A 144,179-nucleotide genomic window follows, 5' to 3' on the forward strand; every position below is an offset into this window, starting at 1 on the left:
ACATGCAAATCCTAACTCCACAATATTAAAAGTGCAAGTATTCAAGTCTATACCTTTTAATTCTATGATCATAATCTGCAGCAGATAGCTGAAAGGTGAATATTGCACTACGCCCAAAAGGGGTATTTCCCTAGGTAGTGTTACGTGTCAAGGGTTAAACAAATCACCAAATAAATACCCATAACTTCCCTAGAAACGCAGCTGCAAATTGCTGGTAGGACTGGCATACAGGCAGAGAGTATCAGGATGCGCTGGCAGGAAGATCCCCATCGACTTCCTCAGGGGTAATTTTGTCATATGATGATATGATGTCATATATTCATCACAGATCAGATGTTCGTATATACTTTGTTCTGTAATAGTGGTCTTACTAATTTGATACTTTATATTGCGCCACATTTTGTCTACAGCGCATGCCCCTGCTTCGGATGCTGTGTTTACTCTTATCCCAATCATGTGACTATTCACATGACTCAGCACTCTTTGTACATGCGGGGTTCAACAGACTACAGTTTAGTAATGGCAACCGCCGCAGGTAATCACCATATGTTCTTTTTCGGGTGGGGGGAGCCTCCAATATATAGACGGGACATGCATCATTGTTGTTACTAACCCCTGGGGAAGTCACCATTTGGTGACGATACGCGTTGGGTCTACCTACCTCCCCCTCTCTCTGACCATGCCTTCATGCCACTTCCACATGGCTACATTGTATTACTTTGGCATGCTGATGGCTTAAATGCACTAAGGGTTCTACATGCATCAGCAACCCCCTTCTTTTCATGTGTAGTGCGTTCTTGTTTTTCTTGCATACTGGTGTATTGTTTTTTTGCATGGTATACTATTGTATCGGCAGATTGAGATAGGAAGTTAAGGATCCATGATTGGTCCTTGGTAGCCATGTACTATACACCTGTCTTGTGTACTTCTTAAATGTTTTTATTTTATTGTTGGCATGTCTTCTTATGTTGTGTTACTATTATTAATTAATACATTTTGTATTACGGTATATTGCTAGTCCTGTGTGCGCATCCAACTTTCCTTTGTTTGTGCATTCGATGTTTTAATTTTTGTAAATGTATGAAAATATTATAAAACCTATACAAATTTGATATCTCCGTGATCGTACTGACCCAATGAATAAAGTAGACATGTCATTTAGAGCGCGCAGTGAATTTTAATACACGGCATGGAATACACGGCATGGAATACACAGCCCCATTTTTTGTATTCTCACTTGTGTCGCTTTATATGGTTCTAACTTTTGAACACTGTTACTTAACAATTATTTGAATTTTCAACGTTTTTTTTTTCCCTGTCTAAATTATTTACCTCTTTCTGAGGCTGGGGTGCCATGTAGGAGATGACCAGGATAATAAGTCATGGAACAGTTAAGAGAATATATCAGTGGCGTCACTACCGCCGTAGCAACCGTAGGAGTGATGCTAATGGGCCAGCCCAGGGCCCACAGCCAAACCATAAATTATGCATGCCGTGTACCCAGGGGGGCTTGGCCCTATTGACCATAGCTGCCACAGCCGCAATGCTAAGGGGGTGCCCGGGCCCAGCAGGCGTGGTCAAGTCCCTCTATGTCCCTGCTGCTGCCCGTCCCTAAGCCTGCCTCACTTGGCCAATCCATCTGTGTGTCCAGGCGGTGGGTCGTCCTATCTTTTTCCTGCATGAAGATGTCACATGACATATTCCGGCCAGCGCTGAGTGGAGGTCCAGAGCGCCTACTCACAAAGGATACATCTTCAGGCTTCACTAAAAGCCTAGGGCCAGGAGAATCATCAAACCAGCCTATCATGTTCATTCTTGATGGCCACGATATCGTCCAGGAGGACTGCAGAACTCCAAGCACTGTCCTTCAAGGATTCCTAACTTTCTGCCCGAAAGCATCATGTTACTTTCCTGTCCAGCTGTCATCCAACGATTTCTACGGCCTTCAGAACAATTCTTTCAAACAATAAAATTTAAACTTTAACCCCTTAACGACTTGGCCTTTTTTAGTTTTTTCACTTCCATTTTTCACACACCACCTTCAAAAATCTATAACTTTTTTATTTTTCCTTATAAAGAGCTCTGTGATGGCTTATTTTCTGCGTAACACATTGCACTTTGTAGTGACGGTATTTAATATCCCATGGCGCGTACTGGGAAGCGGGAAAAAAATTCCAAATGCAGTGAAAATGGTGAAAAAACACATTTGCGACGTTTTCTTGTGGGCTTGGATTTTACAGCTTTCACTGTGTGCCCCAAATGACATGTCTAGTTTATTCTTTGGGTCGCTACAATTACGTAGATACCACATTTGTACAGGTTTTATAATGTTTTCATACATTTAAAAAAATTAAAACCTCCTGTACAAAAATTTTTTTTTTTATTTTGCCATAACTTTTTCATACTTTGGTGTACAGAGCTGTGGGTGGTGTCATTTTTTGCGACTTTTGATGGCGTTTTCATTGCTATCATTGATAGGACTGTGCTACCTTTTGATCACTTTTTATAAATTTTTTTATATTTTCCAAAATGGCAAAAAAATGTCATTTTTGACTTTGGACGCTATTTTCCGTTACGGGGTTAAACGCAGTGAAAAACCGTTATTATATTTTGATATATCGGACATTTTCGGACGCGGTGATACCTAATGTGTTTATGATTTTTACTGTTTATTAATATTAATATCAGTTCTAGGGAAAGGCGGGTGATTAGAATTTTTAGGTATTTTTAATATAATTTTTTTTTTTAAACTTTTTTTTACTTTTACTTTAACTATTTTTCAGACTTCCTAGGGTACTTTAACCCTAGGTTGTCTGATCGATCCTACCATATACTGCCATACTGCAATATGGCAGTATATGGGGATTTTACTCCTCATTCATTACAATGTGCTGATAGCACATTGTAATGAATGGGTTAAAACTAGACAGCTTCGGGCCTTCGTGAGGTCCGATGCTGTCATGGCAACGGATCTTCGCTCCCCGTGACGTCATCGGGGAGCGAAGATCCGCGCCAAGAAGCCTCCGGCAGCATTGCCGGCGGCGATCGCGGTGAAAGCACCCGCGATCGGTGCTAGCACCGATTGTGGGTGTTACCGGTAAGCCTTTGCTGCAATATGCAGCAAAGACTTACCGGCTATGGAGAGGGCTCGGGAAGGGGTTAAAAAGGGGGCTGATTGTCCACATGGTTCATTCCCTCCATGAGATGCTGTTGAGTCTCTCCGGTCATGAAGTTCCAGACTAGCTGAGAGTCAACTCTACATCAATTCTACAGAGCATCCACGTGGTCCTCTCTATCCTTATCTATAGATCTGTGAAGGATGAACTTCTCTGCTTCCTAAAGCTTCAGCCTTACACAAGGTGGTGCTGCAACAGGTGACTAAGATCCCTCCCCTGCTTGCTAAGTCCCATATGTGTGCTGCCAAACAGACGAAAAGGAAGGAGGAAATTTGCTTACCGAAATTTCCATTTCCTTTAGTCCATGAAGCAGCACAACTTTCCTGCCCTTAAATGATGAAACATTATTGCTATATACCATACAAGGGTTGTGTGTGTGCTCCAGCCTTATATAGGTGGAGTCAGCCAAGACACTAATTGTTTAATTGTTGTACCTAGGTGAAGAATCCCAAGCAAATTTCCTTCATTTAACATCAAAACCCCCCTATATAACCAACCCATTTTCAAATCTGCACCCCACCCCTCAAACTATCAGAAACAGCTTTTAGGAAGACTGGTAACCTCTTGAGATCTTCATAGTAATTACATCAAAATGGAGGTAACATTTAGAATGGTCAAATTTTGTAAAATTTTGGTTATAGGTTCATTTAGCCCTAAAATTTACACATTTCCAAAAGATAAAAAGAGAAAACCCACCATACAATTTGTTATGCAATTTATCCAGAGTACAGAGACCCCTCACATGTGGTTGTTACTTGTTTTATGGGCGCACGGCGAGGTGCAGAAGGGAAGGAGCGTCCTGCAGCTGCCACGATTTTAGTTTTCTCATTGGCCGCTTTTGTAGGCTATAGCATTTTCGTTTTTTCGTTAATGGGGCCGTGTGATGGCATTTTTTTTTGCGGGATGAGACGCTTTTTCCAGTGTTACCATTTTGGGGTTGGTATCCCCTATTGTTGAAAATTTAGGAACTTGTTTTTAAGGGCAGGAGTAGAACATTTTTTTTTTCGTGTTCACCGTATATATATATATATATATATATATATATATATATATATATATATATATATAACTCTACCTGGTTGTGATGTCGGTAGTTTGGCTTTGTTGTAAGATACTAATGGGGGTGGGGGGCATTACTTATGGCTAATGGTGGGTGGGGGGAAGATTAATTATGGCTACTGGTGAGGGGGGGGGAGATTAATTATGACTACTGGTGAGGGGGGAGATTAATTATGGCTACTGGTGAGGGGGGCATTACTTATAGCTAATGGTGGGTGGTGGGAACATTAATTATGGCTACGGGAGAGGGGGTACATTAATAATGGCTACTGTTGGGTGGGGGGGGGTTAACATTTGAGGCATAAATCAAAAAAATCTGTTAAGGATCAATGCCTCTTTGTGTCTAAATATGTTCATGCACATTTGATGAAATTTTAAAGAACTGGCACATTCTCCAGCATGACCACAAATTTGCGGTACTGTTTAGAGAAACTTCATGTACAAGGAAGGACGATCGTAAATGAATTAGGTCAGACATTAAAAACAAAATTATGTCTAAACAACAATTTTTACAGACACAAAGGAAGGGTACATTTGCCTTTTTATGTTGTTAGAATTGCTCACCGATTATAAAAGGGAAAGTTGTGAATCATCCTAGTAAAGGCTATGCCATTTGTGTGCGGGGGTTTCTTCACATGTGATAGCCCCCGTGATTTATATGCTAAAATGCTTGTGAGGGCTAGCATATGTGTAACAGATGCTCCCGCGACCAATATCACGGGTCGCAGGCTCACCCATGCCCCTCTGCCCTGACTAGCGTGTTGCCCGTGCAACTTACCCGTCCAGGCGCCTGTCTTGCCGTCATCTGCTGTACGCGCCGGCTTCTCTAGATTTAAAGGGCCAGCGCGCCGTTAATTGGCGCTGGCCATTTTCAGAGAATGCATTTAAGCCTCCTGTACACCCTGCCAGATCTTTGTGCCTTAGAGAAAGTTTTGTCTGATGCCTTGTGCTGTTATTGAGATTTCCCATTGTGACCCCGGTTCCATTCCTGACTACCCTTCTCTGCCGCCTGCCCTCACCTGTTGCTACGTCCCCGACTCTGAACCTGTGCTGCCCGTCTTGACCTCCTGCCTATCCCCGACTACGAGATTGCCTGCCGTTCCTGTACCTCGACCTTGGCTGCCACCGCGGATAAGTCGCGCCTGTGGAATGACCTGGTCGTACCACGCCACAGAAAGTCCAGCCCGTTTTGCGGCGGGCTCTGGTTAAGACCGGGTGCCATCTAGACTCCGGTCCCAGGTGTCGGCTTGTGTCATTGTCCGCGGTGGTTCCGAGGATCCACTACCTCCGATGCTGACAATATGTTGGCCAAACATCCAGAAAGATTAAGGTGAGATCAAATGAACATAAATCTATGATATGGTCTATGATGACCATTTGTATCTAAATTGGGAATGTAGATAGGAAACAACAAAAAACTGAAGTTATGAAATATGAAACTGGCGAAGTACGTCAATTTAAAGAGAAAAATCACACGGTATCAGAACTACGATGGCTTGTGTTGAAACAAGTGGATAGTCAGATGGTAAAAAATAAACTTCTACAAACTCTATTGGATAGAAAAGTTATGTACTTTACGCCTAAACGTGTTAAACGAGCAATGCAATTTTAGTGTCTTTTTTCCTAAAAATAAGGATAGCTAGTTGTTGCAATATATGAGATGTTCTACTTAGTAATGAGATGTGTTTACTTTGCTATTTTTAAATTCGGTTGTAGTAGATTATCTAATTCGCAGTGTTGTATGTATAAATACGTACTAGTGATCGCGCATGCCTGAAGAAGAAGGCGTGGCCTCTGAAACATCGCAGGTGTATGCTATACTGTAGGTGTCCTATACAGCCCGTGTGTCCTGGATTGCATGGAGCGCCATAACGATAAGTAAGGCCCGTTCCACCCTTGCGAGTGTGATGCGATGAACTCGCATCACACTCGCAACGCAAGCTGCCGGGAACCCACGTCCCGAACGCTGCACCGCGGGAGTGAACTCAGCATGTCAGTTCACTCCCGCGGTGCAGCTTTCGGGCCGTGCGTTCCCGGCAGCATGCGTTGCGAGTGTGATGCGAGTTCATCGCATCACACTCGCAAGTGTGCAACGGGCCTAAAACTTGCTATTCCAAATTAATTTATGGACATTACAGATCGCACAAAGGCTGTTGTGTTTGACTTATGATTATTGGACCCCCCACCCACCAGTAGCCATAAGTAATACTCCCCCCACCCACCAGTAGCCACAAGTAATGTCCCCCCTCTCATGTAGCCATAATTTATGTTTCCCCCATCCACCAGAAGCCATAATGAATGTTCCCCCCACCCACCAGTAGCCATAATTAATGTTTCCCCATCCACCTGTTGCCATAAGTAATATTCCCCCCACCAAATAGCCATTTCCTAACTTGCACCTATGCCATCTATCTTACGTTGACCCCCAGACTCGTGCTTACGTTGACCCCCCCAATAGAAACAGGGCTTCATATATTTAAGCAAATTACAAAATAATATTCTTACCTTATTCTGCTTCTCTTCGCACTCTCTCTTCTCTGGAGCCAGCGTCAGCTTAAGTGGTGGTTGGGCGGAGTGGGGGCCTATTCCCATTTTGAATTGTGGGCCCCCCGGATCCAGCGCATGGATCAGAAGCATAACAGTCCATGTGCTGTAACAGGGAGGCCCACAGCTGTCACAATTTAAAACATCTGCCCACTGTGCTGTGTCGCTTGCTGAGATCTGTCTCTTTGCAAAGCCTGTAGCCACTCCTCCTGCACAGAGCTCACACTGATCACTTCCTGTCAGCACATCATGAAGAGAGGAGCTACAAACTACAAAGAGATAAGTGATCGGTGGAGGCAGGCACACAGGTTCAGTCTGGCCCACTGGGGGGGTGTTGAATCACCCGGTGGGCCCCGACCCCTGGAACTATGGCAGGGGCCTCCGTTTGAACGGAGGCCCCTGCCATAGTTCCAGGGGTCGGGGCCCACCGGGTGATTCACCGGCCCCTCGGTGGGCCCCGACCCCTGGAACTATGGCAGGTGCCTCTGTTCAAACGGCCGCTCCAGTACTATCACTGACTGTAACCATGGCAGTGAGTGCGGCGCCAACGGGTGCTTTCCAGCGCACGCCGCACTCTCAGACCCTAGATGTGCGGACACATTGTGATATCATCATGCGGCCGCGTCGTGATGTCATCGTGCTGCTACTCATCTTCAGGGACTGGAGTTGAACACAGGATGAGTAAAGTTTTTTTTTTTTCCATAATAAAATAAGGAGGGGACAATGGGGAGCCTTAATAAAATATGGAGGGGAGAGGGTGGCCTCAATAAAATATGGAGGGGAAAATGGGGAGCCTTAATAAAATATGGAGGGGAGTGGCTGTGATTATGGGAGGCCTTAATAAAATATGGAGGCGGAGAATGACAGTGTGCATGGGGGGGGGGGCTTAATAAAATATGGAGGGGGGTGGCAGTGTGTATGGGGGCCTTATTAAAATCTGGAGGGGGGCAGTGTGTATGACATTATACTGTAAGTAACTGTGGTATTTTTAGGAGCGCAGTGAGGGGGATCTGCTTCCCAGAGCTGAACACATCTGCCAGAAAATTCTGCAACCAGATTTTACGATGATTCTGGACGTGAAGGAGAAGACATGACACCTTGTACTACCGTAGATGCTACTTCTTCCTGTGTCAGATCAGTATTGTATTCACTGACTAACCTTCTAGTGTGTGAGACAGCTCTCAGCTTATGTACGGTCATATCTATAGGGTCAGAGAGACAGGGGTGATGTGTCTATGTGGTGCGGGGATGCCATAATAGGGTTATTGTCATCAGTTCTTATAAAGGTTTTCAGCATTTCTTTATTGTAAGGTTGGTGTGCAGTGCAAACACTTACATCCCTAACCACAGCCCAGTCACCAGCAGAAAGCCCGGGACGCCAGGGGTAACTCTTATACTATCCCTAACCACAGCCCAGCCACCAGCAGAAGCCCTGGAAACCAGGGGTAACTCTTATACTATCCCTAACATTAATGCCCTGAGGTAACATCACCACTGCAGCCCCTGTACACAAACCAAGAGCCGAGCACTACCGGAGAGGAAGGGAGAAAAAGATTAGCTTATCCTTTATTTCACTGCCCCTGCTAGTGCTTAGAAATTCCCTTATCCCATAATATATTATGTAGTAGTAGGTGGGCCCCAGGCACCCCAGTATGACCCTGCAGGCACATATCAGAGATGTAGCAGAGCTTGCAGAGGAACAGTCTCTCAGCCTTTGTCTATCAGCATCTGGATGTAAATACTTTTTTGTAAAAACTACAAAAGTGCTTAAGGAATGATACCTTTATTGGCTAACCAGAAAAAATATATTTGGTGCAAGCTTTCAGGGCACACAGGCCCCTTCTTCAGGCATGGATACAAATGAAGCACAGAGAGAAAAACACAACATATTAGTACATATGGTACTAATGTAGTACACATGTACTAATAATCTTATTGTAACATCCCTCAAATGTTGTGTTTTTCTCTCAGTGCTCCATTTGTATCCATGCCTGAAGAAGGGGCCTGTGTGCCCTGAAAGTTTGCACCAAATATAATTTTTCTGGTTAGCCAATAAAGGTATCATTCCTTAAGCACTCTTGTAGTTTTTACACAAAAGTATTTACATCAGATTTTTTCTGGCTAACACAGTACGTCAACAATTTTCTCAACATTCTATCAGCCTCTTTAATCTCATGCATCTCTGATCTGTCTCATATCTATGCGTCAGTACAATGCCAGAAGTGTACATACACCTGTACCCTGATAATTAACCACATTGCCACCCCACAGAAAGAGATGGATAACGTGTCTGCTTAGAGGTACCGCCCACACCAAGATTTTGCACTTAGCAGCCCAGGGAGAGACAGTGATCCCTTAACATTGGAAGAACCCCCACCCACCTAAAGTGGAGTGGAGACAGGAGCTCCAATTCATGCGTTGAATGGAGGAGCTGGTGGCCGATGACTCACCAGATCCAGGTAAAGCAAATACAGCCTGGGAGAAATATCAATCGACCACTGCCTTTCAGGATTTATTTACCTAGACTAAAGGAAGCATGGTTACGTATTGCCGATTGAGTACAAGAGTTGATCAAGAAGCCATTCTACATTCCCCTTGTCTGCTTTGTCTTTTGTTATGTTAGTCTCCCCAAGTCAGACAGTCAACCATGGAACCAGTAAAATGGGTGCAGGAAATTCTTACTATGATTTCACTTCACATCATTCTAGCCCATTTCTATGGTTCATCTCTAATCTCAATGCGGTTATGCTCAAGTGTTGAATTCCCACAAGACCACCCTTCGCATTTTGGAATCTACTTTACTCACGTTTGTCGTTTCCTTCAATAAATGGATTAAACAAAATTGTAATAAAGCTGAGTAACATTGTAAAATAAGGGTTAAAGTGGTGTAAACATCACTAAGGGATTGAAATGTGAGCATTTTCTTTTGTGGGAAAAACTTTAAAGCCATTGCTGCTCCACTAGGAAATATGCAAATACATTGTCTAAGGTGGGAAATTGAAAAAACCCCATGAAAAGGCAGCTACCTTAACTACAAGCTGAGACAGACTCATAGGTCATGCTTCGTTAAGGAACCGGTCAACACTTTGCATACACAGCCAGAACCAGCTTACTATACAGCCCAATTAACTGACACCCTTTTAGCCAAAATTTTTTTCATTACATCCCCATTTATCATTTTATATTACATGGCAGAGGGAATGTGTCCTGCTTGGCCAGCTCCTCCCATGCCTCTTTACTATTCAGTGCATGTCAGCTGAGCAGGGTAACATCTCAGGTCCTTTAGCCTCTTAAACATCCCCCCCCCAGTATGCACCTGATCACATGAAATCACAGCAGCCTTCATGGACTTTATCCTCTATGGAGCCTGCTGTAATATCATAGTTTGCAATTGTTAGGCTTAAGGACCTGTGATGTCACTGGTCACATGACAAGACTAATTCCTTTAACCCCTACGGGACTCAGCATCTTTTGGCATAAAGGACGCGGCCCCATTTTTCAAATCTGGCCTGTGTCACTATAAGTGGTTATAGCTCTGGAACGCTATGAGATATAAGATAAGATAAGATAATCCTTTATTAGTCCCACAGTGGGGAGATTCACAGCGTTACAGCAGCAGAGAGGGTATAGAGAGTGAAGTACAAACTATGACAACAATAATATTAGGGATAAATGAACAAAAAGAAAAGGGGGATGAAAAGACAACAAAGAGACAAGCAATGATCGTCAGTTTGATGTTTAGTCTGTGGATGGGACTTGCAGGGACTGGTTAGGTGGGGGGCGCAGGTTACTTCTGTTTGGGCCTTGTTTGTTGAACAGCCTGATGGCAGCGGGGAGGAATGACTTACGATAACGCTTCCTCTCACACTTGGGGTGAAGCAGTCGGTCACTGAATGTGCTCCCCAATGCCACCACAGTCTCATGCAAGGGATGGGAGCTATTCTCCAGAATAGACTTCAACTTACACAGTGTCCTCCTCTCAGCTACCACCTGCACTGTGTCAAGAGGACCCCCCAGGACAGAGCTGGCTTTCCTAATCAGTTTGTCCAGTCTGCTCCTCTCCCTAGCTGAGATGCTGCTTCCCCAACAGACTATGCCAAAGAAGATGGCTGGTGCCACTACAGAGTTGAAGAAGGTCTTAAGAAGAGCCCCCCGCACTCCGAATGCCCTCAGCCTCCTCAGCAGGTGTAGCCGGCTCTGACCCCTCCTGTAAAGTGCGTTTATGTTCTCTGCCCACTCCAGTTTATTGTTGAGGAGGACACCCAAGTACTTATAGGACTTCACTGCCTCAATGTCTGTCCCATGGATAACCACTGGTTGAGAAGGAGGACTGTGCTTACGAAAGTCCACCACCATCTCCTTGGTCTTCCCAGCATTAATCCTAAGGTGGTTTCGCTGGCACCAGTCCACAAATTTCCGTATCAGTTCTTTGTACTCCCTGTCGTTCTCACCTGTAATGAGGCCTACTGTTGCAGAGTCATCAGAGAAGTTAATATAGTGCGTTATGCCATCAATGTCATCCCCATAAGAATCCTGCAGGGGGATGTATACATTTGTATTGAAACAATCCCTCAAAGCCTCTTCAGCCTCCGCAGACCATATCCTCGCTGTGCGGATAGCAACTGGTTCTCTCTGTACAAGAGGTAGGTACACAGGGCATAGGTGCACAATGTTGTGATCTGCTCTTCCCAAGGGAGGTAGGGCTGATGACTTATATGCCTCCTTCATGTTGGCAAAAAAGAGGTCCAGTGTTTTATTTTCCCTTGTGTTGCAGGATACATACTGTGTGAAATTTGACAATGCAGATGTTGGACAAGCGTGGTTAAAATCTCCAGACACCAGAAAGAGGGCCTGGGGGTGCAGTGTCTGCAGCCGGCTCAGCGCAGATTGTAGGACGTCACAGGCAGTATCCAGGGGATTTTGAGATTGTTTTCTCGTGACACATTGTAGTTCAAATTAGTTTAAAAATTTGGATGAAATCTTGTGTTTAGTTATGAAAACAAACAAAATTTGGCAAATATTTTCAACGTTCTAAATTTTCTACTTTTGATGCAGATAGTCATAGCACCCAAATAAATTCATAACTTACATTTCCCAAATGTCTGCTTTATGTTGGATGGTTTTTTAAGATTCCACATATTTTACTAGAATGTTATGAGGCTCAGAATTTAGGTATCATTTTTCACATTTTTTGTAAAATCACCAAAACCCGTATTTAGATGGACCTGCTCAACTTCTAATTGACACTGAGAGGCCTAAATAATAGAGAGACTCATAAATTACCCCATTAGGGAAACTAAACCCCTCAACGTATGAAAAACCACTTTTATGAAGTTTGTTAACCCTTTAAGTGTTTTATAGGGGTTAAAACAAAATGGAGGTGCAGTCTGCACACAGATACCCCATTTGTGGTGGTGACCTGCTGTATGGGCGCACGGCCGGGTATAGAAGGGAAGGAGGCCATGCAGAGCAGATCTGCTATGTCACATTGTACAGGCTATAATTTTTCTCTTTTTTATTGTGGACCTGTAGGGGCTTATTTCTTTTGCCACATGAGACGCACTTTTCTGGTGCGTAATTTTGGGGCATCTATAGCTAATTGGTGAGATTTTATTAACTCTGTTGGTGGAGGAAATGAAAATCATTTAGGAAAATTGTCGTTTTTTGGCCGTTAACCATACCATAAAATAGTATATTTTTATTTTATGGGTCGCCACATTTACGAAAATACTTAATTTATTTAATTTCCCATTTTTACTGAATAAAAAGTAATTTGGCTAAATTGTTGATAATTTTAGCATCACCGTCTTTCATATGCATAACTTTATTTTCCACCTCACAAATGTGTTTAAGGGCTTATTTTTTGCGAGAATGATTGTTCTTTTTAGTGGTCTTATTTTAGATCACTTTTTAGAGCATTTTTAAAGTGCATTAATAAAAAATCTTTTCATAGAGTTTGAGGTTTTTTTTACGGGGTTCACTTTGGATCTAATACCTATTGTTTTTATTATGCAGATTGTTACGGACGCAGGGATACCAAATGTGTGCATTTTATTTAATTGTACTGAATAAAAACTGAGAAAATCTCTTATTCATTTTAGCATCACCATCTTTTCATATGCATAACTTTATTTTTAGGCTGACAAATCTGGTTAGGGGCTTATTCTTTGCAAGAACAGTTCTTTTTAGTGGGCTTATTTTAGAGTGCATAAAATTTTTAAAATCACTTTAGAGCATTTATAGGGTATTAATGAAAAAATTTTCGTAACTTTGTGTTTTTTCCTGCAGCGTTTACCGTGCGGGTCCAACACAATTCTGTTTTATTATGCAGATTGTTACGGACGCAGCAATACCAAATATGCAGGGTTTTTTTTGTTTTTTATACTTTACTAAGTTTTTTTATGGGAAAGTGACATTTTAGGGTTGTATTTTTATGTATTTATTTTTTATCAATTATGTGTAGTTGTAAGTGTTTTTGCATATTTTTACTTATACATACTTGAACTTAAACCAGTGATGCTCTGATCGCTGGTTTAAGTTCCATACACTGTTCTACAATACTATTTTATTGTAGAGCAGTGTAAACATGCTTGACCGTGGTGTGTAATGGGTTAACACCTGCGATCAGAGTCGGCTCCGATCACGGGTGTTATAGCGTGGTGTCAGCTGTGATAGACAGCCGCTGCTTCCGGTACCGCCTCCGATCGTGAGCTGGTCCCAGAAGCTGGACGTTATACTACGTCCCGGTGCATCTAGCATCTAGCCCCGGGGATGTAGTATAACGTTGTGGTGCGCCTAGGTGTTAACCCCTTAAGGACGCAGCCTGTTTACAGGTTAAGGCTCGCAACTTTTTTTGGAAATTTGACCAGTGTCTCTTCCTGTGGTAATAACTTTTCAACGCTTTAAGATATCTCTGTGATTTTGAGATTGTTTTTTTGTGAGACATTGTAGTTAATGTTAGTAGTGTCATTTCGGTGATCCGTTCCTTTTTTGGGGGGTAAAAATTCAAAAATTTAGGAAAAATTTGAAAAAAATGACTATTTTCAAAGTTTCAAATGTTATAATTTTTAGACAAAAAGTGATACCACAAATTTTTTTTGATAGAAACCTTTTGCCATTGGTCTTCTTTTTATATCCATAATTTGTTTTACGTTTCCATTATTTTTATGGATGTGAGAAGGTTTGAAGTTTTAGTAGCAACTTCTCAGATTTTCTTGAAATTTGAAAAATGCAAACTTTTTGGTGATCAATTCAGTTTGGAAGTGCCCTATAAAGACTTATGTACTATATACCCCCACAAGTAACACCATTTTATGAACCTAACATCTCAACCTATTCAAATCAGCATTTAAGAAATCTGTTAACCCTTTAATTATTTTTCCGGAAGCATATGAAAATGGAGTGGAAATTTTGAAATTTCAATTTTTGATTTCAATCTTTCCAATTTAGCCCTAAAACGGATACATTCAGAAGGAATTTGAGGTAAATATATATTCCTAATTTCTTGCCCTGCTTCTTCCGAGTACGGCAATACCAGACATGTGGATGTCAGCTGCTGTTTCCCCGCACATCGATGTCCAGAACAGAGTTAGCGATACTGGGAATTTGGAAGGCCAATTTGGCTGCAAATATTTTGTGGTGCCACAGTGTAATTGAAGAGCCCCTGAAGTAAAAGTACAATAGAAAACCCCCCAAAATGTCACCATTTCGGAAACTAGACCCCTCAAAGAATTTATCGGTGGTTGTGGTGAGCATTTTAACCCCCGACACGCTGGTCAAAATTAAATGCAAAGTAAATGGTGCAGAGTAAAAATTGAGTTTTTATCTCAAAAATGTCATTTTAGTGCCACATATACTGTGCCCAACCCATGCCACTTTAGACAAACACCCCAAAAATCATTCTGCGGGTTGTCCCGAGTACAGCAATACCACACATGTGCCAATAATTTACAGACTGGGCACACAGAAGGGATGAGAACGGAAGGAGTGAAATTTTGATTTTACAGCTCCGTTTTCACATGTTTGGATTTGGAGTGCCATGTCATGTTGGCAGGGCCCGTGAGGTGCCAGTGCAATAGAAACCCCCAATAAATGATACCATTACGGAAACTAGACCCCTCAAAGAATTTATCGGTGGTTGTGGTGAGCATTTTAACCCCCGACACGCTGGTCAAAATTAAATGCAAAGTAAATGGTGCAGAGTAAAAATTGCATTTTTATCTCAAAAATGTCATTTTAGTGCCTCATATACTGTGCCCAACCCATGCCACTTTAGACAAACACCCCAAAAATCATTCTGCGGGTTGTCCCGAGTACGGCAATACCACACATGTGCCAATAATTTACAGACTGGGCACACAGAAGGGATGAGAACGGAAGGAGTGAAATTTTGATTTTACAGCTCCGTTTTCACATGTTTGGATTTGGAGTGCCATGTCATGTTGGCAGGGCCCGTGAGGTGCCAGTGCAATAGAAACCCCCAATAAATGATACCATTACGGAAACTAGACCCCTCAAAGAATTTATCGGTGGTTGTGGTGAGCATTTTAACCCCCGACACGCTGGTCAAAATTAAATGCAAAGTAAATGGTGCAGAGTAAAAATTGCGTTTTTATCTCAAAAATGTCATTTTAGTGCCTCATATACTGTGCCCAACCCATGCCACTTTAGACAAACACCCCAAAAATCATTCTGCGGGTTGTCCCGAGTACGGCAATACCACACATGTGCCAATAATTTACAGACTGGGCACACAGAAGGGATGAGAAGGGAAGGAGTGAAATTTTGATTTTACAGCTCCGATTTCACATGTTTGGATTTGGAGTGCCATGTCATGTTGGCAGGGCCCGTGAGGTGCCAGTGCAATAGAAACCTCCAATAAATGATACCATTACGGAAACTAGACCCCTCAAAGAAATTATCGGTGGTTGTGGTGAGCATTTTAACCCCCGACACGCTGGTCAAAATTAAATGCAAAGTAAATGGTGCAGAGTAAAAATTGCATTTTTATCTCAAAAATGTCATTTTAGTGCCTCATATACTGTGCCCAACCCATGCCACTTTAGACAAACACCCCAAAAATCATTCTGCGGGTTGTCCCGAGTACGGCAATACCACACATGTGCCAATAATTTACAGACTGGGCACAAAGAAGGGATGAGAACGGAAGGAGTGAAATTTTGATTTTACAGCTCCGTTTTCACATGTTTGGATTTGGAGTGCCATGTCATGTTGGCAGGGCCCGTGAGGTGCCAGTGCAATTGAAACCCCCAATAAATTATACCATTACGGAAACTAGACCCCTCAAAGAATTTATCGAAGGTTGTGGTGAGCATTTTAACCCCCGACACGCTGGTCAAAATTAAATGCAAAGAAAATGGTGCAGAGTAAAAATTGCGTTTTTATCTCAAAAATGTCATTTTAGTGCCTCATATACTGTGCCCAACCCATGCCACTTTAGACAAACACCCCAAAAATCATTCTGCGGGTTGTCCTGAGTACAGCAATACCACACATGTGCCAATAATTTACAGACTGGGCACACAGAAGGGATGAGAACGGAAGGAGTGAAATTTTGATTTTACAGCTCCGTTTTCACATGTTTGGATTTGGAGTGCCATGTCATGTTGGCAGGGCCCGTGAGGTGCCAGTGCAATAGAAACCCCCAATAAATGATACCATTACGGAAACTAGACCCCTCAAAGAATTTATCGGTGGTTGTGGTGAGCATTTTAACCCCCGACACGCTGGTCAAAATTAAATGCAAAGTAAATGGTGCAGAGTAAAAATTGCGTTTTTATCTCAAAAATGTCATTTTAGTGCGTCATATATTGTGCCCAACCCATGCCACTTTAGACAAACACCCCAAAAATCATTCTGTGGGTTGTCCCGAGTACGGCAATACCACACATGTGCCAATAATTTACAGACTGGGCACACGGCAGGGGTCAGGAATAAAGAAGCACAATTTAGGTTTTCAAGCTTCGCTTTCACTAGATTGGTAATGGGGGGTACCCCCGAGGTACCAGTACAATAGAAACCCCCAAATAGTGAACCTATTTTGGAAAGGGCACCCCTCAAAGAATGTATGTAGGCTTGTATGAGCATTTTAACCCCCAACACGCTGGCCAAAATTGAGTGCAAAGTAAATGGTGCAGAGTAAAAATTGTGTTTTTATCTCAAAAATGTCATTTTAGTGCCTCATGTACTGTGCCCAACCCATGCCACTTTAGACAAACACACCAAAAATCATTCTGCGGGTTGTCCCGAGTACGGCAATACCACACATGTGCCAATAATTTACAGGCTGGGCACACGGCAGGGGTCAGGAAGAAAGAAACACAATTTAGGTTTTCAAGCTTCGTTTTCACTAGATTGGTAATGGGGGGTACCCCCGAGGTACCAGTACAATAGAAACCCCCAAGTAGTGAACCCATTTTGGAAAGGGCACCCCTCAAAGAATGTATGTAGGCTTGTATGAGCATTTTAACCCCTAAGGTGCTGGCTCAAATGTAATACAAAGTGAGTAGTGCAGAGAAACAATTGTATTGCAATTTATCAAATATGCCATTGAAGTGACAAAAGTATTTTGCCCAACTCATGCCACTGGGGAAAAACACATCAAAGATCATTCTGCGGGTTACCCCGGTTAGGGCAATACCCCATAGGAGGCAATAATCTGTAGAATGGAGACACGGCAGGGCTCAAAAGGGAATAACATGTTGGAGCACAGACATTGTACATTTTTTTTTCTTTTTGGCATCATGAAAGATTTGTAGATGCCAATAGGGGCCAGTACAGTAGAAACCCCTAAGAACTGACCCTATTTTGGAAACTACACCCCTCCATGAATTAATCTAGGGGTATAGTTAGCATTTTAACCCCACAGGTGGACCCCTGAAAAAGTGCATAATGGATAGTGCATAGTAAAAAATATCCATTATGTCATTTTTTGCCCAGCTGCTGCCATGGGAGACAAACACCCTAAAAATCATGATGCATGTTTTCCCGGGTAAAGCATACGGGGCAGTAATCTACAGGCTGGACACATGGCAGGGCTTAGAAGGGAAGGTGCGGCATGCGGCATGATGTATAAGCTGTGCGTCAAGGTAACAACAGGGTACTCTAAAAATCCAGGGATGTATGATAAATTCGGAAGCAATCTTTTATACATAACCCTGGTTTTTCTGGGCATGTCTCACAGTGATGAATGGTGTCCTTCCTAATGCCATTTTTGGAGCACACCCTGCACCTCTTTTGTGACCTTCCCTTGCTGGCTGTTTGGGGAACTACTCCTGGAAAGTGCTGCCCTGGTACAATACGTGATGTGGCCTCACTTCCAGATGTGCTAGCACTCCCCCCTTCCTGGTCTCCAAAAAGAAAGTACTTTATTACCTCCTCTTGAAATTCGAGGAAAGTTCCCCTCTGGCCGGCATATCGATGCAGCACATAAGCATTATACAACGCCATCTGCATGATGTGCACGGCCAGCTTCTTGTACCACACCCTCGACTTCCGCATGGCATTGTACGGCTGAAGCACCTGGTCAGACAAGTCCACCCCTCCCATGTATTAATTATAATCTAAAATACAGTCTGGCTTGGGGGTTTCTGTACTGGCACCTCGTACTGGTACAGGGGTGGTGGTGTGCTCATGTATTGGGGTTAATACAAGGACTTCTCTCTTGTCCTTGTACTTAACACACAATACAGAGTCGCTGCATAGTGCCCTGCTTTCGTGCCTTTTAAGTTTTTGCCCAAGCAGCGACTTAGGGAGACCTTTCTGATTTCTGCGAACAGTGCCGCATGCCGCAGTATTTCTGGAAGTGAGGCACTTGAACAGGGTGGTGCTGGTGTAGAAATTGTCCAGGTAGAGGTGGTAGCCCTGGTCCAGCAGTGGGTGCACTAAATCCCACACTATCTTCCCTGTAACACCCAGGAAGGGGGGGGCATTCTGGGGGCACTATAGTGGAGTCCTTCCCTTCATATACCCTGAACTTGTATGTGTACCCTGATGAACTTTCGCACAGCTTATACATCTTCACACCATACCTTGCCCTCTTATTGGGCAGGTACTGGCGGAAGTGAAGTCTCCCTTTGAATTGTACCAGGGACTCGTCTATGCTCACATGTTTGGCGGGGGTATATGCCTGGGCAAACTTGGCACTAAAATGATCTAATATGGGCCTGACCTTAAATAACCGATCATAACTGGGGTCACCTCTGGGTGGGCACTGTGTGTTGTCAGTGTAGTGCAAAAACTTATGGATGGCTTCAAAGTGCATCCTGCTCATTGCCATGCGGAACATGGGGGTGTGGTACAGTATATCTGTGCTCCAGTAGTCCCTGATTGAAGGCTTCTTTACTATTCCCATAAGGAGTATTATGCCCCAATACTTGTGCATCTCTGCTGCAGTGACAGGGGTCCACCTGTAGGGTTGTGCATAAAAGGACGTGGGGTTTTGGGCAATATGTTGTGCAGCGTAGAGATTTGTCTGAAATATAATAATATTCAGCAGCTCATCAAAAAAAAAAACTTAAAAAAGTCCACAGCTCTGAGCCCTGTCGTGTCAAAGTTAATTCCAGGATGGCCCAAAAAGTCAGGGACCTGAGGGGTATAATTATCTGGGGCTACCCATGTGGGGTCAGTAGAAGTCCCAGGCGCTTCTCCTGCAGAAGTCCCAGGCGCTTCTCCTGCAGAAGTCCCAGGCGCTTCTCCTGCAGAAGTCCCAGGCGCTTCTCCTGCAGAAGTCCCAGGCGCTTCTCCTGCAGAAGTCCCAGGCGCTTCTCCTGCAGAAGTCCCAGGCGCTTCTCCTGCAGAAGTCCCAGGCGCTTCTCCTGCAGAAGTCCCAGGCGCTTCTCCTGCAGAAGTCCCAGGCGCTTCTCCTGCAGAAGTCCCAGGCGCTTCTCCTGCAGAAGTCCCAGGCGCTTCTCCTGCAGAAGTCCCAGGCGCTTCTCCTGCAGAAGTCCCAGGCGCTTCTCCTGCAGAAGTCCCAGGCGCTTCTCCTGCAGAAGTCCCAGGCGCTTCTCCTGCAGAAGTCCCAGGCGCTTCTCCTGCAGAAGTCCCAGGCGCTTCTCCTGCAGAAGTCCCAGGCGCTTCTCCTGCAGAAGTCCCAGGCGCTTCTCCTGCAGAAGTCCCAGGCGCTTCTCCTGCAGAAGTCCCAGGCGCTTCTCCTGCAGAAGTCCCAGGCGCTTCTCCTGCAGAAGTCCCAGGCGCTTCTCCTGCAGAAGTCCCAGGCGCTTCTCCTGCAGAAGTCCCAGGCGCTTCTCCTGCAGAAGTCCCAGGCGCTTCTCCTGCAGAAGTCCCAGGCGCTTCTCCTGCAGAAGTCCCAGGCGCTTCTCCTGCAGAAGTCCCAGGCGCTTCTCCTGCAGAAGTCCCAGGCGCTTCTCCTGCAGAAGTCCCAGGCGCTTCTCCTGCAGAAGTCCCAGGCGCTTCTCCTGCAGAAGTCCCAGGCGCTTCTCCTGCAGAAGTCCCAGGCGCTTCTCCTGCAGAAGTCCCAGGCGCTTCTCCTGCAGAAGTCCCAGGCGCTTCTCCTGCAGAAGTCCCAGGCGCTTCTCCTGCAGAAGTCCCAGGCGCTTCTCCTGCAGAAGTCCCAGGCGCTTCTCCTGCAGAAGTCCCAGGCGCTTCTCCTGCAGAAGTCCCAGGCGCTTCTCCTGCAGAAGTCCCAGGCGCTTCTCCTGCAGAAGTCCCAGGCGCTTCTCCTGCAGAAGTCCCAGGCGCTTCTCCTGCAGAAGTCCCAGGCGCTTCTCCTGCAGAAGTCCCAGGCGCTTCTCCTGCAGAAGTCCCAGGCGCTTCTCCTGCAGAAGTCCCAGGCGCTTCTCCTGCAGAAGTCCCAGGCGCTTCTCCTGCAGAAGTCCCAGGCGCTTCTCCTGCAGAAGTCCCAGGCGCTTCTCCTGCAGAAGTCCCAGGCGCTTCTCCTGCAGAAGTCCCAGGCGCTTCTCCTGCAGAAGTCCCAGGCGCTTCTCCTGCAGAAGTCCCAGGCGCTTCTCCTGCAGAAGTCCCAGGCGCTTCTCCTGCAGAAGTCCCAGGCGCTTCTCCTGCAGAAGTCCCAGGCGCTTCTCCTGCAGAAGTCCCAGGCGCTTCTCCTGCAGAAGTCCCAGGCGCTTCTCCTGCAGAAGTCCCAGGCGCTTCTCCTGCAGAAGTCCCAGGCGCTTCTCCTGCAGAAGTCCCAGGCGCTTCTCCTGCAGAAGTCCCAGGCGCTTCTCCTGCAGAAGTCCCTGGAACCCTACGGCGCCTTCTTGGGGGTCCTTCCAGGTCACTGGAAGATGAGCAGGAGGATGATGATAAGTAAAAGGGACCATCATCCCCATATAGAACTAGAAAAATTAGATAATGTGCACCAAACTACACGGATAAACCGTCTAGCAGGCACACAAAAAAAAAATATAATGCACACCAAACTACACGGACAAGCCGCACAGATGGCACACACAAAAAGTAGCTACTGGTACACCTACGGCGCTAAAAAAAAAAACCTATGTGCACCGCGCAAAAAGGCGCTACAAATGCACCTAGCTTGCCCTAAGACTAACTACCGCTAAAAGATTCTGTGCAGCGCTATTCACATGGCGCACTGAAAAGTGCGTCCAGTGCAGAACAACGCTAACACAGCGCACTGAAAAGTGCGTTTGGGTTCAGAAGGGACAGAGGGAAAAACGGAAGACACGTGGGATCACAGGAAAAAACAGATAGGGATGGGAATTTGTAGGGAACTATAGGGATCAGATAAGGATCAGAACACTATTTATAGTGTAAAAGTGTATTTTGGTGCACACAGTAACGCTCTCTCCAGCGATACCAAACCAAAATTGTGCCGCTGGAGGAAGAGGAAAGGGCTAAAACCACGTTTTTAGCCTAAAATCGCCGTAATTGGCCAGTCAGGTTTGACTGGCCAATCACGGCGATCGGGACCGATTTGATTGGTCGGGTGACAGAGACAGGAACTCCTCCTGCCTCTGTCACCCAAATCTCATCCCGATGTCACCACGTCTCGCGACGTGGTGACAATTCTAAAATAGTATGCGCTTGCGCAGTAGCTGTACTGCGCTGAGCGCTAATCGTCGGAAGCTGCGCAGTACAGCTACGGCGCGGAGCGCTAAGGGGTTAATATGTTCTTTTTATGACTTGTTGAATATTGACAGAGTGCCCAAATACAATTGGGTGGGGCAGTGATTGGAAGACACTCGAGCTGTCCAGTAAAAATATAGGTGCATGTTCTCTGCCAACCGAGGAGAAGAGTCAGGTAATCTAATTTGCATATCAGAATAGCTGTAATTAAGCTACAGTGCCTCACTGGCAGCTATTTTTAGGCAATATGGGGGGGAATAACTTGTAACACTATTAGCAGGCAATATTAGTCAGTGGTAAAATTCTGGAGACAGGCATTTAAAGGGACCTGCCATTCAAAGTAGCTAAATAAGGCATTGTTTTTAATTTCCCACATTTCATTGTAATAAAGACACTGAGCAGCTTCATATGACAGACCTAGTTTTGCCTCAAGTGATTGAGCCCAGACTAATAGTTGAACAACAAGATATTTAAACATGAAAACCAGAAGCCAGTTAAATAGATTTTTATTTCTCTGGACGAGTTTGTTACAGTACAGGTAAAGTGCAATGGCGTTCCATCTGATGGAGTGAATTCAAGTATTAATGCCCCAAAGTAAACTTTACAGCAGCTTTACTGGGAATTCATCAGGAACAGCCATTAAACAATTGTGTCCTGGGTGTCAGGAATGCTTATCCAGTCAACATTTAATCAACCTCCTCAATAGTGGGTCCAGATGAAGCACCACCAGATGGAGCACCACCTGCTCCTGGGAAGCCACCAGGCATACCTCCTGGCATGCCACCAGCACTCTGGTACAGCTTAGTGATGATTGGGTTGCAGACCTTCTCAAGTTCCTTCTGCTGGTGTTCAAACTCATCTTTCTCTGCAGTCTGAAGAAAAACCAGGAAAGTCAGTGAACAATCACATACAAGTCAGACATGCACATATGATTGTCGCTCAGACATCCAAGGAAGGTACTTGGGCCATCATGAGCCTCGCAGCTCTGGTCTGGTGGAAACTACGAATGGCTTTGGAAACAGTCATCACAGCGACTCCCTATAACCTTGCATTAGGTACAAACATACCTGGTTCTTGTCCAGCCAAGAAATAGTCTCATTGCATTTATCCAGGATCTTCTGTTTGTCCTCATCACAGATCTTTCCTTGAAGTTTCTCATCTTCAACAGTTGCCTTCATGTTGAAAGCATAAGATTCTAGAGAGTTCTTGGAAGAAACCTTGTCCCTCTGCTTCTCATCCTCAGCCTTGTATTTTTCAGCCTCTTGAACCATGCGTTCGATGTCTTCCTTGCTGAGGCGACCTGTTAAAATAATCCACATTAATGAAGATGCACAGGTACAACCTGTTTCTAGAAATGCATTTAAAACATTAACCGCTCAGACATCCAAGGAAGGTACTTAGGCCATCATGAGCCTCACAGCTCTGGTCTGGTGGAAACTACGAATGGCTTTGGAAACAGTCATCACAGCAGGATAATTAGAACCCCTTCCAAATAAAGTCTTCTACCTTTATCATTTGTAATTGTGATCTTGTTCTCCTTGCCAGTGCTCTTGTCCACAGCAGACACATTCAGGATACCGTTGGCATCAATGTCGAAAGTCACCTCAATCTGAGGAACACCACGAGGAGCTGGAGGAATGCCAGTCAGCTCAAACTTTCCAAGCAGGTTGTTATCCTTGGTCATGGCTCTCTCACCTTCATATACCTGAAAAGAGTGAAGGCACTCAGCAAAAACATTCCTAAATACCAGAAACAGCTATACCCCAAGCATGCATTTAGTTTTTCCCTTACCTGAATCAAGACACCAGGTTGGTTGTCTGAGTAGGTTGTGAAGGTCTGAGTTTGCTTTGTGGGAATGGTTGTATTACGCTTGATGAGGACAGTCATGACTCCACCAGCAGTTTCGATACCCAGAGACAGAGGTGTGACATCAAGCAGAAGGAGGTCCTGCACGTTTTCAGATTTGTCTCCAGACAAGATGGCAGCCTGAACAGCTGAAAACAAAACAGAGGTTCATTAGTTATGTTTTTGTTTTAAAATAAAGTCAATTAACAGTTGAGAAGAGACGCTCAGACATCCAAGGAAGGTACTTTGGCCATCATGAGCCTCGCAGCTCTGGTCTGGTGGAAACTACGAATGGCTTTGGAAACAGTCATCATTGCGAATTACACCCAAGAGATGTGACAAGTATACTGCACACATGCAGAGTACAACCAAGACCATTTACCTGCACCATAAGCCACAGCCTCATCTGGGTTGATGCTCTTGTTCAGTTCCTTTCCATTGAAGAAGTCCTGAAGCAGCTTCTGAATCTTCGGGATACGTGTGGACCCACCAACCAGCACAATATCATGGATTTGTGACTTGTCAAGCTTAGCATCACGCAGAGCCTTCTCTACTGGGTCCAGAGTTCCTCTGAAGAGGTCAGCATTCAATTCTTCAAAGCGAGCTCTGGTAATTGAGGTGTAGAAGTCGATACCTTCATACAGGGAGTCGATCTCAATGCTTGCCTGGGTGCTTGATGACAGTGTACGCTTTGCCCGCTCGCAGGCAGTGCGGAGACGGCGAACAGCTCTCTTGTTGTCAATGATGTCTTTCTTGTGCTTCCTCTTGAATTCTGCTACAAAGTGATTCACCATTCTGTTATCAAAGTCCTCACCACCCAAATGAGTGTCTCCAGCTGTTGACTTTACTTCAAAGATGCCATCTTCAATGGTCAGGATGGACACATCAAAAGTGCCACCACCTAGATCAAAGATCAACACGTTCCTTTCTGCTCCAACCTGTAAAGGATGAAAAACAGATGTTGGTTAATTTGCAACAATGACAAATGCAATGCATAATGTTGCAAGTTAAGAATGGGGAGTGGGACGCTCAGACATCCAAGGAAGGTACTTTGGCCATCATGAGCCTCACAGCTCTGGTCTGGTGGAAACTACGAATGGCTTTGGAAACAGTCATCACAGCGACCAAGAGTAACAAGACACTGCACCACAAGTTACCTTTTTGTCCAGTCCATAGGCAATGGCTGCAGCAGTTGGCTCATTGATAATACGCAGAACGTTGAGCCCAGAAATGGTACCTGCATCCTTTGTAGCCTGGCGCTGGGAATCATTGAAGTAGGCAGGGACAGTGATAACTGCACTGGTTACAGTCTGTAAGAAAAGGTTAAGATTAATACAAAATGTTCAAAGTATTTAATTGCCTTTAACTCTACCCCAAATGAATTCCAAGTTACCTTGCCAAGGTAAGCTTCTGCAATCTCCTTCATCTTTGTCAAAACCATGGAAGACACTTCTTCTGGATAGAAGCTTTTTGTTTCTCCTTTGTATTCCACTTCTACCTTGGGTCTTCCATTATCACTTACAACATTGAATGGCCAATGCTTCATGTCAGACTGCACAACACCTTCATCAAACCTGCGGCCGATGAGACGCTTAGCATCTGAAAATAAAACCACACATAAGCATTTGTCTTGTAGAATTAACAGTCCATAACTAAAAGTTAATTAAAAAAAAACTTACCAAAAACTGTATTTGTTGGATTCATGGCCACTTGATTTTTGGCAGCATCACCAATCAACCTCTCGGTGTCAGTGAATGCAACATAACTGGGTGTGGTCCTGTTTCCCTGGTCATTGGCAATGATTTCCACCTTGCCATGTTGGAAGACACCCACACAGGAGTAGGTGGTGCCAAGATCAATACCAACAGCTGGTCCCTTAGACATGTCTGAAACAAAGAAAAAAAAAAGAAAAGTTAATCTCAATAAAAAGCTATTGCAAGATATGATGCATAAGTAGTTAATATTAAACCTTCACAAGCTATTGCAACATGCAAGCCTGCTTCCTGTAGGCCCCATCTGGGGACAAATTAAGCTCACAGTTCAGTTCTATGCAGTGGCGGAAAGTAGCAAAAGCAGGTGAAATCCAATTCAGATGAATAGGAGCCCATCTGCAATAACCTGTCAGATATTGTACTTGTGTATCCCTTCGCTACAAACAGATGGTCTTTCGGGCTGTTGGGCAGTGGCCTAGTCATACAAAGTCAGACGAGGCTTCTTGGCCAAAAACTGCTACCACACTTTAGTTACCCATGTCTGTGCAGACACTGTAGCTGACTAATATTGATAACCTGGGCAGTATAGATATATTCAACTAAGCAAAGGTCTTTATTGCTGTGCATGCTACCCTGTACTGAGGTCATGTATACAGGGCTCAGCCATCTTTAAGCAAGTGTTCATTCATTACATTTAAAGAAGGGAAAACACAAGCCACATGGATGAAATGGTTGTGCACCCCACATGCTAACAGAAGAACTGGAGAAGGCACTCACACCTATGCAGCTCTGCTATTACCAGGTATAATGGAAGCCAAATGTTTACAACGCTAAAAATATAATGATTGGCTTTAATTTAAAAAAAAAAAAAAAAACCTCCTATAACCTGAACTCTGCATCAACAGGTTCCATTATCAATTAGACAATGACACAGCTCTGCCACATCCATATTGTGCATATAAATAGGGGAATAAAGAAAATCTACACCAGGATTGTAAACCAAGCACAGACATCCTCTAGCAGGATCTGCTCCTTTAGCTTATTCCTTTTAATACATTAAGATTATGTAAATGGAGCCCCGATGCACAGTTGTATAATTGTTTAAGATTTCCCCCTCAAAAGAAGGGTATAGGGAGCATAGATCCTACATCAGCATTTGTGTGCTTGGCTGTCCCATCTTTGTTTCGGGTGATAGCTTTCCTAAAAATGTAATGAGTGTACCAAGTTAAAAACCATGCTTATCCCCAAAACGCCTGCACAAGACAAAGCTTCATAGTCAGAGATACCAAATATTGTAAGTATCTCAGTAGTGTACAGCACAAGCTGGCCACCATTACATGCCCGACGTGATTTTCGAGCAGTATGTCCTACTCCTCAAGGGTGAAGCACGTGTCCGCCATCTTTAGATGAGCGGCCGCCATTTTAGTACAGATCCTCCATGTGTCGCTACTAATTATAACACTAAATTAAATCACTAGGTTCCCATCCTTATAAACATATTCCGGAAATATCATGGCAAGAGTGAAAGACAAGATTCTGCTAACATAATAAAAACATAAAATAAACCCGGACTGAGAGCAACAATATATAAAAGCCCAATATTAGACAAGTCTAAGTGTCTCCCATCTTACCTGCACTGGAGAGATAGGTGCTTGGTCTCTGTTGAGCTGCTCGCCGTCTCCGAGCTACTTGCTGGTGAAATGAGGTGGAGCAAAGCTGCCGGCGCCCTTTTATACCACCTCAGAAGGTTCCAGAAGACGATGTGACGTTGCCGCTTTACGACGAATCACCGCGCTGCATTTGGTCACCTGACACAAATCTACGTCATTTTCTGGAACATTCTGGTATCTGCATTGAGCCGGCTTTTCCGTTGGAAGTGGGGGTCATCGCGGCCATTTTTAAGTTATACATTGAGTCGCGGTTTCTTTGTTATAGTCCGGACCTCATTGTTGTATATGAGGAGCTGAAGTGACGATCTGCGTCTGCATTTTGTTAGAATTCTACGTAGTTTATGAGCGGCTTTACTCCACATCACAAAAACAAGTTGACTTCTGTAATACGGATCACAATAAAAACACAGGACGAGGCGGTCATAGTACAGTAGTATATATAATATATAACATTTCTTTGCCTGCGATGTATTGATTTAATTATAATTTTGGTAAAATTAGGTTTTCCCTGACTAAAAATGGAAAGTCATTTTGTTGTAGGTGGGATTGCGGGGAGCAGCTATGATTGGCTTGTCGAATTACGTGCTACTCATCGCGGGAAACAACAGCCAATGAGCGGGGCTTGTGAGGCAGCAAGTCTAGTTGCTAGGTAAAAGTGTACCCGCGTGGTGGCTGTGAGGTGATGGTTGTGTAATAAGGTGAATCGGGCAATCGCGTGATGTTTCACATCCTTTCTTGTATTAACGTGGATGCCAAGAAGAAAGAGGTCAAATTATCGTGGAAACAGACCACTAGGTCAAAGCAAGGGGGGTTTTGCCCTTACAACTAATATTTCTATTACAATTAAAGGACATCTACCATCAGGTTGGTAGATGTCCAAACTGTCATGCGTGTCCATTACTCTAAGGGATGGCAGCATCTTTGTTAGCTCCAGATTAGTGTAACAAAAACATGTTTATAAAAAATATGCACATGACCTGCACACGCTAGGTCCCTACAGCACAATATGGCTTTGTCATGTGATTACGTATGGATCCCTTCCACTTTGTACTTCGCTGCCTGGTCCCGTCACTCACCCAAATAGACAGCATAATGTCACGATCGACTGGCGTGACCAGGCAAAGGAGCTGAGATTCGCTCTGGTGTCATGGCAGAAGCGCCTGCCGGTCACATAAATATGTATATAAAGACTTATTTTTCACTAATCTGGAGGCTCCTGTTGTTAACAAAGATGTTAACAAAGTGCCCAAAGTGAGACTCAAAAACCACTAGCTTTTCCCAAAGTGGCAACACGGCAATTTAGGCAGTAACAAACTTATTGCTACCAGAATCTTTGAGCTCCAATCCGACACCTTTTCACTCTTTGGATACGACCAAGCAGAACAGGATGGGTCACTAATATAGCAGGACACTACTTGGACTGCCTGAGACTGCAGGAAGATGCCATGTCTGGCAAACTCTGTGCCTGGGAGACAGCCCGTGTGCCCACAGTGATGCCTCCGAGTGCCATCTCTGGCACCAGTGCCACAGGTTCGCCACCACTGCCCTAGAGTAAATAATGAGCATGTAAGTTTGGACATCTACCATCAGTAAACCTCCTAATTTAAAGATAACCTGTCAGGATGATTCAGGGCATTAAACCACACACAGGTTCTTATGGACCGGTTGTTTAGTGCCCCAAATTGTACTGTTTGAGGTTCCTACGTGGACACAGCATCACGAAAAGGGTTGTATGGATAACAAGTTTCTGTACAGAATAGGTGTTACTGCTTGTATAGAGCTCTATTGCAGAGCAAGGCAGGGAAGACAGAGCCCTGGAGCTCTACATCATACAGGAATCTACTACATCACAAAGAAAAAAAAATATTAACATATGTCCACCTACGTAGGAATGTAATGTGCAAAGCCCTAAAAAGCTAGGCAAATAGGATCTTCTAAGTAATTTGAAGAAAAGGGAGCACAAAAAATAAAGTAGAAAATATGGTGTTTTTTTAATCCATTGGCGGCAACAAATATACGATCGGAAAGTCCAAACAACGCACTCAAAATAATACCAGGAAGGGATACAGGACCCTTTTTCTTTGGCTCTATATATACATATAAACAATATTTCTTTATTTATATAGATTGTGCAGTGCTGTACAGAACTTGCCAAATCAGACCCTGTCCCCATTGGGCTCACAATCTAATCAACCTACCAGTATGTTTTACAGTGTGGGAGGAAGCTGGAGGACCCGTAGGAAACCCATGCAAACATAGAGAATACAAGCTTTTTGCAGGTGTTGACCTGGGTGGGACTTGAACCCAGGACTCCAGCGCTGCAAGGCAGAAGTGCTACCCACTCAGCCACCCATATACATATATTATGTAGTGAAACCTCTCCAGAAGACCACCTCTCTGAGAGGACCCCCTCGATCACTGATTTTTGCCCTTTCACCCTATGGAAGCTGCCTTAAATATACAGACCACCACAATCCTGTGCAAAGAGATCTGCTAAAAGTGGTCACGCTGCATATACACTGTGCTTTATGTGCAGGATCTGATAGTCATTCAATAGAACTGATTGGGGCAATAAGTTCTGTCTTTACTTGTGCATTCAAACTTGCAAACATTCACATTTCTTATTTTAACCACAAAAAGCTCTGCTACATACAATTCCACATAAGTGTAAATTAGAGAATTGCTTAGTGCAGGGATCAGCAAAAGTTTTTATGCTTTACAGTTGTAGTTTGTTTTTAAGGTTTTGGGCTTGCTTCATTCGGCGTATATACGTCCCCCATACGCTTCAGTGGCCTTGCGGCGCCATACTGTTCTGTAGCCCGTAGAAACATAGGACATGTCCTATCTTTCGATGGAATTCGGCGTTGGACCCTATGTTACTGAATGGAGAGGAGAGGAGGTGAGCAGTGCTCATCCCTTGCTCCTCTCCCTGGTGCCGGTGTGAATGTAGCCTTAGTTGGGTGATAAATTTTTTTTGAGACTTTTAACAGAAAAAAAAAAATTGCTAAGTGATCCCCAGAGATCCCTCTACCCTGTTGTAAACTTGATAACAATTTGGCGCTGCTGTTTAGCAGGGAAGTAAGGACTCTTTGCATTGTATATTACTATGATGAGTCCTGTCCCCAGCACTGTGTTCGGTCTATGAAATCCAGATAGTAAACGGTCTGAGTTTACTGATTGACGATCGTCTGAAAGAGCGGCCAATACATTGCATCCATCCCCCATTGCCTTCACTCAGTGCATTTCTCACTCAGTAGCAGTGAGCAGGATGAAAAGAGGAAGCTTGCTGCGTCTTTTCATCCTGTGTTTCCCACAGGATATGATGTTTATTGTGCAATAGGAGACAAAAGGAATCATCCGTCCCCCAGTATATATATGTCATATGAATACAGTCAATATGTATCATTAAATCGCGATATGAAAGTAGGATTTTAGTGATTGTATATAGTTTTCCATGCAAACTACCTAGTAGAACATTTTTAATTTTTACCTATTGGTAAATTTATTTTGACCTCTTTAAAATGTAATTCTGTGAGGTAGCCCTGTCACACATTTCTTTCTTTTTTTGTAACTTACATTTTATTAGTTTTTACATTGCAATAAAACATTGCACAAAGGTATGATTTGTGAAAATAAATCAGTAGGAGAAGGTTTGATTGCCTCGTAGGGCATATACATTGTTATACAGGCGGTTCCCTACTTAAGAACACCTGACTTACATACGACCCCTAGTTACAAACGGACCTCTGGATTTTGGTAATTTGCTGTACTTTAGTCCTAGGCTACAATAAACAGCTATAACAGTTATCAAATGTGTCTGTAATTAAGATTTATTGTTTATCCTTATGACAATCCAACATTTTTAAAATCCAATTGTCACAGAGACCAAAAAAAGTTTGACCGGAGTTACAATAATAAAGTATACAGTTCTGACTTACATACAAACTCAACTTAAGAACAAACCTAAAGCCCCTACCTTGTACGTTACCCGGGGACTGTCTGTATTGAACTGAAAAACCAAAAACTGGAAAAACCTATTGACTCGAGTATAAGCCGAGGGTGTAGTATACAGCCAGCCAGCCCCCTGTAGTATACAGCCAGCCAGCCCCCTGTAGTATACAGCCAGCCTGCCCCCTGTAGTATACAGTCAGCTTGCCCCTTGTAGTATACAGCCAGCCTGCCCCCTGTAGTATACAGCCAGCCTGCCCCCTGTAGTATACAGTCAGCTTGCCCCTTGTAGTATACAGCCAGCCTGCCCCCTGTAGCATACAGCCAGCCCCAAGTAGTATACAGCTAGCCCCAAGTAGTATACAGCCTGCCCCATTTAGTATACAGCCTGCCCCATGTAGCATACAGCCAGCCCCAAGTAGTATACAGCTAGCCCCAAGTAGTATACAGCCTACCCCCATGTACTATACAGCCTGCCCCCATGTAGTATACAGCCTACCCCAAGTAGTATACAGCCTGCCCCAAGTAGTATACAGCCTGCCCCAAGCAGTATACAGCCAGCCCCCAGTATGCCAAGCGTATAAAAAAACCAAACTTAATACTCACCCTCCGACGATACTCACCTTTGATGCTCGGCGTGGCTCCCGGTCCTCGGCGGTGGCTTCCGGTCCTCGTCTGTGGCTTCCGGTCCTCGGCGGTGGCTCCCGGTCCTCAGCGGTGGCTCCCGGTCCTTGCGGCGGCTCCCGGTCCTCGCGGCGGCTTCCGAATCGCAGCGGCAGCTCCTCTCTTCTTTCTTCAGAAAGAAGAGAGGAGCGGAGCCGCCGCCGAGAATCCAGACACCGGAGGGTGAGTATTATTATTATTATTATTTTTTTTTTATATAGTTGACTCGTGTATAAGCCGAGGTGAGGTTTTTCAGCACATTTTTTGTGCTGAAAATCTTGGCTTATACACGAGTATATACGATATGTACTATCTGTGTTCTAAACTGTGCATAAGTATTCATTTGAGGCTGGAAAACAAAAAGAAATACAGTAAAAAGGAACAGAACTTTAGAATAAAACCAACTTTAACATTGCCTACACTAGATTGCAAATTTACATATGATACAATACTTCCTTACTTGCTGCTCATTGTTCTGTACTCTATGATGGACACTATGATGCTACATTCACACAAACGTATGGATGACATATATACAGACGACGTACATACAACGTATATACGTCCCCCATACACGGCAATGGGCGTACTGCGCCCTACAGGAGCGGTAGGGTGCTGCACACGTGCGACACTGCTCCGTAGCCGGTAGAAAGATAGAAGATGCAGCCTTAGGATAGACTCTTCTAGCTGACCCTATTTCCTCTATCCTACGTCACACATTTCTTTCTTGTGATCTCACATTATGTGGTTTACAGTTGCAGGAAATGATGTTTTTATCCCAGTAAGGCTGTTCTCACCATCATCCGGGTTTTAGGAGAGAGTAAGGCCATATTTATATGTTGCGTTAATCTTGTAATTACATTTTGCTAAAAGGAAATCTATCACTAAATGTTCAAATTACAAAGCACCACCAGTGCTTACTTCAGTCATACTTTTATAATCTATATTCTTCATTACTTTTTAAAAAAAGATATAATTTTGTATTTATGTTAGTGTGGCAGACATGCTTTGGGGGTGTTTCCAGTGCCCCTCCAGTATCACACTGCTGCAGCACTTCTGTTTGCCTCTCCTGCCCCACCCCCACTCATTCCATCTGCTATTCACTGTGGCAATGGGTTGATAAGCATAGTTTGCATGCATATTCTTGCCTGCTGATATCATCAATAGTAGGCAGAAGGCTTGGTAAAAGTGCCACCGGGGGTAATGCAGGGCATAGAGGGGCACTTCTGCCACATGTACATAAATATAATTTTTATTTATCTTTTTAAACAAAAGAACAGGTAATTTAGATAATAAAGGTATGCCTGCAGTAAGGAACATAACCTCTGGGTTTCCTTTAAACGCAATGTAAATGCAATGTGTGAACGTGTCCTCACAGAAATGTAAGGTCTGTTCCCCATACACTTAAATGGACCTTCCTTTATGCATCTGTTATAATAGTGGAAGACACAAGCTGCTGCGTTATTTTTACCATTAATAATAAAGTATACATAAAGAATGTGTTATGGAACCTGATAACCGTGACATCTGGACCCTCACTGTGGACATACGGTTCAGCAATGGAATACACACTGATGATATACAGACTACAGGTATAGCTCACACACCCATTGTTTGTGGCCCGAGAACAATGTTCATATTTGGTAGCTTAAATATGTGATTAGATGTGTTTTTTTTTTTTAATAACCTATAATTATGAAAATTGTGTTCGGGAAAAGGCACTCTGTTTTATATATATGATGACTATATAGCAACATGAGTAGTTTGACATTATAGCCTGTAAACCTCTGAATGTAGTTACATGCATCATTCATGTCTTGTATCCTTTGCAAACGACAGTAGTAAAAACTGCATGACTAGTAACTAGGAGGTTCTCTCCCGTAGCTTTTTATCCATCTTTTTATCCTTATACATTCTACCTATCTATTATCTATCCATCTATCTATCAATCTTCTTTCTTCTACTATATCTATCTCTCATCTATCTATCTATCCATCTATCTTCTATCACCTATCTATATATAATCTACTTTATACTATGCATCTATAAATCTACATCATCTTTCATATTTATCTTCTATCATCAATCTACCTCTCATCTATCTCCTATTAAATCCTCCTACAGCCTCATATTCAGGGGCGGGCTGCGAATTTAAAGTGGCCCTGGAAAAAAATTTAAAAGTGGCCCTATTCTGTGGGCGGGGGTCAAAACAAGTAGGCGTGACCATGTGATGTGGGTGGAGTTACTAAACTTCACACAAACTGTTAATAGATGGTCTAAATCAACATGTACAGCGCAGAGAAAGAGACTCATACTACCTCCCTTATACAGGAATAAAGTTTCTTTTTTAAAAGAGCACAACTTAATACTGACTTATATATACAAAGAAAAAAACTACTACAATGCCTCATCTGTTAAACAAGAATATAACTACTATAATACTGCCCCCTATGTACAAGAATATAACTACTATAATACTGCCCCCTATGTACAAGAATATAACTACTATAATACTGCTCCCTATGTACAAGAATATAACTACTATAATACTGCCCCTATGTACAAGAGTATAACTACTATAATACTTCTACCTATGTACAAGAATATAACTACTATAATACTGCCCCCTATGTACAAGAATAAAACTACAATAATACTGTCCCCTGTGTACAAGAGTATAACTACTATAATACTGCCCCCTATGTACAAGAATATAACTACAATAATACTGTCCCCTGTGTACAAGAATATAACTACAATAATACTGCCCCCTATGTACAAGAATATAACTACAATAATACTGTCCCCTATGTACAAGAATATAACTACAATAATACTGTCCCCTATGTACAAGAATATAACTACAATAATACTGCCCCTATGTACAAGAATATAACTACAATAATACTGTCCCCTATGTACAAGAATATAACTACAATAATACTGCCCCCTATGTACAAGAATATAACTACAATAATACTGCCCCTATGTACAAGAATATAACTACTATAATACTGCCCCATATGTATAGGAATATAACGATTATAATACTGCCCCCTATGTACAGGAATATAACTACTATAATACTGCCCTCTATGTACAAGAATATAACTACTATAATACTGCCCCCCTATGTATAGGAATATAACTACTATAATACTGCCCCCTATGTACAGGAATATAACTACTATAATACTGTCCCCTATGTACAAGAATATAACTATTATAATACTACCACCTATGTACAAGAATATAACTACTGTAATGGAGTAGTAATGCACAAGTCTACTTGGGACTGGACCAGGCTATTTTCTCCAGGCGAGCACAGCTAACTGAACACCTGACGAGATCAGCACCAAGGGTGAGCATTTACTATTTTTGTTTTTTCCTTGTTTACATAACTACTTTAATACTGCCCCCTAAGTACAAGTATGCACTACTATGCCATATACCACCAGCAGCCAGCCCCCCCAATATATAGCTATCCCCCCCAGTATACAGCCAACCAGTCCCTCTTTATATTGCCAGCCAGCCCCCCCAGTATACAACCAGCCCCCCTGTATAAATCAGACCGCCTGCCCTGACCCTGTGCCTGACCACGAGAATGTCTCCTGCTAAGGTACCTCGACTTCAGCTGCCATCGCGGGCTACTCGCACCTGTGGAACGACCTGGTGGTACCCTGAAGCAGCAAGACCATCCCGCTTTGCGGCAGGCTCTGGTGAAGACTCCGGTCCCAGGTGTCGGCTAGTACCACCTACCGTGGTGGTTCAGAGGATCCACGCATCCCGAATCCTGACAGTAAGATCCGGCCATGGATCCGGCCAAGGTTCTACTTCCCGGTTGACCCGATCTTGCGACCGTCGTGGTCCGGCAATCCCGGCAGATTGCCACACAGCACGAACAGCTGGGACAAGTCACCGCCATGCTCCAACAGTTGCTAGCTACCCAGCATCAGCAACAGGTTCCTGAGGCTGCTCCCACGACTCCTGCTACCCCAGCTTGTCTACCTGCCGCTGAACCTAGGCTAAAGCTCTCTATGGCTTTATAACCCAGTACTCATGCCTACTGAGTTTGCAACCGAGCGATCCAAGGTGGCATTCATTGTTAGTCTCCTCTCCGGGAAAGCCCTGGGCTACTCCTCTTTGGTGCAGAGATGGCTACTCTCACGGCATTTCTGCCGGAGTTTCGGTCCGTCTATAAAGAACTCCAATGCTGAGACTGCGCTGTTGGATCTGCGGGGAATTCTTCCATGGGAGAGTATGCTGTCCAGTTCTGTTGAATCTGCAGGGAATTCTTCCATGGGAGAGTATGCTGTCCAGTTCCGTACCCTGGCCTCGGAACTCTCCTGTATCAATGCGGCCCTGTCCGCAGTTCAGGGGTGTTGCTAGGGTCTTAAAAGATCTGGGGCACAGGCCTCAATGCACATGTATCAAACTTTCAGTAATACCCACTCCTTCTTGTGTGGTACCTAACATATACAGCTACAGAAACCACAGGAGAAATCCCTACCTATTCCCTCCAGTTAATGCAGGTGATATGTCTTCACTGTGTCTCCTACACTATACAAAGTATATGGCCCCATACTATATATTACACCCCCTCATTATGCCACCCACCTAATAATGTTCCCCAAACTTGAACTAACAAGCAAGAATGCAATCTATAGTTAATACCTGTGACCCCCACTAATTTGCCCTCAGTGTAATATGTTTGCCTTTGTATTAGCAGCACAATAACAAACTTCTGCGATTTATAAGAATTTAAGTTAGAATCCCATAATGCGGGTATAAATAATAAGATAAAATAATCCTTTTATTTTTAAACTTTTTATCTTTAAAAAACTTGTGAACATGTTTGTTTTACTTGTTACCTGAAGCTTTTTGGACAAGTTCAGGGCCATGGAGGATTAAATGTTCACCTCTCGTTTCATTACTTAAAGGGGTATTCTCACAAAGAAAAGTTTCTTAAATGTACTCAGGATAACAAAATTACACATTCTCTAATTCACTGTTATTAACAAAAAAAATACAGCATTTCAAAGAAATAAGTCCAACGTGTCTCTATCAGTCCTCGTGTACTCAATTTCACTTGCCCCTAGACATGATCCTGTAACTTCTGACTTTGGGGTCAGCAGCCATCTTGTCTGAGGCTTCCCATGGCTTGTTTCTCTCTCTCTATCCCTCTGCTCCCTGCACCCTAGCCCTGCCCGTTGCAGTGCAGGACGGAGCTCACTCACTGATGCACACTGAGGCACAGACAATCAGTTCCTGCTAGCAGCAGCATGGGGATAACTACAAACTACAGACAGATAAGTCATTTTGCGGGGGAGGCACAGCAATACAGCACAGGAGATCTAGTGTGTTGTGGAATAGCAGAGATGTAGGAGAGCTGACTGTCATTGTGTGTAATAGGCATCTAATGGATCTCATCATCTCTGATCTGTCTAATCTCTCTTTCTATGTGTCAGTGTGTTAGTACAATGTTCAGAAGCCAGATGAAAGTGTAAATAAATCTTGTACCCTGATAATGTAACTACATTTTCGGCTCACAGAAATAGATGGATCATAATATGTCTGCTTAGAGAGCCCCACCCACACCCTGGGATTTTGCACTGACCATCACTGAGTGATAGAAGTTAAAATAGCAATAAAACTGAGTCAAACTGTGTAGTAAAGGGTAAAAAATTATCTTTATTGTGGGAAAATTACTAGTGGATTGAAATTTGAGAATTTTCTTTCATGGGAAAACGCCTTTAAAATAAAAGATCAGTGAATATATGACTTAACAAAGTAAGCTAGGGTGGCTGTGCCATAAAATATAGTGAAAGTACTATATTTTGCCGTTTTTATGGCACAGCATCTCTGCTTGCATTGGAGAGGGTAGTAGCGAGGAACCCTCATCCCCCTTCCCTTCTCCACCTGTGCGTTATGCCTAGGTGTTTCAAACAACTAGGGCGTGGATACATGTTGACTGGGTCCAAATATTCAGATAAATTTTTTCCAAAAAAGGCCCAATTAGGACCTCACTGAAACCCATTTGTCAAAGCAAGTATAAAAGGTTAATCTTTATTTGTTCATTTCAAAAAGGTTTTTTCAATCATTAGTGAGACACTACAAAAAAGTGACATATAAAAATCTACAATCTCCAGATTTTAGGAGTATATTCTCTTTTTTATTTGGTGGCCTGAATGGTGTGTGATGGGAATTTTAACTTATTCACAGTGTGATCCTTTGATTCATTACTCCTTTAACACAGGATATTGAGCTGAGGGTGTTAGCTATTCACATGTAGATAGCTTTGCTTTGGGACACTAGGTGTTACCCCTGAGTCAATGTATATCAATTGTATCTAATAGTGTCATACAATGTAACACTCTCTCAATGATGTTGTTTAGTAAATATCGCTATCCTTTTGTAAAGTTGGAGTGTAAGCACTCTTGCTTGCTAACTCCACTGTATCTTTTCAGAGAAGTTCTCCAGCCTCATTCACAGTTTGTTTTGCTGAAGACACACATACACCATTCACACATTCATTTGCAGATTTTGCCACTCGTAATTCCTAAATATATTTGTATTCTGTAGGTCCACAAAGGATCACACTGTGAATAAGTTAAAACTCCCATCACACACCATTCAGGCCACCAAATAAAAAAGAGAATATACTCCTAAAACCACTTTAACTTGAGGTCCTGGAGATCTATAAATGTGGATTTCTACACCCAAACTTAACTTTAACCAAGAATATCTCCATTTCTCTTGCACCTAAAACACAATTCTGGTATCATATGAAAAGAACATTATAGGTGCCACCTATCCAAAGTTACGGCTCTTAGTATCCAGGGCATATTAGGCGCCACCCTGTGAGGATGTATGAGATACATCCTTGGCAGGGTAGGTTAAAAGCTATTTACACCAGTACAAAAATAGTGTGTTGGCCACATTTCAAGAACTAAAACTGCTCTGGGGATTGAGGTCCAAGCATCATAATTGATATATGATGCAGGGGGTCCCCAGGGGACTTGAGCCCTGTACCATAATCTTGTTTTCAGTACAATATGGAATAGCTATGAGGCTTTGACACCCAGCAAGTTAATGTGGGTTAAAGTCCTTCCTTGCCCACTTACCGTATATACTTGTGCAGAAAAATCTCACCTCGGCTTATTCACGAGTCAAAAAAAAGAAATAAACGTACATACTCACCTTCCGACAACCATGATGCTCGTTGCGGCATCCCGATGATCGTCGCAGGTCGCAGAGCCGCGGCCAAGCGATCTGCCAGCTGGTGCATACTATGATGCAGCCACTGGTGACGTCATAGTATGCGCCGGCCGGCAGATTGCATGGACAAATCTCTCCCGGCTGTTACAGCGGAGACAGTGGGGACGCCGGAAGGTGAGTATGTAAGTTTATTTTTTTATGCGGGCTGGTTATATACTAAAGGGGGCCTGCTGGCTGTATACTTAATGGGGCTGGCTGGCTGTATACTACTGGAGGCTGGCTGGCTATATACTACTGGGGGCTGGCTATATACTACAGGGGACTTGCTGGCTATATACTACAGGAGGCTTTGACCAAAACCTCTCCCACCCTCGGCTTATACTCGAGTCAAAAGGTTTTCCCAGTTTTTGGTGGTAAAATTAGGGGCCTTGGCTTACACTCAGGTTGGCTTATACTTGAGTATATACTGTACTTTGCTTCTTATACTCCTTTTCTCCAAATCTTCTTTTCACCTTCAGATACCTTCTGAAGTTTGTCTTGCTAGCAAGACAAATATAAGATCACTGAGGTGTCAGAGGATACAGATAACAGCAATTTCAGATACATAAACATAACATGCTATATATTTATGAGACAAATGAAAACAATACAAACTTATAAGAGCTTTTTTATTAAATTATATTTAGAAATTACTTTATAGTCAATTATTGAATCAAAGTTAATAACCATTCAGTTGTATGAGAGTAGAATGTATCATTTACCAACATGAAATCTGCTTTAAAGGAAACTAAAGTGCAATAACATAAAATAAAACAAAAAGTACAACTTCATAAAGATCACATGGAAAAAGAACTTCATTTTATTTTGTTTACAAGTGGAGGGAAATACTGAACCCACCATGACAAAAATACCAGTCCCACCTGGAAAATTAAACTCATCTGAAAATGTGGAGAGGGGCAATTATTTCAGACACTTTGGTGCTGACTTGTGCTTGGAGAACACTGGGGTTTGGATGCAGTGATAATCTAAAAATCAGTGATGACAGCAAAAAGGGATAGTGCCTTTTAAGCAAGTTAGGCCCTATTCACAGGATAGTTTCTAACTTGCTGATGGTGGGAATCTCAGTGATGGAACCCGACGGATTATGTACCCCCGTCGCACCCCAAGATGACCAGAGCAGACTGTCTCGTTTGCGCGGGCTGCCCCGTTCATCTCTATGGAGCTGTTGGAGATTGCTCAGTGCTGTTTGCGGCTCCCTGCCTATCCTGTGGCAGGTAGATGAGACAGTACATGAAATGGGCTTAGATATGACAACCCCTTTAATGTTAGAATGAGAATTGTTCTACATTACTTTGGAGTCATTTATGCGATAATCTGATTTTATATCATACTCATCACAATCTCATTTATCTCTCTCTTTGAGGTATATTACCACCTGCTTCTCTCATTATGAAAAACCATACATTTTGACAAAGTATAACATTTATTAAAATATTGCTGTAACCCCATAAATTACACACTCAATTGAATTTGCTTCTTTTATTAGTAATTCAAAAGAAATATGCTTGTCATGGAGATAGCTAAGGGATGATGGCGAGTAGGGGCATAACTCAGTGGCAAATCTGGGCCCTCAACGCCTACCTGCATAAGGTTACAGCAGTAATATTAATAACTAGTGGTAGCATCATGCTATTGGACTATTAAAGAAAATCTACCATCAGGATGAAGGATTGTAAACCAAGCACGCTGACATACTGGTGTATGCCCCCTCCGGCAGGATCCGTTCTTCTTTTAGCTTCTTATGCCCTGTTTATTTTTAATTTAAAAAAAAAAGGCTTTTAAATTATACATATGAGTCTTAGGGGCTCTTTTTTTCTTAAAAAAAAAGGAAATAAAAAGCTTAGAGAAGAGCAGATCCTGTGAGAGGGGGAACACACCAGTATGTCAGTGTGCTTGGTGTACAATCCTTCATCCTGGACCCTTGTCGTTATTGGCATGTGAGGTAGGACCTCTTTAATTTGTAGCTCAGGCATCTGCTCACAAGCCGGGCTGTAGAAACAATGGCCATGGGAGCCTTAGGGATACATGAAGCTGTGGAAACAATACACACATACAAAAAATAAACATCATGTGCAGGACGCCTAACAGTGACTTTTGCTTCTGCCTCAATTGATGAATATTGGCAACCACATGTTGAGCTCCACATTTTGGGGTTGCCCAAGAGGCAGGCAATGGGTAAGTAATCACATCCCATTTAATTCTTTAGTTGTCAAACAGTTACAGATCAGTGAAGTAACGTTAGGCGTTTTATATACATCGACAAAAAAATGCATAATCAAGATAACAAAAAGTTTACCCTCTACTGTAGTGACTTCTTTAACAAAACAATGGGGGTCATTTACTAAGGGCCCGATTCGCGTTTTCCCGACGTGTTACCCGAATATTTCCGATTTGCGCCGATTGTACCTGAATTGCACCGGGATTTTGGCGCACGCGATCGGATTGTGGCGCATCGACGCAGGCATGCACGCGACGGAAATCGGGGGGCGTGGCCGAACAAAAACCCGACGGATTCGGAAAAACCACCGCATTTAAAAAAGGAAATTATGTCGCGGAGCTTGCACTCACCTTCATCCAGGATAGGATTGTGAACTTCAGTGCATTTCAGGGAACTTCAGCGCAGCAGCGCCACCTGGTGGACGTCGGAGGAACTGCCTTGATAATTCCCAGCCGGACCCGAATCCACCGCAGAGAACGCGCTGCTGGATCGCGAACAGACCGGGTAAGTAAATCTGCCCCAATGTGTTACTTCAAATGGGAACACTTCATCCAATATAAACAGGATACATATCTACCGGGAGAACGCCTGAGGATCTGCTGAGCAATCATTGCAATGAAAGCTTCATATGGAATGCTGAAAATCTTACTTAAAGACCAAACAAGTCCTTAAACTGCAGCATCGATATAAGAGGAAGAAATAGGCAAGACTGAACTGAGGTTATGTTGGGGTTGGGAGTAATTTTTATATAACCAGGCAATATCTATAAGCATACTGTATATATGGATTTATTATATATGAGAATATTTGGATTAAGACAAGTAGAATAGATTGTAAGCTCTTGCAAGCAGGGCCCTCACTCCTATTGTTTCATCAGACCACGTTATTGTTTATTTTGTTTTGTAAATGTACCCCATGATTTGTTAAGTGCTGCGGATTATAAAGCCGCTATAGAAATAAAGATTTATTATTATTAGAAAATCCTGATCAAGTGCTTATGGCATGTAGCCCTTATGTAGCAGAGTAGGCTGACCTCTTGTGGTGTTTTAGCATCAATACAGGTTAAAAAGGTTTTAAGATATTGATAAACCTATGAGCTATAAAAAAAAAGTTGCTCTTACTGTATTTCTAGTGAATTGTAGGTCCCGATTATTTTTATATTTTACCATTCATGTGCAGTTATCTAGGGTAACAAATTTCCCATTACTATGTTATATGATCCATCCCATTGACATGTTTTTAAGTGTTCAGCAAAATGAAATTATGTGATGCCAGTGTGGCATAATGCATGTCATTGACATACACATTCTCTTAATATGCAGATAAAACCACCGATGGATGAATTTGGACAAAAGAAATGAAGGTTAATGTTACGCATATGTAGTGGGCCAAAATTTACAGTTTGCCTTTGGAGTGTACAGAGTGTGCCAAAACTGGCTCAAGGTCTTCATGAATGTCAAAAGTTTACTTTTTCAAGGAAGTAGAAAAGGTAATAAAAAAATGTAAACCAAAGTTACAGCTTAATTTTCTATAATAATTAACAATAACAAATTTACTTTTGTAAAATGCTACATAAAAATACATTTTTATTTTGGAAACTAAAGTTTGGTACACTCCACAGCCCAGGAAAATTCTTTTTTTGCTAGCAATATATCACAAACAACACATTGTTAGCATGTCTCTTTGTAGTTTATTTGACAGATAAGGTTCCCATTTACATCGTTAGTTATGCTTGTAATTTATCATCATACCTTGTGTCTGTTTTTACTGAGGTTTCAGTTTGCTCTATTCTTATAAAAGGTCAGTGGTCCTTGTGAAAACATTTGTATCAGATTGGACTATTTCAAGCCTAAGCTGTAACATAACATCTTTATCTCTTTTATGTTCTTTTTGATTAAGAATGTAGGTGAATAAAATGGTCCATCTTAGGCTATATTCACACTAACGTATGGAGGACGTCTATACGGCCGACCTATATACGGCCGATATACGTCCTCCATAGACGTCAATGGGCGCACGGCGCCCTACGGGAGCGGTACGGTGCAGCACACGTGCGGCACCGTACCGCTCTGTACCCGGAAAAAGATAGGACCTGTCCTATCTTTCTCCGTAGTACGCCGCCGTGCGCCATTAATTCCTATGGAGAGGGGCGGGGGTGAGCAGCGCTCACCTCCTCCTCCTCTCCCCGTGCACTGCCGTTGCCCGCTACGGTACGGTACGGGCGGGCAACGGCAGTGTGAATATAGCCTTAAGGAGTTATTTTAAATTGTTGCTGTTCCCTGAGTTCTCAATGAATAAAGCATACATTATTGAATGATATAGTTTTCTCATAATGACTTATACAAATTTTTGCTTATTCTTCACCTACTGTATTCTAAGTTAAAGGAAATCTAACTTCAAATTCAAGCATGTTAAACCAGGGGCACCTATTCGTAGATCCAGACACAGTGACTATGGTCATCTTCTTATATTTGTTATCCATGCTCTCCTACCTTCAAAATTCAACTTTTAAAATTAAGCTAATAAGCCAGAAGGGCTCTTTGGGCTGTTACCAGAGCTCCTCTGTGCTGTATCTTCACAGGCTACACTTTCTTACCCTCCACATCTGCTCCCTCACTTTCCCCCTCCTGCCTGTAGGAAGTTTCTGCACACAGTGTGAGGGGGAGGTGCTCCTGCACACTGTAACACCCTGTAAAGCTACAGCACAGAGAGGTTTGTGGTAACATAGCACAAGTAGGTGTCCCTAGTTTATCAATCTTGATTTTGATGGTAGATTTTCTGTAACACATAAAACCCTCAATTGGGAATTCAAGTTTTTTTTTTTTGCATTGTATTTGTTTGATAAGGCTGAGTTAACACTAATGTCAGAAGCTTCCATTGTTCAGCCTCAAAATATTAGAAGAGAGGAATGTTTAATATGATGAACACAGATCCTTTTTACTCCAATGGGGTTTGTCAATTGTCTGGATAGTCCTGCGTGGTGGACCTTTCCATCCATAATGCTATTATTATTAATAATATTGACAAATAGGCCATATGAACTTTGAACTGTAGTTGATTAAGTTTGATGTACCAGTGGATACAGATTCCAAGAACCACAGACTCCAAGATTCCACAGATATAATATTCCCAAATGTACAAAATGATTTCCTTTGCATGCAGTAACACTATAAATGTAAATATTATTTAGCCCACTCCCAAAGTCACACTGTGTCTTGTCATAATAAGAAGTAATAAATTAGATTTTTATTTATAATAGTTCAGGCTTTGTACAACCAGAGTATTTAGAAGCCAGAAACAGTTGCTGGTCCATGTACTACTGAAAATATCATCCAAGAAAACAAATGTTCAGGGGTGTTTGCTATAAGAACTGCCATACATGCTTGAACATTATAAGGTAAATGTTATAGGAAAATAGAACTCTTGGCTGTTTTTGATAGACTTTACTTAAAAAAAATGTGTTTATTGTTAATGTTGTGTTGAGACTTTTTTAACATTTTTGTTACTAGATCAAAAACAAATGTGCACTATTTGCTCATTGTATTAAGAAGAAATGGTTCATCACAATCCATGGCTTGTTTTACAGTACAGTGCTTCTGCAAACACAGCTGAACACCCTTTTCCCTATATTGAGCTGTTAAGTAGGCTCGTTAGAGAACTTTATTAAAACTTATGGCTAATTATTAGGTGTTACAATATAAAAGAGCATCAATTCAGCATAAAAGAGCTTTATATGTAAACATTTCCCCAGTATTTGATAAGGTCCATCTCCATTCTAGTATATCTGAGGCCCATTAAAATATTGTAATTATTGACACAACTGAAAAATATATAGGATGAGCTATTGATCAGTAAATATCAGTCACACTCTGTGTCCACAGCCAACAATAAGCCACTCAGTATGTAACCAAGTTCATTAAGTTTAACTGCATTATACTCATAAATCCAAAATTGGTCCGAAGGAAGCCAAAAAACAGTTTGTTATTGGCAAAGACAAAGTGAGATCTAGCAGTGAGACAGATCTTCAGATCAACATTTAGCAAGAGTGTAAAATGAATACTTTACTGTTACCTGCGAACTTGTGTGGTGATTGGCTGTCATGGTGGTCAGGGATTTTTCTCAAAGTAATAACCTTACAGTCGTGACAGAAAAACACTACCTGTAAAAAGGCCTTTTATCGATTGACTCCATATACAGCTTTTAAAGTCATATGATATAGATCAACTCCACATACAGGTGTAGAAATCATGTGATATGGAGATACTATTACAGACCTGATGAGACAAGTAAGCCCTTTAGCTTATTTAAAAGTTTATATTGTTTCATTATTGCAGTAGCTTGCCTGAAAAAATTCTGTACCTATCTGATCTGTTCTCCCAGATCTTTCAAGAAAGACAAAATACCTGGCAACTGGGATTATCTGCTGTGGACAGCCACTAAAATGTAAGAAGACCCTGTTTGGTCCATATTGGATGGTTTCCACACTTGATTTTGGTTTCCCAGACCGTAACTTTTTATAGTAGGGGGGGGTCTATGTTCCTAAGCCTTTTGCCTACTATTGTAAACAGCATTTAGGGCAGGATGAAAGCTCTAGTAGAGTTACTAGTAACTTACACACTTTCTGCACACAGCAGAGGAAGCCACTTTGTAGAATGAATTACCAATAAAGAAACTGGTAAGCTTTATCACCAACACGAACTGTATGAGAATACTTATTCATAGGGATCCAGTGACATTGCTGAGGCACAAGGAAAAGAAAAAAAAAAGGTCACTGGCAAGTAATGTGCTAATGAGTATTTGTCTGCTGCAAATAGCGGGTGACAGAAGCACTATACACTAAACACATATGATGGAACATTACAGATAAATAGAAGAAAAGGACATTCTTATGACAATAAGTATTCTTAAAGGGTTTTCTGGGTTAACTGGAAAACCTCTTGGGGGCCAGGGGAGGTGATGAATTAAAATAGAAGGCATATTCCTTTATATCTCAGCCCCTGTTCCATCTGCTTCTGGTCCTAACCGTACTGACACTGACACTACTGAAAGTAGTGAGGCTCCTATGACCACTGCACCCAGGCACTGGCCTCATCATTTACATATAAAAGAATGGTGTGAAATCAGTAGTGATGTCTCCATTCTTGCACATGTAACAGCTGAGGTCAGAGATCGACTGCATCAGTTACTGACGCCTCACTACTTCTCGCCAGCTAAGACAAGAAGAGGAGGCAACGGAACAGAACATAAGGGGTCGGTAAGCATGTTTTATTTTTCTTATTCTATACTTTTCAATGCCATCAAGAGTTTTAAGATTAGCCTACAAAATCTTTAAGGCTTGCACATCTGCAGAGTTCCTTCACATGCTGCAGATTTTAAAGCAAAGATTCCTTCAAATGAATAAGGCTTGCAGAGGTCTTTGCCTGCTACCAAAGCCATTCCATATAGAGGAATGGATTTTCAGTCCCAGAAATGTTGGCAGCTAAAGCTTTGTGTGAAGGAACCCTTAGTGTATGCTCAAATGGCAGTATCCTACTCAGTATGTTGCATTAGTATTTTATGCGAAAAACCAGGAATGTAGTATACAGAGAAAAAGTTTAAAAAAGTAAACCTCTTCTGTGTTTTAGTGTTTGGTTTTAACTTAAAATACTTATGCAATATACCAGATCAGTGAAGGCTTAGGGTGTATTCAGACGTACAGTTGAGGTGTGGATCTACACATCAAAACTGTATAAAAAAAATAATTGCATTTTAGAAATGGTATTTCTGCCACCTCAAATCCATTATCTGAATACTTCTTTAAAGGGATTGTCCGAGACCATAAAAAAATGATATGTGGCCGGGAGGGGGATGCTTATCTCCACAGTCACTCCTGGTCTCCTGCTCCGTTGTGCCTCTGGTCTGTGCCCCTGTCTGTTTACACGAAATTTCTGCTGATCTCGGCTTCTGGCCTGCTGAGGCCGGCCACGGCCACCAGTCCCTATTCCAAGGGCTGTATCATGCGCTGAGATATGGGGATGGTTGGGTGTGGACAGTCGAAAGCCGAACTCAGCAGAGATTCTATGTCCCTATAAACAAATAGGGGCATGGATCGGAGAGATGGCTGCATGGAACGCTAGGAGGGACGGCTGAGGTAAGTAAATGTTTATTTATTTTAAGCAGCCTCCTCCGGGCCACATATAATTTTTTTAAGGTCTCTGACAACCTCTTTAAACAATAGTTCCCAGAATGACAACGTGGCTGAACTGCTCCCTTCACACGGAGAACCCGCAGAACCCACCAACACTTATTACCTGCCCTGTGGCTCGCTGATAAGTTGTGATTCTGAAAACCCTTGTAAGGTTGCCAAACAAATAAGATAGTGATTGACTGTGCTATTGTTTGTATTGATAATTCCAGCAGCAACATGCCAGACTGAACTGGATAAATCAGGTAGGCCATTTCTTAAAAAAGTGACTTCCTGGGGTGTGCAAAAATTGCACATAATTGGCAAAGAGAGACAAACTTTTGCAACCGGGCTGATGATGTTTCATATAGAATTCTCTGGTAATCCATCACAAAGGATAATCCATATGAATACTTCAAACAGTAGTCAGTCAAAAACCACTTTTACCTCATGTGTATGGGCAACTACAGCCAGATTGGAAGTATTTTTTAGCAAATCCTTGAATCTTCTTCTTTACAGAACATTGAAATTTACACAGTCAAAACAATAACAATATAAAAAATATCTCCCTCATAGAACATCTATTTCGTCAGACATTATTTCGTACCTTAAACATAAAGTATTTGGAAGTTTTTCCTTACAAAATGATTCACATTGCTACATAGTTCATTATAATTAATGTAACATTTTCATTCTCCGAATTATTCTTGACGTAAAGCCTTTACAATCTGAAGAACTGTGATTCACATTCCCTTTTAGAGTTCAGGTACTTCATTTCATTTCCTTTACCTGTTAGAAATCTTAATTGTGTCTTGAGTTCAATTTGACGTCTGCTTATTGAAAAGGTGCAAATTCTCTACTGGTGAAAAAAAACATGTATATGGTCTCTAAAGATTTTAACGTGAACATGACCTCTTACCAAAGCTTAACCAAGCAGGAGGCCCAGAGTCTTTGACCTGGTGGCCCAAAGGACACATACATTCTTACAGATCCTACATCCTAAATAACCCAGCTCTGTTACACTATATCTGCTCCAGGCAGTGATGCCGTGAGTCCCCATGAGGAGCTTCCTGTGTTGAGAGCGTTCGTTGGCTACGAGAGGCACTATTGGTTGTAGACCGAGTAGATGAAGAACCTGAGCGGGAGCTTCTGGAGCCTGAGGAAGATGATCCAGGTTTCATTAGGCGAGCTTTAGGTGCTTCTGCATCCTCCCTGAAACAGAGCCATACCTCAAATATTCAGTATATAGTTTGCTTGGCAAAGAAAAGTATCCTCCAACCCATGTTTCCTAACTTATTGCACAACTATAATTCCCAGCATACCATAAAATTCTGTGCAGTTTTGCAAAAAGTGAGAAAAATACTTTGTAGACCACTAGAATACAATGCCACATAGAACATGGTAAACTTTCTAATAACTATTAGACTTATGCAGTTACAATACAGGAGATTGCTTTTCACCACATAATTACCTAATTTCATTCAGGAACTCATCTTCTTCCTGTTTCTTGAGTTCTCTCTTTCGAAACAGGTACCAGCAGATTAGAACTAGAAATAGCACCCCACCTACAGAGCCACAAGTGACTCCTGCCAGGAACACCACATTAGTTGGAACTGGAAAACAGAATTTTTAAATGCACACATATTTTATCTTCAGGAAGTAGAGAATTCTTATTATTATAGATATATGCTTATTGGTTCAAGGGGAGTATTGCTTCATAACTTAAACTAGTGCAACCCATAACCTCTAATTTGTGCTTGATTAAAGCAACCCCTATTTACCATTAACTCCTTTATGTCAAAGGTCTGAAATGGCTATAATGGCTGGCATTCTCAATCAATTTGCAATTTGGGGTTTATAGAGAACCCGTCAGGCAAATTAACCCCTAAAACTAAATATATTTTCAGAAACGGCTGTTAGAAAGCATTGCCTCTATCCCTCTATCCGCCTCCTGCAGCCTGTGTGTGTATGAGATACTCCTATACACATGACTGACAGTCTGTATAATGATGTGACACTCCTGGTGTTGGCTCCTCTATGTGCTTCCTGGTGCTGGCACCCCCTGCAGCCTGTGTGTGTGTATGAGATGCTCCTATATACATGACTGACAGTCTGTATAATGATGTGACACTCCTGGTGTTGGCTCCTCTATGTGCTTCCTGGTTCTGGTGGCCACTACCCCTGCAGTCTGTGTGTGTATGAAATATTCCTATTCACATGACTGACAGCCTTTATAATGATGTGACACTCCTGGTGCTGGCTCCTCTATTTGCTTCCTGATGCTGGTGCCACCTGCATCCTGTAAGGTACGAGATGCTCCTATATACATACATGCCATCCTATATAATGATGTGACACTCCTGGTGCTGTCTCCTCACTATACTTCCTGGTGCTGGTGCCCCCTAGAGTGTGTGTGTATTCAACTGCTCCAGGATGCAGCCATGTGTATAGAAGAACATGTCAGGCACTTGTGTAGCTGATGTCTGTGTCTCACACATGTGTATGGGAGAACAGAGAATGTCGGCGGATAAAGCACAGACACTAGCAATGCTTTACTATACATTACAGACAGACATGAGCAGGGGTAGGAGGGGTAACAGGAGTGACATCACTTTCCCTCTGGATGTACCTGGCCTCATTTCCATAATAAAGAAATTAGGATTTTAGAATGATTAATGTATGAGTTGACTAGATTAAGGCTGGAATGAAATCCTTGCGAACTGCTCCAACAGGTAGTAGTGACAGAATTAGTGTCAGAGACCTAATAACAGGTGTCCTTTAGAGGAAATCTACCACTATGTGGTAGTAAAGTTAAACTAAACATATTTACCTATCACCGTCTTCTCCTTGAGGCGCTCAATTGACATAGCCTGAGCTCCCCCGGCTAATTAGCATAACTTTTATAACTCTATATTTTTGTGATCGCAGGATAAAAGAACTCCTGAGGAACATTCTTACTAGGACATATCTACATAACTTAACTGAAGGTAAATGTCCTTTTAAATATCTAAATAATACTAAAGTAAGAAAAATCTACTTACTCTGAACTGTAAGGTGTAATTCACATGTGCGTTTCCCAGCTTCATTTGACACAATACAGCGGTATGACCCATTATCTGCACTGCTGACATTTTGTAGTAACAGCTTCTGAGTAGATTCTAGAACACAAGAGGAAAAAAGTCAAGTAATGTCCGTGCCTATGGTGTCACTAAGCTTTCTGTTGCTGACGTCAAGTTATAAGCTTTAAAAACTTCTAAGACTTTTAAAAAATCTACTCATGCGGTGTCCTTTGCTAAACCATGCAAGATTTGGTAGTTTGGGTGTACACCAGAAGGTGCCAATCATTACTTACATAGTGTAATTTAGTACCATGCCTGCATGACTAGGGGCTGGCCAAAGCATTGAGGTGTCATTGAGGCTAAGGCCTGAGGAACACAGGAATCCAGAGCTGGAGTAGGGTAAGTATGAGTTTTTTTTTTTACCCTGTCTCTGGCCCCATGGAAAAACCTTTCAACGTGTATCCTGACGTGTATCCCTTATAGATTTGCTTTAATGCACATATACCTTTTAAAATTATAGTTCTCCGCCATTGTACTTCTACATTTTCCTACTAGGTGGATGAGGTTGGGAACAAACGTTACCCACCTATTGTACTCTCTTGTTTAATGCACTTGAGGACACATTAAACAGGATAAAAACATTTCAAGAAGTCTTTTGTGGACCTTAAAGAGGATAGGTTGTCTATGTAATTGGTGTCCAAAATACAAAATATAACAATCGCTACAAGAACCTTGCATAGCCCAATGCAATGTAGCAAGTGCCGACGCCAATAACAATCGCTACAAGAACCTTGCACAGCCCAATGCAATATAGCAAGTGCCGACATTGGAATATTTAAAATCTTACCGACCTCTTGTAAAGCACATGTAGATTGGTTATACTTACTTCTTGACATCTTCTGAACAAGTCAGAGCACACAGTCAGGCACTTATATTTGACATTGGCATTGGTATTATCTCTTGTGAGAGGGGGGTGTTGTTGGTTTATACCTACCAGTATAACCAACATTGTGTTTCATACATGTACTTGGTACATTTTTAAATTATTTTATTATTGAGTTTTCCTTGTATGTTATATATGTGACCCAATAAAGATTTTTCTATTTTGTGCTACATTTTTGCCTTATGACACACTCTCTCTCTTTTTGGTACTTTCCAAAATACAAAATATGTGACATTCTTACCGTGTTGCATAGGTAAATTGCCTGAATATTCCTGGTTCTTCTTACGCTGCCACTGGTATTTCATGGGCTGTGAACCAGCTGCTGACTTACAGTGCAGTGTGACATTTCTCCCCAATATCTGTTCTCCTTCTATCCAACAACCAGGCTCTGAAGGCATCACTGCAAGAAAAGTAAACGAAATATATCGGCAAATGAAAGACCTGTATCATATATAACATGGGAAGAACAGCAGCATAACCATACGTTTAATAATATATGGGGAGAAGTGTTGTGAACATATGTGTAATGTACTTTGTTAAGAAATTCAGCTAAGTTTGTTATTCCAGCCTTTATAGTGTGAGCTTTTGGAGTTGGACTACTGACTTAGATCTGTGTTTGTTAGTACATCTCTTAGCAGTGAGGATTAACCCTTTATGCACTCTTGCTGGTTATGTTATGCTATTACCATTAGTTTCTAACAAAGTTATCAGTCCCTGCTCAGCCAGTATTTCCTTTTCAAGCTGAAAGTGAAAGGCAGAGACAAGGAAATAAACAATTCTGTTGTTTAGAATAATTCTCATGGAAAACTCAAGCAAGGCAGAGAGCAGAAATAAACCCATGGTCTGACTGGAATAGAAATCTAGATGGTCAACAGAGAGATAAATCTGTTATTAAGGGGCACTTTGCAGCCAGTTTCCTTACACATTAAGTACAGTTTATTAATTCAAAATTTTAGGAAAAAGGTTCATAACACTCCTCTGACACAATATCAAAAAAGATCTCAAACAACAGTTATTCTTTAAGGCAGAAAAGTGTTTGAAGGGTAGCGTAAGTATCACTCACCAGCACTGCACGAGATGACACAAGGGCTGTTTCAGTTTCTTTGGTAAGAGAAATCCCCAACAACTATGTCTCATTAATTGTTATCTATGCATGTGGGGTACAGTTGACAGTGACCAAGTTCTTAGTTTACAGGTTTAAAAATCAAATTTGGCCTTTATTTGTTCCAAGAAAAACACCTGCTTACCGTAATCGTTGAAGGGGTTTATAAAAATTTAGCAGACAATCTGGGGAGGGCTTTTTAAAAAAAATAAAGTTTTACTCACCTCCGTAGCTCCTGGTGTATCAGGCCACCCAGGAGTTGTTGGAGCAGACTGACAACGGTAGCGACGTAGGAGGTGAGTAAAGCTTTATTTTTTTTTTAAAAGCTCTCCCTAGCTCAGCTGATAAATTTTTATAACAGTCGGACAACCCCTTTAAGCAGTCACTTTGACCATGAATTTGCAAATAGCATCGTTCATACCTGGCTTCACAATATACTGGTTTCCTAACCAGGTTGCTCAATGCACAACAAACACATATGGTATCTTTCTTTGACTGTCTGAAGGTATATCTGTTGTGTTTAGTTAACAAGTTAAGTCAAGTCTACCATGATCTGCATGTATACTGGAAATTATGGGAATGCCATGTCTTGGTGCCAAACCTTCTTGATCTTCCATAGACGTCTGACACATACTCAGCAAACTATGTTAACTGAGAAATCCAGCCTGACCATAGTCATCTTACCCACCTCTACAAACTTTATTTTTACTTTTTACTCAGAATGCTAGCAACAATTATGGTAATCTTATATCCGTATGTATTTTTTTAATGTCTGTATGGCATTCATTCATCAGTTTTTCATGAAGTCCACAAAACAAAGATGGTTTACATTATTGAGGGGACAAATTATCTGGTTCTCCTGCATTAGCAGTGAAAAATAGAATAGGCTCTTTTTTTTTAGGGACCACCGTTGTGAAAAAGTAAATTGAAAAAAGAGGGTCTGTATGCTATCCTTGGTGTCTGAATAAGCCCTCAGTAACGTGTAAAAGTCAGATCCCACTATAAGCAGTATTTAGCAGAATAATACACAATGCCCAGCATAATGGAATTATTCAATAATCTAATATTGGGGGCTAAGCTCAGACCATCATTTGGTATTAAAAATATAGTTTGGTATTCTTGGTATGGCATAAAAGAATTGCATACAAGTATACATTGAGGATCAGATAGCTATCACGTGTGCTGCAGGATGCCATGAGCTGTCATGCCTTTAACTTTCATGGTTACAATTTAACACACTTTATCCCATTTACTTACCTGATACTTTTAAGAAGACATAACTCATATCATAATCGCCATCATTTTTCACTTTGCAGGTGTACATTCCAGCATCACTAGGTTCCAAAGATCTTATAAACATGGCAGCGTCTCCAGCTAAGAAGTCTGAAATAAAGCTGTATCGGCCTTTGAGTTCATTATATTCATAGATTCGACCTCCACTGTAGCTGAGTATCTGGAAGATCAATGTAAAAATAACGTTATTTCTAAATCATGAAGAATCTTACAGAATACTGTTCTTAAAGCTACCATATTGGCAGATTACTCTTTATTGGGCTGGCGGGTCATATTAATAGACCTTTCGCTGTCTTTGTTAGGAGTAATGCAATGTTTTTCTACACCCCTGTAATTGGTATATGGGATATATTCTTACCACTTTCTGTCTGTGATCGGAATCATTTAACAGCCACTCGATGTCCAGGTTGTTTCCCAGAGCCAGCCTGTGCTGGCAGGGCAGTGTCACATTGTCCTCTGCTATACTTTTGATCACCGTCAGAGCAAACGTTCCAACTAGACAACAGAGACCTGAACAAAAAAAAGCAAAATATGATGACATTTCTGGAAGCCATTTATAACCATGTACATACATCAGTGCTTCGAAAATACATTATTATAAAAGGATTTTCTGAGCTACACCCTGGGAGGCCGGGACAGGGAGCCCACCGTGCAAACCGATTTCTTTAGAATCTTGGTCAGGCATAATTAGTGAGGCTCCTGTCATGTAACAGGAACCGAAATACTCTCAATATGGTAAAGTAATAAAATGGGATGCCAGTTATTTTTTTGTACCCATGCTCCAGTCTTCCAGGGGTTTTCTGAGAAAAAAAACTTTTAAATACACACACACGCACACACACTATAGATTAGGAGGACACAAAAAGTTTAATTTCCCAAGGACATCTGCATGCCCATCACTTTAAGTGACGTCCTTCTCAATTAATTTATCTACTTAACAAAGTTCATACACAAAACAGTAGATATGAGAGTGTGTATATATGGTGCAGCCTTACATGGCCGCTTGCATCCAATGTCATTAATTCATTTGAAAATTATTATTTAGTGATTTGGTTAATAGAACATGACACAGTTACTAAATATTTTTTTTTATGAATTATAAGCACTATGCTAATATTTTCCTATTATTCATAAATGGGGAAAAAAGAGAAAAAAAATGAAAATGTGTGTGAATAAAGTTAGGGGTAATATCAATGCTCAACCACAAGAGAGCAGAAATGAGCTACTCAGCGTGCCTAGCTGCCAGTATATACATCTGCATTCTTCAAATGGTTTCTTTTTTCCATTACCAGTCTAGAGTTGTGTTATAGAATAAGGCTGGACTCACACAGCTGACATGCTATGTTCAGTTTCTGGAAACTGACAGAGTTTCAAGTCCCAAAGATGGCCAAGTATAACCAGACTGATTGGGGGGAGGGGTAGAGAAAAACTGTGTCCACTGCAGAATGTCTGGATTGCAAAAAATTAAATTTGCATGGAAAATCTACAACAATAATTTACACGCTACAGATCCAAAACCCACAGTGTAACAAATTTTATGCTATGGGTTTTTACTCGGTATGTAGATGGTATTTGTATAAATCGCATTCACTTTGCTGTGAATGTTTATTACTGTAGGTTAACTATCAGCTATTTTACTGCAGCTAACCCACAGCAATTACACCCTATGTGGATACCTGGCAGCATTTGTGGTGTCTCCTCTTACAATAGCTCATCTAACAGCTCCCTAACACTTCCTTTTATTCCTGATTATTGAGGTGTTAGTTATAAAAATGGAGGCATGCAATGAAGGGCACTTATTGCTGAAGAAGCTGTAACTTTGGCTACATTCATATTGATGTGTGCCGCCATACCGTAGCACAGCAGAAATACGTTCGCCCCTCTCCATAGAGGAACATTGCGCACGGCGCTGTATGTCCTATCATTTTGTTGGGTACGGAAAGACACCGTACTGCTCCCGTAGAGCACCCTGCGTTCATTGCCGTCTATGGGGACGTATATCCGTATCCATACGGCTGAGTGAATGTAGCCTTATTCTTGGATTATTGTGGTTATTATAACTAGGGCAGGTTCACACTGCAGTTGTCGGTCTGAGTCCTGTGTCCTGGACTAAGAAAACACTGCTGGGGCTGGTATTCCTTACATCATAGCAATCCATGATGCCAGCAGTTGCTGCTTCTTCTCTAAAATACTGAAAACACGATTATATGATCATAACGATCTACGATGTAAGGAATCATGAGGTGATGGTTTGCAAAAATTAGATGGCAAAACACCTGGTTCTCTAGCGTTGTCTGAGTAAAAGCAGACCACATATGGATATCATCTGATTTTTTTGAGGAACCATTGATTTCTAAGTCAGTGATCTTCACATTTAAAAATAAAGCACATGCCCCAATTTTAGTCCACAAAACCACAGGTCAGTGAAAAAAAAAGATGCGCAAATAGCCACATAGATAATAAATCCCGGATAGCATACTGATGTGAAAAATGGATGTGTGAATGAGCGCAAACTTCCTGCAATGCTCCACTGAAACCAGATGTTGGCTTGTTTCAGATGAGCATATTGTACGACGTCTGTAATATGGATGTATAAGTATTTCATTAGTGTTTCATCTATTTTTTTCAATTGCTGTTATTTGTTTGTACTATGCAACATTGATCCATTTTGCCTAATAGATATAATATTTTTGAATGTAAATTTTAATGGATGAAAGAATCTCATGTGTGTCCTTAACTGAAATCTATATGTATGTATATTTATAAATTATATTATTGGATAACGTCCCTATCTTTATTATGTTCCATCAAACTATATTTTCTAATTTTACAATCATTACATTAACATTCAATAATTATTGACTAGAGGTTGCACTGTTATAATGTGTATGTATAGGCCTTTAAAGAAAAAGCATGAAAGCATCAAGGGCGAGCACTATCAATATGAGAAGGGGTTGCTTAGTTACTGAACCCTAATGACATCACCACTGAAGACTATTCCTTTGTTTAGTGATAATTGAAATATTGGTGAGAGAATGTATCTTTAAGAAGAAATGCCAGCTGCTTCTGTTGTATCTTGTACATACAGTATAGCAAATCATATATACACACAGCCACTAAATGGACCTATTGATTTATGTGGGCTGGAAGGTGGCAGGGCTATTGACTGACCCTGTCACATCCAGTAGGGGATTATAATACAGGCGGTTTGGGTGGCAGCCAGGGGCCCAAGCCTTGACCAAATGTTTAAAGAGAGGGCCTTTACCCATGAAATCCTTATACATCTATTCCTGTTCTCAATACACATATACACAAGAGTCTTCCCCCCATCCTCCATTCCCCCCATTGATTCTAACACCATATGTAGTAAGTGAATTCCAGACTTGTAGGGACTACAATATTCATAAAGACCAGGGCCCATGGTGGTATTAATCCGCCCCTGGTCACATCATATACCAAACATATATTGACATATTCCTCATGTCACCTAGAGCATATACACTCAACTGCCACTTTATTAGGTACACCTGTCCAACTGCTCGTTAACACTTAATTTCTAATCAGCCAATCACATGGCGGCAACTCAGTGCATTTAGGCATGTAGACATGGTCAAGACAATCTCCTGCAGTTCAAACCGAGCATCAGTATGGGGAAGAAAGGTGATTTGAGTGCCTTTGAACGTGGCATGGTTGTTGGTGCCAGAAGGGCTGGTCTGAGTATTTCAGAAACTGCTGATCTACTGGGATTTTCACGCACAACCATCTGGTTCGTGCTGATAGAAAGGCAACAATGACTCAAATCGCCACCCGTTACAACCAAGGTAGGCAGAAGAGCATCTCTGAACGCACAGTACGTCGAACTTTGAGGCAGATGGGCTACAGCAGCAGAAGACCACAGCGGGTGCCACTCCTTTCAGCTAAGAACAGGAAACTGAGGCTACAATTTGCACAAGCTCATCGAAATTGGACAGTAGAAGATTGGAAAAACGTTGCCTGGTCTGATGAGTCTCGATTTCTGCTGCGACATTCGGATAGTAGGGTCAGAATTTGGCGTCAACAACATGAAAGCATGGATCCATCCTGCCTTATATCAACGGTTCAGGCTGGTGGTGTCATGGTGTGGGGAATATTTTCTTGGCACTCTTTGGGCCCCTTGGTACCAATTGAGCATCGTTGCAACGCCACAGCCTACCTGAGTATTGTTGCTGACCATGTCCATCCTTTTATGACCACAATGTACCCAACATCTGATGGCTACTTTCAGCAGGATAATGCGCCATGTCATAAAGCTGGAATCATCTCAGACTGGTTTCTTGAACATGACAATGAGTTCACTGTACTCAAATGGCCTCCACAGTCACCAGATCTCAATCCAATAGAGCATCTTTGGGATGTGGTGGAACGGGAGATTCGCATCATGGATGTGCAGCCGACAAATCTGCGGCAACTGTGTGATGCCATCATGTCAATATGGACCAAAATCTCTGAGGAATGCTTCCAGCACCTTGTTGAATCTATGCCACGAAGAATTGAGGTTCTGAAGGTAAAAGGGGGTCCAACCCGTTACTAGCATGGTGTACCTAATAAAGTGGCCGGTGAGTGTATTTTCAAATTCATTGAACACAGCAGGATAAGGAGAAGGAAACAAGAACTAGCAAGATTATGTAATGGAAGGCCAACACCTACAGCTACGGTGATATACCTTACCAAATATTATACTTTTTTTGTCCCACGGAACATTAAACTTTGAAAGGGCAAACATATAGAGAACACAATTTAAGGGGAGATTCACATTTCCACACCCAGTGATGCCGTTTGCAACATTTTTAATTTATCTCTTAACAGAATCTGCACAGATAGTGGAATGGTTGCAGGATTTACCCCAGCATTAATCCCACAGTCACTCCACAAGCATCAGAAACTGCATTCTGCGGCAGCTTTGAGACTGTGCTCAACTTTTGGATTGCGAAGAAGAGTCGTATAAAGTATTTGCTGCGGATTAAAAATCTGCAGCTGACAGTTATTTTTGCTACAAAATTTTTCTCACAATGGCCAACATTTATTAAACTCCCTGCGCCAGTTTTCTGTCTGACTTTGCACATTTTTTTCAGTGCAAGCTGCTTACACGTGTTTGCACACCAAACTTCTGCACTGAAAGGGGCGTTCCGGTGCACAGTCGGACCACATTTATCACACAGAGCACGCCAGAATTGTGTTGAAAGCCCTATGTTAAAGGTGCACCAAGAAAACAGTTGGTACACTCTTTTGGAGGAGCGTGGAGTGCGCCAGTGTGTGTGTGGGATACACTGCCGCTATATTTCACTGCAAATTTCTAGTGCCAAATCCACATGTGATAAGTTATGTGTGTGGATACGCTAATCTTATATTACTGACATGCGCTTTCACTGCTGTCTACTGGACGCCCAATATTGCAATAATATTTCCTAGTATTCTCAAATATCCAAGCCTACGTTCTGGAAGACTTGCTCTGGTACAGGAAGGTCAAGGAGCCATTTCATTGTAAAAGACTGTATGATTTAGATGGTTGACAGCCTAACAGTAAGAACATTCCGGATATGATTAAATGGCAAACAATCTGCTCGATGTTTCTAATCATTGACATATGTGTGTGTCACTAGAGGAACCTGCTGCACAGCTCAACTCCAACACAGAGCAAAAAAACATTCCCCCTCAACAGCAGAATTAATGTAGCAAAATACAGCATCTGTTAAATAATATATTCTGCTAAAACAGCATCTTACAACCAGTGTTATAGTCTAATGAATTTTAGATCACAAATTAGTTTCCAGATCTTTTAACATCCTACAATGGGCAGGATTTTTTTTTAATTGAAATACATTATTGCAGCATCAATTAAAATTCCTGTATAATTATTTACCTATTAAGTGTTAAAATAACATTTTTATTACAGTTACACATGACCCGGATTGTTTGCAATAAAATCTGTGACCAAATTTGCGACTATAGTTTATACAAGTGTTACACATTTTGCTGCAGATTTAAAAAAAAAAGAACTTGGAATGGATACAGTGCAAGAAACTGATCCTGCTGCAGAGGTCAACTTTTGTGCAGAAAAAACCTGCGAAATTCATTTAAAATCATAAAAACCATAGGGGCTCTCTGGCATGGCAATGTCCGACAGCAAAATTAGGTCCACTATATATAGGCCAGGACTAGGAATCTCTCATCTCTAATTCCTGCCATGTATTTCCCCATATTGTCAACAGCTACTGGGACAGATCTATGTATATATATCAGTGCATTAAATTGTGTGTATAAATGTGTGAGTGTACAAATATGTATATTTTCTGAGGGGGTATTGGGTCCCCATTCAGAAGTCTGCTATATGGGGCCCTACCTCTCCTAGTTAAAGGGGTTGTCCACTTTCAGTAAATTATTGATATTATTTTTGTAATGAAAAGTTACAATAATTTTATAATATAATTTTTCAATATACTTATCTGTATCAATTCCTCATGGTTTTCTAGATCTCTGCTTGCTGTACTTCTATTGAAAGCTTCTCTATTTGCTTCCAGTGGTAAGAATCTGTCCATGGAGATGTGATGGACTTGCAGGTGCATGAGCCATTATTATCACCAAGATTAATAGTTGTGGGATAATAACTGGTCCAGCACCTGCATGTCCATCACATCACCATGGACAGATAATATCCACTGGAAGTAAACTTTTAAGCTCTCTATAGCATGACAGCAAGCGGAGATCTAGAAAACGGCGAGAAAATGATACAGAAAGTATATTGAAAAATTGTATAACTTTTCCTTACACAAACAATGTCAATCATTTGCTGAAGGTGGACAACCTCTTTAAGCATCTGCACCTGGATAAAGCTTAACCTGGGAATGCCATAGCTTTCCCTTCCCGGATATTTCTCTAATATTAATATAGATTTTCTGGACAATATATTTTCATTGCCTACCATTCATGTGAATTGATCTGGTCCATCTTAATTGTCTACAGTAATTGCTATTGGTTTTCTAGATGAACATAAGCTATAAATGTCATGAACATAATAAACATTTCACACACTAAATATGGAAACAAAGGTGACTACAGCAGAGCAATGAGATGTGAGAAATAAGGTTATGATATTTGTGTGCTATCTACGGTATGTAGCTGGAAGGTGATAGCTTCAGGCTAGGGCTATTGATAGCAGCAAGAAAATGAACACATAATTGGGGAAGTCTTGAAATAGAGGTAGCTAAGAAGATGTTAAGAACAAGCATTAACGCTTAACAGACATAATGGGGGGTATTTACCAGGGTTTCTGGGCCACACAAGTGGCATACAAGCCCTGAAATAATCACAAATGGGCATGGCTGGCAGGGAGTGGGCCGGAGCAGAGCGTTCCTATCCCACAACGGCACACTCGCTGCAGCTGGCGACTTTTCTTACGTGAAAGTTCAATGGCTGCATTTTATTTCTACATCACGTGGCATAGAAATACTGCACAGGCGCCACCAGATACCTGAATAGCGCCGGATATTTAACCCCCACCATGTCTGGACTATACAGATTAGATTACACCTGAAAATCCCTCCCCCTGGCACAAAGCTCTGAATTTACAGCAACGTAAATCCCTATGCAGCCTGTTTGGGTCTTTGGACTATAATACGCAGAACTGCTTAATGAATGTTAGTATATATGCTATCTTTACCCAAAACTTATCCTACAAATAAAAAACAAAGCCCTTCACACAGCAATGCTGAGAAAAGAACAAGAGAATGTTGTGTCTCTTGGACACAAAGATAATAAAACTTAGAAAATTGATATCCCATAATTATTTATAATTTTTGCTTCTACATCGGATTATCTGCAAATTGGTGATTATCAACGTAACATTTTTCCTTATGAAAAGAATATTCAAGTCTTAACAATAGTCTTAACAAAGGGCTATTCCATCTGATAAGTCAGCTCCCAAAAGACAGACTTCTTCAATATTGATAGGTGAAATACGTGTACATGCGTATTTACTATTCCAGCAATATGCCAGCTTTGTTTTACTGTTCCTCCGCCAGCTCAATCACTTGTGTAAAATTTTGCTGCCAAGTTTATAAATGGAAACCCACAAACATCTAGGTGGGTGGCACTGAGCTGTTTTCTTGTTTACTCTATGTGAGCTAATGGATCTGCCCCAGCTGCAAAATTACATTGGATGAGATAGAAACAATCACATTACCTCCTTCATTACATTTTCCACTGAAAAATTTTACTAGTACTGAAATTCTGTGAATTTTATTGTCTACTTGCCAGTTCTAGATCGTCAGTCTAAATGGTCTGTGTATGGGTGCATTAATAAAGCAATAATTTGGTCACTGTGACAATACTATATACAGGCACAGCGCCAACACCCGGCTTACCCGGGCAAGTGCCAGGGCCCCAGTGTGCTGGAGGGGCCCCCCGGATCAATTGTACCAGTGTTGCTTTAAGCCACTGGTACAAATGATCACCTTTTGGCTCGTGGCACCTTTTTTGGCACCTTTTTGGCACCTTTTGCCTCTATGCTGTGAATCCAAAACTCACCTTTCCTTGTTCCCCCGGAGAGGGGGCTCCTCACTGTACACGACAGCTCTGAAGCCGGCGCACATCATGATGTCATCAGATCATGTGTGCCGGATTCAGAGCCGGCGCGTACAGCAGGGGCATGAGAAGAAAGAAGGCGGCTGCAGGCGCTGCTATGGGGGAACGAGCAAAGGTGAGGGTTTTTTTTTGTTCCCCAGAATTGGGGTGAAGTTATGGGAGGGGGGTTTAAGGGTGCTGTCTTATGAGCAAGGGGGGACAGTGTGCCTCATGGGGGGGACAGTGTTCCTTATGGGGGGGGGACAGTGTGTCTTACTGGGGACAGTGTGCCTTATGGAGGGGGGAGTGTGCCTTATGGGGTGGATGGATTGTGCCTTATGGGGGGGGACAGTATGTCTTATCGGGCGGACAGTGTGGCTACTGCGTGGTGGGGTAGGGACAGTGAGGCTACTGCGTGGCGGAGGAAGGGACAGTGTGGCTACTGCTTGGTAGAGGAAGGGACAGTGTGGCTACTGCTTGGCGGAGGAAGGGGCAGTGTGGCTATTGCGTGGCAGGGGGAGGGACAGTGTGGCTACCGGGGGGAGCCAGTGTGGTCCTGGGACATGAATTTTCTGAAAAGGGGCCCACTAAAGCTCTGTCGCCCAGGGGCCTACTTAAATCTGGAGCCGGCCATGAGTATATATGTAGCTATATACTGTATATATACTATATATGTAGCTAACTGTATATTTAACTAGCACAATTGCTCCTATAACAGAATATATGCTTAATTAAAGATAACTTTTTAGAAGCAATGACAAATTCTGCAGTTTAGTATGGCTTGTGCACATGTAACACATCACTTCTTAGTCTGTAGTTACAACCTGATAAGGAGCTCTCTTTTGTATATGAATATCTCTCACCCATTTGCCTAACACCACATCAGTGAATTCTTCATCTAGTCTCCACCAGATATGAATGAAAGAAATAGTATGAATAAATAACAGGAACGAGACATATTGGGTTCATGGCCACTGAACTCTATAAATCTCTGCTCCGCTCTTCACATCCCACTGTCTTAAAGCCCGTGCTCCCAGGTGGCATTCAGCCTTTATTGCACCTCCATAAATTGCAGGTTACTGTAATGCTCTATTTCCAGCCTGTACAAATGGAAGGTTTGTGAGCATCCACCGCAAGTGACTGGCAGAGCTCCAGCTCAGCATATTGTGAGGAGAATCCTTTCTTATCTGTGTCTTCTGAAAATAGGAAATTATTTTTCCTTAATATAGCAAAGCACAGCGGGTGTCCATATAATATATTGCAGAACTGTGGCTCAGCTAGGATATTCTGTATCATTTGAAGCTTTAATGTAATTGGAACATTTCCATACAGCTACATAACAATCATGAAATAATAGATCTAATTTGTTTATTACTGATTTTGCCACAATGTATATTTGCATATGGATCAGTCATAGGAAATCAGTTTGTAACTTCAAAATGAAAATACAATCTCATTTAAGTTTATTTTTTCAGCTTGATCTAAATGGAAATTCATCATCCCTGATCATCTGTTAGCAACAGTTCAGCAGTTGAGACTGTTTAAAAGGAATGCCCTAAATGTGGGGGACACATTTGTCACGGGTGCTCCCGCAATCAATATCTTGGGTCGAGGGCTCACATGTACCCCTCTGGGTTTGCGGGCGCCCGTGCACCACTTACCTGACCCTGTTCTAGCTGCGGCGGCTGCATGCGTACTGGCTTCAGAAGATTTAAAAGGCCCAGTGCATCGTAAATTGGGGCTGGCCAATTCTCAGAATTCCTTATAACCAGCCTCTCCCTGCACACCCTGCCGGATCTTTGCGCCTTGTGTCTTAGAGAAAGCTTTGTTCCTATGCCCTGTGCTGTTATTGTGATATCCTGTTGTGACCCAGTTCCGTTGTTGACTTCGATCCCGTTCTGCCTGTCCTAACTTTCTGCTATGTCCCCGACTCCGATCCTGTGTTGCCAGTCCTGACCTCCTGATTGTCCCGGACCCCTATCCTGCTCAACGTCTGTGTACCTCGTCCTGGCTGCCACTGCGGACAAAGTCGCACCTCTGGAACGACCTGGTGAAAACCAGCCTTTGGTGAATACCGAGTGCCACTTAGATTCCGGTCCCAGGTGTCGGCTTACAACATCGTCCGCCATGATCCAGTGGTTTTACTACCCCTGGAGCCTGACAACATTGATACTAACTTTTTTCTCTGCTAAAAAGCTAATTTACTTTGCATTAAAAGTGTTATCAAAAACTCCAGGCTCACCCCTCTACAGGACTTAAAGATTACCCCTAGTTACAGACAGACCTCTCTGCCCTCTGTGACCTCTGGTGAGGCTCTCTGGATGCTTTACTTTAGTCCCAGGCTGCAATGATCAGCTGTAAGGTGTCTGTAATGAAGTTTTATTCATAATCCTTCTTCCCATGACAGCACAAAAGTTTAAAAATGCAATTGTCACAGGTACAAAAAAATTATTTTCTGAAGTTATACTCATAAAATATACCTATTCCAACTTACATACAAATTCAACTTTTAGATGTAGAAACCGCTCCATTGGGGAGGTTTAATGATGTGTTTAAAATAAACCCATGTGAGCTCAAGAAAGACCCACAAACAGATGGCAGAATAATTGAAATGGAAACTATTGGTCTGGTATTGGAAGGCAACATGCTCTCTGTGCCTCATTGTCGTCCTTACTTTAGAGTCTGGTTAATAAAGATGCTTTTTCCCTATGACATTTAAAGGAAAGATGTCGCCAGGGTTATCCCTTTAAACTACTAGTTGCCTTGGGTAGAGTAGGAAACATCCTATTTAATCCCCTCTTTTATGTGAAATTTTACATGTTTACCTACAAAAAGATTCTTCCCCAATGTCAGGCAGGGGAAGTGTCACTTCAGAGGCCTCTCTCTTTGGTTCTATATAACCTAGAAACAAGCTTTTTGTGTCATATGAATGATAAAAATCGCATATTTCCAATCCCATCACATGTTACCATCTTATGGTTCTGTAAACTGGACATACAGGTAACTAGTAACGATGTATAACTATGTCTTTAACTGCCTGTATCTGTGGTTCTGTTGCTAACAAAGCCTGGTGTGTTCTGAAATTCTGACATCCTTATCTTTAGTATGTTTTAGGTACTATTGAACAGAATATACAGGCTTCTGAAGTGACACGCTCACTGCAACTACTAAACTTGACTCATCTTATGTGAAAATGAGAAGAGTGATATTTGCCTAAATTAGAGCAGTTGATGAGTTTCACTTATTACTAAATGAAATTAATTAAAAAGATTAAAAAAACTTAGTAAATATCCTACAAATTTCTAAAATTGTTGTATATGGTGCGAACAGGGCCCCTGCTTTATTTGTTTCATATGACAATTTTGCTGCTCTGTAATGTTTTATATTGTTTCTGTATGTAACAGAGATCTGTAAACGCTCCAGAATATCATGGCGCAATGGAAATAAAGATTATTCTATTTCATATAGTTTTTGTATATGTATTTCAAGTGACTCAATGTATAGAAGAACACAGTCTGTTGCACTTTTCTAAACAATACGGAGAGGCTTAAAATCCACTTCTGTCGGATTTTAGAAATTTTCAGGTTTCGCACAGCTGTGACAGGTATTTAGAAGGGGATAGTGACGCACTTGATCAGATTTTTTGGTGCAATCACGCCGGCTTTCTTGCGACAGAAATTGGGGGACGGGTTGTCGGACAATCTGACTGATTAGACTGAGCGCGGGATTGAATATTCAAATTGTGTTGCAACCAATGCACTTACAACACCAGGAAGAAGAAGGTGAACTCCGGTGGACCTGAGCGGGGAAGCAACACATGCAGGATATCGGGTGCATGCTCGTAGTGAAACGTGGCACAATCCATGATTGTCGGACATTCCGGATCGGGTAAATATGCCCTATAAAGTTTTGATACTGCAAACCACCACAACAGAGGTGAAAAGAAAACTCTTCTGCTCTCCTTAGGGTAAATAAAACAGTCTTAGAATAATTTTATCAAATGTGACATAACAATGGTAATGTAGGTCCCTGTTTATAAATGACCAATTCCATAATGCGTTTAGGCTTAACACATGAATATTAATTAGAATATTTGTTAAATAGAGAAGACAGCGTTGGATTTCTGTGGATAATTAGTTTGTCTCCCTGAGGAATGTTGGTTTGCTGCAATTTAAACAAAGGACAGCTGCTTCTCATCAGTCTTCTATGAAATTCAGGGTCAAAGGATGAAAGGTCACCTGCTCCCATGAGCCACACCAGTCCCCAGTGCGTGCAGCCTGGCTCGCGCGAGTTGGTCCCTCCAGAGATTACGATCTTTATATTAAAAACAATGATCACTCATATTCAACATTCTCTTGCACACATCCAAAGAGCTGCTGAGTTTCCTCATATGTGCCTCTCAGGAAGAGATGTGTAAACAAGCGTGGTTCATCCCAAGCACCACTAGACAGGAATGTTTATCTCCCCCCAGTAGCCCCTACACCTCCTCAGAGCATCAGCTTCAAGCAAAGGACAGATCTGGAATTGCTGCCAAATGTAAAGAATTTTTCTTAAACCTTCAGGGATCTCAAGAAGCAACACAGACAGTTTTAGCTCTAGGGAGGTTATTTTTTTTAGGAAGAGTCTGTAATTATTTTTTTGGCATAATACTGAGATGTAAACTGAACATGAATATGTGGAGGCTGCAGAAGAACCATGTTGGAGCATTAGGCTACATTTACAATGCCATCAAAATGTCTTTGCTCTGATTGGATGCTAGATGGGTCAAAATGGAAACCAGATGTTCTATTTGTATTTCAGTATATAAGTAAATTAGGACACCTAGAAATTGAAAGAGAAATTCTTCCATTTGTACCCATCAAAATAAAGCATGTTAAATCAGGGACATTTACTTATCCATCCAGGACTGTGACTGTGGTAATCTTATATTTGTTTTCCATGGCCTCCTTCCTTTTCAGATTATAATAATGAACCTGAAGGGCTCTAGAGTTCGATACCAGAGCCCCTCAGTGCTGTAACTTCACAGACTGTTATAATGAACAGAATGGGGCAGATTAACTTACCCGGTCCATTCGCGATCCAGCGGCGTGTTCTCTGCGGTGGATTCGGGTCTACTAAGGCAGTTCCTCCGACGTCCACCAGGTGTCGCTGCTGCACTGAAGTCCGCTGAGGTCCACCGGAGATCCTATTCCTGGTGCAGGTAAGCGCGTGTCCAGCGACACTTTTTTTTTTAATGCGGCGGTTTCTCTGGATCCGTCTGGTTTTCGTTCGGCCACGCCCCCCTGTGCCACAATCCGATCGTGTGCGCAAAAAACCCGGGACAATTCAGGAAAAAATCGGCGCAAATTGGAAATATTCGGGTAAGACGCCGAGAAAACGTGAATCGGGCCCTTAGTAAATGACCCCCAATATGTCTCTCTCCCTCCCTCTGCTTGTGTAATCTAGTACCAGCAGCAGGAAATCTGGCGGGAGGGGAGACCTGCTCTTCTCATAGTAACTGTCTGTAAAGCTATTTCACTAAAGGCCTCTGGAAACCCTAACCAGAGCCCTACAGGATCACTAGCATAACTTTAAAAGTTTATTTTAGAAGGAAGTAGTTTTTAGAAGAATAATCACAGTCACGTTGCCTGAATCAATGAGTAAATGTCCCTGGTTTATTATGCTGGATTTTGATAGCAGATTTCCTTTAAAGTCTGATGGTTACAGACTAAATATCCTGCGTGTAGTCTGAACCTCCAGACATGTAAATCCACCACCTTTGGCAACTCTTCTGCTATGTCATTTTCATGTCGCAGGGGTAACCCCACTTTAAAGCTACCATGTCATCAGGACACAGATTTTCACATAGTGACAGTTTCTCATAGCCTTTTTAATATGAATCTGCTTTGTGATCATTAATGGTATATAAAAGTATACCTGGCTCCCTGCCAGGAAACTGCATTGAGTCAAGTGGGTGTCTGTTACAAGGCTGCATCATCATTATCTGCTCTACTAGATCTAACCCACTCTTCCCTACCCTCCACCCTCATGCAGTCATTAGCTGACACATTGCTCCATGCAAATCTCTGTCAGCACAGGCTTGCAAGAGGGAGGATTGAGGAATATCTAGCAGAGCAGATGATGATGATGACACCAAGGACTCCATACATGGTTGCACATTTCAATATGGGCATTATGTAATGTATTTGCTCCCAAAATACTTTTTAGTGCTCAAGGCAAAAATTATAGGTGGCGTAAGGTCAAGAACGCATCTGTCACGAGGGAGGATGATCTGCAGTTCTGGTTTCTAGCACCAGAGCCGCCTAGGCTCTGCAATTAGTTCTCTCAGGGGAGTGTACAGGTGGTACACAGGAAGTAGAATAGGGCAGTAGGACAGGAAAGTGAGGCAACTGTTTTATTGGTGCCACTCCTGATCCCGCAGTTGCCCACAACTGTGTTTCCACCTCAGCGGCATACTCCTGTATTTTAAACCCCCCCCCCCCAGCTGCTCGCTACTATATTTGAAAGGGGTCAGCTGCATGTGGTCCTCTCTGCTTGGTATGGTTTTGTCTAGCCTAGTCTCACCATTTGTATGTCTACTAAGTGTCATTTATCACTCTATATCTCCCTATTCCATGGGTTAACATTATTGTGTGGTGACTTTGTCTTGCCTACCTGTATGCCCTTGAAGGCGATTATTTCTGGACACATGCATTTTAATTTTACATTGGTATCTGTCCATTATTGCTTTTTTGACTACTGTCTTTTTATGTCTTTAATAAAGTATATGATTTGTAATATACCCTGAGGGTGTTGCCTCCTTTCTGTTTCAAGTATTTGGTGATATATATTTGAAAGGAAATAAACCAGTTGAAAAAATACAAAACACCTAGAAATACTCACCTCTGCTCTTCTTGATTGTGGCACTTCTATAATGTTGACACATTGCCAGGATCACCTATAAAAGAAATGTATAATTAGTAGCCCGGAGCACGGGGCAAGATGTCCGGTGTTCTGGGCTGCTAATTACATGTCTCGCATGACATCACCTCACTTTCCAATGCTCCCAGCTTGGGAGAGGGAAGTAACAAGGGCGTGCATAATGTACATCTTGTCCTCGTGCTCCGGGATGATAAACATAAGGTTCTTTTGTAGGTGATCCCGATGTGTCAAGACTAGCATGGAACACCCATCAACATTAAGAGGAGCGGAGGTGAGTATTTATAGGTGTTTTGTGTTTTTTGATCTAGTTGATTTCCTTTAATACCCCAGCTGCTTACTTCTGTTTTTTCCCCTCCTCATCTGCTCAGCCGTCTAACATCCACCCAAGCTGCTCATTCACTTTGGCTGTTTTATCTCTTGTAGAACAGTTAAGACATCATCTGGAATTGTAAGTTTATACTATTTATATGCAGGCATTTAATATATTTGTGTTAATTTGTATATACGTTTTGAATCTGTATATGTGTGTAATAAGTATGTAAGTGGAATGTGTATGTGTACAGTGTATATGTTTAGTGCAATGTAAATGGATACACATGTATGTAAATGAACATGAAATTTATTTGAGATGTAAGTATCTGTATATTTGTAAGTTACATATATATGTGTATATATGTATTGTGGAATTTGTAAACATATGGAAAGTATATGTGCATAAAATGTGTATACATTTGGTGCAATTTGACATTGCGATTTAACACACAGCGGTGAAATGTGATGGATATGCTGTACCTCACTGCACCAGAAAAGAGCCCAATGGGGGATAGCATTTATTATGCTGGATTTTGTGCCCAATGGGGAATAGCATTTCAGTTTTGACCTCAGAAAGCAAAAAGGATAGAAATGGCCCTTTTTAACAACAACTGACAGACAACCCCTAGTTACAGACAGACCTCTCTTCCCACTATGACCTCTGGTGAAGCTCTCTTGATGTTTTACATTATTACCATTATAAGGTGTCTGTAATGAAGTTTTACTGATAATCCTTGTTCCCATGACAGCAAAATATTTGGAAAATCCAATTGTTACTGGCACAAAAAATTTGTCTAAAGGTAAAATGCTAAAACATACCTGTTCTGACTTACATATAAAACCTAAAGAACCTTTATGGTATGTAACCCAGGAACTACCGTGTATACTCCTGTATAAGCCAAATATTTCAGCACAAAAAATGTGCTGAAAACCCCTGAATCGGCTTATATACGAGTGTATAAAAAAAAACTTACATACTCACCTTCTGGTGCTCCCCGATGCTCTGCGCGGGTCTTCTTCCTTCTTCTCTTCACTTGTAACAAAGCGGGCAGAGACACGTCCATATGCATACACTATGATGTGTTGTTGCTGCTGCTAAAGTCATAGTGTGCGACGGCGGGCAGAGCATATGGACACGTCTCTGCCTGCGTTTTTAAATTTGAAGATAAGAAGGAAGAGGAGCCACGCGGCACATTGGCTCAGGGGCTGCACTGCGGCTCAGAGGCTGCTGGACATTACATTACTGGGGGAGGCTGCTGGGCATTACATTAGTGGGGGAGTCTGCTGGACATTACATTACTGGGGGAGGTTGCTGGACATTACATTACTGGGGGAGGCTGCTGGACATTACATTACTGGGGAAGGCTGCTGGGCATTACGATACTGGGGGAGGTTGCTGGGCATTGCATTACTGGAGAAGGCTGCTGGGCATTACATTACTGGGGAGACTGCTGGGCATTACATTACTGGGGAAGGTTGCTGGGCATTGCATTACTGGGGAGACTGCTGGGCATTACATTACTGGGGAAGGTTGCTGGGCATTGCATTACTGGGAGAGGCTGCTGGGCATTACGTTACTGGGGAAGGTTGCTGGGCATTGCATTACTGGGAGAGGCTGCTGGGCATTACATTACTGGGGAGGCTGCTGGGAATTTTATTACTGGGAGAGGCTGCTGGGCATTACATTACTGGGGAAGGTTGCTGGGCATTGCATTACTAGGAGAGGCTACTGGGCATTACATTACTGGGGAGGCTGCTGGGAATTGCATTACTGGGAGAGGCTGCTGGGCATTACATTACTGGGGAGGCTGCTGGGCATTACATTACTGGGAGAGGCTGCTGGGCATTACATTACTGGGGAGGCTGCTGGGAATTGCATTACTGGGAGAGGCTGCTGGGCATTGCATTATTGTGGGAGGCTGCTGGGTATTACATTACTGGGAGAGGCTGCTGGGCATTACATTACTGGGAGAGGCTGCTGGGCATTACATTACTGGGGAGGCTGCTGGGAAATGCATTACTGGGAGAGGCTGCTGGGCATTACATTACTGGGGAGGCTGCTGGGAAATGCATTACTGGGAGAGGATGCTGTGCATTACATTACTGGGGAGGCTGCTGGGAATTGCATTACTGGGAGAGGCTGCTGGGCATTACGTTACTGGGGAAGGTTGCTGGGCATTGCATTATTGGGAGAGGCTGCTGGGCATTACATTACTGGGGAGGCTGCTGGGAAATGCATTACTGGGAGAGGATGCTGTGCATTACATTACTGGGGAGGCTGCTGGGAAATGCATTACTGGGAGAGGCTGCTGGGCATTACATTACTGGGGAGGCTGCTGGGAATTGCATTACTGGGAGAGGCTGCTCGGCATTACATTACTGGGGAGGCTGCTGGGCATTACATTACTGGGAGAGGCTGCTGGGCATTACATTACTGGGGAGGCTGCTGGGAATTGCATTACTGGGAGAGGCTGCTGGGCATTACATTACTGGGAGAGGCTGCTGGGCATTACATTACTGGGGAGGCTGCTGGGAATTGCATTACTGGGGAGGCTGCTGGGAATTGCATTACTGGGAGAGGCTGCTGGGCATTGCATTATTGTGGGAGGCTGTGACCAATGCATTTCCTACCCTCTGCTTATACTGTACCAGAGTAAATAAGTTTTCTCAGTTATTTGTTGCAAGGCCCGGCTTATACTCGGATAAACGTATATTCAAGTATGTATGGTAAAGTGGGTTGTACCCATAGTGTGTGACCTAGTCATATGTTGTTAGGTTTATGACAACCACATAATGTGATTCCTACAGTCAATATGCAACCAGATTTGATGTACTTATGTACTGGACATGTAGAACAGAATTTACATGTAGTCTACCTTTTACCTTAAAAAGCCTATTTATGTAGGAAGCTGGAATTCCCAGTTAAACACCAAATCATCTTTTGCTTCAACTATGAATTGCTTTTTTTCTTGTATGTTGTTATGGGGTCAAATTAGGACAGAACCTCAATGTTTTCAACTTCCCATAGTTGCAGATTTTATGTTCAACAGCAATTACTTCCCTATGGACTAAAGTGTTTGTAAAATCTGAAATGGCTTCATTTGCTCTCTCAGTGATCGACAGTCTGTTGCTTGGCAACTCCTAAACTCAATAAAATATAGTGACTAAATTCCTACCTCTGCCAAAGTTAAAAAACAAGCAAATCTGAAAAGCACAATTCCCATTTATGAAGAAATTTAACCCTCTTAAAGTGTAACTTTACTTGTCATAAAAATTCCCAGACTTTCAATTTCCCTGTGTAAATGGCAATGGCTGTTGACCGGCTGAAACAAGCTCTAGGTCAGGGTCATGTCACGATGAGGTTGAAACAAACCAACTACAGTGAGACTTGGAGTCACAGTCTGATAAATCCCTCTGACATGGAACAAGCATATATATATATTTATATATATATATATATATAAATATATAATATGTAGAGAAAGTAGTGATATGGATTACCCCAAATCAAAACCTGTGGCAGGCCTCCCGAACTACAATTGTCTAGTGTAGATTATAGTACTTGTCTTCTCACTTAAGAAAAGAGATTCTGCATAGGCTCAGGTGCATCTTTATCTCTGAATCCCCTCAATTTAAGCCCCTAATCCTAACTTCTACCTTAAAGGGGTGTTCCGGGAATATGAACGTCTGATACAAAAACCGATGAATATAAATAAATAATATAAATATAAATAAATGAATATAACAATACTCAATGTCATTAGGCACAAAATTGAGCTTAAATAGTTTGATTTTATGATTCACAAAATGTTATTTTATAAAGTATCCAGTTATCACCAAGATGGCCGGCACTGGAAAGACCCATGATCCTTTAGATCTCAGTAACTCCTCCTTCTTCTTATGCTCTTCTCCCAGTGAAGATGTAACAGACTGTGCTGCTCTGTTACCATAGTAATGATATGTATAACTGCCATCACTGAACATTACCTCACTGACATGATGTCTCACAACAACACTGACCATACTGTACGCACTGCAAGCAACAGACTACAGCCAAACATAGTGGTGCACCAGATGTAGGACATGTGATGTGGACATGTGACCAGTGGCCATCTTCTGTCCTGCGCCTGCTCCGCACGGAGGAAGTCAAGGGACTGAATAAAGGGCCAGTACCACTTTAATTCTGCACTACAACGTATGTCAACAGCAGTTTTCTGATAAGGGAAGCTAAATTTTAAATAAATAATTACATATTAAGTACCCATTTGTATATGAATGATGCTGATTCCTGGAATACCCCTTTAAACTAGCAATATACATAGATAAATACTGGCAATATACTGGCAGAGTGAAGCATTCTTTTTGCTTGTATAGTCGTATTCTGTGCAGTAGAAAACACTGGATGCTCTCTCTGAACAAAGTAAACACTCGGTAAAGGCAATGGGGGAGGAAATTGGGGATGGAAGAAATATATTGCATCCCTCCTCCGGCCTCCAATAAGCATATGCTCCATACAAAGAAAGTGACATCAGTGGGTGAAACATCCTGAACATCGGCAGCTGCCAGAGATTGGCCAAAGCCAGAGGTGTTCACTCCTCCCACACAGTTGGATTCATATGTCTCCAACTGACGTATCCCAAAAATGGAGGGGAAAAAAACGAGATGTGAATGAAGCCTTAGCTGAGGTTAAATAACGCAGGGGAATGTTACTTTTTGCTAAATTAGATACACACGGGTTGGTGTACAGATGATAACTTATAAAATGCAAGTAACCTAAAGATGCCAAGACTGGACACTGAACCTGATGACAGGTTCCCTTGAACGTCCCCTATTTTGAACTTTAATACATCGTTGCACATTTTAACATGACTATTATGTAATGATCATTTTGGGAGATGCCAGCTCTTCGCTATTACAAATGCAGCTGCTCTTATACTGTATTAATCTACAGCAGATTTGTCATGTAGATCTCATACAGGAAATCTTTGGCCTGGCCAAACATTGGGGCACATTTACTTACCTGCTCCGAGGAGTTCACAGAATGATCATGCATTCTGCCGCTATTCACTTAGATCGTGTGCCCGATATCGTGAATATGTCTCTACCCCATCTCAGGTCCGCCGGAGTTCACCTTCTTCCTGGTGCATGTAAGTGCATTATCTTGCGTCACAATTTGAAAGTTAAATCCTGTGAATCAGTCGGATCGTCAAACAGCGCCCCCCCCCCCACCCAATTTCTGTCGCATGAAAGCCAGCGCAGCTGCACCAAAATCCAATCGAGTGCAACACAATCCCAGCATAAACCCCTGTTAAATACCTGTCAAAGCTGCGCAAATCCTGAAAACAGCAAACAAACCGACGAAAGTGCGATCCGCGACCCTTAGTAAATAAGCCTCATTATCTTCATGGCGCTCTTTGGAAGATTGCTTTCTTTCCTCCGCAGTAGGGTGTGTCACAATATACGTATAACACATAACATATAAAAGAGATTTGCTTTTTACTGAACTAAAACCGTATGCCCCCCCACCCACCCCTTTACCCTGTAAATCCGGAAAAACAGCTGCTTTCCATAAAAATGAGTTTTAATTGGCAAATTCCCAACTGAAGTGAAAATAACAGCAACAAACAAACACATATGGACAGTCCTTGCATAATTGAATAAATGTAAGCTGAAAACAGCATTTATGCATTTAATAGGTAAAAAAACTTGTGCCAGAAAACGTACAGCAGAAATTAATGGGCTGGAAGACAGTGATTTGTCAAAGTGAACGTGCACTGCAGCCGTGAGTAACCCCTTCCATAGCCTGGATGTGGCTTACCACATGCAAGGTGGGATCGAATCTCTGACAGCAAAAAAAATGTATGGTACATGAATTTGATGTCCCAGTTTTTAATGCTGAAAATAATCTTTCTCCAACAGACGGAGATTAAGTTAGTTAAATTAGCATGGGCCTAAAAATAGCATCTGCGGTGACATGATTAGATATTTTACTGGATGACAAAATAGCATTCTGCTCTGTTTGTGAATATTGCAATAATGAGATTTTAGGGGAAATCCAAATAGAGATGTTGCCTTCTTCTAGTGATTGATGTAAGGGTGACATTGGAATTGTACATATCATAGGATTAAATATGAAGTGACAATGATGTGTTTAGCAGGTTAAACAATGATATGGATGGATAGAAAATGAATAATTTTTATCTGGTATTTACGATTTATTCATATTCATATTCTTATAATCAGGGGCACCAGATTTGCTTCCTTGTCTAGTGTACAACTCGTAGTTTAGGACAATATCTTTGATCTTTCCAGCAAATTATATATCTATATATTCCAAATGTCGTAAAAATATCATGTCACTGTTAATTACTAAAAAAATATGTATTTGTGTGTCTTATACAAACAAGGTGACAGCTATCATCACAAGCAGGTTGAAAATATTGGATATTCTATCTGTATGAGATATAGAATGTGACATGAGATTAGCAATGTTAAATAACAAATATGACTTGAAGTGACGGAGTATTGTGTTACCAATTTATATATTGAAGGAGAAGGTGGGGTCTCTCTGGACCGCTATTATCATTAGAGTGAAGACATTTTAGAATGTGAAGGAACCTTGCAATATCATTTAGTTATATAAACACTACTTTACTGTTCTGTTTGTGAAAACGCTTTTAAAAGATAACTCGTTAAAGATAATGGGGCTCATTTACTAAGGGTCACGCTGTGCACTTTTGTTGGACAGTGCACGTTCTTCTAGGCTAAAATGGCTTGCACAGGTATTAAGAAGTGTCTGTGGCCTTATAGTGGTGCACACAATCCTTTTTTGGCGCAGCTGCGCTGGCTTCCATGCGACACAAATTAGGACTGACTGGGACTGAGCACAGGATTTAACTTTGAAATTGTGTTGCATGCCCTATGTTAAAGATGCACCACAAAAAGATGGTGAACTATGCCGGCCCTGAGCGGGGAAGCTTCACATTCATGATTTCAGGTGCACGATCTTGAAATGCCGCACAAAGCATTATAGACAGACAATACACTCTCAGTGAAGTCGCGAGACCGGGTAAGTAAATGTGACCCAATGTCTGGTGTGAAAATAGATAATGAGAGTCATCTCTGTATTAAACTCTGATATTCTTGTATTATATATTGTATTATCTGGTTACCACTAAGCTGTCTTTTTGCTACAAAGACCTAATTTTGATCATCTTTTTGGGCACTACAATTCACCCATTCCATTTATTAGTTTGGTCGTCCACTTTTGAACCTGCCTACATTTTAAGCAATCTATTGTCAAAGTAAAGTATGATAAATCAGAGGCACCTACTCAAAAGTGGATGTTTATCATAGTATTTTCTAGACTTTTTTGCCATTAAAAATTGGCAAAAAAAATCGCAATGGGCTTTTTTGTGATTTTTTTTGTACCAAAAAATTTCCAAGGCCATTTTGAAGACACTCAGAAATAGTGGCTTACATGTAGATCCACTGCTAGTGCAAAAAATTGTGGATATTATGCAATTATTTTAAAAATAATTGTAGACACTGCTGAGAGTTTTATTGACGGGCCAATGCCTCCTTCCTTCTAGAATCAAAGATTATGCTTATGAGCCAGATGGACTCTGGGGGGCAGAACCCGTCAGTGCTGTAGTTTCACAGGCTGTTACAATGAGCAGAACATGTCTCAGCGAACCACCTGATCTTTCCCTTCTCCCTTTGCCTGTGTAATTCATAGGTTTTTTTGTCTCCCCTCTGCTCCCTCAAGACTCCCTCTCTCTACCTCTATCTTACTGCAGCACAGGAAGTTTCAGCACAGAGTGGGAGTGGAAAGTGCTCCTTGCACAATGTAACAACCTGGGAATCTGCATCACAAAAGGGCTCTGGTACTCTGGTACTTGCCCCCCAAAGGACTCCAGGCTCATTAGCATAATTTAGTTAATTTTGGAAGGACGCAGGCCATGGGTTACAAATATGAGAAGATTACCACAGTCATGGATCTTTGTGGGTTATTTATCACTAGGCAGGCCCATAATTATAGTTCTATGTCTGTCTTTGAAGCAGATGAGCAAGGGCGTAACTACAGGGCATAACTGCAATATACCCACCAGTCAGGAGACTCTGGACCCACTGAGGGCAGACCTATGGATTTGACTTACATAAGCATTTAAAGGTGAGCACCTACTTATAAGAAACTAACTAGACACTGTTATGGCCTCTGACATCCCACAGTGAATATATACATATGTGTATGAGTATGGCGGGCATACATCATGTGAATGCAGCCTTAATCTGTATACCATGCAATTTTATATTAATCTCTTTACACAGTTTATTATCATATGCAAAAAAATATTTTTACTGTGCATATCTTCTATCATAAATATATATTACACACATCAGATCCCATACTGACCTGTATCTTGTACCAGATTACCAACAGTAGCCCAAACTAAGTATGTATGATAATTGCATTATCATATTGTCTGACAGTAGTTGGACATCCCTTTGATATACTAGTGGGTATAAACCATGTATTGTCACTTCTCTAGACATCTCTCATAAAAATGGCCAGCGCCATGCAGAAATGACAGAGCATGAAAAATGATTTCCCGTTTTAACATTGATCACAGGCCCCTGGAGAGTTTCCAGTGTCTAATATGCTTTCAGTCTGAATTTCCAAACTGTGCCAGGGCCATGACCTCTGAGTAAGAGTGCAGAGGACAATATTTTGTATGTAATAATTTATTTATTTTTGTCAAAATGTAATATCTTTTTGAAGAAATGTATAATTATAATATAGTGTGACCATGTAAAAATACTAGGAGGGGGTTCCTATCCGAATCTTGAATTACTTGCATGTATAATCTCTATTAAGAACTAATGATATCATTTCATATTTACAGTTTTGTAAAAAAAAATCATATACAGATGAAAGGATTCTTCCAGGTATAAACAGAACTTCAATTACTGTAATTATAGAAAAACAACTAACATTTAGATATCAACCATTAACAATGAAATACAGTAAAAGATGAGGTCAGCATACCATGTGATTATAATTATAGAGACTCTCGTAACAACTGAACAGTACAGAGTTTGGTAATGACATGTTTTAACAATAACCTGTCACCAGTATTGACCCCACTAAACTACTAGCCCCTCAGGTAGGGTATGAAATGTACTTTCTAGAATTCCGTCTTTTAGTGAAATCTCACCTGTTTACCTTCCAAAAATTACCTCCAAAGCCATGTGAAATAACTAAAGAAGATTCATGTATTGCCTGAGGCACTTGTAGGCTTAATGGGAAGGATCACAGAATCACCTATACTACCTAGAACCATGCATTTTCTATCATATTAAATATAAGAATCTCATATCTCCGTCAGCTCTATAGAGATTAGTGTAGCAGAATGGTCATGCGTGGCCGTCTTCTCCATTACTCTGACGGTGCGATGAGGGGTCCGACAGAGGTACTTGGGACCCCATTGGACCCCTTGTTTTCGTGATCTGTGGGGGTCTCATCACTGAGACTCCCACCGATCAGCAAGTTAGGCCCTATCCAACCCTAACCCTAACTTTAGCTCACATTTCACATTTAGCTCACTACTCTTCTAGTTTCATTTTCATGTTGATTCATGGGTAATTTATTAATGGTAAATGGATGAGATTCAACATAAAAAACAGAATTCAAAAAAGGACATTTCATACCCTACCCGAGGGAGCTTTTAGTTTAGTAATGTAAAAGTGTCCCTTTAACAATATGCCAAGTAAAATCAGTGATGAAATCTTGACTAAACAAAGCTGATTTTTTTCCTTTAAAACAGGGGTCGGGAACCTATGGCTCGCGAGCCAGATATGGCTCTTTTGATGGCCGCATCTGGCTCGCAGCCGGGGCTCCTATCCAGGGGCGTAACTACAGCCGCAGCAACTGCTAATATGCCTGCAAAGACCAGGGGCCCATATTTGGCCGTATGTCCGGGGCCCCTATTGTGCCCCCGGCTGTAGTTGTGCCCCTGGATGTTTTCGGCAGAGCAGCACAGGGTCCGCGGGGTTAATTCTGGGGCGGCGCCCACCTTTCCCTCCCTGCAGCAGTCTCCTCCGTGTGTGAGAGAGGGAGGGGGAGGAGACTGTCTGCCTGCAGCCAATCCCAGCGCAGGATGTAGCAGCGTCTGTATGGGGATGTTCTGTAGCGGTTGGCGTCTGTATGGGGATGTTCTGCAGCGGTTGGCGTCTGTATGGGGATGTTCTGTAGCGGTTGGCGTCTGTATAGGGATGTTCTGCAGCGGCTGGCGTCTGTATGGGGATGTTCTGTAGCGGTTGGCGTCTGTATAGGGATGTTCTGTAGTGGTTGGCGTCTGTATAGGGATGTTCTGCAGCGGTTGGCGTCTGTATGGGGATGTTCTGCAGCGGTTGGCGTCTGTATGGGGATGTTCTGTAGCGGTTGGCGTCTGTATGGGGATGTTCTGTAGCGGTTGGCGTCTGTATGGGGATGTTCTGCAGCGGTTGGCTCATGTATAGGGATGTTCTGCAGTGGTTGGCTCATGTATAGGGATGTTCTGTAGCGGTTGGCTCATGTATAGGGATGTTCTGTAGCGGTTGGCGTCTGTATGGGGATGTTCTGCAGCTGTTGGCGTCTGTATGGGGATGTTCTGCGGCGGTTGGCGTCTGTATAGGGATGTTCTGCAGCGGTTGGCGTCTGTATAGGGATGTTCTGCAGCGGTTGGCGTCTGTATGGGGATGTTCTGTAGCGGTTGGCTCATGTATGGGGATGTTCTGTAGCGGTTGGCTCATGTATGGGGATGTTCTGTAGCGGTTGGCTCATGTATGGGGATGTTCTGTAGCGGTTGGCTCATATATGGGGATGTTCTGTAGCGGTTGGCTCATGTATGGGGATGTTCTGTAGCCCACCTGTAGAAATTATTCTGGGCCCACCTTCTGCTTTTCAGAAATATTACCTATATTGCGAGAGTCAGGGATCAGGGTATTTCTAGGCAACTGGGCCAGGGGGCAGTGAAATGAACAATATAGAAATACTTTTTTCTCTTCCAGTGGTATGTAAACTCTTCTTGGTATGTAAACTGAGACTACAATGACGTTATGTGTCAGCATGTTTTTATAATATGTGTGTGGGGGCAGGATAATAGTCAATATACCAATATACATCTATTGAAAGTTCTGCTCCACTTTATTGATACGCAAAGTTAAGGCTCCTGTCTTTTACCTCATCAGCCAGACATTCCTGTCCATAAAATGGCTGCAGATGGAGAGTCATGTGATCTCTATTTGACCATGATCAGTCGCCCTGACATTGAACCACTGACATTATAAAACACTACGGGGCACATTTACTTGCATTGCTGCTGGAGTTTACTGAAAGTGCTCTGCCTGTACGATCGTGCGGCATCTTTTTTGTGGTGCATCTTCAACATGGTGATTGCGGTACAATTTGAAGTTAAATCCTTTGCTCAGTCCAAATCAGTCGGACTGTCTGTCGGCATGCCCAATAATTTGTGTCGCATGGAGCTGCGCCACAAAAGGGTCGCGTGCGCCACAATCCCAGCGCAGACACTTCATGCAAAGTCCAAAGTGTGGCACAAAGCCCTTAGTAAATGTGCCCCTACATGTGCTGACAACTGTGTCGCCATCTCAATGGTTAGTCAGTGACCACTGTAGTAATCATACACAGGCAGAATTTTAAGTACCGTACAGCTGACGTGTCTTCTTCTTTGGTCCAGAATTCTTCTCCTTGTTCAGCACCGTAGACCACAACTAAAAAGACCACAATCACTTGCAGTGTAGTGTCATCTGAATAGCAATGTTCAAAACTATGCTCATAAATTTCTGTATTCTAATTAATTGTTGTACAAAATGCTTTCCTTATTTATTTTTATTGTGTGCTCGTAGCAGTTTATTTATTTAGCCCCTTTAATCAATAGTTTCAAATAAAATGTCTGTTTTTATAGATAGTGACCTATTATCTACAGACCCCCTTGTCCCTTTTCAGACTGCTCTGACCTATTCAAGCCACCTCTGTCCTCCTTCAGATCTCCCTGTCCCCTCCAGACTCCTCTGACCTCCCCTCCAGACCCCTCAGTCCTCCTTCTTGAGGCCCCTCTGTCCCTCTACAGGCCCTTCTGTCCTTCTCCACGCCCCTCTTTTGTCCTCCTTCCTCGGGCCCCTCTTTTGTCCTCCTTCTTCAGGCCCCTCTTTTGTTCTCCTTCTTCAGGCCCCTCTTTTGTCCTCCTTCTGTACTTACCTCCTGTCAATGCTCCTCTTCTTGTCTTCAGTCGGTGGCCAAGCTAGTACTGGGACAGGATGCGCGGCCATGTGATGTCATTATCATGCGGGTGCACATCCTGGGTCAAAGTGCAACGTGCACTGGGGAAATCTTGCGGCCGCGTCACACTACAACTTTCAATAGCATCATCATCAGTAAGATCCTGATGCAATTGTAAACGTTGTTTTCAGATATAGTACACGAGCCTTCGGTGGCAACTGCATTGGGTACTGTCACTAAAACGGGCAGGGGCCTCCTATGGCGAAAGAGGCCCCTGCGATGGAGCCAGTATCGGGGCCCACCGGGGGATACACCCCCCCCAGCGGGCCAGTCCGACCCTGAGTGTTGTTCTCATTTTGAATTCATATTTGTATTCTTTTCAATGTGATACTTATTCCCCTATAACATATATATATATATATATATATATATATATATATATATATATATATATATATATATCCCTACTGAATTTATCTTGAGTGAAATGGAAGTCACATATATATAGGACATTATTCCCTTTCCCCTCTCTTTTCTCCTAAAGCTGGGAGAACGTTATGTATAACATATGCTTTACCACTTGTTCTACCAGCTTTAGGAGTAGTGTTGTCCTCATTTTTAGTTCATATTTGCATTCTTTTCCCCTATAGCATATAAATATATCCCTGCTGAATTTATCTTGACTGTCCCTTTCCCCTCTCTTTTTCATGTAATCACAACAACGATGTGTGTATCCTTTTATACATTTACACGTATATGCATTTTAATTGTAAATATTTTAATTGTAAGGACGCATATATTCCGATAATGTTGTAATACTGGTTTCGAGTTGGACACTTATGTGTTAATGACGTATTCATCACATGATTGGAAGTGTCCAGATCACAAATTATGATTGATATCACCTATAGCGCACATTTATAAGAAGTTAGTTTGTGTATAGAGGACTAGGCTACGACTACGAGCCATGCGAGGACTCGAAATGCGTCAGTTTTAATGCGCTTTCTGTATTGGAATGAATTTAAAATTTTTAAGAATAAAGCTGAAAACTTTCAACACAGTGCTGGATGACCCTCATTTACGAATGCCTGTCTGAAAGTATTCTGCTCTGTATTATGGACCTGTACACACTCAGCTTAACTCTGTATAATGCTGCTTTTTAATGGTGCAAATGATACAATATCCTAGGGGTCCCCTTTTAAGCCTGTACAGTCCAATTCTATAATATGAACACCTACATATTAGGGAGATTTATTAGAAGTGTCTGAGAGCAAAACTGTTCTAGTTGCTCATGGCAACCAAATGAAAGCTGAGCTCTGATTGGTTGTCATAAGCAATGAAAACAGTTTTGCTCTCAGACATGATGTAATACATATTACATTTGCTATTGACTGTAATGCCTTTTTAAAGGCATTAAAATAGGTAAATCAATGAAAACAATTACATTAAACAATTTAATATGTAATCTGTATATCATTACTAAATGACTTTATAAGCACTGAATTATTACATAGGGATTTGAATTGTTCCTTGATTTGGTCACTTATTCTGCTTGTTTGGTTACCATTATTGCTCTTGACCCAGGTCATCCCTATCCTGCAAAGTGTCATTATCACTATTGGGTCATTCTTTTCTATTGCTGTAGCATGGCCACAAATCGGTATTTGCTGGAAGGCCTGAATGAGTGTAAGTGCTTTCCCTGGAGCATATAAGATAAAACCAGAGCATGTTTCACAGCATCTCTGTGTCATTATACATAGAACTGGTACACACAAACACACACATCCACCTGCTTGGCCTTTGACTCCATTTAGGGCAATTGAGGCTGACATTGTTGCAGGTAAGACCAGTAAAAGACTTTTACATCAGAGGGAAATGTCAAGTTTGAATACGGAAGACGATGACCATAATGACAGAACACTCTATCATCTCCTGTCATCAATCTTTTATTATTTTATTCCATGCAGTGTTTATCTTTTAACTCCCATAGAAACTATTTTCTATTCTATTGTTTTGTGTATTTGCTCTTTATATGCAGTAGGTTCTCTATAAAGGAGCAGAATAGCTGTGGATTTTACACACTCTTCTTGATTGTAAATTATTTTATGCGGTGAACACATTGCTCATTAAACTGTTGGAAATTAGTATGATAGATTGTTAAGTACCATTATGTCATTATTGAACCTGTTGATCTTCCCAGCTCTTCCTGCTTTGTAATATGCTGCCTTCAGATTAGAGCTGTTTTTCAAGGTGATAGGTTCCCTTTAAATAAACGTGCCATATATAAATCTGGACATGCCAAGTATGTACAGATCTATAGGTTACTGCTTCACTATTGTATCATTGGAACATTATATATTAATAAATGAGCTACTGTAACAGTGCCATTAAAGGGGTTGTCCAAGCAGTGCAGGGCACCCAGAGGGCGCCAGGAGGTAAGTACATGTTTATGTTTTAAGCAACCCCCTCCCGGCCACCTTTGTTTTTTTGGAAAGTCTCAAACAACCCCTTTAAGTTGTGTTACATAGTCATTCAATCCATATGGTGTAGTGAAATGGTCACTAACTTTTCAAGAAACTTTGCAGAAAACAATAGTACAAATGGTTACAAGAAACTTTATAATATATTTTATCAGTGCTAATTGCTTCTTCCTCTACTTTGGCTTTTATCATCCTCCCTCATTCCTTTACAATCTGCTTTTTGCTATGAAATATCTGCTCAATTCCATCATGCAAGCAAGATGGACAAAAGCTCACTGAGGTGTCATTGAAGCTTTGCGAAGAGGAGAGGGAGAATTGTCAACTGAATGTCAAAATGAACATGTTTGGGCAGATTTATCAAAAGCATAGAATGGTAAGACAGTGCAGAGTTCGACTAGAAAGAATTGTGCTGCACAAGATTCATGTAAGAGTCTGATGCTAGATTGTACTAGATGTAAAAGGGACTGAAAACTGTGTTTTTGGTGCAAATTACAACAGAATGCCATCATAAAAAGATTGTTAAATCTTTTTTTAAGCACTCCCCCTGTCCCCACAGAGCATAATACATACTCTGCCAAAGAGTTTTTGTATAAAAAATAAGTTTTACAGCAAAAAAGATATGTTATATAGTACCTTTCAATGCCATGTGCTCTATGACTAGGCACTTGTCACCTGGGATTGGCTATAGAGGAGCAGTCACCCCCACCCTTGGGAAACCGCTCCTTCGTGTGTCCTTGTCATATATATGAAGCCAAGTGATGGGCTTTTTCATATATTTATATATATTTCATATATAGGACACATGGAGGAGTGGCTTCCCAAGGGTGGAGGGAAACTGCTCCTCTATAGCCACTCCCAGGTGACAAGTGCCTAGTCATAGAGCACATGGCATTGAAAGGTGCTATACAACATATGTTTTTTCTGTAAAACATTTTTTTAATACATAAACTCTTTAGAAGGGAATGTTCTATGCTCTGTGGGGACCCAATATGTTACATAATGCCTATTCAAATTTTTAAGAAAAAGCAGATTTGTGAAGGACATACCATATATACTCGAGTATAAGCCGAGACCCCTAATTTTACCACAGAAAACTGGGAAAACATATTGACTCGAGTATAAGCCGAGGGTGTAGTATACAGCCAGCCAGCCCCCATGTAGTATACAGCCAGCCCCACGTAGCATGCAGCCTGCCCCCATCAGTATACAGCCTGCCAAGCATACAGATAAAAAAATTTTACTTAATACTCACCCTCCGTTGTCCCCGATATTCGCCGCGGCTTCCGATCCCCATCGCGGCTCCCAGCGGCTTCTTCACTCTTCACTCTTCTCTGGCCGGGAGATCGTGCCGGCCGTCGCACACTGTAATGTGATGATGTTACCGCGGATGACGTCATCAGCTGCGACAGCGCTGCATCACAGTGTGCGACGGCCGGCAGATCGCATGGACACGACTCTGCCGGCTAGAGAAGATAGAAGACAGAAGAGGAGACACGGGGTGCCGCCGGGAGCCGCGACAGGGATCGGGAGCCGCCGTGAGCCGCGGCGAACATCGGGGACACCGGAGGGTGAGTATTAATTTTTTTTTTATAGTTGACTCGTGTATAAGCCGAGGCAAGTTTTTTCAGCAGATTTTTTGTGCTGAAAAACTTGGCTTATACACGAGTATATACGGTAACTGAAAAGTGAACCCCATAAAATTTGAATAAAAAGTGATCAAAAGGTCATACAGTTTGATTGTATCAATGATAACAGCAGTGGGAAATAATTCCAGCCAGCTCTATACACCAAAGTATAAAAAAAGTTGTTGGTGTCAAAATGTGGCAATACACAGAATATTTTTTTTTCCCGACAGATTTTAGTTTTTTAAAGGTATTGACAAAACTATATATTGGTATATCTGTGAATGTACAGACCCATAGCATGAATTGGAGTTATCTTTTGGAATGAACAGTGTAAGCTGTAAAAAACAAAGCCCATAAGAAAAAGGTGTCTCAGAAGTACAACGTTTACTGTGGAAAACAAGCCCTCATACAGCTCTGTAAATAGAGAGATGAAATAGTTATAGCTATTGAAAGTTAGAGACTAAAGACGAAAAAGAACTGCAGCCTTATGCCTTAATGTAATTGAATGCAGATCAAGCCATCTAATATTATATTTTCACTGTGATGCGAACTATAGATCTGTAATATAAAAAAATGTATACTGTATTTATCTCTACAGTCCACTTAGATTCATAGTTGTGAGGCTTCCAAGAGCCCTCTGCCTATGATCACATAAATCCTCTTATTTCCCATAATACTCATAAGGCTTCATGTAAAATCATGTCTGTTTATTTTTTCTGACCCTCTACCCATTGATATTCCTCCACCTTGTTAAATTTCCAGAGTCATGGAACTCAGCAGCAGTCCCTAGCGACCCCTAACAAGGCCACCTGTCATGTAAAGAAATCTATAAAACCTGCATTACTGCAGCTCCTAGAAGAACAAGTGAACTATACAGATGCCTCGTTTTCACTTGATTTTTCATTGCTTTTCTGCTCTTTTTTCCGTATGTTTCACCTCGTTACAGTCTTTTGTCTCTTTTTTTTACCCTCCAAAATGAAATGTTATATAAGAATGAAAACTAGCAGAAATAAATGTCGAAGATGGCTGAGATTTGCAGCCTGGAGTCGGCCTTCTGGTTCCTAACTGCATAATCCATCACATACAAAGTCATTTTAATGTCACAACATTTTAATGTCACTGCTTTGCTAATGTCAGTGCCTCTGATTCACTTCTTAGTGCACAAAATCTCAACATTTATCTCCCAAAGGACATTTTAGGGACTTTAAAAAGATATTTGATGCAAAAAGTATGATATTTCTCTCTAGAATATCAGACACTCCTTGGGGATAGAAGACTGTATCCACAGAACAAGTCATTTATGATTTATCTACATATTTATGTCCTTTTAAGTCATTTTATGGGTACATCTGAAAAACTGAACACATGAATGCACCCTACCTTCCTGATGAGTAGTCACTACCAGTTCAAGGGTTAGCCAGAGGTACTGGATAGATACTAAAATTTACAACAATCAAAACAATTCACAGCTTTGTGTATGCAACAGTTGGAGACTAGGAAAAATAATAATAAATCCTTGTTTCTCTAGCGTCATCATATTCCGCAGCACTTTACATATCATGGGGTACCTATATAATACAAGCAAGTGTGGGTGTTATCCTTTACATACCACAGCCAGCTAGGTGTTTGGCCAAATCCACTGGGCACAAATAATGATGGTTCTGCTCATCACTACTTACAACTTATGAAAATATATGTTAAAAAATATTGTAATACACAAACATAAATACAAAAGATCAGTAAACAGTCCAAGGAAACACATAAATATAGCAATGAGCCAAATTTCATAACCCAGATGGTAAACTTACAGACAAACAGCACCAGGTGCTAAGCCACCTGCTTATATTTCCATTGAAACATCAAAAGGAATCTCTGTACACTTCTTGATCCATTCTGTTAGATAGGTCAGGGAAACCATGCAACGTATAGCACCTGATAACAATATTTTATTAGAAAACATTCATTTGCTCACAAGAGCCAACCTCAAAAAGTGTTCTTCAATCAAACCGACCAATATCCCAATATAGGGTTTTCTTTGATGTTTTATTCTATGGAATCCCTTTAATGCTGTCGGGTGGAAATATCAGGAGGATTCTTAGAACCTGACATTGTTTCTTTACAAGTTTGGGCTTATGAGATCAGGATCATTCCAGTTGTTTCTGGTGGACCCTATGGATCATTTTTGTAGTTTTTTTGTCTTCAGTGAGTGTACTGTCTTTCTCTAATTCTCATTTCTAGATGGTAGTCAAGTGAAAAGACTTTTGTGTTTAAAGATAGAAAAAAGTGGATGCTTCTTGCACCCTATTGTGCCCATGATTGCAGGATACTGATGGGTTTCTATGACCTTGAAAGACCATCTTTACCAATTGGAGGATTCCTGAAGTCTAATAGGATGCTTGTCAGCATGTAGCCAGTAGGAATAATACATGTCGATGTGGAGGTATTGAAGACAGCATCTTATATGAGTAGTAAAGCTTTTGTGTAGGACTGGTAATACAGAACTATGATAACAGCAATACAAAAGAGATGGAATCTTTTGATGGTGAATGTACTGTAACTCATGGTGAAAAACCCTATGGGCTTTGCAAGGGCTGTTATTAGCATCTTTTCCCGAGGAAGTACATTTCCTTTTTAATAAATTAAACCTCTCTCAGGTATTTGTCATCTCTGCATGGCTTATTGTTAGATCACTATTCTGCAGTAGTCCTCTGAATATTCATTTATCATTCACTCTTTCATCTTCTACAAACACCTCATACAGAAGCCGAGCAAGCCGGATGCAAGCCAGATACTGCAATATATTTAATAACACTTCATCTTAGAAAAAGCTCTAATACCACTATGAATCCCCCATGGAATGCAGGTATATGTATTGATCATTGTTAGTAAATTACAAATAGCAATAAGGAAATATATCTTGTAAGAGGAAAGGGTTATTGTTTCTAAACAATAAGGTAATACTAAAATGAAATTAGATACAGTAATACAGTTGTAATAAAATTAAGCTTTATTGCTTATGTCGGCTTTAAATTAAGAATTCAATTACGTTGAATATTCACTTGTAGTTTTTCTAATTCCATATTCTAGGCAAATTCTAAAACGAAGATGGTTTATATAATAGAAAGCTGTATTTATTCTACAGAAAACTAAAGGTTTACATATATTCCCTTTGGATCCTAGATACAAAGCTACCTCTTTTCAATTCTATGCCTACATCAACATGAGGAACTGAAGGGTTATGGCTGACAAAGTATAATGAGACATGGCAGACTTCTAGTCATGTGAGATATTGTGTTTCCATCACTGCGCTGTTTACACGTGTGATGTTAATGAAGCAGGATTTCTAGATGTCCTTCATTATCTGAAGATACACAGACTCTTGTCATTTTCTAAATGAATATCTACTATTACATGGTTCTGCTTAATGGAGCAGACTGTTCTCTATTACCAATAGACCAAACACTAACCACATGACTAATATGTATAATATGTATAATATTTTATGGTATTACACTTCATAGTTCGAACAATATGATAACAAGTGGCTTCTTAACTTACAAACAACCTTACCAAAAATGAGAAACAGGAGATCACGCCACAATGTAAGAATAAAAGACTTGATTTTATTGGAGCTTGTTAAAAACTACACATATATCATAAATTAATAAACACAGACAACAGGGATGATTACAGTACATGATAAGTGGTGCTGGGCAGCTCGAGTGTTTAATATGTTTGCAAATAAATAGATATGAGGATATGGCTAACATCTGTAATGGCTTGCAATTCATAAGCAATAAAATGCAAGTGCTGCAGATAGTACTATAATTGCATTCAGATGCCAAAAACAGAATAGCTCATTGTATACACAGGTCAAGCTCGATGCCCAGCACCAGCCCTGACAGGTGTTTCGTTTGTAAGACTTTCATCAAGGGGTGGTGCTGGGGTATTTCAACCCGATATAAAATGAAACTGTGAGCCAATAAGAGCATAAGTTAGAAAATATGAAGTAACCCCCACCTGTGATAGCAATTTTTTATGTACAGGTTTTAATTTTTGTAAATGTATGAAAACATTATAAAACCTATACAAATTTGGTATCCCAGTGATCGTACTGACCCAATGAATGAAGTAGACCTGTCATTTGGGGTGCACAGCCTGGTCCTTAAGGTGTTAAGGGCTGACATCCCCTATATAGGGCTTGTTTAAGGGCAAAAATGCCATATATAAAGATGGTGCCCGCAAGGTTTGCTGTGCAGAGGGCACACCAATTTGCTGCTATGCACATGCGTGGCATCTCTTATCTTCCTTGGGATCACACGTGCTGAATTGCAGCATTCTTGAAGCTCTAATAAATAATCTGCATTATAAAAGCTGTAGTGTACAAGATTGCCTCCAATCTTGGATAGAGCTGTTGCTCAGTAGTTAAAATCACTTCATAGCATAGCACTAAAAAAGTCACAATGTACCGTAGCCCTGGCCTTTACTTTTGTCATAGACCAGTTGTCTTCCATTGCTTAATGGTCTGAAGTGGCTGCCAGTATTACTCTTGGCTGAACTCAAATATTAGGACATGGAATGTTACTGGAATATATCTGGTGTCTTCTGCAGATCTACATTGTGCAATTTCAATACACACATGTTATTTTTAAGATTTCTTCCAAGTTTCTGAAATAGTCAATGTATGATATAGAATTGCTAATCTCGCATTTGAAATATTTTCTCTCAGATTTTAGGTACCATAAATGTGGCTACTTATTTATGACACAAGGAAAAGGCATAAAAGAACACAGTGCCAAAGTCATCGTGACACTTCACACCAAATCTACAGTGCTTCACTGGCATTGTCTAGGTATAGGTCAAGTAGCACCTGGGACTATAGTTATCACCATGGAACTTTTTCACATTGAAATTTTTTCACTATTATTTTTTTATTGTGTACAAGACAATGGGGCACATTTACTTAGTCGGTCACCAGAGTTCACAGAAAAGGCATTGTCCAACTCTAATGCACTGTGCATTCACGATTCCAAGAACGTTCGCCGGATATCAGGAATGTTTCTCTTCCCCGCTCAGGTCTGACAGAGTGCACCATCTTTTTAGTGGTGCATCTAAGTGCTAGGGCTTTCAACACAATTTGAAAGTTAAATCCCGTGCTCAGTCCGAATCAGTTGGACTGTCCAACGGCACACCCCTAGTTTGTCTCGCATGGAAGACACAATCGCACGTACCCGCTACTTAAATACCTGTGCAAGCCATTTTACCATTGAAGAATGTGAAAAGTCTGACTAAAGTGTAGCACAAAGCCCTTAGTAAATGTGCCCCAATGTATTACTCCAATCCATTTCTTGCGACTCCATTTCTATTAGAATCCTTTGCCCCAGTCTCTAGCACTTTCCTTCAGTGAGCCCTTCTTGTCCAGGTAGCTACTCGTAGCATTTGCACTGCTGCTGTTAGTGATTTTATTCCATGAATTCTACACCTATGTCACAGCCTCTTGTAGTATCTAAATGATCTACTACCACTAATGTATGGTGTGAGTGGAGGTGTAGGAATGACTGCCACTTAGGGGGGGCCTTATATTTCTAAGCATGAAAGAAATTGCACTAGGTTTTATTTCCAAGGAAACCGGGTACAGGCGGTCCCCTACTTAAGAACACTCGACTTACATACGACCCCTAGTTACAAATGGACCACTGGATATTGGTAATTTATTGTACTTTAGTCCTAGGCTACGATAAACAACTATAACAGTTATCACAGGTGTCTGTAATGAAGCTTTAGTGTTAATCCTGATTCTAATGACAACCCAACATTTTTAAAATCCAATTGTCACAGAGACCCAAAATAGTTCTGTCTGGGATTACAATGATAAAATATACAAATTCAACTTAAGAACAAACCTACAGACCCTATCTTGTATGTAACCCTTGGACTGCCTGTATTTGTATGAAGGCAAAGAACAATGGCAGGGGGCTTTCTATTGTGATGGCCACAACAAAGTAACAGGTTACGCACATCTTTCACTGCTTTCTATTCATAAGCAACACATGACATATGCAACAAATAACAGGCAGTATTAGGCTGACTGTGGAAACAAGCCTGTATGTTGGTCCCATCCCACAGACTACACAACTCGAGCATGATGGGAGTCCTTGCATTATACATAAATATGATGCATGGACTTCCCGTCTGCCAGCACCGCTACTGTAACAGTTAATACAGTTTGGTCCTTACATCCTATTTCTGTATAATGCAAGGACTCCTGTCCTGTGCACTATGTTCCGTTTCTTGGGACCAGTTTCCATAGGCAGCACATGTTGGTGTGCAGGTAGCATTACTGTGAGCTTAGTGCACTGAAGCAAAAAGAAAAAAAGTGCCACTTAAATGTTGTATAAATTAGTAAAATAGTTACTTGTATAGAAAATAATTCACTCACGTCTTAATCTTTTCTCAGGGGAAACAAGCATTTAGCTAATTGCGATTCTATCAAGAATTCAACATTGCTCCATTTAGAATCTGTCTGAGTGTGTGATGTAGATATCGGGATAGAGGGCGATTTTTGAAAAGTAGACACTTTTATGATTTTTACAGTCTAGTTCCCTGATAATGTGAAATGTGTGACTTGCAGAATTCTTTTTGTCGAACATGCAGAGCAAACAGTTTAGACTTTAGAGGCAGTGCTAAGGAGGACAGCAGCGAGAAGCGTTCCTATAAATGGTAATTAAGAAAGATATAAACACGAGCAGAGAGACACCGTCCAGCTTATTCTGTAAATAATGACGTGGACTGTCAAGCACATTCTTCCTAGCACAAGCTGCTATATATACACAAGTTTAGCTTAAATTCATCTTTAAAATCAGATTCAGAGAACAGTAAGCGCCAGAGAGATGATGGAGCATCATGCATTAAATAATGGAAAATTACCATGTACGGCTACGGGAGGCTCCATCATATATGCAATGGATATTCTGACAGAGTACAGCAAGACCTATGGCCTTAAGTGACGTAATTGGTCTATATCAAAAATAAATGCTATGGAGCACTGGTTCTCAAAACTTTTCCGAGGAAGAGGCAACAGAACAGGGATTTAGACGGCAGCCACTGCAGTCAAGTAATCCCAGCAGGTCAGGTTTTTATTTTTATCACCTGCAAATGAAGCCACATCTAGTGTCGTGTACTGATGTACTCAGGTAGCTATTATAGCTGAACTGATACTCGTTGAAACTTCTGCTCTGCTCCTCATTTACATAAAGTGGAAACAAAGGAGAACAGTCTATCAGAGAAACAAATTAGAAATGTAAAAAATACACATTGAACTTTTTTCTTAGATACTTTAGACACCTTAACCTATTAACTTCCATCTCACTTTTACCACAGACGCCATAAATATTCAAAGACGTTGTATGATACTTATATTTTACTGGAACGCAAAAGCCAGACAATGTTTTTCTAGAAAAGGATATAATTTTTAGCTATTAAAAAAGTACCCGGGCCCTCTTAGCAGAACCTTATAAGTGAGAATATATTGAGTGAGATTTATCAAACCGTCTGTGCCAGAATTCTGGGCGAATTTATGACAAAAAATGGATTAATATGCTGTTCCAAATGTATTAAAGGACATCTACCACAAGGAACAAGGATTGTAAACCAAACACAATTTATACTGGTGTGTTCCCCCTCTGGGAGGATCTGCTCTTCCTTTAGCCCCTTATGCCCTTGTTTTTATGAAAAAAGGCTTTAACAATTATCCAAATGAGTCTGCGGGGCTCCAGACTCCATAGATGTTAATTCATAATTATAAATATGCATCCTTTGCATAATTTTGAAAGGTTTTTTTTTCATGGCATGAGAAACTAAAAGAAGAGCGGATCCTACCAGATCCAGACCAGCATGTAAGTGTGTTTGGTTTACAACCCTTCATCCTGCTGGTAGATTTTCTTTAAGGGTTTAAGACTGGTTTTAGACACTTTCCCAAATAGTAGGACAAAAGGGTCATGTCCTTGGAAGAGGGGGTATCAAGGACAAGTATTTGCAACAAAAATTATGCAGTTTTCTCATGCAAAGTAGATCAACGAATAGGTGGTGCAAAGAATGACGCAATAGACCTATACTACGTCGGACACTGTCTGCATCAGTTCATTCTGCAACACTTTTGATAAATCTCCCACATTGCGGCCCCCATGACAAAATATCCCTTAAAGTGTCTATAGGGAGAGTGTGATAGGAACTATATATACTTCTCGTAAGCTTTTTGTAGAGATTTATTTTTTAAAATTCAAATTTAGAATAACATTTCTTGAAGTAAACAACAATAAAAACAAAATCTGTCCCATACATTGAGCCTATAAAGCCTGTTTCGATAATCCTGGATACTTATTAAGGGATGAAACATTGTACCACATCTGCTTACCACTACCCCATATGTCAAATTCTCTAGACCTATGATAATTTCCAAGCAGGATCTTTTCTTTTAACAATGATGAGTCAATTTTTATCAAAGCCTTTGGTGGCTCCAGTTATAATTTCCATAAGAATCCTAAATAATTTATTCAGCCCTACATATAAATAGTGCAGTTCATGTATTTATATATATATATTCATTGTAATTCCGTCATCCATCTAAAGTCATAATAACCACAATGTTCCACACATAATTATATTCTTAATGTTAGTCATCCACATAATATGTAAATTAACCATTTTAATTTGCACTCCATTATCATTAATCGGACTACAAATGAATCCTATCTTTATATGTTAAGTACTGTCTTCTTACTAATGGTTTACTTAACATGCCTGATGTGTTTATGTTCTATGCATGACTTGTCTTTCTATCTATCATGATGTCCCAGTATTGATTATATTAATATTATAGATATGTGTATAATAAATGGAGTATCTCCCAGCTGCATCCAATTGAAATTGACATCTAGGAGGAACATTATTTTCACAATTGTTAGCCAATAGTAATTGTGATTGGCTAAAAGCAGAATGGGTTGTTGTCACAGGGCTCAGCTAAAGTAACCTTTGCAGCAGCAGCTGCAGGTCAACAGACCTACAATGTAGAGAAAAGCCCACTATGTATCCAGCACACAGGGACCCGCAGGAATCAAGTCATGCAGATTCAAATACAGATTTTTATGATCAATGCGTCGAAACTAGAGATCAGCGAGCACTAAAATGCTTGAGTGCTCGTTACTCGAGTCGAACTTTTCCCGATGCTCGAGTGCTCGTATCGAATGATGAACCCCATTGAAGTCAATGGGAGACTCGAGCATTTTTCACTGAAAGAACACATTGAAAGAACACTGAAGAACACATTGCAGATGTTCTGTACATCTGCTAACTTATCCAAAGACACGCGCGCCGAATGGTGCTCTTCACAATAGTATGTGAAGAACAATATGTGTGAAGAACACATTGCAGATGTTTCGGAAACATCTGCAATGTGTTTTTCACTTAAATGATCCTGTGTTCACTGTGTTCACCGTGTTCACTGTTTTCATTGTGTTGTTCACTGTTCTTCACTGTGTTTCATTAAGTAAATGCTCGATCTCGAGCAGGTGAGGTACTCGTCCGAGCAACGAGCCGTTTCGAGTACGCTAATACTCGAACGAGCATCAAGCTCGGACGAGTATACTTGCTCATCTCTAGTCGAAACCTGTTAATCTTTGAATCTGTCAGTCTATGTTGCTAGTAGCTTATACCAGCATTTTTGGCCTTTTTTAAAACTAACCCTTTCCTTCCTTCAATCTGTGGATCTACATCTAATTAACAGTGCCCTGTGTAGCCAGAATGTAAATTTGCAGTCCTCACTTTAACAGCATATTGCACTGTATAGCGATGTGATATTAAAGAGGTTAAGTTGGCAATTGCCAGCCAAGTCTCATGCAATCTAGGGAACTGAAATGAACAGCTCCTTTTAAAGAAGAAAATTATAAATTACAGGGCACAAAATGTTTCCTAATAATGTCCCAATATCATTCAATATAAAATAAACGAACATTTGTTCTTAGGCATTATAGCTACTTTGTATAATGGCAAAGGCATACACGTTTGTTATCATTGTAAACATTAGAGTGAGTTAGTAATGTTTAGTTAAAAGTAAGTATTAGAAATTATAAAAGGAAAACTTAAGAAGTGTAACAATTTTTTTTCTATTTGTACTATGTTTTAAAATATAATGGCTTTGTTGGTTTCACTCCAAAAGGAGAAATTTTGCTGTGGGGATTCCGGCATTAGGAGACATTGGTCTTGAAGTTGGCCAACAAGTGAGTGGTTTAAAGAGAACCTGTCACCAGGGAACCCATCCGCAAGCCACACACTGTACCTTCTAGACGTCTTTATACATGTTCCACTGAAGTCTCTATCCATAGATACAGCCACCATTCTTCTATAAAGGCTTTTATTCATGTCCTCTGTTCCAGTCATGGAGGCGGGGAGCTGCAGTATACAGTCTGAATACCCCACCTCCTAACTGACACTGCTAGCCCCTCATGAATGGGACATGTGACTCTCTGAAGGCAACTCCTGAGGGCAGCATGAGGTTTATTTCTCCCCAGCATGAGGGAGTGGTTTATCATGTAGCAGGGCTGAATCACTGTGTCTCTCTCTCAACTGTTGGAATTGTGTTCACGTTCCTACTGCCCCTGAAGGTAAATGTAAAGGGAGCTTTATATGCTCAAAGTTGAATATTGCCAGACAGTCTCTAAGTGCTAGTTCCATAAGGAAGCATGTCAAAGCAGTGAGACTTGTCAATCAAGAACAAGGAGGTAAGACAGTGAAGTCATCATTGTATATACCAGACGCCATTGCTATAATATACTATATGGGAGTTGCATGTAAGTTTACAAACTTATAGTATTGCGTGGTGCTGCACCTTCTCTCCTATGAACTATCCACAACGGTCCTAGATGGATCCAGCAAACATCCACTATTAAGTAATCCAGTAGAATAAAAGTTCTTCTTATGACCGGAGCTCAAAACCCAAATGACGATCCATGCACGATTCCTCCTTATTAATGTGCCAAACACAAGGGATCACTTTCAGGGATAAGTCACTGTTTAGACCAGAAACCGCAAATGTTTTCACTCCTGTCCTAGTCTCCTCCACTCACTGTATATGAGAGACATATTCAGACATAGTGTAGACAGTTTCACAATTTTAAAACTTTTTATTCAAGTTCTACTCACATATATAGATAAAAAATGCGCCAATTCTTGCCCGACCCAGGGTTTTGGCTCTATGCTTCTTCCGGGACATGCGAAACCCTGGGTCGGGCAAGGATTGGCGTCCTCGTGGAGTTACTTTTTCATATGCGCATTTTTTATCTATATATGTGAGTAGAAATTGAATAAAAAGTTTTAAAATTGTGAAACTGTCTACACTATGTCTGGATATGTCTCTCATATACAGTGAGTGGAGGAGACTAGGACAGGAGTGAAAACATTTGCGGTTTCTGGTCTGAACGGTGACTTATCCCTGAAAGTGATCCCTTGTGTTTGGCACATTAATAAGGAGGAATCGTGCATGGATCGTCATTTGGGTTTTGAGCTCCGGTCATAAGAAGAACTTTTATTCTACAAGTTTACAAACTTATTTTTTTAACATTGTAGCCATGGAAATGAACCATTTTGGTAAATGGGCAATGATTGTTTATCCCAGATTTAAATTAAGTATCTCTTTTAGGTTCTGTGATAAATTTGGCACATTTGCAGTATAAATTGCATCATTGCAGAATTAAAGAAGGGTAGCATTGTGGTGTGTGTTCTGCAGATTTCTTACTTAGGACCATAAGCTCGACGGCTGACACAATACACCCAGGTGTATATGGAAACATAGCAGAAAGAATATGCCACCTCTGCTTGGCCCGTTAGATGCCATGCTTACATATCCTTTTTAATGAAGGAGTTATTTTATAGTCCAGAGAATATGATGCTTCAATGTGAAAGAGGGCAGTAAATTTGGATAAACCCACATAAGGACAGTAAGGAATATAGGGATTCAACAAGTACTGTCGTGAATCATCTGCTAACAACAAGCATTTTATCTCAGTACAGATATGCACAGAAAATGTTGGTTTTTGCAACAGTTCTGGCTGTTTAATTTACAGAGGGAACCTGGCAGCTCCACGGTACAGATCATAAGGCTCCACTCCACCCAGTCAAACTCTTTCCCAGCATCTAATCACATCACATTTATCTATAGTTTATATTTAGCACATCGTACATAGAAGTCTTCCTATGATGCTTGTCTAAAAGGCCATAACATTTCAGTTCAGTAAAGGAACACAGTATTGATTTGCCTCTGAGCTTTCTGTTATTCCTAGGATGTTTTATACTTGTCACATTATATAAAGCCTTTAAATTTGTTTAACCTGGAAAACTGACAACAGAGGAAATCTTTTGTCAACACAATATGCTTCATTATTGATGTTGATGGAAGATTTATATTATTGTTGCCAAATCTGTTTTCAAAGGGAACCTCTCATTTTCATGCTGCCCTAACCATGGCTTACACTACTCACAGGCTCCCCCATTACATTGAGATATCTTGTACTCTGTACACCGCAGGGTTTTTCAATTTTTAAAGTGGGCATGGGGAGAAGTGTCTGCTGGGCGGCACTGTCCACCTTCTACCAACCAGCGTAAAGGCGGCTTCACCCTTGCCAAGTTTGATCCTTGAACCACGGACTGTGCAGAGTCCTGCTTACTGGTACAAGATCTCTCTTGTGGAACGGACTCTGAGCTCCCACTTCCTTGCTAAATAGTAGAGTGGACACTATGATGAAGCAGAACCCTACATCTTTCCTGGTTCATGGGCCATATTTGGCAAGTGTAAAAACACACTAAGCTTCCATGGGTCTTCTATTTTCATTGAAGCCCGCTGACACGCAAGTGTGGTATGACAAACTCTCTCCTTGCACTTGCCGGATTTACTGGACTGAACCTAGAATGACTAAACTGAATGGACATGCTAAGTTCAGTTCAGTAATTCATATGGTCATAAATGCAAAAGCAAGCCACTAAGTGGATTCTTCATGTAACCATAATAATGTAATGTAATGCTACATAATTCTTTAAAGGGAAGAACCTTTTAAGTTGGTATGGGCATTGTGAAACAGATGTTACATTCAGATGTTACAGAGGGAATTTGGAAAAACTCACATAAGGACAGTAAGAAATATATAGGGATTCAACAAGTACTATACTGAATCATCTGCTAACAATGGGAATTTATTCTTAGTACAGATATGCACAGAAAATGTTGGGTGTCAACATTTTTGGCTCTACAGAGGGGACCTGGCTGCTCCATGGTGCATATCATAAGGCTCCACTCCACCCAATCAAACACTTGCCATACAATGTATTAGTAATTAAAAACCAGAACTTTGGTGGAACCAATGTTGGACTGTTGTGTGAAAACCTTGACCAACCCAGTAAATTGAACAGCTGGACAGGGTGTATATGCTGTATGGGCACCACTGCATTGAAGGTTTAGTGCAAATTAAGTGGTAGATTTGAGCTTCTCGCTCAAGGATGGATGTATCTATCGCTGAACTTTACTGAGCTGATAACGGTGCAGCTTGTCCCCGAAGCTGATCTTGCATTGGAAAGTAACACCCGTAGTGAGCTCCGATTGCACCTATTTAACCTATTTAATACCAAGCTCAGTGGATGATTACTTGTTCATTACTTGTCCCAAATAAAATGCAATAAAAAGTGATCAAAAACTTGAATCTACACCAGAATGGTACTGGTGTAAAGTACAGCAAAAAAACATTATACATCTTGGAAGACGGTACTACAAAAAATATAGATTTTTACCCACATTATGTTTTTTTCTGCAAAATTTGTAAAATTTAAGAAAAATTTAGAAATATGGTATAGCCATAAAATAAAGATAACAGGTTTCTTAAACTATGTGGTGAAAGTCAAAAAAAATAGAAAGTCAACTGTAGAAAGTCAAAAATCAAAAAGCAACTGTAGAATTGATGTATTTTCTAACCCCCCTCCCCTAAAAATAATACATTTTCATCAAAATAGTATCACTGGTGACATTAACAGAAAAACAAATAGCTTACTAAAAACCGTTACATCATATAGGGCAAAAGTGTCCTCCTTCCCTTCTGCACTTGCTGTGCACCCATACAAGTAATGTTGGGTGTTTCCATACTCGGGAGAAATTGTATAACAAATTTTAAGATGGGCTTTTTCTTTTCATGAGCACACACCCTTATTTATAAAGCCTAAGGCAGTAAATTTCCTTTTATATGTATAACATCTCAAGATTTGTAAACACATGTAACATTTTTGATGCCAGAAATCTGTTTAAATTATAAAAGAACTGTGTAGTGTGCAGTATGTAGTAATTGTAAAATGCGCACATCATACATGTTCGTTTTGGGCAGTCCATGCATATTAAAATTTTAACTATTTTGAAGTATTTGATTTTAGACTACAACAAAATGACTTATCCTCATCTGGGCAGTGAATCATCCCGTGTGTGCTCTTCATTGTTTTTACTGTCCTATTCATTTTCATAGTACATCCTGTATTTTATTTTGGAGACCACTGATGACTTGTGGTTAAAAAATACACATGCATGTATATAGCCTCAAACCTACATCCATTCCTCAGTTTCATATATTTGGAGCAGATATGGTATATTATTTAAGACAGTAAGCAGAATTACCACTATTTCTGTATGCGACACATTGTATAATCACTGGGGCCTGATTGTAAACACTGGCGACTCAAGCTGTGCTTTTTGTTTAAAGACAACGTATTCCTGGTAAGCATTTGAAATTCATGAATCCATGGTCACCCCATAACAAGCATTATAGACTGACTAGAGTACAGGCGGTCCCCTACTTAAGAAAACTCGACTTACATACGACCCATAGTTACAAACGGACCTCTGGATATTGGTAATTTCTTGTACTTTAGTCCTAGGCTACAATAAAGAGATGAAACTGTTATCAAATGTGTCTGTAATGAAGCTTTAGTCTTAATATTGATTCTTATGACAACCCAACATTTTTAAAATCCAATTGTCACAGAGACCAAAAAAGTTCTGTCTGGGATTACAATGATAAAATATACAGTTCCGACTTACATACAAACTCAACTTAAGAACAAACCTACAGACCCTATCTTGTATGTAACCCGGGGACTGCCTGTATATGCAATGTTAATTCTAATAAACAGAATTTCCAAATAAAGAATAACAGAATCACCGTTATTAGTTAATCCTATATAGGTAATCTGAACAGATGGAAATGAAACATCTGTTTCTGTAGCAGGAGGTTTAGCTCCAGAGGAAGTTTCCAGTAGATAAAAGATGCAGTGATTGTGAAAACTAAGCCCTGTGGGCTACCAAATTCCCTGACTCAGTTTTTTTCAGGAAATTTTCAGTTGAGCCAAAGGAAAGATGTGAATTGTTGGCATCGTCGGATCTGTGACGCTGATGGCCAGATATTGGAGTTGATGAAGATTTCCGGACATGCACTGCTTTGAGCACTAAGCGCAGTAATTATTTCCACCTGTATATGATGTATAAATAGCCCACTGTACACACTGTCCAGACACCCCCTGACAAAGTCAGACCGTTGGTGGTGTATGGCTTCTGGTTGGTGGTGTATGGCTTCTGGTGGCTACTTTTTGGACTTCAGTGGCTATTATGCGCGTATGTTTGAGGAAATAGGGGACATACAATAAGTATGAAATATATGATTTGACATGTGACATGCACAGCTCCTCTGGTTGCAATATGTTTAGCCCATGACTTATATATAATCCAGTGCCTATTGAGGTATTTGTACAGAGATATTGGGGTTCATTTACTTATGTGCCCGCTGGAGTTCACCGAAAGTGCAACAATAATACATTGGGGGTCATTTACTAAGGGCCCGATTCGCGTTTCCCGACGTGTTACCCGAATATTTCCGATTTGCACCGATTTCCCCTGAATTGCCCCGGGATTTTGGCGCACGCGATCGGATTGTGGCGCATCGGCGCTGGCATGCACGCGACGGAAATCGGGGGGCGTGGCCGAACGAAAACCCGACGGATTCGGAAAAACCGCCGCATTTAAAAAAAAAAATCTGTTGCGTAGCTTGCGCTTACCTTCACTCAGCACGGTCCGGTGCTTTTCAGCGCAGCGTGGAGGAACTACCTTAATAAATCCCGGCTGGACCCGAATCCACCGCAGAGAACGCGCCGCTGGATCGCGAATGGACCGGGTAAGTAAATCTGCCCCATTGTGTCAAGACACCGCATGACGTCATAATTAGTGCGTCGAGACCGGAAAGAAGACGGAGTCGTGGGGAAAAGAAGCAGAAGGTGAGGATGTCTTGTGTTTTTTTCAACATGTAAATTCACTGACCACGGCCTGGGTCTGGGTGTTTCTGGGTTGTGGCCTTATTTTACTGAGGGGGGCAGCACTGCCCAAAGATTCCGCCCCTTGAGTCATGCTGCAGTGCTGCCGCCAAAGGCGACTCATCGGTGATGCCACTGGAAAGACCTAACTAGCGGCTGCTACAAAGAAAGCCTGCCCCTTTACGGAAGATTTGCATTCCACTACTAGCACCGGCAATAAATCAAAGAATCATCACTCGTTCGGCCATAGTACAGTAGAATTCAAACTAAAGATGAAATTAAAACAACAGACCATTAAAAGACTAACATTGATGACTTAGGCCTAATGCACACAACTGTGTGCTTTGGCCTGTGATCTCACATCTTCATTGACATCTATTGGGTGCGTTCATGGTGTGGTGAATATCCTATGAGGCTCAGTGCATCATAACACCATAAACGTGACAACTGGCAACATTGCAAAAGATGGGGCTGATACTATTCCTACAGTAGTGGGTGGCTTGAGGAGATTCTGAGGAATGGAGTATAACAACCTCCCCCTAAGCAGCCACAAAATACCATAATGAGGGTACATTCAAAAAAAGTATATTCAACAGATCCAAAATTCCACAATGAGGGTAATTTCAATGAGGGTACATTCAAGAGATCCAAAATGTCACAATGAGGGTACTTTCAAAAAGGGTTCAATCAGCGGATCCAAAATGGCTCAATGAGGGTACATTTAACACATTAAACAGATCCTAAATTTCACAACGAGGATATATTCAAAGGATTCAAAATGCCCCAATGAGGGTGCATTCAATGTGTGCACATTCATCTAATCCAAAATCCACGTAAATTTAGCTGTGGATTTGCTGCGCAGTCCCCACTAAGTGTAGCAAATACAGAAACCCATAACACAAATTTACACTTTACTGCTACTGTGGATTATAGAATCTCTCTGCATCCCATACTGCTTTACTCCAGACACTGCTTAGGGACCTGCCGTGCTCCACTTCCTGGTGTCTCCCGACAGAGCACTTTGCGTGTATATAGATGCCAGCAGGGCCCTGGATGTGGGGGCTTCGGACAGACTAACCTTTTTTTTTTTTATTAACCTTTTTTTTTATTCTCTCTTCATAAGTTTTATTCATCATTGAACAGATAATCATATACAAAAAAATTAACCTAATTTTAACCGATTAAAAGTTACACAACATATAAGTTCATTAGTAAAGCAATTCCCCGTATTCACTCTGGCAAACACTAAAATGATACATCCGTACTACTTCCAACACCAACTACACTCCTAATGTTTTTCCCATCTGCAGTCACCTTGCTCTTCAATCCCTGGAGGCCAACTAGAGCCTTAGTGCGATCACAACATCTTCACCCACGCTTCAGCTGTTTAGAAATAATCCATTTATAGGGTGCTATTAACCCTTGACCTTTTTTTTCTCAGGATATTATCTGCATATGTTTGTTGATGTCTTCAAGTGACGAATATTTTTTTAACAAATTGTGATTTAGTGCTGCCATTAGAATGAATCCAAAGAAACAATGCACTATACCACAAATATAATACAGAGTACACAGCTGCGCTGAATCTTGGCCGTGTAAAATGGATGATCATATCTGTTTTTCACAGCTGCTTTGCATCCGTTTTGTTTTCATTTGTCATTTTCAACAGACAAGTTGCATCTGTGTGGCATCCGTTTTTTTTTAAATGAATGAAGTTCAAGTATGTATTCTAGCAACCATAACCTTTGACTTCCGTTGTACACACAGGTCTCTGAAAGGCCTTCAGACTAGGACATACTTTTTCATAGAACAAAAGCCGCAGTCCACTAGCCATAATGCACATGCGCATTGATCCACAAAAGTGTTGGATTTAGACCAACTGTGAAACAATAGTACAAAACTTGTAATTATTGTCTGCTTGTTGGAACCATTTTCATGCAATATTTTTCATTGATGTTCGGGTGCAAAAATTTGTATTTTAATACAGGTTGCGTTAGTTGCACATAGCTCTGATTACATAGGGTAATGTGATGCTGAAAGACAGGCACATTTTACACAGGACAATCATCAGCATTTATAGGGTACAACCTTTGAGGGCCACATTTTCAGGTTTTATCACTTATGTTGGCCACAGTCTTACAGACGCGTATACTACACTTTTAATTCTTGTATGTGCTTGATCATTTATAGTGGATGTGCTCCTCAATGGAACCCCCTGGCGGTAAAGGGCGACATAAGGAAATACTGTAGCATTCCTTTAAGGTTAAGTGATTTTTTTTAAACTTTAATATTTATTTAGTTTTACTGGTTAGCCTCAGCTTAATTGCCATAGTGATTTACAGTGACAGCATAGTAAATGGGATTTATTACAAACCATATCCACATGCTGCATTAACTATCCAGCAGATTCTAAATACAGATTTCATCCTTTGCAAAGGTTGAACTCAGCTCCCTGAAAGATGTAGCAATTATTGTCCATTTTTGTTGTGTTTCCAGGCTTTAGAGATCTTCTAATTAAAGGGGTCGTCCACTTTCATCAAAATATTGATTTTGTTTGTGTAATAAAAAGTTGTACAATTTTCCAATATTCTTTCTGTATCAATTCCCCTTTGTTTTCTAGATCTCTGCTTGCTGCCATTCTATAGGAAGCTTCTGTGTTTGCTTAGATTGAATAGGAACTTGTTCATGGTCACACAGGTGCAGAACTCGTTATATCACAAAGCTCTAATTATTGAAACGATCTGTGTGACAGCATATGACCGTAGACAGATTTCTATATGCTGAAAGTAAACATAAAAGCTTCCTATAAGAAAGACAGCAAGCAGAGAACTACAAAACAGAGAGGAATTGATACAGAAAATACATTGAAAAATTGTATAACTTTTCATTACACAAACCATGTCTCCTAACATTACAGGAAATACTAGAAAAGGCTGCTCAATACCTAGCTAAGGCTGCTAAAACCCCCGTTTCTTGTGATGTGGGGAGTCACACAAGGAGTGGCGTGTGGCAGGGTCTGGAGCCACCCATGTAGCATAGATCAGTAAACATAGTTTGTCACTGTGCCTATAAGACCCCTTTTTAATCCTCCTTTTTATTAAATGAAAACCCCATTCACATCAAGGTAAGTGTGTACAAAAAATGTGTCCAACAACAAGCCAGAGTGAAGTAGAAGATCAGTGACATGTTCAAAAGAAAAATATAGAAAAGAACACAAACAAGTTGTGTTCTTTTAGCAAATTAACAAGCTATCAGTTGTAATGATCAATCTTAAAATACACAAATGAATTAATTCATCTAAAAATATCCAGTCTGAGCAGAACTTTTTTATGATAGGCATTAGGCAGTTGTAGTCCTTCTTAAAAGGGTATTTCCACAAAGACAAGATTCCTATATATATATATATATATATATATATATATATATATATATATCATTTCACAGATATAATTCCAACCTGTCTCCATCAGTCCTTGTGTACACAATTGCCCTGGGATCCGACTGTTAACCTTCTGACTTTAGGGTCAGGCAGGACAATTTATTCTCCTATCTGATGCTGCACTGAGCTACTCTCTGCACTCCAGCTTTCCAAGACAAGCTCACAGACTTCCTGCTGGCAAGCAGCATCATGAGGAGAATAAAGCTACAAGCTACAGGGGGAGGGAGGCACATCAGATATGATAGCGTATGCTATGGCTAAGATGTAGCAGAGCTGAGAATGTAATTATGTGTTATATGCATCTCATGGATCTCACCATCTTTCATCTCTGATCTGTATCATCTCTCTTTCTATGTGTCAGATTCTTGTGAATGTTCAGAAGCTGAGTGTATATAAACCTGTACCCCGCTAATCTAACCAGATTGTCAGCACACAGCATCTCACAGCACTAGAGGTGTCTGCTTAGGGAGTTCCCGCCCACACTCCGGAATTTTACACTGAACATCCTTGAGTGATGTTCCTGAGCTAAAACAGCAATAAAATTGTAAAATTGTAAAGTAAGGGGTTAAAAATAATCACTAGGGGATTGAAATTTGAAAATGTATTTTCATGGGAAAACCCCTTTAACATCATTGGCAACATTGGATATAAGTAGAAAGGATTGGCAATATGGGTGAGGCTCAGAACAACTTGTACAATTTTAGAGACAGGAGAAAAATAAACTGCAGCCTTGGTGTCTAGACAGCATTAAACTTTATGCCCTCATTGTTGTAATACTTGTTGGTTTAATAATGTCTTGAGTAGAGCCAAGATGCTGCAACATGAATAATGATTGCAGCTTTTCATTTATCACATTCGATTAGGTTAAATAAAGACATAGGTCCATCAAGTCCCATCTAATATCCAGCACTATACCCACAATGGTGAAACTGAATAACCACAAATGTTATCACCTGTCTCCGTATTCCAATGAACCCATGCTTGAGAAGTAAGCTGGACATGAACACTTCAGATTTTTGGTCTTGTGAAATGTTTACTTGTACAAATATTGCCCAACCATATCTTTAATGAGAGTAAACAAGGATTGGACAGCTCGAGTATCTCCTTTTTTAAAAAAAAAAGTGTAGGCAGCACTCCAAAAATCCAAAAGGTGAAGTTTATTGAAACAGTGGCGACGTTTCGGTGTGAACCACCTTCAAGCAGTGATGAAGGTGGTTCACACCGAAATGTCACCACTGTTTCAATAAACTTCACCCTTTTGAATTTTGGATTTTTGGAGTGCTGCCTACACTTTTTTTTTAACTTTACTACTGAAGGATCTTGCCAGGATCCATGAAGGCTCTGCACCCCCTTTATTGAGGCTTTTCTCTATTGAGACTTGGTTTAGTATTTCTTTTGTTCAAGAGAGAATCTACAGTAGATGTTATTTGCTCTTACTTTTATCACTTCTAAATCAAACCAATGTGAAAGGATATGTTTTATAGGGTTGTGGTGAATGATAGCTGCCTTCTTAACAATGATTTAATCATCAGCTGCCCCTCACTACTGTCTGTGACTTTTTGTGTACACTTCTTGCTGTAGGTGGAGACTTTGCTCTTGTGCCTCACTTGCACGCCTGTCTCCTCCATTGAGTTTCTATGTAACACTTCAGTGAAATTCTGTCTTGTTGCCTTTAGGAAGCATTTCACTGAAATTTCAGGAGACACGGAAGAATGATAAGAGCCAAAGTAAGTGGAGAAAGAAGTATTTTTATTGCTAATATATATTGCAAGTAAATGTCAATGAACAAGATTTATTAGAAGTGTCTGAGGTAAAAGTCCTCCAGTTGCCCATGAAAACCAATTAGAGCTCAGTTTACATTTTATAAACAGCTGTAGGGAAATGGAAGCTGAACTCTGATTGGTTGCCAAGGGTAAGTGGAACAGTTCTGCTCTCAGACACTTTGATAAATCTCCCCCAATGTTTTTAGGATTCTATTGAAATCTATTGCCTCTACTTGTGTATAAATCAGTTTTCACAATTCTGATATCCAGTGCCGTACAATGTCTGTATTTCTTGCTGTGTCCTTTGGTTCATTTGGTGATTGATGTCACCATTTGCAGTACTAATGGGGACCTCATTATGATCTATTGATTACAATCTAGAGGTCAATATGCCTATGAGAACCATGAAAAAGTGCACATACGTAGTTAAATGTTGGATATATCATCCTTTGTGACCTGGTCATATAAAAACAAGACAACAAAAACAAGATGTAAAGCAAAATGTAATGTAAATACGTCTGCAAAAACATGAGAGAATACATGCAAGCCAATAATAGTCCTATATATTTCATGACAGTTGAGTCCACAACACAATCTTTGCAGAAATGGTGCGGTAATTAGAAGCTACAATATTTGGTGAAAATGTAAAGCATATACCCAAGTGAGTTGTAGAAAGTCATTTGCAAACAAAGTGTGACACAAGGGAGTCCATTTTTTACATTTATGTTGCCTCTTAGTTGAGTATTTTACATTAATGAGCTGAAGACAAGGTTGTATAAGCTGCTCATTCAGCTAAGTAGACGCCAACAATTTCATTTCCTCACGTTAAGGTGAAAATATAAATATACTTTAGGGTTCTGTATGAAGTTCCACAGATGCTGACTTATGTCCTGTGTTTTTGTCCACAGGACTGAATTTTGCCGTCTTTTTGGCTACACAAGGAAACATTAGGAACAAACGTGGGCCAAAACCACAGCCCAAAAAGAACAGACTTCACAGCTGAAAATAACATCTGAGCTTTTCAATGAGGTCAAAAGGAAAAACGTAACTTTCTGTAAACTATAACAAGGCATACCTTTCTCTTGAATCAAGCCAGAGCAAACTAAAAGCATCTTGAGGATTTACCGCGTTGCCAGAATGAAACGGCAAAATCCTCTATTAACCCCTGCTCTTCAACAGTGACTTAAAGATCCATAGAAGATTGTGAAGCCTTCAATACAGGCCCTTGAGAAAATGAATAGCACTGAGCAGGAGAAACCAAATTGATTCAAGATGGTTATCTGGCAGCTCAGGGCTGCCTTTTCATAGTGGTATTTCTGGTTTTGGCAGAAATGTTCTATATGAATTTTAAGAATATATAAAGCTGCATGTATGTATGCATGTTAGGCCTCATGCACACGACCGTATGGTCTTTTCTGTTCTGTATATACAGCTGTATTTGGCAGTAAATAGGGGACGTATTACAACAGTATGTCAACGTATTGCACCATATCCATACTGTATCTGTATAAAATATGGTGGGCTGGCAGATGATGGATGGCTGACTGTTGGTTGGCTGACAGATGCACCTCCCGCTGGTTCTGAATACTGCACGTATATACGGCAGCATATGGTGCTGCTTGTATTTAATACATTCCTGTACTTCTATGGACCGTATGGAATAGAAATACAGTGGAAAATAGGACATATTTTTATATGGCCCGCTTATGGTACAGTACGGTACGATGGACAATACAGCCTAGTACATGGATGGCCGTATTGCCTATTGGAATGAATAGGGACATATTCCGGACGTATATATGGCTGTTTTTGTGCGTTCGTGTGCATGGCACCTTAGTATGAATGTCTGCTAAAGGAAACCACAGTTCTCATATGTTTTGAATGGAATTTTTCACCCTGTGCTTTCCAATTATTTGCCAGAAAATAACTTACTTAATAACTAAACCCCCAAACTACAGGAGCCATTTTCTGTTGGCTGCTCTTACTGTTAGCCTGGTAAGAAACCAATCACAGCACATTTTCTATTTTGCTACAGGTTATTAATATGAGCTCCGATTGGTTGCTATAGGCAAAAAAAAAAATCCTAAGGCCTCATACACACGACTATGTTCTTCACCTGGGCAAAGCACACGACTGGCTTGAGAAGGGGGTGAGAGTGCTCCTCATCCCTCCTATCGCCATAGAACGGTTGAATGGCCATGCTGCAAATCAGGTAAAAAATAGGGCTTGCTGTATATTTTGCGGCACGGCCGTCCATCTTGGTCACACTGTGGTGAGAAACCGTGTGCAAACCTCACCGTGACCAGGTGTAATAGACCTCTATGAGGGCTGTGACCTGGACGCAAGAAAGGGAATTTGATTAGATGATTATCATCAGATGCTAAGAGAAAAGCTATATTATGGTTAATGACCAATTTGAAAAAGGGGAGCAAGACCTATAGATATGAGAACAAGAGCTGTTTCCTCAAGGGCCACTGAAACAACTCTGCAAAGAGAAGGCCGACTTACCAACATCAGAATCGGATTTGCTTCTAGCAGAACACAAGGATGGAAATTTGAAACACTCTGACTCAGACCGCAACTATATTCCAATAGTTAACATAGTAAAAATGGACATGGTCTGCATGTACTGCAATGTCCTAAAATGCCCTAAAAGATAAACCACTAGGTTTATGCTGTGCAAATGGCAAGGTAAAATTTATACCTCTCTACATCATCGGATCCTAAGAAGCCTCTGATCACAGGCACCACTACTTTTTTGTTTTTCATAAAAAAATTTCTGTCTTTGGTTTGTGATTTTTATGTGCAAAATATTTTTAACCCATTCTATTTTTTTTATAGCTAGGAGCAGTTATTTTCTATCCTAGGCACCACTGGCTACTACATATAGTAAGAAAATAGGCTTCTATTAAGTCAGTTTAATGTAAAATGTGAAAATGTAATGAGAAACACCTCATAAAGGCTAGAAGAGATTCTTTACCTGTCTCCATGTGTGCTAATTAGTTATCCTTTTTATGGTGGAAGAAGACTGGTGGATGGGTCACACTTGATCCCATTATTAATTATCTATTTTACCCTATATGGAGTATTGGGCAAAAATTACAAAAAGACTGCTGGTTATAAAACCCAACTATTTGCAGTCTTGTAATTCTTTGGAGGTCAACATCATCTAGTATTTACTGGTTGAAAAAATCATATCAACATGAGTTTGATAGATTGGTGCTCCATATAGAGGGTAACTAATGATAGTGCTTGTAGCTAGACTCATTAGGGAAGGATAGTTACATCATGAGTTGGGGAAAATTAGAACATTGAGCACATACTCTTATTACCCAGACCTGTTGTTACACAAAGCTATCATTAAGTAGGTAAACGACAGGCTGTATTAGGCAGGCAACATCATTGACGCTGCTTAATAAATGGAAGCTGGTGTTTATCACAGGGTGCATTGTTGGCAGTAAATAAACCAATGCTTCTGGCATATCAATGTGTACAGTTACATTGTATAATAAGGCTTTTCTTATGGCAAGAACAAACACTACTATAGCCACATAGCATTGAGTGTAAAATGATAAAGGGAAAGCATTATGAGGAGCCCTAAGGGTTACAGCTGAACAGCCCTGAGATGCATTCACTCTCTATAACAGTGATTACAAGTAATTGGCACTGTTATTACATGTAACATGGAGTGACAGCCACACTAAGCTATTGCTTTGACATCTTGTTTGATAAGCAATAAAAACAAAGTTTCCATAAACACCAGGATAATTATTACTGCCCAAAACGCTAGTTCTTAAATGTCTATAAGAACCACAAGACTTTCTGCTGTTTCATCCCTTTCTGACCTCAAACTTCATCACTGTTCTAAAAACACACAGTAGACTTTAAATTTTTATTAGAACCGCGTCCATTAAACTGAGCTTAGATTTTTCCCTGAGCCCATCTCATAAATATTGTGAATGATGTCTGAACCATCCCCCTCCACACCACTGACTGGCACATGCACGGAGATGTGGGTACACAAAGAATTCCTTCAAGACATATAAACGGACTCCACGGTGACAAGAGACAATGTGACATGTGCATTTCCATTCAAGTGATATAGAGAGCCTACTACAGTATAGTGAAGATATACAGATTTATTCAATAAAATGCTATGCATTGCTGGAATGACATCATTTATGACAAAGTTATTTGTGAATGAAACCGACATCCTTATACGCCCTGTACGGCACATTTTGATGAGGCTTTGTTCCAGTAAAGGAACTCTAGTGACTATCCTGGGGCTGCTGTCTGTTCATATAGCGTGAGCCATGTCTTATTTTGGAAAAAGCCATGTATGGGGGTAATAGCTAAACAGTGACCCCACAGCTATAATAAAATTACAATCCTCTAAATCTTCTTTAGGAATGTAACAAGCCATATCCTGATCCCAGTGAATTGTGTGAGCAGGAGAAGCCTGTCCTCCGTGTCCATTGTGCTGCCTGATTCCTTGGTTAGCTCACTTTCATTGTCCTTCCTTGTGTACACTTTTATTCTCTCCATCTCTCCCTCCTTCCTTTTACAGCCTCCCCTCCAGCACATCTGTTTCCAATATGTGCTGTTGCAGGCGCCTGTTCCAGGGAAACAATAGCCTTTTCTATTAACCTGAAGAATACTTATGCTGAGGCACCTCCTGCAGAACCGCTGCAACCTCAATCTTTTCTCCGAGACCCTTACACACAAATGCCATTTATTTCAAATTCAAAGCTACATTGTTTTCAATCTTTTATTCCATTCACAATCATTAACCTTTCCTTAACAATGATTTAGATTTGGCTTAGTATGAAATAGCAAAGGCATCTATGATTTACAGCTTTTGGTACAGTAGACATGGGAAGGTGGTCCATTTTTAAACCCAACAGGTAATGCCTCCCCCCCAAAAAAAATCCACGCCCGCTCTGCAAATGTAGTGCCAGTCACACCTTTAATACAATATTGATAGCCAAGAAAAATGAAGAAGAAAAGTAACTTACCCAGGAAGGAACAAAGCAACGTTTGCATCTTTGTTCATAAGTCCAATGGAATTTTTGGGCTGCTGAGTTGGGGCAGAGTTGGAGGCACAGTGCAGTGCATTGGTTCTTTACAGGAATGGCAGACAGCCCTGCATGGGGGAAGAATCACAGCGAGTGGAATGCAAGCAACATAATTACCTCCATGTGTCAGCTCAAGAACCAAGTTTCCTCTGCCTTTTGTGTCAGTACATGTCACTTTACTGGTCCTTGTCTAGAGATAATAGCAGAGCAGGGGTCCTGGCTTAGTGCTTTCTACCAGAAAAGAGAGTCCCGAATTGGAAAAAAATGAGTATGAATGTAATAGCAGCCACTTATCCGTGTGCGGAAAGAAAGGAGTGCAAGAAAATATACTGTGCAGAACACTCACCACATGGCAGCATCCCAGACCTGCTCCTCCCAGCTATCTGCTGGGATTAGCCAAGGAGAGAAATTACTGGCTAGCCTGAACTCCTGCAGAGTAGGAGGGATGGAGGTGCTCAGTGTGTTCAAACCTTACACACTGGCTCAAGCAACTCTTTGTAATGAAAAATCATAGTTTAGTATATATGTTTCTTAATCACAGTGTCCTATGGAAATCTTCAAGCTCCCTGCATTTTCTTCATATTCACCTTTATACATTCTATATAAAGAGATGTGAAATATATAGGTGTTTTATAAATATACACTTTTATAATTGATACTCCCAACCTCAAAAGCACACTGTAACATGGAATATTCTATATCAGTAGGTGTTACTCGTTCTTGATGCGTCTCTATTGTTAGTATTGTCAACACTCGTAAAGGTTGCCATAGACACAACTATATATGTCAGATCTGAGAGCTGTACAGTGTTTCTGAAAAATGGATTCTTAGACAGATACAGTAATTTTGGTATGATTTCACTGTTTTACTAAAAATCTTTTAAGGGTTGTTGATACTCCTTTTTTTGTAGCAAATTATCATGGGAAAACCTGCAACAATAAATGCAGAGAATTTAGCTCATGATGGTTTTAATAGGTGTCAAAGAGTTTCTGTGGTGGACTCACTGCTGAAACTGCTACAAAAGTACTTATGCCCAATAGTTTGAGGCTCATGTGTGTGTGGAACCATAGCAAAAGTTGTCAAGTTGGTTAGAGGGCAGTGTTTTTGGATTTGATTTTGTATAAACCCACCTTTACTGAAAGCAAAATAAGTAGGGGACATGTCACCAATTCTCTAGATAAATACATTTCTAAAAGTGCATTTGACATGAAATTCTCACCAGATCTCGACCGAACAACCCAACCAATACACAATGGAAAAAATTGAATCATAGTTCATTAATTAAGTATAATAAGAGAAATGACAGGGTTAATACAAAAAGTATGGGGCATATATACACAAATAAAGTAAAAAATTACAGAGGAATAACGTCCATAGATAAAACAATAGGAATGAGGCTTGCTTGCTAGAGTTTACATGTTAGAGAAGGAAAGGGTGACAGAGGAGGTGACAATACTTGTCAAATGCTCTAGCCGTTCTTTAAAAGGGATAAAATAATTAAATAGATAAATAATGCTGAGTGAACCAGTCACCAGCTGTCTGCAGAGTAACTGATTTAATTCAAGTGGTGAGGGATTTCATAAACTGGAGGAGAAAAAACTGTGAAGATTAGTGAAAAGAGAGTGTAAGTTACATGCAGTTCCTAAGTGTGATAGTGCAACCTGAAGATATAGGTCTTTAAGGCACATTAGAGGTTTTGGTAGTTGGGTATTAGTTTCATAGTATGAGACAGGGTATTCCCGAGAATTGGTGCAGATCAGGAAAAGTCCTGTAGACGTGAAAGGGAGGTTCGATTTAAAGAAGAGAATAATCTTAGATCCTGGATGGGTTGGACGATAGACTGAGATAAGGGAAGAGAGGTAGGGTGGTGCAGGACTCTGTAGAGCTTTGTAAATGAGGGTGAGAGTAGTTTGAATTACATTTGGAAAGTGACTAGTGCAGTGACTGGCACAGAATCGAGGCATCTGTGTAGCGTCTGTATTCAAAGACAAGTCTGGCTGCTGTGTTAAAGAGTATCTGTAAAGGTTTTTTTCCCACAAATCAATAGCTCTTGTAAAACAACTGTGCGTATTATCTTTGTTACCTACAGTATATCCAGTAATTTTTTTATTATCGCCCTCAGATTATCTGAGTGCTGCAATGTCTGTGTCAGCACCCGTCCAGCAAACGCGCAACCACAACCAGACTTGGCGCTAGCTGTCAGACTACATAAGTGATGGGGAACTCACCCTGCGACGTCCCTGCGGGCTAAGGCCCTGCCTAAAGCAGATAAACCGCCCTGATAAGGGCGAACCCACTATCAGGAACCTAACTGACGGTCCCTGAGTGACCCTACAACAGGACAGGGGACACTTACTTCGTCTGGCAGCTGTTGGATGGTGGAGCAGACAGGTAACGGAAATACAGGTATAGACCAGTGTTCACACTGGCGCACAGAAACCAACACAAGACTTAACAGGTAACCGGAATGCAGGAATAGACCAGTGTTCACACTGGAGCACAGAATACAAACATAGGACTGAGACAGGGACAAAACAACAGATATAGACAAGTATTCAGGCAGATAATCACAGGTCTGATCCAGATACAGGTACAGGCGGGATATAGAGGTCAGGTCAAGATCAAACGGGTATATACAGGTCAGGACAAGATCAAGCGGGGAATATACAGATCAGGTACAGATACAGGCAGACAAACGGAGATAGGTAAAACTGAACTAGATACTCAGGGAAGACAAGACTCTAATTAACCAACAAGCCTGAAGGATACAGGTACAGGCGGGAAAATATACAGGTCAGGTCAAGATCAAGATCAAGCAAGTATACACAGGTCAGACTAAAAATAATCAGCAAGGTAAGATGGGAATGGGCAGGTATATAAAGCCGATCCCGGACACGCCTCCAGCAGCACACTGAGGGAACTGTCCATCAGGCTAGTAACCCTTGTTGGGCAGGACAGAAATACAAGGAGCAGGGTGTGGCTCAGTTAATCCAAACACAAGAATTAAGCCACAGTTCACACACAAATAAACTGCGCCAACTGCGGATAGAGCGACGTTCAGGCACGGACGTTACAGTCTGCTTCCCCTGCCTGTGCTGACAACCTCTGCAGTCCGTATTATAAACAAATCTACAAACTCTACAGAGTAATGGAAGGGGTGGGGCTGCTGCTCCCTGCTCACAGAGGAGGAGCAATAGAAAAGTAGGTGCAAAAAACACAGGTATATAGGTGCGCGCTGCCCCTAGAGCTTAAATGTAAAATCCAAGATGTGTGTTAAAGGCTTTATTTTTATGGATGACGCATTTCGAGGATGAATTGTCCCCTTCCTGAGGTCCAAAAGCAACATACACTGGATGCAATGTAGAGACTCACATATGCTCGGCTGGGGTGGTATTTAATAGACCTAGTCCTATGGTCTTGGATAAAATGCCTTAAGTAGAGTGTGAGCCGGTTAGAAGGGCTGCGGCACTGTAGTGAGGCAGGAGAGAGGCCGATCGCTGGTGGAATATGGGGTTGAGTTTCACTGCACGCCAGCGACATGGGGGACTTCCTGGGTTTATATGCGAGAGTAGCCCGCCAGATTCACTACTAACCTATTTCACCAGTTCATTTGAACACCATCAATCTTCCCATTACCTCTAGCATCAGGTGCAATGTGTTCACTCCTTTAAACTACACAGAGGAGGAGGTCATGTGACAGCTCTCTCTGTGTATGTAGCAGAGCTGCATGTGTTCCATGACTATGGATATAGATGTCTCCTGCACAGAATAGTGAGGTACAAGATCTCCCATGTTCCATATCAGTCCCTGCATCCCAATCTGTGATTCTACAGAACATTCTGTGTCTCTCTGCCTCCCAATGCTGGAGCCCTTCCCCCACCTTGTCATCTGCCTTTTGTGCACTGTCCAGATAAGCTATTAACCCTTAGTTCTCACACAGCACAGACTATAGACTGCATGTCACTGGTTTACTTATGATTTCTTTCTCTTATTACATGTTTCCTGCTCCTCCATGTGATGGAAGCTGCCAGGCGAGTCACCATATACATCCTGTATGTGCACTGTCCAGTGTTCAGTGGAATTACTTGCTGGAAACTAAATGGATTTAATTCTAAATTACTTTGAGAGAGAACACAAGGCATCATGGGATTTGTGGGCAAGCTAACTGGCCTGGGCTTGAGGGCATAGACAGACAGATATTACTCACCACCCACTTCACTTCTGGTGAGAAAGATTTTTGTCAAACACATTCAGAACTGAAAATGGCATAACTTTGGAAAGAAAAGGGCAAGCAGCGCAAAGTAGGAAATGTTCTGTTTCTTTTTAAATAGGAAATCACATTTAATAATTTGGTAAAATAATCATAACTTTACAGTTATGCTTTAAGTGGAAGACCAACTAGTAGGAAGTTACAGTGATTCAGATGAGGATGAATCAGTATGACACTTAGGGTTTTAGAAGATTTCATGATTAGAAAATGGGGGGTTCTGTAAAAGTTTTCAATTTGCATACTGCAGGAGAGTGCAAGTGATTGTATATATGGTGCATAGCAGAGGCTGAAGTCAAGCACCAAGACATTGGTCTTGCTGCCTCGGTGTTGATTGGAGGTGATACACCAATGCAAAATGTCAGAATGTCAGGGTTCAATCAGTTATTAGATGGTGGAAAAACCAGAAGTTTAGTTTTAGAAAGATTAAGTTTTAGTAAGAGAGAGGACATGAAGTTAGAGACAGCTGGTAATCACTGCTGTTCTGTAGTATGACAGGGGTGATGTCAGGTGTAGAAGTACATAGTTGGATATAATCAGAGCTGATAATCTGCTAATGGAACTACTGACAGTAAAATTAGGATGAGATAAGAAAAATCCATAGAAGGAGACAGTATAAAAGTCAGAATATTTCTAGTTGCCCATGGCAACCAATCAGCTCATCTTTCATTTTACCAGTGCTCATGAATAGTATAAAGGGGAGCTGCCATGGGCAACTAGAAATATTCTGACTTTCAGTCAGCTTCATAAATCTGCCCCATTCTGTCAATCACAGCAGATTAACTGTTGATGAACCAGAGCAGAGTTTGCAGGAGACAGATGGGTGTGGTGGAAATGAATCATGGATGGAAGCAATGGAATACAACAGTGTTCAGACTAGCAAAATACATGAAACAAACGGACACTTATCAGGGCATACCTTGTAGACTGAGGATGACAGAGGCACAGATGTAGCAGAAGCTTTCTATAGAATCTCCCAATGTGTGTTTGGAGGATGCAAATAGAGTTTGCAGTTGGCGGCCTAACTGTGCCCCATTAAGTACAGGCTTTTTAACAGCAAAGTTGTTACAGCGATAGTTCTGCCATTGTTTGCAGTTGTTATGTCTGTATTTACTAACTTATCAATTGGAACAAACTTTTGTCATTAATAGTTGATGGCTAAAAGTGGCTTAAATTGATTCAGTAATTGATCAAAAGTAATAGCTGAAGGATTAAAGATTCCAGATAACTGGGTTAACTATTCACTGTGGAATTGTTTAACAGAATAATGCTAAATGCTGGAAAGTTAATGTCAGCAAAATATAAAAAATAAAATATATTGCCCATAGGTATTGTAACAATGCCTCGCTAAACATTGCATCTCCAGATTTTATTGTAAAAACAACATACATTGTTACATAGAACTCTTAGATCAGGTGGGGGAGGGGGATGGTGTGGAGGAGAGGAAGAATGCATGTGTAGTCTTAAGCACACACAGGCTGCAGCTGTGAACACTTAGCATCTGCAAAATCCCACACCATGCCCTAGCTTTTCTTCAGTGGCTGTAGACAGCCGGGCCCAGAATACTGGAGTAGCTGGTCTTGGGTACGGCCTTGGGTACGCTGTGGTCACGGTGCTTGGTATTGGGACCGGAGGACTGGCCTACAGACTGGCAGGTCTCCAACAGGTGGTGTGTGCAAGAAAAGTAGAGGGAGAGGCTGATGGAATAAGTTTCTCCCTGGGGCAACTCCGGAGGTATATATGAAAATCCCTGGGGGATGAAGGATGGGGAGCCCGTGGTGGTGCACTTTGTGCAAGTCAACTCACGGTTCTTTATTTGAACTGAAACAACAGGCAATGCCTAACATCAACAGCAGGCTCAGCAGGCTGGAAAGCTGGTAGGGGAGAGATGGTCCGCAGGAAGGGTTACTCACAGCCTGGTAGTAACTTCAGGCTGGACTGGTAAAGATAAAGCAGAGTCCGAACAGTGGACCTCTCCTCTGGGGGCTTAGTCCAAGGTGTCAGGCAGCTTGCCTAAAACACCTCTGCTTCCTGGTAGTGTGACACTTGAGTAGAATTAGGCAGTCTGCTGATTTAATATTTTTTTTTATCTTTATTTCATTTTAAACTCAAACTCATCTTGCAAAGCAGTGTGCTTTCATTGTAGGCTACAAAATAGCCATAGGAGAACCCCAACGGCTTACTTAGGCCTACAATAGCGTTATATTTTCCTTTTTTTTGTTTGCTTGTGGCTGGGCTTGCTGGCATTAGTTGTGCAGCTAGTACCATACTGTGAGGAATTTGCTGGGAGACCTGCGACCGTTGTGTTTAGCTCTTAGTGACACGCATATCCACCTCAAACACCGAAGTGGGACAATTTATTAGGGGTTTGAGTAGAATTAGGCAGAGTCTGCTGATTTTTTTTTTTTTTTACCTTTATTTCATTTTATAGATCAAACTCATCTTGCAAAGCACAAAATCCAGTTGTGTGCTGTAAGTGTAGGTTAGAAACTAGCCATAGCAATAGGATAGCATCGTTTTGTTAAAAAAAATAAAAAAATAAAAAAAAATAAACACAAAAAATAATTTTTTTCAAGTTTACACTTTAATTCGGAAAATGTTTAACCCGAGGGCTAGGGGTAGAGGACGAGGGCGTGGACGTGGGCGTCCAACTACTGCAGGGGTCAGAGGCCGTGGTCCTGGGTGGGGTGAGACACCACCTGCTGATGGGGGAGCAGGGGAACGCCGCAGAGGTACACTCCCTAGGTTCATCATGTCTCAAGTTACTGGACTCGTGGTAGAGCACTGTTGAGGCCAGAACAGTGCGAAGAGGTGATGTCGTGGATTGCGGACAATGCTTCTAGCCATTTGTCCACCAGTCAGTCTTCCACGCAGTCCACCCATGTCACCGAAATCGGCACTCCTCCAGCTCCTCCACCTCAGCCTCCTTCCCCCCAGTCTGCCCCCTCCCACCAAAATTTGGCATTTGAACCGGCATACTCTGAGTAACTGTTTTCTGGACCCTTCCCACAGTCACAAACCACTTGTCCTGCTGCTGCTGAGCTATTTTAAGATGCCCAGGTTTTCCACCAGTCGCAGTCTGTGGGTGATGATGACATTATTCACGTAGTGGAAGAAGTGTGTAAAGAGGTGTCGGACGATGAGGAGACACAGTTGTCAGACAGTGGTGAAGTTGTTGTCAGGGCAGGAAGTCCGAGGGGGGAGCAGACTGAGGGATCGGAGGATGATGAGGTGACAGACCCAAGCTGGGTTGATAGGCCGGGTGAACACAGTGCTTCTGAGACGGAGGCGAGTCCTATAGCAGAACAGGTTGGAAGAGGCAGTGGTGGGGCCAGACGGAGAGGCAGGGCCAGAGCTGGTGCATCAGCGCCAAATGTTGCCCGTAGTCAAGCTCCCGTGGCGAGGGCTAGATTTTCAGAAGTCTGGAGGTTCTTTAAAGAAACACCGGATGACCGACGGACTGTGGTGTGCAACCTTTGCCAAACCAGGATCAGCAGGGGTTCCACCACTACTAGCTTAACTACCACCAGTATGCGCAGGCATCTGAATGCTAAACACCCCACTCAATGGCACCAAGCCCGTTCACCTCCGGCCGGGCACACCACTGCTCCTTCCCCTGTGTCATCTGCTAGTCAGCCCCCTGCCCAGGACCCCGGCCCAAACACCTCCCGTGCGAAAACCCCATCTTCGCCTCCACGATCCTCCACAGCATCCACCAGCGTTCAGCTCTCTATACCCCAGACGCTGGAGCGCAAAAGGAGGTATAGCGCAACCCACCCACATGCCCAAGCCCTCAACGTCCACATCTCCAAGTTGCTTAGCCTGGAGATGCTGCCCTATAGGCTGGTAGAGACCAAGGCCTTTCGAAACCTCATGGCGGCGGCCGCCCCTCGGTATTCGGTCCCCAGACGCCACTACTTTTCCCGATGTGCCGTCCCAGCCCTGCACAAGCACGTGTCAGAGAACATCCTCCGTGCCCTGACCAACGCCGTTTCTGACAAGGTCCACCTGACCACGGACACGTGGACGAGTGCTGCCGGGCAGGGCCACTATATATCGCTGACAGCACATTGGGTTAACTTGGTGGAGGCTGGGACCGAGTCTGACCCTGGGGCTGGTCATATACTGCCGACGCCGAGGATTGCGGGGCCTACCTCGGTCCAGGTCTCAAAGGCCTACTATGCCTCCTCCTTCTCGCACCCCTCCTCCACCTCCTCCTCTGAATTACCATCCGTGGGCATGGCGCCATCAGTCGGTAGCTCTAGGCACAGCAGCAGTGCCATCGCTAAGCGACAGCAGGCGGTGCTCAAACTGCTGAGCCTAGGCGATAAAAGGCACACCGCCCAAGAGTTATTACAGGGCATCACGGCGCAGACTGATCTGTGGCTGGCACCGCTGAACCTGAAGCCAGGCATGGTTGTGTGTGACAACGACCGTAACCTGGTGGCAGCTCTGCAACTCGGCAGACTGACACATGTGCCATGCCTGGCCCATGTGTTAAATCTCATAGTTCAGCGTTTCCTCAAGACATACCCCAATCTGTCTGATTTGCTCACGAAGGTGCGCCGCATCTGTGCGCATTTCAGGAAGTCCAGCACAGATGCTGCCACTCTCAGGGCAGCGCAGCGCCGCCTCCAACTGCCCGCTCACCGACTGTTGTGCGAAGTGCCCACGAGGTGGAATTCAACACTAACCATGTTATCCAGAGTTTACCAGCAGCGCAGAGCGATTGTAGACTGCCAGATGTCAACTTCCACCAGAACTGGTAGTCAGGTCAGTCAGCTTCCTCAAGTCTACAATGAGGAGTGGACGTGGATGTCTGATATCTGTCAGGTGCTGAGTCACTTTGAGGAGTCAACACAGATGGTCAGTGGTGATGCCGCCATCATCAGCCTCACCATCCCGCTGCTTGGCCTGTTGAAAAACTCTCTGGTCAGCATGAAGTCGGAAGCTTTGCGCTCGTCACAAGAGACGGGGGAAGAAGATTCCCTTGTTGATAGCCAAAGCACCCTTAGGTCTGTTTCTCAGCGCATATCGGGGGAGGTGGAGGAGGATGAGGAGGAAGAGAAGGAGAATGTTGGCGAGACAGAAGAGGGGACCATTGTTCAGTCCTTCACTGTTCAGCGTGTATGGGCAGAAGAAGAGGAGTTGGAGGAGTAGGAGGAGGAGGAAATGGACAGTCAGGCCAGTGAGGGGAGTGAATTCTTGCGCGTTGGGACTCTGGCGCATATGGCAGATTTCATGCTAAGCTGCCTATCCCGTGACCCTCGCGTTCAAAGAATTTATTCCAGCACCGATTACTGGGTATTCACTCTCCTGGACCCACGGTACAAGCAAAATCTTTCCACTCTCATCCCTGGAGAGGAAAGGAGTGTGAGAATGCATGAATACCAGCAGGCCCTGGTGCACAAGCTGAAACAGTATTTCCCTTTTGACAGCGCTAGCGGCAGAGGGCGTACTTCTGCGGGACAAGTAGCGAGGGAGAGTAGGCGACCAGGCAGCTTGTCCAGCACTGGCAGGGGTACGCTTTACAAGGCCTTTGCCAGTTTTATGTCACCCCAGCAAGACACTGTCACCTGTCCCCAGTCTCGGCAGAGTAGGGCTGATCTTTACAGAAAGATGGTGAGGGAGTACGTAGCTGACCATACCATCGTCCTAAATGATCACACAGCTCCCTACAACTACTGGGTTTCAAAGCTGGACATGTGGCACGAACTGGCGCTGTACGCCTTGGAGGTTCTTGCCTGCCCTGCCGCTAGCGTGTTGTCCGAGCGGGTTTTCAGTGCAGCTGGTGGCATCATCACCGATAAGCGTACACGCCTGTCGACTGACAGCGCTGACAGGCTGACGCTTATCAAGATGAATAAAGCCTGGATTTCTCCGCATTTCCATTCTCCACCAGGTGAAAGAAGCTGAACCTGAATAATGTATGCACTCCTCCTCCTCATTGTCCTCCTTCTCCTCCTCTTTGTACACTAAAGCAGAGGAAACTGGCTATTTTTTTGCCAGGGCCAACTGGCTCTGGCTATAGTACTCTATGTATTTAATTATTCTGGAGGGCCAACTACCCTGTCCTCTGTTTTAAACAATTTTTGGGAGTGCCACATACAGGCACTCAATCTATGTAATTTTTCTGGAGGACCAGCTACCTGCTCCTCTGGTTTGAAAACTTTTTTGGACTGCCACATACAGGCACTCAATTTATTTAATCTTTTTGGAGGACGAGCTACCTGCTCCTCTGGTTTGAAAACTTTTTTGGACTGCCACATACAGGCACTCAATCTATGTAATTTTTCTGGAGGACCAGCTACCTGCTCCTCTGGTTTGAAAACTTTTTTGGACTGCCACATACAGGCACTCAATTTATTTAATCTTTTTGGAGGACGAGCTACCTGCTCCTCTGGTTTGAAAACTTTTTTGGACTGCCACATACAGGCACTCAATCTATGTAATTTTTCTGGAGGACCAGCTACCTGCTCCTCTGGTTTGAAAACTTTTTTGGACTGCCACATACAGGCACTATCCAAATTAAATTGTCTCCATAGCAGCCTCCACACGTCGTCTTTTTAGCTGCCTTCACACGTTGTCTCCATTGCTACCTCCACACTTCATCGCCATAGCTGCCTCCAAAAGTAGTCCATATAGCTGCCTCCATACATGGTCCCCTTATCAAACGAGCTGTGTCAGGCAGAATTTTGGATTGTTTTCATGGCTTCCATGTTAACTTTGTCGCCACCCTGCTGTGTAATCCACAAAATATACTGGCAAACTTTTATCATTTACCAATATTATTTCAGCGCTTCTTGCGCATCTGTTTACATTCCCCTCACCCGCCAGAACCCAAACTTATAAGAACGCTACTACACTTGATCTTATACAAAAGGTTCTTAGAAGTGCTGTTTGTGGAGTAGCCTAGAGACAGGGGCTTGGATTGGCGAAAGCTCGCCTGGCAGCGGAGCGCCAGCTCCATCCCAAGATCCAACTAACATAGTTTTAACTGCAGCACCTTTAATCTACTACTAGTTCACTGCCTCCATACATGGTCCCCTTATCAAACGAGCTGTGTCAGGCAGAATTTTGGGTTGTTTTCATGGCTTCCACATCAAACTTGTTAACTTTGTCGTCACCCTGCTGTGTAATCCACAAAATATACTGGCAAACTTTTATCATTTACCAATATTATTTCAGCGCTTCTTGCGCATCTGTTTACATTCCCCTCACCCGCCATATCCTAAACTTATAAGAACGCTACTACACTTGATCTTATACAAAAGGTTCTTAGAAGTGCTGTTTGGGGAGTAGCCTAGAGACAGGGGCTTGGATTGGCGAAAGCTCGCCTGGCAGCGGAGGCCAGCTCCATCCCAAGATCCAACTAACATAGTTTTAACTGCAGCACCTTTTATCTACTACTAGTTCACTGCCTCCATACATGGTCCCCTTATCAAACGAGCTGTGTCAGGCAGAATTTTGGGTTGTTTTCATGGCTTCCACATCAAACTTGTTAACTTTGTCGCCACCCTGCTGTGTAATCCACAAAATATACTGGCAAACTTTTATCATTTACCGATATTATTTGAGCGCTTCTTGCTCACCTCCTTTGGTTCCTCTCTGCCACCCATTGGTTTTAAGCCTGAGTCCATTTGGGGTATGTTGCCAAGACACTCTCTAGCCTGCCGCTGCTGCCGCTGCCTCTGCATAGTCCCCTATAGTGTCAGGGTCAATTATTGGATGTTTTAGATGCTATCTAGCCTCATTCGGTCACTCTGTCATTGCCATGCTGTTGCCCATAGTTTTGGCATAATGGTGCGATCAAGCAGCCTCAGAGGCATCCATGCATGCTGCCCCTGCTGTTTCCTGTCCATTTCCGTGGTGTTTCCATCCTTTTCTGAGGTTCCCAGGTGCTTGGCCAAGCTTCCCTGTGCAGATCCTTGGTCCCCTTGAAAAATGCTCGTTATTCGAGACGAGCACTCGAGGATCGGGAAAAGTTCATCTCAAATAACGAGTACCCGAGCATTTTAGTGCTCGCTCATCTCTATTTATGAGTTATGTTGGCTTTCTCTAAAGTCTCTTGGGAGCATTTAGTATATTTCACTATTAATATGTAGGGTTACCATCCTATATGTGCAACACCCCTGCCAACGCATAGGCAAGGTGGTTGTCACAAATAGCGCCCTCTTCATGTTAGGAGCTATTAGGGAGACTGATTCCCTCTCTAGGAGGTCTTTAAATGGTGTAGCCACTGCCTGGTAAGGCAGGAGTTAACAATGTGAAATGTTATTATCCAATAATAATCTTTATTCTATTGTAAGGCAAGCTGGAAGCTGGTTGAAGGGTGCTGCCACCTTAGCAGAGGAGTATAAAACCCCCTGGTGGGTGGGAGCACATGGTGAGAAGTGAGATACTCCATCTTGGAGCATATGTCAGCAAAGTAAGCAGAGGAGTGTGTAGCACCTGCCTGTGCTGCAACAACCAGTGGCATAATACCAGGAAGCGGAAGTGTCTCAGGCCACTACCAAGACACACTACAAGGAAGCAGAGGTCCACTATCTGGACTCGGCTCCATCTTTACCATCCCAGCAAGAAGCTATTAGCGGGCTGAGAGCAATCCTTCCTGTGGACCAGCTACCTCCCACCAGCTTTCCAGTTTGCTGAATCTGCTGTTGATGTTAGGCCGTAGTCTGCCATTTGAAGGGGAATAAAGAACTGTAAGTTGATTCGCACAACGTGCCTCCATGTAATCCTTGGATCAGGCTGCTTTACCATCACGGGCCCCCCATAATCCATCACCCAGGGATTCCCATATACACTTCAGGGGTTGCCACAGGGAGAAACCTTTTGCATCAGCCTCTCCCTCCATATTTCTTGCACACACCACCTGCTGGAGACCTGCCAAGCTGTAGGACTGTCCTCTGATCCCAATACCAAGCACTGTGACCACAGCGTGTCCAAGGCCACATATACCAGCCACTTCCGTAATCTGGGCCCCAGCTGTCTACAGCCACTGAAGAAAGGCTGGGCCACGGTGGGGGGATGTTGCATATGATATCCATATACTTCAGTATATATAGTCACAGCTTATGGTATCGCCATGAAAACCTAGTGTAATCTGTAGGCACCATCGAATAGTGCAGGAGTAGCTGAGCTATGCTTTATTTGTTCATTTTATGGTGACCCCTCCCACTAACAGGGTTTCAATTATTGGCAATAGTGGTTAACAATTTTAAGTTATATTATGTTTATTCTTGGCATTAAGAATATAACTGACATTGGTAACTTTTATGAAATTCGATCAGTATCTACTATTATTTTACTACAGGCAGTTCCCGGGTTACACACAAGATAGGTCCCATGGGTTTGTACTTAAGTTGAATTTTATGTAAGTCGGAACTATATATTTTATAATTGTAGCTCCAGGCAAAAAAATTTTTTGTCCCAGTGATACACACTGTAAGGTCAAAACTGCTGGTAGACTCCTTTTAAAGGAAACCTACCACTTGTAGTGGCAGGTTTCTGATGGAAATACCGGGCACCAGCTCATGGTGAGCTGGTGCCGGAGCTTATTTTTGTTAGTGTTTTAAACCGCGGTATCGCGGTTTAAAACACTTTTTAAACTTTATAGCCGGCGCAGGGAGGTACGCGCTCGGCGCTTACCATGCGCGCGGCTACATAGGAAGTGAAGGAGAGACGCTCGCATGGTAAGCGCCGAGCGCGTACCTCCCTGCGCCGGCTATAAAGTTTAAAAAGTGTTTTAAACCGCAATACCGCGGTTTAAAACAGTAACAAAAATAAGCTCCGTCACCAGCTCACCCTGAGCTGGTGCTCGGTATTTCCATCAGAAACCTGCCACTACAAGTGGTAGGTTTCCTTCAAGATGTCTGATTAACAAAAACATTATTTTAAAAAGTCTGCAGCCAAAATAATTCTACTCTATACCATTTTAGTTGTTTTTATTTTGCAAGCATTTTACAGATTTTCTGCGCTTCATTTTTGCTGATCTCATTGCCACAATAATGTGGAGATGTGACACATGCATTTACTGTTATTTCCTTGTATCATAAGTAACAGAAATATAAAATAGCTGATAATGAAGTCAAATATTGTGTGATGAATCAGTAGCCGCAGGACCAGGTCACATTGTAAAATCCAGAGCTATGCTTCTCAAGGGTAACAGTCATGTCAAGCAATGTGTACACGATTGTCACTTCCATACACCACATTCTCACACATTGTGTGACATTTGGAGTAATATGAGGCTACAGGATATATCAAGAAAATGTTTTCCTTAAATACTAAGTCAGTCTTTTATATTTAAATCCCTATCAAGTTTTCATTTTATACTGAAAATAGCTAATAACACAATGTACATGAGGCATAAATTTGCCAATGGCACATCCGCCATGGATTTTTAACAAACCTTAAACTGGTATTTCCACAACATATGGTACTCCCTGTACTCTATGGGACACAGCACTATTAGTGTCCCCAGCACACTGATACTGCTGATAATGGGGCAGGAGAGAGAGTGGGCAGGTAGGATGGTGCTCCTACTGCTCATTAGTGGAGACCGAATCTGAATCGAATCATGACGAATCACGTTAAAAAACAGGTATTTCCTGGCTGCAGAGAGCCTGTAGGGTGTTGTAGAACGTTATGCCATGCTCAAATATGAGCATGTATGTGACAGCCGCTGCTCTTAGAATCACTTCACTCTTCAATTCCATGGGCACTTACAGGGGCCAACTTCACAAAATAAGTGAACGGGAACGCAGCCTGACAAGGGAACATTTGTGCCAGCTCGAAAGGACTGAGCTGAGGGCCAAGATTCCATTATAACATTAAAGAGTGCACTCTTTTTACACTGACATCAGATGATTCCATAGATTAAGACAGGACCTGTTCTGTTAAACGCGGATACATGTAGAAACCCCCCAAAAGAGTTGAGAGGGTGTAGGCAGTAATTTTGCATTGACATCACAGATCATTTTGCCCTTCATTTCATCTGTCAGTGTCCGCTTTCAATCGCTCAATAATCCATCAGAAGTGGATCCAAAGAAATGACCAGTAATTGCGATATTTGCATGTCCCCTGTGTTCTGTATCCACTCCTGCTTTTGGCTATCAGTCCTGAGGCTTTTCATTCCTTCTGACAAATGAAATGAAGTGAAAAAAATCAAACATAGTGGCAATGTCATAGAGTGGTGGAGGGTGAAAACAGCATTATGGAAATCGCAGGGTGCTCCAGGGAGACAGCGGTCAGTTGGCAGCAGTATGAGTAGGCCGCAGAGTGGCACAATGACAAATTATGGAGGTGGCGGAAACATGGTAGGCCACAGAGTGGCACATTGACCGAGTGTGTAGGTGGCAGCAACCTGCTAGGCCACAGAGTGGCACAATGACAGAGTGTGGAGGTGGCGGCAGAAGCAGGAGGCCACAGAGTGGCACAATGACAAAGTGTGGAGGTGGCAGCAGCAGCATGAGGTCAGAGAGTGGCATGATGACAAATTCTTTAGGTGGCAGCAACATGGTAGGCCACAGAGTGGCACAATGACAAAGTGTGGAGGTGGCGGCAACCTGGAAGGCCACAGAGTGGCATAATGATAGATTATGGAGATGGCGTCAGCAGCAGCAGAAGCAGCGGGAGCCCACAGAGTGGCACAATGACAGAGTGTGGAGGTGTCAGCAACCTAGTAGGCCACAGAGTGACACAATGACAAAGTGTGGAGATGGCAGCAGCAGCATGAGGTCAGAGAGTGGAACGAAGACAAATTCTTTAGGTGGCAGCAACATGGTAGGCCACAGAATGGCACAATAACATAGTGTGGAGGTGGCAGCAACATGGTAAGCCACAGAGTGGCACAATGATAGAGTGTGGAGGTGGTGGTAGCAGCTGCAGGATCCCACAGAGTGTCACAATCAGTGGCGTAACAACAGCCGTAGCAGCTGTAGCGGTTGCTACGAGGCCCGAGCTGTACAGGAGCCCGGGATGGACGGCGATACCACAATTTATTAGTACCGTTCTCCGCCTGCTGTGCTGAATGAAGAGCTGCCCTGTGCTGGCCCGCACTCTACTACCCGCCCCAAACTCATGGCCCGCCCTCCATCCCGCCGGTGCGTCCTCTTCACTCTTTATCCACCCTCCCACGCGCCCGCCGGCATGTACCTCCCACCTGCCGGCCGTCCGGCACTTACACCCACTCGTCAGCTGGCACGATCTCTTTCTCCCACCCGTCGGCGGACAGGTCCTTTTTTTCCGGCGGGCACTTCCTCCCGCCTGGCGGCCGATGCATCCTCGCGCCGGCCGGCACTGCCTTCCGTCCATGTTCACGTTCCTCCCACCTGCAGGCCAACATGTCCTCTCAACGGCCTGCACTTCCCCCCGCCAGCTGGCCAGCCATCACAGCCTGCTGATCTGGAATAAGAGAAGACCAGCCCACCAGGACCAAAAAAGCAAGTAATGTTATCTGTATGTGTTTATGTATATATGTGTATATTGTGTGTGTATGTATATATGGGTATAAATGGTGTGTATGTATATATGGGTATATATGGTGTGTATGTATATATGGGTATATATGGTGTGTATGTATATATGGGTATAAATGGTGTGTATGTATATATGGGTATATATGGTGTGTATGTATATATGGGTATATGTGGGTGTGTATGTATATGTGGGTATAAGTGGGTGTGTATGTATATGCGGGTATATGTGGGTGTGTATGTATATGTGTGTACACACTGTATGTGTGCATGGTGTGTGTGTATGCACTGTATGTGTGCACGGTGTGTGTGTATGCACTGTATGTGTGCATGGTGTTTGTGTATGCTCTGTATGTGTGCATGGTGTGTGTGTATGCACTGTATGTGTGTATGCTGTGTAAGTATGCACTGTATGTGTGTATGCTGTGTATGTATGCACTGTATGTATACGCAGTGGCGTAGAAGCCCTAAAATAATTGCAAATTCTAGCTTATAGCTAGCTCTTGCAATTATTTTCCCCAATCCCCTCCTTCACGCTAGTGGGGTGCGGCCAACGATGAGTGGGCCGGCTCCAGGCATTCCTGCCCCAGCGCCTACGCAATCCCTGCAGCCGGTTGATTTTCAAATGCGAAAATTTGCTGGTTGTGTTTATTTCTACGCCAGGCCCTGCCCAGGACCGGGGCTCTTGAAGTATCCGGCTGAACCGCATCGGCACGATCACCAGCATATGATAAATGACCCTCTATGTGTGTATATAGTGTGTTTTATACTGCATGTATGTGTATAAACGGTGAGTGTATACTGTATATGTTAGTATAAATACACTATATGTATGAATACAGTAGATGTTCAAATTTGATGTGTATATACGGTATGTTTGTATAAACATATGGATGTGTAAATACTGTATGTGTGTATATTCTGTATGCGTTTGTTTATACTGTATGTATTGGTGTATTAATGTATATATGAGTGCAGGCAGCAACCTGGTAAGCCACAGAGTGGCACAATGATAGAGTGTGGAGGTGGCATCAGCAGCATCAGGAGGTCCGAGAGTGGCACAATGACAAATTCTGGAGGTGGCAGCAACATGGTAGTCCACAGTGTGGCACAATGATAGAGCGTGGAGGTGGCAGCAGCCGCGGGAGGTCAGAGAGTGGAACAATGACAAATTCTGGAGGTGGCAGCAAAATGGTAGGCCACAGTGTGGAACAATGACAGAGTTTGAAGTTTGAAATGAATTTGAAGTTTGAAATTTTTAATTTAAATTTGAATTTGAAGATTAGAGATGCCACATGCATCATTCATTATAATTTCCCTGACAAAATTACGTCTTTGCCAAAAAAGAACTGAAATTTGGGGTATACAGCTCCCCCAAAATGTACACCCTGGGTGCAAGAATCTCTCCAGCAACTATGTGGATTTGACACTGATTTCTTGCTATTAACTTCCACAACAAAAAAGAGCTGCAATTTGGGGTATACAGATCCCCCAAAACGGACATCCTGTAATTGGAGTAAAAATCACTGCAAAAACTATGTGGATTTGACACGTATTTCTTGCTATCAACTTTAGCAGCAAAAAAATATTGAATTTTGCGGTATACAGGTACCCCAAAACAGACACCCTGGGATTGGAGCAGAAATCACTTCTGAAACTATGTGCATTTTACACAGACTTCTTCCTATTCACTTCAGCAGCAAAAAAAACTTCTATTTGGGGTGTACAGATCCCCAAAATGGACACCCTGGGATAGGAGCAGAAATCACTCCAGAAACTGTGTGGATTTTACACAGATTTCTTCCTATTCGCTTCAGCAACAAAAAGGAACTGCTATTTGGGTACACAGTACAGCACAAGCAGCTGGATGCTGGATGACAGAACATTCAGTGTGAAATGCTGAGATTGGAAATGGCTGCCTGTTTTCATAGGGCTGTGTGACATCACATAAGCCAGCCAGTCGCTGATTGGCTTACAGGTCTGTGATCTAGGGCAGTGATGGCGAACCTTTTAGAGCCTCAGTGCCCAAACTTCCACCAAAAGCGACTTATTTATTGCAAAGTGCCAGCACAGCAATTTAAGCTGTAATTTATTTCTCCTTGTTCTTTGACAACTTTCAATCGTTCAGCCCCCTAAAGACACCAACCAAGTTGAAAGGAGGAGGGCAAATTCGCCTGTCATTGTAGGAAGATTCTTTGAGTCCTGTCTGGTTAACTTCATACTGGGGAGATGGCCTGGGTGCCCACAGAGAGGGCTCCGAGTGCCGCCTCTGGCACCCGTGCCATAGGTTCGCCACCACTGATCTAGGGTGTTCCTTTCTTCTTCCCATAGTTCTCTGCCCCATGTAACACGTTGTGCTCGCACCCATTTTGGTAATAAAGGAGAAAAAAAACGGTAGTTCCCACGAATCACCGTAAACTTCGGATTCGTGACGAATCACATTTTCCCTGAAATTCAGACCGAATTCCACTTCGTTAGAATCGATTCGCCCATCTCTAACAGTGTTACCTTCTGTGATGTCTCTATGTCATTTTACAATTATCTTCACTTACATAGCACAGAATAATTGAAATAGTGTAGATTTTCAGTAATGTAGGTTCCCGGTGTTTCTTCTGGCCTCCGGATGGACATATGAAGGTCACTACCTCTATCTCAGCAGGCTCTGCAGTCGTCTACACAAGTCTCTTTCATATTCAGGATTTCTGTTCTATTGTTTATAAGCAGAGAAGCTGATTCCTTGCAAGGAAGATGAACGACAGGGCGTCAATTCTGTGACAAGTCAACAATGCAATATCTCACTCTGTAAATGGATGTAATATTGACTATTCTGGACTGAAATGTCACTGACAATTTCACACACTCATCTGCAATAACTTTGTCAAATGGCAAACTTCATGTTCCTTATTATTTTATTTTGATTTCATAGAAGTAATTTTCATAGCAGTACATTTTTTTAGTAGAAGTTACTAAGCCTTTTCCGTTGCTCCTGATGTGTAGGGCGTTTCCAATAGAGAGAGTTCAGTAAATTCCCCAGTGATCTCTCAGCATTGCTGTCATGACATCCAACTGTAACACAGAACTTCGAAAATCCCTACTAATTTTACTTGGAGAGGTCCAGAATAATAATATAAACCATTCTAAATACTAAGGATTGTAAACTCTACATTGTCTGGATACAAAAATCTTTTCACGTGATGAAAGGAAACATCTTATCCCTGATGTCACCTCCATGGGTGGAGTATAGGCATGAGCATGCATTAAGTTCCCTTCTACAGTTTCTAACATAATAACTTGGTCTTGGCAGTCCCACAGGAATTATGGATTGGAGCTGCCTAATTATGTCTTTTTATGGTCTCCCTTTAATAAATAAGATTATTCAGTTAGTGACTGCTTCCATATTAAGAGTCACATTCACACAGGGTCATGGAGAAGAAATAAAGTGATTCTACAAAGTTGTTAGGGTGTTCAGGTGTGAGATCTATTTCACTGATCAATCTGAGAGTTTTATACAGGGTCAAATTATTCAGTATGGTAATTAAAGTACCATGTATAGGTATGAATGTATCACTTCCATGTTATACCAAGCAGTCCCTATGTTATTTACAAGATAGGTTCTTTAGGTTTGTACTTAAAGGAAACCTACCACTTGAAGTGGCAGGTTTCCGATGGCAATACCGGGCACCAGCTCAGGGTGAGCTGGTGCCGGAGCTTATTTTCGTTAGTGTTTTAAACCGCGGTATCACGGTTTAAAACACTTTTTAAACTTTATAGCCGGCGATACCGCGGTTTAAAACACTAACTAAAATAAGCTCCGGCACCAGCTCAGCCTGAGCTGGTGCTCGGTATTGCCATCGGAAACCTGCCACTTCAAGTGGTAGGTTTCCTTTAAGTTGCATTTGTATGTAAGTTGGAACTGGAATATTTTATAACCGTAACTCCTGTGACAATTGGATTTTGTAAAGTTTTTGTTGTCATGGGAAGAAAGATAATTAGTAAAGTTTCTTTACAGACACCTTACAGCTGATCATTGCAAACTGGGACTAAAGTAAAGCATACAGAGAGCTTCACCAGAGGTCACAGTGGGCAGAGAGGCCACTCTGTAACTAGAAGTCGTTTGTAAGTCGGATGTTCTTAAGTCGGGAACTGTTTGTACATGTAGTAATAATTTTGGCTTTGCACAAATGCACTGCACTCATACCTACTATGACAGTGAAATGAAATAAAATTTCTAACTAAATTAAGCTTTAAAAAAATCTTTCATGAACAAATAGTGCATGTAATATAAGTCTTTTTTTCGGTTTTTCTTCCTGCATTCATCACTGTGTCTAAATAAGACATGCATTCTCACATGGATAGGTGATAGAAAAGGATAATTTGATTAAGTTTCTATCAGCTTAAAGGAAATCTACCATCAAGCATGATAAACCAGGGTCACTTACTCATAGATCCAGGTCTGTGGTAATCTTCTTATATTTGTTATCTATGGCCTTCTTAAATCCACTTTTAAAATGATTCTAATGAGGCTACTTGGGTGGTTCCCAGAGCCCCTCAGTACCGCAGATTCACAAGCTGTTAGTCTCAGCCTCCCCCTCTACTTGGCACTTCTCCCCTTCCGCTGCCTGAGTTTTCTTTTTCTAGAAAACAACTGTATTTTATTTATTAACTCTGCACAACCCATTTGAAGGGAACCTGTAATCAGAAAGTGGTCTAATAAACCCCTACCAGTATGTTGTCAAGCAGTTGAACAGCTTCTAAATCGTGTTTCAGCCTGGTGGCATCATCCAGAAAATCAACTTTGTAGTTAGATTTATAAAGTCAGGGAGGTGGAGAGTTTAACATTGAAGTCAAGCTCTCTCTTCCTCTGAACACCTCCTACCATGTGATTGACATCACCCGCCAGACTTCCGGAGATCTTATCAGTGATGTCCCTGGATGAAGGACCATTAATTACAGTGAAGGGGACATTCTAAGACAATGAAAGCTTGACTTCAGTGTTAAACTCTCCGCCTTCTTGACTGCATAAAACCATTTTACATCTAACTTCAAAGTTGATTTTCTGGATGATGCCACCAGGCCATTAAAGAAACATCATGTAGAAGCTGCTCAGCTGCTTGACAGCATATGGGTAGTGGTTTATTAGGCCAATTTCTGATGACAGGTTCCATTTAAAGGAAATCTTTCATCAGTTTTGACCTTACAAAGCTGCAGGCAATGTTGAATAGTAATCCTGTGTGTGTTGTGTGTAGGAGCAGGACCAGGGCCGATCCTAGCATATTTGCTGCCTGAGTAGAAAATTAAAATTATGTCCCCCTTCAGTAAATGCTGAAAACTTTACTAACAATTGTTAACATCCCCACAGACACTGACAAGCTCACTGACCTGACACTGACTGACTACTGTACAGGTTCTGAGAGTCATTAATCTAGTACTTTATAGATGACAATTTCTTCCATCAGGAAGAGGACTTTATTACTCTACTCTGACCAATGTAAATATATAGCGCCCCCTATAATATCTTGCCCCCATAATTAGATCCCCCTCAGTTGGACTATATACAGACTCCCATATAGCCCCCCCACAGTTTAATTATTAATTTGCCTCATATATAGATTCCCCCACCCCAGTATTATTGTATTTAGAAGCCCCACAGTTAATTTATATATAGCCTCACACATAGCCACCCACAGTTTATTTGGATTATATGCAGCCATACATGTATAGTTTAGTTACACACAGACCCCCCAGTATAAACAGTATCTGGCCCCATATAAATATATAGACCCACCCCAGTATAAACAGTACCTGGTCCCATATAATTATATACAGACTCCTGCCCCCCTCCCAGTATAAACAGTATCCAGCACCACATTAATATATATATAAACCCTCCCCACTATAAACAATACCCAGCCTCCCCCAGTTTAATGTGCTGCTGCGCCGCTTTCTTCTCCCGCCTCTTCAGTCAGCTGTGGCTCCCTGCAGAGACACAGGCGGTGTGATGTCATAGTAAGGAGTGTCACAGACAGCCATATAGGTCTTGGGTCTCTCTGCATATTAAGCGGTTTAAAGAGACAGTATCTACCTGGTGGGCAATTTGGGTGCTAATGGGCGGCTGAGTTGCACACATTAGAATAGGAAACTTTGCTGCCCCCTAAAGGGCTCTGCGAGATTTTCATCTTGCCTCATGGCAGATGCGACCCTGAGAAGGACTGTGATGAATTTATATTGCAGGGTAATAGCTGGATTCAGAGCACTTGGGTGCACTGATGTGTAAGATTTCTTCACTTGACACAGCACAGCACCTTCATAACTGTTGCAATATTAAAACATAAGGCTGCTACAGGTAGGAGGGAGGGGCTGTGCAGCAAACCAGTGCACCAATGTTCTCCACATCCAGCTACAATCCTGGAATATAAATAGATTCTTCACTGTGCTACTTCTACTTGAAACACAAATAAAGCAATGGCTACACAGAACTCCTATGCAGCTACCAAGCACTGTCTGCAGCTTTAAATCTCTTTGTAGAAGACCTACCAAGAACTTCATGTGCCTGGCTGAACTAAACCTATAATGATCTATTTTTAGTGCAGATGGCTAATGCACCAATGGAAATGCAATATCATGGATGACCCTGTGGACACTTTATAAGTTGTTGTCAACCAGTGTCTTAAACGAAAGATAAAACTCATCTATGGGTGTACATAGTTTTAAAGAACACACATAAGAACACATATCCAATAAAGCCACATGAATCTAAGAGGTATAAAAATGTTTCACCAAATATGGGTTTTATAGTCTATGGACAGGTTTATTCAGGATTACAACAGATGTTTTAATATTCCACAGCTTATGCAAATTGATAGTCATGTGAGGCAGCGAATCAACTATCTTTCTGTATATTTCTAAACAACTGCTTTTAGCTATGAATATAAAGCAGCTCCAGCAGCTACTACTGTCCGTTGATATGTTAATAATATGCATCAATATAAAAAGGGCTTTTACGTCTACATGTATCTCTCCAGACTTGAGTTTTGAATCCTATAGACATATGCATTCTATCAGCACATGGTGTAATACTGTATCATGTTATAAAGTACATATTGGGGACAATCATTATTTTAAAGGGTTTAGAAGTTGGTAGACTTGCTTTTTGTTGGTCTAATTATGTCCCAAATAATTGTTCAAAATAAAAGTGTTGGTAAACTAGAAGAAGGGGAAAAATTAAGCATTGAAAAGCTGTGCCAAAATTGAGCGGAAAAAAAAAATGGTTGCAAGAGAAACTAAGTTGTGTGGGAAAAAAACCAATTGTTATTGGGACAACCCTGGGGTCAGCTCTAGGACCCATGGGCTGTTCATGGTAAATGCCTGTAAGGCATAGGCTGACAATGATAATACCCTTGTCAGCACCTGTCCAGCAACTTTACAACCAAAACCAGGCTTGGCGCTAGCTGCCAGACCAGGTAAGTGGTGGCAAACTCACCCTGTGACGTCCCTGAGGCTAAGGCCCTGCCTAAAGCAGATAAACCGCTCTGATAAGGGCGAACCCACTATCAGGAACCTAAATGATGGTCCCAGAGTGACCCTACAAGATGACAGGGAAGGCTTACTTCGTCTGGCAACCGCTGGATGGTGGAGCGGACAGGTAACCGAATTCCAGGAATAGACCAGTGTTCACACTGGTGCACAGAATACTAACAGGTCTGAGAAAGGGAAAGCAGGATAACACAGGAGGTAAACGATACTGAGGGACAAACTCTCTACAGGCAGACAAGCAGAGACAAACAAACCGGGTCAAAACCAAGATGGAAGCAAAGGTACAGAATCGGATACAAAACACAGAATACCAAACAAGATAGCAAGAGCACTAGATACACAGGTAAGACTTGAAATAACCAGCCAGGTATGATGGGAATAGGCGGGTATATAAGGCAGTTCCCGGACGTGCCTCCAGCAACACACTAGGTAAACTGTCCATCAGGCTAGTAACCCTTGCTGGGCAGGGCTGAAATGCAAGGAGCAGGGTGTGGCCCGCTTAATCCAAACACAAACACTAAGCCACAGTCCACACACAAATAAAAGCCATCTATTCTGCCAACTGCGGATAGAGTGACGTTTAGGCATGGACGTTACAACTCTGTAATACATCAGTATTGCAGAGTATTATAATAAACAAGCAATGGAATGATTGCTTGTTCATGTCGCATAGTGGGACAAGTAAAAAAAATAATTTTTAAAAAAGTTTTCAGAAAAATAAATGAAATAAGCCCGCATAGCCCCATTACATATAAAATACATAAACGATAACAAAAGTGAAAATCACCATACAAGCCCCACATATATAGTATGGCCACATCCGTAATGACCCGTACAATAAAATATTTGAATCCACACATATGGATTTCCCCCAACATAAACAGGGGTAAAAAAAAAAAACAGCATAGATGATGATTTTGCCTATTTTGTCCCAAAATAAATTCAATAAAATGTGATTTTAAAAAGTATCTTAACAAAAATGGCACTGTTGTAAAATAAAATTTTGGTATCACCGTAATCACACTGACCTGTAGAATAAAGATAACATGTTAATTAGGATATATGGTGACCACCAAAAAAAAGTAAAAAAACAACTACAGAATTGATGTTTTTTTACAACCCCCTCAACAAAGTTAATACATTTTTAATGAATAGATCATAGCCACCCCGAAATATTTTTAATGAAAAATGCATTTAATCCAAAAAAAAATAAGCCCTTACATGTCAACATTAATGGAGAAACACATATTTTACAGCTTACAAAAGTACTCCATTAACCAACTGAAAACCACTAAATTCTATAGAACAAAACTGGCTAATGCATTGCCATCTACACCTTGCTGTGCGCCAACACAACAAGTAACGTCCGCTTGTGGGGTGTCTCTGTACTCAGGAGAAATTGTGTAATAAATTTTAAGATTGGTTTTCTCTTTTTAATTTTTGTGAATGTGTAAATTTTAGGGATAAATAAATGCATTACTGACAAAATTGGACCATTCAAAATTTCACCTCCATTTTGTTTTAATTACTATGAAGATTTCAAAGAGTTAATAATCTTCTTAAAAGCTGTTATTTTGAGGGTTTGAGATTTGAAAATGGAGTTAAATATAGGGGGTTTCTAATATTATACTTTTTCACAGATCATAACAGACAGAAATGACCCCCATAAACTTAAATTCTGAAATCTCCTTGAAAATATGGAAAACCAATGTTCGATTTGTGACATCTAAATAAAATACGCAGACATAGTAAAAAATCTATGAAAATATAAAGCAGACATATGGGAAATGTTAGCAAGTTATTAATTTGAGTGTTTCTGTAAATCTGTTTAAAAAACTAGATAAAAAATGGTGCCATTTTAAATTTTTTTTTAAATAAATAAACCCAAAACTTTTCAACCCAAAATTTACCATGAAGTACAGCATGTGACAGAGAAACAATCTCAAAATCACTTTGGTAAGTGAAAGTGTTTAAAAGTTATAACCATATAAAGTGACGTTTGTCAGATAAGAAAAAATGGGGCAGAGCCTTCAAAGCTACGATGTGGCTCCCTGGTTTGTGTCCAGGAGCATGGAAGTTGAGCTCAGAGCAGCTTTGGCTGGCTGAAGTGGCCGGCCGTGCCTACCCGTATCCCAGCGCCTGATACAGTGGTAAGATATGGTAACGGGTTGGCATGGCCAACCGGAAGCTGGTCTTAGTGCAGTAAACAAAAGGGCCAGGAGACACTGGCCTGGTGAGGTAAGTACGTGTTTATTATTTTAAGCAGCCCCCTTCCAGCCACATAGCAGTTTTTGTTTTACGTCTCAGAAAACCCCTTAAAGTGCAAAAATGGTTTCGTCTTAAAGGGGTTGAACTAGTTTTTATTTTTAACATGTAAAAAATGCTGTACCAATGGTGGCCTCTAAGTCTAAATAAATCTTGTATCCTGGAAAAGCACCATAGACACAGTAGTTGGGAGAAAGAAATAGGAAAGCTTTCAGGACATATTCTGTGCCCAGTGCAAAGATTATCGAACAGGGAGGGACAGGAGATAAGACGAGACTATCATTTGTTTTAAGTTGGAGATTATGTATGTTATCTATATTATCTAACTTGATAGCTATTGTTTTCATATGCTGATATGAGGATATTTTCATGGAAATACAAATAATATGGAAAATAAAAAAAGCTGTTGGCTGGTTGAAATAAGCTCCCTTTGTTGCATTGTAGGTCAGTATAAGAGTGTTCAGCTTTAGTATCCCCTATGATAGTCTGAGCTATTACAAAGGTTAGCACTGGGGGATGCTGTACGAGGGCGTGTTTGAAGACAGAGGGCGTTCCTGAGGGAAGTTAGTGTTATCATGTTAGATTTTCGCTAAGATGGAAAAAGAGCAGTATCGTTCGGTAATTCGCTTTTTATTTTTGGATGGGAAAAAATGTGAGGAGATAAAAGCAAAGTTGGATGTTGTTTATGGGGACACTTCCCATCTATGACCACAGTTAGATATCGGTTCAACGAATTTAAATGTGGATGAACATTCGTTTTTGATGAGGAGCGACCAGGACGCCCGGCAGATGCAGTTACCGATCCGAAGGAGTTTTTGCGTCGAGTTGTCACCGACGCAAAACAATGGATTCCTCCCGGTGAATCTGCTCCAAAGAAGGCGAAGACAGTCCCATCTGCCGGAATGGTCATGGCGATGATTTTTTGGGATGCGAATAGCGTCATACTCATGGATTTTTTAGAAAAAGGAAGAACAATCACTGGACAAAACTACAGTGAGTTATTGGACTGCTTCGACAAAAAAATTGAAGGAGACAATGGCCGCATTTGGCGAATGAGAAGGTGCTGTTTCACCACAATAACGCACAAGCACATTATTCCGTAATTGCGTTATGAATTGCTACCGCAACCCCCATATATTTTCTTGTTCCCTAACATGAAGAAATGTCTTGCGGGAAAAAAATTTAGCCCACACGAGGAAGTAATTGCTGAGACTGAGGCATATTTTGGAGAGTTCGACAAATCCTATTTTTTGGAGGGGTTAAAAAAATGGCAGGCACGTGTGTATCTTTCTAAAAGGGACAAGGTAAAAAATAAAAAAATTTGGCGAAAATGGTGTCTTCATTTCTAACACGGGTACTTATTGAACCGCCCTTGTATATTCAAGCTTTAAGTTTTTAACGAACACAGTGACTGGCCTCTTTCCTCAGCAATAAAAGAGAATAATGGTGGGTACCTGCTACTTATCATTGGGCGACTCTAGTTACAAAAAAAGGGATGTCTAGGTCAGGCAATGCCTTCACAAATCTTGTTATATCTGTGTTATTAAATCTATCAGTGATGACCAATGAACACGCACAATTTAATGTACATGAATGAAATTTACAACCAAGGAATGCAATTCTGTATTTGTAAACTCATACTCATTTTTCCACGTGTAAATTTGGGGGAGGTGGATGGATCAGGGATGGATATTTTATGTACATTAGATAGGCTTGAATATTAATGTCAAGAGGTTGCAAGGAGTCACATCGAAGGCGACACATTATTACTAAGTAATGAAGCCTAGTACCTCTTTTCCTGGGTGCACTTCCCTGGTTTTCTGTGCACATTAATCATGACATAGTTCTCTCTGCAATCTCACATGTAATCAATTCTCCAGTTTAGTCCTAGTGATATTACACTGTAGGAATTTACCTCCCTGGGTAGTTAAAATGGCCACAGCAAGTCACGCAAACAAATGTTGCCATGGTGACAAGTGATCTACAAAATAGATTTAAACTATGGGATTTGATGGCTCCACATCGGTCTCCTGGATGTAACCTGGTGGAGGCACATTTACAAATCTACGCTGAGCACCTCTGAGAATTGAGTGATAGGTTTTTCTGATTATTTGCATGTGGATGTGTTTGAGTGTATATATTTCTCCCAAAGCTTTGTTGGCTGATTAAATTGAGAGCACTTTCTTTAAACGGTTCACTGGATCTGCGAAAGAACATAAATCAATGAAAATAATACATTAAAATGCCGAATGTCTCGCTCCCTGGGAACAAAGCTGGTATGGAGCTTGTCTCTTTACATTACATCTCTGACAGACGAGGACTCCTCAGAATAGAGCCAGCCATTCTATGACTAGAGACAGTCCTGCAGCTTCTCTCCATCCTAGCCTCGCTCTCTCCCATCCATCAGTTCCCCCCTTTTGCCCTCCCCGCCCCACCTTCCCATTCATCATGTTCAGTTTAATTTGCAGTCTCTCCAATTTTTTGGATAATGTCACTGGCCTTTAGAGTCACATCATCATTATGTGGAAGTTGATCTTGGATGTTGGAGAAGTTTGCCAGCCTCTGGCCATTCTGTACAACATCATTGCTCTGCAAATTACAACCAGTTCGCCGTTTTTTTTTTTACTTTCCCTGGAGCAAAGTCCCCAGTCTTAATGAAAAATGACAGCACCGATAACCTTGTTCTGGCTTTATAATATTAATAATGAACACATACATCTGTGCCAGCTCATGTATAAAGTTTCTCACTCTCAAGACCCTGGATCATTACTAGGCTTAGGATACCTTCTTCTATTCACCTGCATGTTCTCTCATCCATAGCCATTATCTCCAGATCTGTACGTACATCTTAGATCACAGAACTACAGATCGGGACCCCCTGTAAGCAGGCTGATCCCCTACCAGAGAAACAACAATTTTCCTGTCAAGCAAGACTGAACCCTACAATCCTATAAAGGACAATCTTAGCTGTGATTTATTTATACTCTGCTCAAAAGATGTGATTTCTACAAATAAATGTTCTCTTTGCATTAATTCCACACTGTTTCACCTCTCTACTGTATACAGCTAAACCAATTACTTCCCAGCAGTGGTCAGGATGTGCAAGGAAAGGTCTCTGACTAACAGGGAAATGTATGTGAAGTTCCCTAATGATACATTCTAATACCACTGAGCCCAAAGAGGGGACTGAAACCATTGCAGCTTGTTGTTTTTTCAAGTTGGAGGCAATTAGATCATTTTGCTGCCCCCTTGGGCCATTGCACATATACATATATACATTATTTTTAATGTACACAAATTTGAAATTGCTTCTTTGTAAACCTGTCAGCCACAATGGTTCCACTGCTATATAGGGAAATTATTGGAATGATGTTGATGAATGTCTCTCTCCTTGATTAGTTTTGGTTGTGGTGGCGCCGCGAGCTTTATTGAAGCAGATGCAGATATTGTATTCATTTCCGTGATTCCTGCTCATTGCCATCAATAATACCGTTCTCTGCATCGAGTTTATTTCCATGTCTTATGTCGATCTGACCTGACAAAGGTTCAGCTGTGGGAGCTGGTGCTCATAGCTACAAGCAGCCATTAATGCAGACCTGTCACCTATACACAGTGGATAGAGCTAGCAATTGTAGACTATCAATTCACTGTAAACGAGTGGCTTCCCTGAGGCATGAGGCACTAACATATTCATGAATATTGAATCAGACAGAAAAACTTGCTATTTTCTTAGGTTCCCTTTAATTGCTAGTCAAGTAAACAAAGGCAGTATAGACTTTTGAATAAATAAGCATGTTAGTTATCTGGTCTTGATGCAAATTATACATTTACCGAAAAACATAGAGCATTTGATGCTAGATCTATTCATTAGCCAGTCAGTTTTCTTAAATTGGGGAAAGACTGCATATATCCTTCCTTTCTCATAAACATTGAAACATGATGTCTTTCTACACAAATGGTAGAAGATTTATAATGGCTTCGTAGCCAGAAAACCACATGAATCTCCCCATCCCTTATGTCGGAAAACCGTCGGAGACTATAGTAAAAAAAACTCCAATCTGGTCAACAGATCGGGTGGAGTTTGTTCCCATATTCACATAGAGGTTGGATGCTTGACGTAGGACCACTGGCTGGGAGAATTTTAAGACTGGCGTTCTAAGCAAAAGTCTTAAAGGGGTTTTCCCACGAAAGAAAACTCTCAAATCTAAATCCCTTTGTGATGTTTACACAATAAAGATAATTTTAACTCATTACTTTACAATTTTACTCAGTTTTATTGCTGTTTTAACTCCTATCACTCAGTGATGGTCATTGTAAGATTCCAGAGTGTGGATGGGGACTCTCTAAGCAGACAATTCATGATCCCTCTGTGCTATGAGATGCTGTGTGCAGACAGTGTGCCCAGATTATCAGGGTACTGATTCTAACCACTCATTTTTGAATAAAAATGTTAATTTTTGTCCTTTTCCGTTACAAATAACTTTACTCTCTGGAAGCCTTTTATTAATTACTCAAGACTCACCTATCGGCATCACATGAGTGCAATCACCTGGGAAGCCGTTGCCTGATGGTGACCACATGCTCCAGGATACTGGGCCCACACTTCCCCTTCTTCCACCATTTGCCTTCCCCATTCCCCATTCTTCATCTCTATTCCCATTTCACATCTGTCTATATATAAGACAAATAAATGGAATACGTCACGTTGAATGGCCTACTCACGCACCCCCTTCCTGCCCTATTTGTGCAGCGCTGCATAATCTGTGTGCGCTATATAAATAAAGAATTATTATTATTATTATCCCCCCTTGCCCTTCCATTCTATCCCTCCCTTCTGTCACTCTTCCTAATTAGTCTTTGTTGGTTGTTCTATGGAAATAACCCTTATTTGTCCATAAACTTGAAAATTTCAATAAAAACGTTACAAAAAAAGAGAGAATTTAACTGTATTGTCATCTTAAGAATACTGCATCCTACAGTTATGAGGAGCAGCACTTGGGGTAAGAACAAGAAAATCACA

At 41.7% G+C, this 144,179-nt stretch overlaps 2 protein-coding genes, 1 long non-coding RNA gene and 4 other non-coding genes across 7 annotated transcripts; 1 reads left to right on the plus strand and 6 right to left on the minus strand.

Annotated features, from left to right (window-relative positions):
- Positions 1 to 22,334: 22,334 nt before the first annotated feature.
- LOC140135265 (heat shock cognate 71 kDa protein) lies at positions 22,335 to 27,192 on the minus strand. The gene is made up of 9 exons (XM_072156516.1): positions 27,034 to 27,192; positions 25,370 to 25,576; positions 25,084 to 25,289; positions 24,848 to 25,000; positions 24,073 to 24,628; positions 23,637 to 23,839; positions 23,352 to 23,550; positions 22,913 to 23,145; positions 22,335 to 22,717 (listed from the first exon to the last, which is right to left on the minus strand). The coding sequence occupies exons 2-9, from the start codon at positions 25,572 to 25,574 to the stop codon at positions 22,532 to 22,534; spliced, it is 1,941 nt and encodes a 646-aa protein (XP_072012617.1). The 5' UTR covers positions 25,575 to 25,576; positions 27,034 to 27,192; the 3' UTR covers positions 22,335 to 22,531.
- LOC140066395 (small nucleolar RNA SNORD14) lies at positions 22,781 to 22,879 on the minus strand. The gene has a single exon (XR_011848241.1). It is a non-coding gene; the product is annotated as a small nucleolar RNA SNORD14 (small nucleolar RNA).
- LOC140066396 (small nucleolar RNA SNORD14) lies at positions 23,218 to 23,316 on the minus strand. The gene has a single exon (XR_011848242.1). It is a non-coding gene; the product is annotated as a small nucleolar RNA SNORD14 (small nucleolar RNA).
- Positions 23,911 to 24,009, minus strand: LOC140066398 (small nucleolar RNA SNORD14). Its single transcript, XR_011848244.1, has one exon. It is a non-coding gene; the product is annotated as a small nucleolar RNA SNORD14 (small nucleolar RNA).
- Positions 24,716 to 24,814, minus strand: LOC140066399 (small nucleolar RNA SNORD14). Its single transcript, XR_011848245.1, has one exon. It is a non-coding gene; the product is annotated as a small nucleolar RNA SNORD14 (small nucleolar RNA).
- Positions 27,193 to 39,582: 12,390 nt separating the features above from the next.
- CLMP (CXADR like membrane protein) lies at positions 39,583 to 113,096 on the minus strand. Its single transcript, XM_072156517.1, has 8 exons — positions 112,962 to 113,096; positions 112,556 to 112,683; positions 54,098 to 54,249; positions 53,704 to 53,899; positions 51,586 to 51,744; positions 50,384 to 50,500; positions 48,814 to 48,955; positions 39,583 to 48,554 (listed from the first exon to the last, which is right to left on the minus strand). Exons 2-8 carry the CDS (start codon positions 112,581 to 112,583, stop codon positions 48,365 to 48,367), a joined length of 984 nt encoding a protein of 327 aa, XP_072012618.1. The 5' UTR covers positions 112,584 to 112,683; positions 112,962 to 113,096; the 3' UTR covers positions 39,583 to 48,364.
- LOC140135267 (uncharacterized) lies at positions 42,499 to 56,324 on the plus strand. Its single transcript, XR_011856492.1, has 3 exons — positions 42,499 to 42,668; positions 50,271 to 50,329; positions 53,763 to 56,324. It is a non-coding gene; the product is annotated as an uncharacterized lncRNA (long non-coding RNA).
- Positions 113,097 to 144,179: the final 31,083 nt, after the last annotated feature.

This window comes from Engystomops pustulosus, chromosome 6 (assembly GCF_040894005.1).
Source record: "Engystomops pustulosus chromosome 6, aEngPut4.maternal, whole genome shotgun sequence".
Taxonomy (NCBI): Eukaryota; Metazoa; Chordata; class Amphibia; order Anura; family Leptodactylidae; genus Engystomops; species Engystomops pustulosus.

What these genes read in the sequence shown, in the direction of transcription:
- LOC140135265 (XM_072156516.1), bottom strand. Translation starts at nt 25,574, where the DNA reads ATGTCTAAGGGACCAGCTGTTGGTATTGATCTTGGCACCACCTACTCC. An exon ending in GGCTGTGGCTTATGGTGCAG is followed by an intron (nt 23,840 to 24,072) that starts GTAAATGGTCTT and finishes TTTTGTTTTCAG; the next exon opens with CTGTTCAGGCTGCCATCTTG. An exon ending in CTTGGCTGGACAAGAACCAG is followed by an intron (nt 22,718 to 22,912) that starts GTATGTTTGTAC and finishes GTTTTTCTTCAG; the next exon opens with ACTGCAGAGAAAGATGAGTT.
- CLMP (XM_072156517.1), bottom strand. Translation starts at nt 112,583, where the DNA reads ATGCAAACGTTGCTTTGTTCCTTCCTGG. An exon ending in GTTGCTTTGTTCCTTCCTGG is followed by an intron (nt 54,250 to 112,555) that starts GTAAGTTACTTT and finishes TTTTTTGTTCAG; the next exon opens with GTCTCTGTTGTCTAGTTGGA. An exon ending in ATTACACCTTACAGTTCAGA is followed by an intron (nt 48,956 to 50,383) that starts GTAAGTAGATTT and finishes TCTGTTTTCCAG; the next exon opens with TTCCAACTAATGTGGTGTTC.